Raw genomic sequence first — 144,179 nt, 5'->3', positions numbered from 1 at the left:
AAAACCCATAAAGCTTTTCTTAGAGAAATTGTCTGATTCAACAAGAGATACAAACTGAACTTTCTAGTCAAATCAAGTCAAACTAACCAGTAGCAAACCCAGTACAAACCTAGTCAAACAACCCTTATTTAGACTCATAAATTCAGTCTATTATGCCTTATATATTTTGGTCTTCTCAAATAATTTTTCCTTTAAGTCTCCCACAAATTCATACTTTCAATAGCCTCAAAAGTTATCTTCTTGTGATCCAAATTGGATGCCCAAATGGAGAGGATGAATGCCAATATATAAATGTTGAATGAGTTGAATTGGTGTGTCCCTTCACTAGGGCCGACTTGAAAACAACCTTACATCTGGAGGAAAAAATTCAAAATTTGAAATTCAATTTTATTTCTTCTTTTGGAGTTGACTTCAAATTCACATATATATTTATCATTTCTTGTATATTTGGAGGGAGAAAACTTGATTATGAAGAAATACCATAACTACAAATTTTAACACTCCCTCTTGGCTAAGGTAGTATTCATAATGAATTTTCCAAATGTTCTCTTATTGAATAAAAAAATTATCTATCCCCAGAAGAGGTTAGGGAATGATCTCATCTATGTTGATAAATACATCTACCTCATGTTCTATACAAGAACCATGTGGAAATCATCCCCTTATCAACATCAAATAGAGGACCTGAATACCCACTGGTCCTGAGGTCACTAATGTACTAAGTTGTAACTTGGAGTCTTGTCAGGAACCCCACTTGACCCATGATGAAAACTTCCTTGGGTCACCAATCTACCAATTCATCACATGGAGTCTTATCAGGAACACCACCTGACCCATGGTGAAACCCAGGGAACCATTTACCATTCCCACATGTTACCACATGTCATTGAATGGTAAAAATACTTTCCCAATTCTATAAGGCACAAGCTCAACCCACTAGCCAAACCCCATGACAATATGGTCAGAACCCCACTAACCGAGGGAGAAATCCAACCCTAGATGCTAACTAGGAAAATCTCCCCTACCATAAATCATGGTTTCTTGGTCAAGCCCCATGACCTAAAGGGGATTCTATGCCCCTTAATGATACAACATAAACACTCCCTTCAATCAAAGGGAAACATTCTCAATTATGTCATGCTTGTCCAACTTCATCTAGGGACAGTGAGAATGTCAACAAACATTTCGATCATAGAAATACATAGGAGCCTCACTACTTCTTTTGTACCACGTGAATTTATCATCACGATTGTACCTAATCAAACAATCCTGAAGCTCCCCTGCTTCTCAACTTACTAAACCACAATTGTAGCAAATTTCTTCTCAATGTCCTCTCCCTCTTACTAGGAGAATCTTCACTTTTCACTTTTCTATGATGCTAACAAATGATTGATCTTGTGAATCCATCTTTAAGTCATTCTCAACTTTCCACAAATTTTGGTACATTGATCTCCTTCAAACTTTTTGGCCTACTTTCTCCCTTTGAACTAGGAACCTATTGATGGTATTGGACCCGCCAACATATAAGGGTATCTCCCCAATAAGAAGTCCCAACTAGACCGCAGACCATTTGGAGTAGGAGTCCCAACTGTGAGTAGTACGATATCACCTTGATTGTGGTTGCACACAAAGTTAACTAATGTGTCCTTGTTGGAAGCAAACATGTGACCTTGCAGCAAGTCAGGGAAGGTGCATGAAAGGCTCTAACACATGGAAGGGGAGAGGAGTGCACCCCTTAGAATCCTATGATAGCACATAGCCTGAAAGGGAACACACAAGCTGAGAGACATCACAAGATGGAATTCATGATAGCCGATAATCCAAAGTGATGATTTACAAGAACAACACTCTTCGATCAGATTCATACAAACACATACGGAATAGTCCATACATACATGCGTAAATTACAACTACATACATCGTTAGAGTAACTAGTATTTCTGAACTACAATAACAATATATGCATGAAACGTGTTGGATCTGTTATATTAAAAGAGTGAAAGATCCAATCATACATACAACCATGACAACCAGTAGACCCAATAGTGGAACGTTACAATCACTTTCGCCTGATCCTCCAAAGATATGTACTTGTTCTGCACTATGGAGAAGCCAAGGCTCATTACAATACACTCCAAGCTTTCTCTAAGTTATACCTATCAGATGCTTGGCTCCCAAAATCCTATACTATGAGTTATGAGGTTTTATATATAGCAAATGGTGGGGTGACCCTTAACATTCCCCTTTGTGACTCTTCAACTACGCTCATGACTCTTCAACTTACCCATGAATGTTTACATTCTATTATTGACACTTGGTCTTTCACTTTACAACATGTTTATAATAAAATCTGCACATGTACCCATGTGAGACAAAAATGGCTTAAGTAAGCCATGCAATACATCACTAAGACTCGGAGAGCTGTGGGAAGACTAAATCATCGACATCCTCTTGGTGATCGATGGTGGTGAAGTAATGTCAGGCTTGATAGTCTATTATGGTGTCTTCATACTCCATGGTGACATCCTTCTGAAAGCGAACTCTTGCCTCCATTGCATCTGGGTACACTGATTTTGCACCTTTGTCCAACTCGTCGTATAGCATGTGCATCATGGTCTTGAGTGTAGTCAGACTAGTGACATACTAGTGCATAGTGTTTATGGTCATCTATAAGTATCTACTGGTGGCTATGTGCATCAACTGCTTAAATTACATGTTAGGCACCAGTCATACTTGGTTCTTTTATTTTTCCTTGGTGACTGTTCTAATGGATGGGATCGCATGCATGTGCACAATGGCATCCATGCTCCTGAACACTCGTGCATGTGAACCCTATAAGCTAGTGATGAGCTGTGGAAGTTCCTCATAATTCTGGATCTAACTCTTGATGCATGCCTTCAACTCCACTACCTTTGGCTTCATCATATTTGGAAAGTACAATGGGGATCCCTTGTACCTCATTGTACATATTTGCAAGTGATCGACAACGATGTGTATGTCTATCAAGATGTGTGCTCTCCTAGTAAAGCATTGATGCCAACCATTAAGATGGAAAACTGACTTATGCACAGTGACGAACCTAAAGTATAGCTTATGCATGACTATCTTGAGAGATGACACTTCATCAAGTATTGCTTTCCTTAACTCTGCTCTGGCAGATGTTGTAGCTTGCTCTTCTCCCTGCTTGGCTGCTTGTAACTCCTTAGCCATTGTTAGGTCCCTATACTACTAGTGTAACCCATTATTATTATTAGTACAACACCCCTATTATATTGTTGTGCCCATGTAGTCCCCATATTGTTGTTATTGTTCCCCATAGAAGCCCACTATTGTTATTATTGTGCCCTTACATTCTTATTGTTATGTCGACTCTCATTATATTATGACCCCTTAGACTCCTATATATAGAAAGGAGGTCTTGTCATTTGTATCATCCAAGAATTGTTCATTTGTGTAATGTAAAGGAGGTTTCCCCCTCGAAGAGGCTGAATTATAAGGCGTTTATCTATGTTTTCTATCTTTTGTGAGTCGGTTTCATAAAATTTTGTATCAGAGCTTTGGGATTCTAGGGTTTTGCTACTCCAAACGGGTCATCGTGGCATTTTCACTCTAACTTTTGTTCTGTGATGTTTCAGATGCTAAAGAAAAAACCCATTTGGTTTGAAATCGTTCTAAACCTCAGGTCTGAGTTTTAGATATTTTGGCGCTAAACTTACGGAGATAGGATCTGAGGAAGTTGGCCTTTTTGCAGACTCCCAAATTACATTACAAACATGTGACATGGGGAAAATAGCCATAACTTTTGTTTTAATCATCTGATTGAAATTTCGTAAGAAGTTATAGAAATAGGATGGATTTTAGTTTACTATATATATTTTTCATATCCTAAGGTCAAAACAGTGACATGTGGAACTTCATACAAGTTTTCTCTTCTGAAAAGGTATATAATTAGGTCATCCTGGGAGATTGTGCATCAATTTTACTTGGAGAATCTAAATTTGATTAGACTAGTGGCATTCGAAAGAGGACGCATAGGGCTACTGCAGTTCACAATTTCAGAACTAGAAGATCCAAAAGTACAGAGTTACAGTCATTTCAATATAGAGCTCCTGAAATCAAGAAAAGGTAATATGAGGAAGTTTGATGGAAATGATCCAGTAAATTGGATACTACAGATGGAGAAATATTTTGATCTACATGGTGTACCACTATTACAAAAGGTATGTATTGCATCTTCATATTTAAAACGGATCAATTTTTATGGTATAAAGGGCTTTGTTCTTGTAAACAACTTGTTACGTGGTCAATTTTCATAGAGGAAATGATAGCACATTATGAGGATACAAAGAGCAACAGCAACACCTTCTTTAGAGAAACACCACAACAATTGGAAGAAAAAAGAGAAAAAGGGATTTTGTACAAAGTGGAAAGCAAAATTATGGCAACAAGGAAGTATACCCCTCACAACTATAAAGATGGAAGTGTTGTTTCTCCTAGCCTTCCACAATCTACAAGGGTTACACCACAGCAATTGGAAGAAAAAAGAGAAGAAGGGCTTTGTTACAATTGTGATAACAAATACATTAGAGGTCATAAGTCTGCTGAGAAGAAATTATTTTACATTGATTATGGAGAGGAGGAAGAAAAGGATCAAGAAACATCAAATAAGAGTATATAGACTAGGAACCAACCCCAGAGAAAGAAGAAATGAATTCGACCATATCTTGTAAAGCATTGGAAAGAATTACCACTCATAAAACTCTCAAGATAGAAGGACATATCAAGAATAAAAAGGTTCAAGAAGTGAAAGATCACATTGAGAAAGAAGAAATGAATCCAACCATATCTTATAATGCATTGGATGGAATTACCACTCCTTAAACTATCAATATAGAAGGACATATCAAGAAGAAAAATGTTCAAGAATTGAAAGATCACATCGAGCCTCAAGAAATCAGTCTGATCATATCTTGTAATGCATTGGAATAAATTACCACTCCTCAAACTATCAAAGAAGAAAAAGGTAAGAATGTTGATTGATTCAGGCAGTACCCATAATTTTATTAATTGTAAGATAGCCAAAGAATTAAATTGCTTCCTATGTATAGCACTGGAGTGTCAAGTGATGGTTGCAACGGGAGGAACCATAAATTTCTCTAGAAAGTGCCATAATATCAAGTTATCCATGGGAGAATATGTATTGAATAGCCCAATGCTTTCCATTCCAATGGGTGGTGCTGATGTTTTACTAGGAGTCCAATGGCTACAATATTTGGGTACGATAACTTTTAATTTTCAAGAAATTTTCTTGAAATTTCTTCGGGAAGAAAAGCAAGTTGAATTGAGGGGTACTAAAGGAAAACCTGGAAAGATCATCAACTCAAATATCATGACAAAGCTTCTAAATAAAGAACAATGGGGTGTAATTGCACAATTATGTTCACTAGAGGATCCCACATCGAAATCATGTATTTCTCCAGATATCCAAAATGTTTTGGACAATCATTCCAAGGTATTTGAGACTCCCAAAGGCCTCCCACCTATCCGTGATCATGATCATGCTATTCATTTGATTCCACAGAGTGTTCCTCCAAACATCAGGCCTTACATATTTCCATATGCCCAACAAAGTGGGAACTCATTCAAAAGTTGCAAAAGGTCCCAGTTCAAACAGTATTGCGAGAAATTGATAAGGAAGGAAAAATCATATTGGAACCTGAAGCAGTCACAGAACCAAGAAATTGAAAGATACAAAATAGATCAATTTCAGAGTATCTCATTAAGTGGAAGAACTTACCCACTGAAGATTCCACATGGGAGGACAATAATTTATACAGAAGCATCAAGAACTACTCAAGTGTTGAGGAAAACACTTTTTGAAGGAGAGGGGCATGTTAGGTCCCTATACTACTAGTGTAACCCCTTATTGTTATTAGTACAACCCCTTATTATATTTTTGTGCCCATGTAGTCCCCATATTGCTGTTATTGTTTCCCATAGAAGCCCACTATTGTTATTATTGTGCCCTCACATTATTATTGTTATGTCGGCTCTAATTATATTATGACCCCTTAGACTCCTATATATAGAAAGGAGGTCTTGTCATTTGTATCATCCAATAATTGTTCATTTGTGTAATGTAAAAGAGGTTTCCCCCTTGAAGAGGCTGAATTCTAAGGTTTTGATCTATGTTTTCTATCTTTTGTGAGCTGGTTTCATAATAGCCATGCCCCAGTAACTATGTGCATCAACTGCTCGAAGTACATGCCAAGCTCTAGTCAGACTTGGTTCTTTGTTTTTTCCTCAGCGAATGTGCCAATGGATAGGATCACATGCATGCGCATAATGAAATCGATGCTCCTAAACACTTGTTCATGTGAAGCCTATAAGCTGGTGGTGAGTTGTGGGAGTTATTTATAGTTCTGTATCTGACTTCAGATGCATGCCTTCAACTCCACTTCCTTTGGCTTCATCATCTTTGGAAAGTACAACAAAGCTCCCTTGTACCTCATTGTCTGTATATGCATGTGATCGAAAATGGTGTGTATGTCTATTAAGATGCGTGCTCTCATAGTAAAGCTTTGATGCAAACCATTGAAATGGACAACTTAATGATTCACGGTGATGAACCTGAAGTACAACTTTTGCATGACTATCTTGAGAGATGACACTTCATCCAGTATTGCTTTCCTTAAGTCTACTCTGCGGATGTTGTAGCTTGATCTTCTCCTTGCTTGGTTGTTTGTAACCCCTTAGCCATGCGCTCATTCTCAACTATCAAGAATCTCACATTTGAGCTGGTGGCTTCAAAATATGCCTTTGTAGCATCATCCAATGCAGTTGGATATCTGCACACATTAAACATGATCACTCATTCCTTGAAAATGCGTAGGAATACATGGACATCTGGAGTGGGAACTCTGCATGACTGCACAACTCTGTATTGTGAATCGTCAAAGGATATGTTGTACACATTTGCTTCCATATTTTTCTCAAGGATTTCAGTGTCTCCTTAATCACTTGGGACTTTCTCTATTCGTGGATCTAGTGAAGCTGGTGGAGTGACCTCTTCGAAGTTGGGAATGAGATTTGTATCCTGATCCTGCCCTGGCTGAACCAAATATGTATCCATCTGCTCCAACATCTATTCAATCTCCTAAGCAAAGTCCTACTCCTGTGACTACTCATCATGTTTGTTATCTACCAAATGTGATGAGTCAATAACTTGTATTTGCATAGTTTCATCGATGTGTGCACACTGTGCTTCATGTTGTTCCTATTCCTATTGCACTTCCTTCTCTTTTCTGCACAGCTCTTGTTCTTCCATTAGTTGTTACTTCACCTCTTGCAACTTCTTCTCTAGCTCCTCCAGCTTCTACTTCTCCCTTTTTCTTTGTGCAATATTTCTATTGCATTGTCGCTTCTTTGCATCAATCTCCAAAGCTTCTCTTAAAAAAAGTGGATATGCCTTGAACTTGTGGCTTTTCTCTACCTATATGTTGTCAGAAACCTTCCTCCTGCCTTTGTCATGCCTAGGTCTGCTACCCTTTGTTGTTACTGATGTTGCCTCTCTCTGAGATGTTGTTGACTTGTGCACTGCTAACCATTCTATAGCCACTCTTACTGGCTCATTGAGCCTTGAGGAGTTATAGAAGTATCTCCATGGGTCTTCCTCAGGCCAATGACATGCCCCATGGATCCAAGGATGATACACTCTTGCACAGTGGTCCTCCACTAAGTGATGCAGGTCATATGGATTGAAACTTTTGGTACCAAAGTTGAATCTCTTGAATTCCTCCATCTCGACTTGGGCATGCTTGATATTCTAGATCTCATACAACCAAATCCACAAAGGAAGAGCGGGCCAAGGTGCCTTCTTCTTCCTGTGCAGTCTCACTAACAACCTTGTCGAGATGTGGTATGCAACTTCTTGCATTACTATCTTGTCCATGGAAAACTTCGGTCACACATGCAGAGCCTTTTCCACATTGTACACTCGGATGAAGGTGCCAAGGGGTGATGCATACCAATATGTTATGTTAACCAATTCCTCCAATACTACCTGTGACATGGAAGGCAGATCCTACTCAAAGATCATCCTGTACGCAGGGGTGACGAAGTGGTCTGATAGTTGTAGTATAACTCCATGGAAGATATATGTGGAGAACAACCTACAATAGATATGTACAAAGGTTTCTCAAGGTGTCCATGCCAAACCCAAGCAAGGGAACTACTGACGGGTAAAGATTGCATCAATTATGTAAGCAAACACGAATATATTTGCTTTCTCACCCTTGGGAAGATGTTGGGAATTTGTTACTTGCCCCTTCAGTTGGAAAGCCAACATGTTGGACCAATTGAAAGGTTTTCCTTCGTTCACCAGTTGATCGAACACAGTCATCCAACTCTATGGGAAGGTATTTATTCTCTTCTTGTCGTCTAAGAGGCATGCGAAGATGACCAAGAACTAATAAGCCTTCCGCAATGTCTTTGTCTTGTATACCTAGTTGGGTTTCGTCCTAAACTTAGACGACTCTTTCACCCATCTCTTCAAGATGTCTATCTTGAGTTCACATTACTACTGGGATTGGTGAAGCGTCCATCCATTGTGTTCAACAGTTGCAGCAAGTGATTTATCTCCTAAAAGTCCTCAGCCCTAAAGGTAGAAATTTTTGTTCGACTGACATTTCTCAGTACCATTGTCTATGGATCAGTATGTGAGACAATCTAGTAGATCTTGTTCGTGCATGGAAACGCGGGATACCTGCATGCAACCCTGTAGAAGCCAGACTTGTGTATGTTGACATAGACTCTACGGTCCTCTAGATTCTCCTCAAAGGTGCCTGAAAAGATGTCATTGATATCCTGCCATTTGATATTGATCTCCTTGTCTATGAATATCTTAGTGTCTTCTTAGATGGTCAAGTTGATAGACACTTTCTCAAGCACAACTCCAGTTATGCTCTCAATGGTGTCCTTTGACCCTGCTCTCTTGGAAGCCATTGTACTTGTACTGCTGAGAGACTAATGAACACCCATGATACCTAGAGACAAAGAAACACTCATGGAAGGGAACATTTCAGTTGAAAACCAAAATCAACTTGAGGGCTGACATGCAACACCCCTAGGTGACTGATTGGGAAATTTATGCAATTTTTTCTGGGAAGCTAGGAGACTGCTACCAGAACTGTGTAGAGCACAGTCCAACTTACCAGTGAGCTAACTAAATACTGAAACTATGCAGAGCATAGTCTATCTTGACTTGCTAAGTACTGGAACTGCGCAATGCGTAGTTTCAGTCACCATGACTGCAACCCGGGAAATTGCATTGTGCAATCCTGACGTCACCTGAGGAACTACCTCTTGGAATTGTGTAGAGCACACCCTGGGAGGACAGTGTGAGGTAAGCTCTGCACAATTTCTGGGAGCAAGGCAAGGCCTTCCATCCCAAAAATGTGTAGTGCAAGTCGGACAATGCAAGGTCTCGGCCAAGGCAGCTCAAACCCACTGATGAGTGGCTGAAATCAGTAAGGACTGAATGCATGCGCAAATCTTGGTGAAGACATAAGTGAATGAAAATGCATGCAATTAGTAAGTGTAGGATTCAGTAATATGAGAAAACAACTAATTGTGTCAAGCGAGTCGCCACAACGACAACCATCAATGCAAAAATAGTGTCATGCATGCGACAACAAGGAAATTCAATGTAAAACTCGAAATGATGCTTCCATGACCTAACATGAATTAAAATGATAGAAAGCACTCAATAAAACCAAGAAAATAGCACTCACACAAACCAAAATAAAAAAAGCGATAGAAAAGCAACAAAAGACATGAAAAGCATACTTACCCAGAAAAAAATGTGATGAGTGTGTCGAAGGTTCCTAGTTGTGTTGGGAATGCTAGAGCTCCAAGATTGAAGTGAAGAATGAGATTTGAAGCGTCGAATAAATATTTTTGACAAGATCGAGGCTTATGATGCGCATGCCACAAATCTAGGAAAAAGCGACACTCGGTGGGAGGTTTGTAAAATAAATTTTGTATGTAACCCTCAGCTACCAAAAATAGATCCCTAAAATCTAGGGATGATTTTTTCTTTTTTCTTTTTCAGGGAAAAGATGCCATGCATGCAAGGTAAGATTGCATAGTCCCAAAGGGAACCAATCAACCTGTGAGCACATGCAATGGAAAGAAAGCCTTGGGATGACTTCTGTATAGTTTTTGGGCTGAGTGTCTCTGGATACCCCTCAAGCTCTATGAAATTTCTGCACTGAAGCCAAGTTTGCTAGCTAGGAATGTGTAAATTTTGAGACCAATCCTGGTAATGGGTTGTTCTGTGCAATTTTCAAGGGGAAGGCAACCTGCATGCTCTAGGCAAGTTTGGAGAGCAGTTGGCTACCACCATGCACTACGCAATTCTAGACAGCAAGGTTGGTTTCCCTCCAGTTTTGCACAATTCTTCAAGTCAGCACAAGAAACAATTGAAATCCAAGTCACAAGAGGTCAGCTTGCATATGAAAGGAAAAAAAGTTAGAGAACACAAGTTGATAAGCCAAATAAATTCAACTGAAAGCACAAGTACCTAGGCAATGCAAGACATGTTGTTATGGATGTTTGGTAGGGAGGCTCCAAAACGAAGCTAAGGAAAAATTTTGGAGAGTGGTTGTAATTGCTACAACATTGGAGACACACTGGTAGAACTCCAGATCTCTGAATGGACTTTGTTTCGTGAAAACAAAGTCTATATCCTCTGGAAGTATTGTTTAGTTCTATGATCATCGTGGTTTCCACACTAGCTTGAGTAAAATAGGTAGAAGCTGCCATGCTCTTGATCGATCAGCACACATTCCAAGCCAAGTCAACTTAGTTGTTTCAATTGGGGATGACGGGTATATTGGTGCACAAATAATATGACTGTCAGAGTTTAAGTTTCATCTCTAGTGTTGCTATGTTGCCAATAGGCCTAGATAGTACCTCGCTGGAGTCACGCAGGAACACAAGCATCGCTCCATTGCCAGTGAGCTTGGTTAGTACCATGGCAGAGTTACTTGCATCACCTCTCTATGCAGGAAGCCTTTCTCTTTTTTCACCTTATTCATTTTTTCAATTTTTCAATTTTTCACTTTTTCATGTTTTTAAAGAACTGTGCATAGGAACTTATTTATTTCAGAGGCATAAGAGGGATCCCAACTTATTGAGAGAAGGAGAGGTTGTTCCTTTAGAAAATTATGTTATATATACCTTTGACATACTTGTTAAGGTTTTCCCCCTCACCTTACTCTACTTGATTGAGCTAACAAGGGTTAACCCAAAAACAACCGACTAGAGTAGGTGGTACAAGTTAGAGCAGAAGTGTTGTTTTTTCACCAAGACTCACTTGGAATAGAACATATTTTCCATTGGTGTATCATTGACTAAAGACAAAAAGTTCTGCATAAAGAGAGAAGACAACAGATAACCAAGTTTTGATAGCAGTAAAGGTCCTCTTGTACTTTACCGTGCTTATCTTAAAAGTCGAACACAGTTTCATGTGAAACTAGCCTACAAATGTAAAGAAGAAAACAAAATAATAAAGCAAAGAGTAGAAGAAAATGTGAAAGAAAAGAAAGTAAACAAAGGAGGAAAAAAGTAAACATGCATGCAAGAAAACAAGACATAAAGAAAACACTACTCCTACTCCTAAGCTAAGAGTGCATGGGTCTGATAACATGAAGTGACATTTCCAATGTAGCCACCAGCGCATTGGTTGACCCATGTTGGTCAAGGCATGGTTTTAGAAAAGGGAAGTCAAGTGAACCAACAAACATGAAAGATATAACAATGAATACTGACACACTATGAGTCTAAATGCATCCAAAGAAAAGAAAAGAGTGAAAGCAAAAGACAAGCATTCTGCAAACTTAACATGGTGTTGCAACACACTATGTGCAGATGATAAGCATGTGTACTCTCTTGACTATGAAAAACAATAAAACATGAGAAAGAGAGACAAATTACGCCTCACAAGTGTTCTTGTTGTGTATGACTCCTCCAATGCATGAATGATGGGATCATGTGATTCATGTGGAGGAAGTGAAATCTATGTATTGGACTGATGTTCAATGCATATAGATGAGTGATGACGAGCCTTGGGTGTTTCAAAAATCTCCTGATCAGAAGTGAAACTAACCTCAGAAAAGTGAGGGCTTGACATAACCATCATCTCGAGCTAAAGTCCCTCGAGCTAAATCATCATAAACAGGTGGCTTCTAAAGATCAACAATGATTGAATCAACATCGTGATCAAATATAGGAGTAAAGAAATCATGAAAGCTATGATTAGAAAAATCAATGAGTTCATTGACATCGTCATGGGTTGATGAATCATACAAAGATGTAGATGAGAAGAAAGAATCTTCACCCTCTACATTTCCAAAAATAGTATATGAAATCTCAAGTGGATTCTCAATGAAGGATTTGTCCTCTCCACTATCAAATGATGGATAGACATTAGATGTGTCCCACGAATGATCAGAAGTAGATGAATCCATGGATGGATTTACACAAGGAAGATCAGAGATAGCAGAATCATCAAAGATATCAGGAAAAATCGGAGGAGGCATAGATAGAAGGAGGTCATCCTTCATCGTGTGTTCATGCTCAGATTCCTAATCATACTCATGGTAAATGACAACGCAGGTTGGTTGTGAAACGTAAACTCCGTCAATGGCTTGATCCTCATTCACAACAAGTGAGGAGTCTGGGATAGAAGAACATCAAAAGAATGCGGGGATGGAGGTTGAGGTAAAAATTTCATATGACAACCCATCGGCTTCCCAACCAAATCTGCACATAATTGAGAGTAGTGTAGGTGGGAGGATGTGACAACTGAACAGACTTGCGTGCATGCTCTCCCACATCACTCTATGGGGGTGGATCTATTTGATGAGGGGAAGGTAGGAAATTAGTTGTGACAGTGACTGTGTCCACTTGAGATTGCACAGCTCCATCACCAAAGTATGTTGAGCAGGGTTTGATCTTTTTCTTCACTTTGGCGTAGAGTGATTTGATACAGACATACTCATATCTTTCCATAAGATATTGGAACTTCATCTTAATTTTAAGAGATTCAAAAGGGAGGAGATGAAAGCGCCCCAAAAATTCCATTATAGATTCATGTGGGGCCTTCCATTGTTGTAACATATTCTTATCAAGTTCTTAAAGATCAAAATAATGAAAAACATATTTAATTAGATCACTAAACTATTTGAATGAGTGCACGCAATTAGGAGGCAGTGTGCAGCACCATAGCAATGGGTATTCGTGAAGTGTGTGTACGAGCAGCATACAAACCTCTATTTCAATAAAACCTTCCACATTCTCCTTGAATGCATGGAAGCCATCTAAGTGCTCAAGCTAGGCCACTTTGCCTTCACCATCATATGTGTATTGTGACAATTCATCAAAGAAATCCCTTTCAACTTCAAAGGTATGTCTAGTGGACAAACATTGCGTAGGGTTAACTGCATACTCCATGATAGATGTATGAATATTCAAAACATATCGAGAGGACTTAGCTTGTCATCTGGCCATCCTTCTAGTGCCAGAAATGTTAATGGTGCTGGACCTACCAACATGTCACGGGATATCCTCAGTAAGAAGCCAAAACTAGACCTCTGACTATTTGGAGTAGGAGTCCCAGAAGTGGGTGGTATGGTATCACGTTCTTTTGTAAATGAGCGCAGAGGTAAGTAATATGTCCTTGTTGAATGCAAGGATGTGACCTTGGATCAATTCAGGGAAGGTGCATGAAAGTTTATAACACACGAAAGGGGAGAGGAGCGTGCCCCTTAGAAGCCTGTGATAACACGCAGCCTGAAAGGGAACACACGAGCTAAAAGACATCACAAGATGGAAAAAATGATAGCCAACAATCGAGAGTGATGAGTTATACCAACAACATGCTTCGATAAGATTCATACAAACACATATGGAATAGTCCATACATACATGTGTAAATTACAACTACATACATCGTTAGAGTAACCAGGATAGTTGAACTACGATAACAATATATGCATGAAATGCGATGGCTCTATTATATTAAAATATTGAAGGATCCACTCATACATACAACCATGATAGCCACTAGCCCCATCAGTGGAAAATTATAGTCACTATCACCTGCTCCTCCAAAGAGATGTACTCGTTCTACACTGTGGAGAAGCCAAGTCTCATTACAATACACTCCAAGCTTTCTCTAACTTATACCTATCAGAAAATAGGCTCCCAAAATATTATACTATGAGTTATGAGGTTCTATATATAACAAAGGGTGGGGTGACCCTTCACATTACCCTTTGTGACTCTTCAGCTACCCTCATGACTCTTCAACTTACACATGACTGTTTACATTCTACTATTGACATTTGGTCATTCACCTTACAACATGTTTACAATACAATCTGCACATGTACCCATGTGAGACAAAAATGTCTTGAATAAGCCATGCAAGACATCACTGAGACTTAGACAGTTGTGGGAGGACTAACTTGTTGACATCCTCTTTGTGATCGATAGTGGTGAACTAATGCCAAGCTTGGTACTTTGTTATGGTGTTTGCATACTCCAGGGTGACATCCTTCTAAAAGGGAACTCTTGCCTCCGTTGCATCCAGGTACATTGATTTTTCACCTTTGTCCAACTCATAGTAAATCATGCGCATCATGGTCATGAGTGCAACCGGACCGACGACATATCAATGCATAGTGTCTACGCTCATTTCTAAGTCTACGTTGGTGGCTATGTGCATCAACTGCTCGAAGTACATGTCCAACTCCAATCGGACTTGGTTCTTTTCTTTCGCCTAGGTCAGTGTGCTAATGGATGGGATCACATGCATGTGCACAATAACATCCATGCTCCTGAACACTCGTTCATTTGAACCCTATAAGATGGTGATGAGATGTGGGAGTTCCTCATAGTTCCAGATCTGAGTCTAGATGCATGCCTTCTGTTATGTTCCTATACCAATAGGTGTCATAATTTATGATTGACTTACTTATCTCTGAAATATGTACATACCTTTGCTCCTACAAATGTTTTCCATATTTGTAAAAAATCAAAAAATTAAAAAAAGTAAAGAGGGTATGTCCTAAAAGAAAAATCAAAGGACAAAAAGAATGAAAAAGTTCAAAATAGATGAAAAATGAACCCCAAAGAAAAAGAAAGAAGACCATGAAAGTGTGCAAGTCAAAATGCCACTGCTATTTTATTTTTGTATAATAATGATTGTGTGCAATTTGTTACTTATGCCACAATCCATGGTAGTCAAATAGTTTAAACTTGACTATTTCATGTTTTAAATTTTTATGTCTATAGATAGAGAATAAAATCTGACCAAACTATTTAATCTTGGCAGATAAGTAGATAGGTAGAGTAAATAAAGGAGCTCAACAGTTTAATCTGAGCCCTTGGATGTAATAAGGATAGACTTAGATAGATTTCCATTGTAAAAGAAAAGAAAAATGTTTCATAAGGGTTTGCTAGTTTAAGTGCACCCTAATAAAAAGTAGAAAAAATGGTAGGATGTGTAGGTGGGTAAGTAGATGAATGGTTGCAGAATGGTGTATGATGGATGATTAGTTGAAACTCATATCATTTACTTTCATCATCATATTACTTTAAAAGTATGGAGAACAGAGACATTTACAAAGTCAGGTTATAAATTTCCTCATTTACACCTAATGCCATTAATTTCCCACAAATAACAATCAAAGCACCTAAACCCTCATATTAAAAGGGGCTCAGAGCATTTCTATGACTTTTGGAGGGACCGAACCCTCGGCCCAATGATTTACAAGTTCCAAGTGTTAAAACCCACTCATCAACATTCACCCCTCCGTAATTCATCCATTTCATCTAAAAATCCCTTTTCCTAAGGTGAAATCATTATTTGCCTAGGGTAAGTAATTAACCCTACATGAAACCCCATTTTCCCACAAAAAACCCACAAAAAGCATTGAGCCTAAGTTATAGTGTGTAAATATGGATATAAAATAAATGTTAATAGACTATACTTAGCGCATTTTCTTTCCCCGCTTTCATTTCATATTAACATTAATTTTTTATTATATTAAATCCTGAAAATAAACCCTTTCCTGTATTATTTATTCAACCCATATGATAAATATCCCACCCTGATGCTTTAAAATATAAACCATAACAAAATAATTAGAGGGATTAATTAATCAGAAACATAACCATCCGTTGAGTTAAAAAGAGTAATTAATCAATCAGTGATTAATGAAATCTGCCCCACCAATCACATCGCCTTTGATGCCATTAATTTCCCTAATCTGTAGTTACTATCCCATAGGGTCCTGCCATTAAATCTCGATTAAGTCCCTTCCTCGACCACCGTATGATATGACCCCTTCAAATCTAACGGTTGACGCTCATATCGGGCGGCCTCTAATGTCGACCTTTACCCGCCCAATGTGAGCGGCTTCACTATCCACCCCACCACTACATGTCGTCCAACGAATGTCGGGTGGACCTCTCCCAATACTTCCATACCCTCATAAGCGGTGCGATGAATTCTGCTTACCACCTTTGCTAAAAGACAAAACATCCTTTCTATCAATTAGCACCAACTGTCGGTTTCCAGGGCCAACTGTCAAGTTTCCGTTATACACGCCGAAATCATTGACATTGCCAATAAACCCAAAAATACTCATTATTTTGTTTTACTAAGAAAAGAACCTTTTGTTCTCCATGCACACTCATAGTACGTTCAAGCCGTCACCCTACTTCCAACATTCAACATTCAGAAGCCGCTGAACTCCAGATTTCCATTGCAAACTCGTGCACTTCATGCAAACAGTGCACCAGAGCCATTTCTCCCTTCATGCAACCATAATCAGGTATTTACCCGTTTTACTAAGAAACCATATCTTCATATTGAACCTGGACTAAATTGCTGTGAAAATCAAGTAATTTAGTGAAAGTAATTTGTTCGACAGTCTAAATATTCCCTGAAACAACCTAGTTCTTCAACATTCCCTAAAATTCCCTACTCTTGTCCTTGAATCCACAAGAACCAAGGATGGATGTTCCAGTTGCCTTAAGTGTCATGCCAATTACCACTCCCCATAGAGATTTACACCATCTTCCCCTGGCTGACAAAGATTTCTAGATAAAGGACCTCACCTTTGATGAAACCCCTTTGAAATTGCATTGCAAATACCGGGATATCTACTTGAACCAGGCAAATAAGATAGGTCTCTAGGAATCAAACCTGCGTAAATATCAATTCCCTAGTGTTCATTTCTTTCCAAAAATTATTCATTACTGCCATTCAAACTATGGCCCCATTACGAAAGTTGTAATGTCCCCAGACCAGAAAATCCTTTTCACCATTACAGCTGAATCCATAAATGGGATGTTACAGTTGCAGCTTGGTCAAGACCTCACACCACTGTCCATTGTTCATTTGATTGAAATATTCTCCAAACTGTCTAGTTCCAGAATTACTGAAATGCTCCAAACCTTCATTTTTGAAGAGAAATACATGCCAAAAGACCCCCCTCCTTACATGTCAGCCTTCTTTTCTGACCTAGGCAAAGACATCACAACAATGCTATCATGCATTTTGGGTTCTACCACTAGTGAATTTGTAGATGAGACTATTTTAGCTGGTATGTCTATTTTTACCCCCGGTCAACCTCCTGCAATCAAGTTTGATTATGCCAAATTCATCGCAGATAAAATGCATGATCAGTTTATGAGACTTGAAAATGAGAGGGTGTTCAAGTATTCATCAGTCCTATATCATTTGTTTCTTTACTACTAGACTGATAGGTTTCCCTTCTTTGTACAAAAACTTGATACCAGAGGGAATCCTAGATCTGTCATCTTTTGGACTTCTCTTTTCCATAGGTCTTATGATTCTCCCTATTCATATACAGATTTTATTGACCAATTTGTACATCTAGTGACTACCATGTTGATAGGAAGTCCCCCTCCCAGAATTAGTGTAGACATTAAGATGATTTTCTAACTGTCCAAACAATACAAAGTTGGGGATTGGTATTTATACCAAAACCATACTGAAATCAAAATTTATGGGTGTGAGCTGCCTCCATATAAACTACCTAAATATCTCCCCGTGCGATTATTTGCTCTGGAGTACTACAGGAAACTGATTAACTCTGATGAAATTCACTTTTTCAAGACCAAGAAGAAGGCCCAACTAAGAATAAAGGATCACCTAGGCCCTTTTATTTGCTATAACAAAGAAGATGGAAAGGAGGCAGATGAAAGCCTCGAGAGATTGAAATTAAAAAAGAGTTTCATCTGGGCCTATGACCCTCATAGATTCATTTGTAGCAGAAGGAAGAAATATAAATTATCTCCTTATATTCACCATAGGATCCCAGAAATTGAACAGTATGCCAACCAATCAGAATGGGTAGAATGCACACTGATAGATCAAGATGGCACACAAGTTGAAATTGACAATGTTATGGTGGACTTAGAAAGAAGGTTTGATGATGATTTGTTTGTACAAGTTTTTTGAGAAACTTCATCAAGAAAACAGTCACAAGAACCCAGTACACAGCCCTTAGAGCAACAAGGAACCTCAGAACAAGCATAAGATTTAGAACAATAAGAAGAATCTGAGCAGCTCAAAATTTCAGAGAAGCTGGATCAACCTCAGCAAATCATGGGCAACCCTCCTGTGTTGCAGACTCCTCTTAATGAGGAAATGAATCTAAAAATAGACAGCGAATAGGCCACTCCTTCCAGTAGGCCTTTTTATCAAGCTTTTGCTAAAAGGCAAAGGTTGAATCCCTATGCAGAATAATAATACACTGGGGAGACCGTAGGCAACACGGTGGTAGAAAGGACAGATAGTATGCATACTATCCCAGCAGGTGGTACACTGTCCACCTCGCATATACAAGCATTGGAGAGACAACAAAGCACTGAGGTGTCATCTTTCAGAGCTTCCTCTAAACGGAGCCTAAACATTAAAGGAAAATACAAAGAGATTAAAGAAAGGAATGAGAAGTTAAAAGCTCAAACCTATGCTCATTACCTCAAAATGGCTCCAACTAGTCACACCAAGCTTATGTCAGCTTTTGACATAAAGGAAGGAAAAATGCGGATGAGCTTCCTAAAACCAACTGTACAGTTGGAAACAATACTGAGAAGGGGGGTGAATCAGTATTATTAAGTCAATAATATTTCATTTCACAATCTGATTCATATACACTACTTCAGCTAATGAAACTTGTGTATATATGCAACTGTATTTAAGGCAACTAGAGTATACCCTGCAAACTTATAATTTAATTAATTCATCATATGTTGATATTTAATCTGTGCATCAGAACCATATAAATAGTAACTAGGTGCAGTAAAGACAAAGTAGACAATCACACACAAGAACACAAGATATAAGGTGGAAACCCAATGTGGGTGAAAACCACCTGCTTCAATCGTCTCTATCTTCTTTTAATAAGAAACTCCTTTTTACAATTTTTCTGTACTGGTGCAGTCTTATACCAGTACGCAAGCTTCAATCTACAAAAGGATACAACCTTCTCTCATTCTCCAGCTTCTCCTGGAAGGGAGCTACAACCCCCTATCTCTTGTACTAGCTGATGTGTTTACTAGTACGTAGGTGCTGACCTACATAAGGCTACAACCTTCTCTTTTCTTCCAGGGACCACGTTTCATACATTTTCAGATTGGATCTGTCAACATCATCAATCAAACATCAAATATATCTGCATCAATCAATCTCCTTTGCACCAACCAAAACTGAATCACTTCTCAGAATGTTGTAACTAGAATACAGTAACAGTAACCAAAACCCAAGCTAGAACCCAGAACACTGCAACAGCAAATAGAAGTAGCTAAAACATATTTTATTAGGTATACGCTACTTCAATGTGTCAAACATGCGTACATACACTATTTTCTAAAGGTGAACCTGTGTATACGTTGTTTAGATATGCAGAACCAGCATGTATATGCATCTTTGCTAAAGTGAACCTGCGTATAGATCTGTAAATGATGATTTAAAATTTACAATAATTGCAGACATAAGTTATGCCCAGATCATCATATTTACATATTACAACATGCGCTAGTTATTCAGCTAAAAGAACAAAACCACACAAAGATACTTCTCTTCAAGCCTTAATATCTTGACCCATCAATAGAACTTATCCTTCATCAAGCACTTAGGTTCATCCTTGATTCAGATCCAGTTGTGCACCATAACCCAATAACCTGTATTCTAGATCTTGCTCTTCATTAGATATTCAATTCATGAGTGACTTTGCCTAATGATCTTCTCCTCCTTTTATAGCCTTAGGCCTTACTCAATACCATGGTCCAAAACCCCTTAGAAGCAATACCTTGGAAGAAATACCTGGGGTCAACGCTTCGGACAGGATACCTTGGACCAATACCATGCATCAAAATACCATGGACCAAATACCACATACCAAAACTAAGTTTTCAACATGTATGCGCCTTTCTTTGCGTGAAAGTTTGTGTGTACGTTGTACGCGCCTTTTGTTCTACAAACCCGCATGTACACACGACTTGGACAATGGGGAACATGCACATACCTCTCTTTGATCATTCTATGATCCTGAACTGTGATCTGTCATCTGTGTGAGTTGCCATCAATGACAACACCTGCGTCATAGTGCTAAATCTGTACCATAATGCCAACATGTACAGTAGCCAAGGTCAATGGCTGACTATTTGAAAACTGATTTTGAAGTTTTGGCCAAGGATATCCATCTGATTGTCCAAATAGAACTGCATAAGCAAACTGGCGAGATGTTCTACTCTACCTTGACTAATAAGGCCGTCACATCACATCAATTGCAAAATTCATTGCATAACACCACAACACGGCTGCAACTGGAAAAGGCCTCCTCTCAGGCTAAAGACATCAGAATCAAAACTTTAGAAGATCTGGTGATAGAATTGGGACATGATCCCAAAGATGTCAAAGCAACTGAACAACTGATTAAGAAGAAAAATGATGATATAGCTGCATTGAAGAAGTAGCTTAAGATCCCTCCTCTCCACCATCCTCAAACTGCAAAAGTCATAGAGAAACAAAAGGATTAAGAACATATGGACTTAGTCCTTAAGTTAAATGACCAACTAAAAGAAACTGAAAAGGAATTGGAAAAAGCAATACAGTCAAAACAGAGTGAGATGACCACCGCTCCACAGGCTATCATACCCACAGTTTCTACAGCAGTACCCTCCACTCTGGTAGCTTCTTTGGCACCAAAACTTCCACCAGTAAGAACATTGCCAGTAGCAGAGGCTATTCCAACTACAGGTACATAAACTAGTGCAGGGTCAGTAGCAGAAAGGACAGATGAAGTGATCAAAGCCATGGAACAGATGAGTATCCAGGCTACAAAATTAAAAAGGCTCAAAGAAAAAATATCAAGTATGGAAACAAACTATGAACTAGCACAAATTCAAAACAAAGAAGAAGAAAGAAAGAACCAAAGGATGGAGGAAAGAATCAAAGTCCTGGAGAAGGACTTAACATTAGAAAAACCACTCGGGGACATGAGAAATATATTGTGGGCCAATATCATTGATTCCATCAATGATATTTGGCCTTCTATCCAGATAATTTTTTAGCAGACTGAACTAGTCAAGATAGCTGTGGAGGCTATACAGAAAACAAAAGAAGAATTGGGAAATAAGCCTGAAGAGGCAAATCAGTTAATTGATTTCTTGAATAGTAGGAATAGGTACCAACTGGATGCATTAGAGATTGAAGATAGAACAACCACCATCATTGAAATAAAAAAAGTTTTTACTAAAAGGAACTTGATGCTTAACTTGGAAAAAAGGTGTCAGAGTATCCAAGTAGATATTGATGACTTCATGTTGAAATATGGCATTCTGAGAGAGAAAGGCCTTCCAAGCCCATTGGTCATAAATGACAAGCTGATGACACATGAAGATTACATTGAGAGACTAGACAAACAGGCCAGGAGCCAAGCCATCTCCTCAGCAGTAAAAGAACAACCTATAGGAAAGGTGCTTTATGATGCTTGGAAAACCTATTTTACATGGAACATCACGTAAAGCACCTATTCACCAACAGACCCAATTTTGTTAAATACACAGAGGCTGATGAAGCGTACAGGAAAATTATCAGCATTAAAATACGGAATGATGAATGGTGGACCAATATGACAGATATACTATAAATTTACTATAGTAATCTATGGAGTAAAAATGTCTACTATGGAAAAGTCTACTAAATACACGTAAAGAGTATCAGCACAGGTAAATAGTATCAGTAGGTGAAGATAAGAGTGAATTCCAACACACAATTACCAATATAACTGCAAGAGACAAATCCAAGTTCCAGCATCAAGCACATTCACAAATCGAAGGACAGCAAACAATATATTTTCCATGTGTCTCTATCTTCGTGTGGAAGATAACTTTTGTTTCCTATAATAAATCTCTTATAATTATGAGATATTTTGTAATATTTTTTTGTATAGATACTTCACAAAATGAAGTAATTAGGGTGGATTAAAAAGCATTTCTGAAGACTTTTCTTTTGAGCTAAAGGAGCTATTGTAATCAAGGCTGGACTGGTTTACTGGATTAAATAAAGATGAGGACATTTCACTCGATTCATGCACGCTGTGGAAGACAAATAAGTATAATTTTTCTTAGTTTGAATATTGTTTTTCCTCCATGTTATGAAATATCACATGTGTTTTCTTATAAATCTTAAAAGAAAACAAGGAATAATACTATCAGAATTAGCTTAAGTGCTCTCTGTTTTAACTGTTTGATTATTTAATGTTTTCTGTTAAATTTCCTCAGTGTGGGAATTCTTAATTGCTCCCCCAGTTCTATAATTTGTTCCATTCTATTAGCCCCTAGTAAAAGATTCTTAATTGCCCTTACTATTGGCTAAAGCTCCCTTCTTCATCTTAATCCCTGTTAAGGATTCTTCATTGCCCTTAGCCCTGGTTAGGATTTCCATCCATTGAGACTTCCAAATTTGTCCCTGCTATGCTATCTTGCCTTGTGAACTCTTACCTCAATGATTAATCAAACTCCGTTAGACTTTTCCTACTTGACTCCATAGCCCAATGACCTGAATACCTGTTCTACCCATCTATTTCCTTAATTCCACCAAACAAATCGAAACAAATTCCCTGAGCATTAATAACTAGCCTAATATCATATCAAAACAACACTAAGTCATAAAGAAATAGCCCTCTCTGAGTGTAGATTGGCTAGGATCTATACTTAAAAGATTGGTTTGTAGTTACCTTGGATCCTTTCCTTCTTTCAATAACTTCTAAGGAAAATCTGAGTGATAACATAGTGGCGACCATACTGGGGATAGAACAAATCCTCAGTTGAAATAAACCTTTGAGAAACCTAGAAGTTTAATTAAACCATCTTGAAGGATTGTTAGAAGTTATTGTGAAAATTCATAAAAGAAAAAGCATTTAAAAGACTCAAAATCTGGCTTCAGGGAGAACTCATTACACCAGGGCTAACCCTGATCCAAATCCTCCCCCTGTGTTTGAAAATCCCAACCTGATTCCGAGAATCATTAGAAGACAAGAGAGTTCAGTTAGACCTAGACCTTTGTTTAGATCACATTCCTACCCTGTTGAGAGGTTGTTCTTGGAAGACCTTCCTTTTGACAAACATTTTGAACTTTCTTTGTTTAGAACCACATATGATAGTGAACTATTGGACCTAGTCCAAGATCCAGAATTCCTCAGAGAACTGGAAGCCTAATGAGCCAATTTGTCAATTGATCGACATCTCAGAACTCCCCTCAGTCATCCCTTACCACTGATAGAACCCCTGAAATTTCTGAAATAGCTTCACTTTTTTCTAGTTCATCATTATTCCCTCAATTTTCTAAAGTCCACTCCACCCCTCCATTCATACCTTCACTTCCTCTTCAGCCAATTATTAACCAACATCCCACCACTACCTCTAGTTCCTCCTCCACAACCCAAACACCCCCTATTACCCCAACTCCCATTCGCACTCCTACCCAACCTAGAAACATGGCCAATAGATATGCTCCCCTTGTGATGCCTGCTCCCCAAGGTGCAATGCCACAGGACTACCAGAGTAAAATTACTACCTTTGATGGTACTAGAACATACACAACGCTACAACGCACTAGGAAAATGACAGATTACTTTGAAATTTATGAGATCGATGTGGCGGATGTCCAAATGAGAATTTTTGTTCAAAGTCTAGCTGGGGAAGTGAGAACGTGGTTTAGATCCTTGACCCCTCAAAGCATATATAGTCTAAGAGTCCTTTACCAACAATTCTTGAATAGGTGGGAGAAGAAGAAGGATCCCCTTCAAATTTTATTTGAATATGAAAACCTTAAAAGGGGGCCCCATGAAACTATTCAGGACAATTGTACCATGTATAATAATATATATAATGCCATCCCACTTGACCTTAGGCCTCCACTTGGTTTAGCCGTGATCAAATTTCTAGATGTATTTGATACAGATATGGCTTTTCAATTAAGAGAAAGAAATCCCCCCACTCTAGAAGAAATACAGAGTGTAGCAATAAGTGTTGAAGCCAACCCGCTTTCCAAAAGAGCTAGAGCTAGGAGTGGGAGAAGAATACCCTTGAAAGAGGAAACTACACCCTTTGAACAAAAAATTGATGCTTTAGCTAAAGGGATGGAAATATTGTTGGATAGAGTTTAAATTATTGAAAGGAAACCTCACTGGGATAACCAATAGGCTAATCCAGTAAGAAATACTAATTTTAGGAAAAACCAGAACCAAAATACTGGAAAGAATATTCCTGACCAGAATACCAGACCACCTTTCCAAGAAAATTATGCAAAGATCTCACACTTAGAAGACCCAGAACAAGACACTAAGATAAATTTGATGGGCGTAGATGATGATGAAGATATTTTCCTAACTCAGGATGACCAAGATTCACATGTGCTCCAACAATTCCAAACCCAAACAGGGGAATCATTTGATTTCAAACAGGGGTATGACTCTGCTATTTTTGAAGTACATAAATAGTACAACTTAAGAAGTAGGAGGAACACCTATGCCCCGAAACAAAACAAGAAAACAATTTCTAGTCAACCTAAGAAAGGAAAAGCCTCAAATCATAATCCTCAAGTTACAAAAACCTTACAAATCCTTTCTAAACCGCATCAAAATTCTTCTAACCCCACCATTGAAGATGTAACAGATAACCAGTCTCCTAATGACTATCTTTCCACTTCAGTTCCCCTCAAAGGGACAGTGGAACAACCTCCAGAAATCATATTAGAAAATCCAATTGAAAATACTCCTAACAATGAAAAAGAAAAACACACTGCTCATAACTTTGGCTCTAGAGTTCCAAATGTTCAAACAGATAAATCCCTCTGACTTTCAATTTGGGAGCAGAAGTGGCCAAGCTCAAAATTTTAGTGCCTTTGACAAAATTGGTAAAACATGAAACCTATAGAGCTCAAATTAGAAAATCTCTGAACTATGTTGAAAATGAAGATTCTGTGAATCTATTTGATGACCAACCAGAGTTACTTTTCTGGCCAGATGTTAATGGAAAACCAGTTGAAGGAGGCATACCACCTTTCTACATCAGCCTTAACATCCACGACAAAATCCTACACAATGCCATGCTAGCCTCTGGAGCCTCACATAATATTATGCCTAAGTCTGTAATGGAAAATCTTAACCTCGATATCACCAGACCTTATAAAGATCTATTCTCCTTCGATTCAAGCTAGGTTAAATTCTTAGGGCTTATCAAAGATTTATGTGTCTCCCTAGTTCAGTACCTTGCCAGAACTATACTCATGGACATTGTGGTTGCTGATATACTGTCCAAATATGGTATGTTGTTATCTAGATCCCGTGGTGCCAAACTCCAAGGATATCTGCAATTAGAAATGTCTTATGCTACCATTTCAGTCTTTGGACATCCCAAGAAATTATATAGAGAGACTTTGATGAAGTATGTAGTGAGTAGTCAGGAGAAGCCTCAGAACTTTCCTATATATCCAGTATACTCTGACATGGATTATTTTATTATTTATAATGCGAAATTAATCAAGAAGATACTCCAAGTGATATAACAACAGAACCAAAAGAAATTGTAAAAGAAAATTCAAATGTCCAAATTCATGAGATATCAGATGACAAAGAAAATCTAGATGCCCTAGTTAGGAAAGATTCCACTACCCAAGATGAAAATTATGAACATGAAATCATATGGCATCTAGAATTTGATGATTCAGTAAACAAGCTAGGTGCAGGAGCAAGTGTATGGATTTATAACTTAGAGAATGATCATGCAGAAGGTCACGCTTATAGGTTAAATCTCAAATGCACAAACAATATGGAAGAATATGAAGCGCTCCTGTTAGGTCTTAAATTGGTTAAAGGATTAGGAGCTATAAGGGTATCAATTATGGGAGATTGTGAATTGATAGTTAAACAAATAAATGGTTCTTATTTAATTAGAGACCCTAGATTAGGATTTTACAAAGGAACAGTCATAGAAATCCTTAACACTTTTTTGGAAACCAGGCTTGCTACTATCCCCAGAAAACATAACATGCAAGCTCATAGTTTGGCCATGATTGCTAGTACGTGTAAGTTTCCTTTCCAGCCCAACCATCAATATGCTGCTAAGGTTAGGCACAGACCAGCTATTCCCGACAACTTAAAGAACTGGCAAGTATTTGAAAATGATAAACATATTAACAATTTCTTAACTTTAGATAATGAATTTGTAAATACCAACATAGATACTGACATAACAGTAGATGTTAATTGCTCTAATGAAGTAGAAATTAATGAACTAGAAGAAGATCAAATAAAAGATAGAATTTATCCTACAAAATTCACAAAAATAGATATTTGAGATTTAAAACAAATGGAAATTGATGAAATAATTGATGATGAAACTGAAGTCATAAACCTTAAAGACAATTTCTTACCCAAAGGATTAACTCCTTTGGAGGACTTATTCGACTCAAATGATATTTCTAAAAAGCCTAAAATGGAACCTTTGAAATCAAATATCAAGGAATGTAACATAGGATGTGAAGAGAATCCCAAGCTAATAAAACTATCTAAATCATTGCCTCCCAATGAAAAACTGAAATATAAGGAACTTATAAAGGAATTCCAGGATGTTTTTGTCTGGAGTTATGAGGATCTAAAATCCTATGATACCAACATTATACAACACACAATCCCTTTAAAAGAATATCAAAAGCCCTTTAGATAGAAGCTAAGAAGAATTAACCCTGTTCTATTACCTTCTATTTAAGAGGAGATCAAACGAATGTATGAAGTAGGAATTATTGCACCCATTAGGTTTTCAGATTGGGTATCTAATCTTGTTCCCACAAGCAATAAAACTGGAGAAATCAGACTGTGTGTTGACCTAAGGAATTTAAACAAATTTTCACTCAAAGATAGCTATCCATTACCCAAAATGGATCACATATTGCAAAGGGTAGTAGGCTCCACAAGGATCTCCTTGTTAGATGGTTTCTCCGGTTACAACCAAATCCTAGTCCATCCTGATGATCAAGCAAAAAATGCATTCACAACCCCATGGGGTACCTTTATGTACGTCAAGATGCCTTTTGGACTGAAAAATGTAGGAGCCACCTTTCAAAAGGCAATGGATATTGCCTTTGTAAAATAAATCCATGATTTCCTAGTTATATACCTTGATGATATCACAATTTTTTCCAAGTCAGATCAACAACATTTGGATAATCTTAGGCAGGATTTTATTAAGTACGGGAAATATGGCATCTTGCTAAATCGTAAAAATTATTTATTTGGTTTAGAAGAAGTTAAAATATTAGGCCACATTATCTCCAAAGATGGAATCCAGATTGATCCAACCAGGATTGAAGTTATTTTGCAAATACCTCACCCCAAGAACATTAAGGAACTTCGGGCGTTTTTAGGAAAAATAAATTTCTTAAGAAGATTTATCTCAAATCTAGCTGAACTGATTAGACTATTAGATAACATGTTGAAGAAAGATTCAGCTATTAAATGGACAATAGAGGCTAAAAAATCATTCGAAGATATAAAATTATCCTTGACTCAAACACTGGTCCTCATAAGTCTAATATTTGACAGAGAATTTATCATTTTTTCATTTTCATCTGAACATAGTATTGCAGTAGTTTTACTACAGAATAATGATCATGGATTCGAACAACCAATAGCCTTCTTTAGTAAAGCTCTAAGAGATGCATCCCTAAATTATAACATAATGGAAAAATAGGCTTTTCCTTTGGTACAAGCCATCAAAGATTTCAGAATCTGTATCTTGTATTCTCACATTGTAACTTATGTCCCCAATGTTGTATTCAAAGACATTCTAATGCAGAATGGAGTTGATGGCAAGAGGAAAAAGTGGATAGCTACCATCTTAGAGTATGACATAGAGATTAAACCTACAAAGTTAATCAAAGGCCAAGGGCTGGCTAAACTTATGGCTGAAACCAATTATCAAGCCCTAGGTATAAATTTTATTGCAGAACTGGATGATGAAGAGGAGATGGAAACTCCACAGATCAGCCAAGCCTTTTTAGACTCACATTGGTATGCTAATATAATATACGTTCTACAAAATTTACAAGCTCCTCCAGGGTTCTCCAGAACTAAAAGTAGGTTCTTGAAAATGAAATCTTTGAAATTCTGCATAATGGATAATACTTTATTTTGGAAAAATCATGAAAGCATTCTATTAATTTTTTTATTAAAGGAAGAATCTGACAAAGTACTCCATGAATTTCATGTAGGTGATTGTGGAGGACACCTCTGTTGGAAGAAAACAACTGATAAAATCCTAAGAGCTAGATTTTACTAGCCAACCTTGTTCTCTGATGTAAAAAAGTTTGTAACATCCTGCAACAAGTGTCAGATCTTTGAAGGAAAAAGAAAGCTTCTGCCTTTACCTTTGAAACCCATTTCTACTAAAAAACCCTTTCAACAATGGGGTCTAGACTTCATTAGCGAAATTCACCCCCCCTCTTCTGCTCAACATAGATGGATACTGACTGCCACAGATTACTTTACAAAGTGTATAGAAGCCATCCCCTCCGGACAAGCCATTGATGCTGTCATCATAGGTTTTCTAGAGGCCAATATTATGTCTAGATTTGGCTGTCTAAATAAAATTATCATAGACAATGCTGCAGCGTTTAAATAAAAAAGGATGATTGATTTTTTCCATAAATATCGTATAACCCTTGGTCACTCTACAACCTACTATCCCCAAGGAAATGGACTTGCAAAATCTTCCAACAAAAGCTTAATGAATATTATTAAAAAAAAATTGGAAGACAATAATAAAACATGGAACAAGAAACTGATCAATGCTTTGTGGACAGATAGGCTTACAACTAAGAAATCCATTGGTACCAGTCCCTATCAGTTACTCTATGGGATGGAAGCAGTTTTGCCTTCATCATTAGGAGTTCCTCTAATGAAACTACTTCAATAATCCCAAGTCGAGCCAAATGATATTTAGAGGAGAATCAATCAGACCATTCATTTGTAGCAAACCAGGGAGGAAGTATACATCAAAGACCAAGTACTGCAGGAAAAACTTAAGAAAGTTTTTGATAAAAGAACCAATGCAGAAGATTTCTATCTTGGTGACAAAGTTTTGAAGTGGGATCCGAGAAGAGAAGACAAAGGGAAACATGGGAAGTTTGAATTCCTGTGGAAAGGTCCATACATAATATATGCCTTTAGAGGGAATAATTCTTATTTCCTCAAAGAGCTAAATGGTGCAGAGGTAGAAGGAGGACCAGTCAACGGTCGAATGTTGAAGCACTACATTGATCCAAGCTACTAGTTCTACCAATTTCGGTTGTACATAATATATCCTTCACAATGTTTAAGTGTTGATTGGATGGTTAAGTTTTGGAGTTAAAGCCCGAAGAGAAGGCCCTAATCTTCAAGATTATCGCTATCATAAATATCAATAAAGTAGAAGAATCAAAAGAAATTGCAGAGTAAACTCACAGTCTCTCAGAAGGCCATTGGTCTACATTTCTTGACTTGCCAATAGGGAAATCCATCCCCAAGTGGAGCCACTGTTATGTTCCTATACCAACCGGTGTCATAATTTATGATTGACTTACTTATCTCTGAAATATGTACATACCTTTGCTCCTACAAATGTTTTCCATATTTGTAAAAAATAAAAAAATTAAAAAATGTAAATAGGGTATGTCCTAAAAGAAAAATCAAAGGACAAAAAGAATGAAAAAGGTCAAAAGAAAATGAAAAATGAACCCCAAAGAAAAAGAAAGAAGACCATGAAAGTGTGCAAGTCAAAATGCCACTGTTGTTTTATTTTTTTTGTATAATAATGATTGTGTGAAATTTTTTACTTATGCCACAATCCATGGTAGTCAAATAGTGTAAACTTAACTATCTTATGTTTTCAATTTTTATGTTTATAGATAGAGAATAAAATCTGACCAAACTATTTAATCTTGACAGACAAGTAGATAGGTAGAGTAAATAAAGGAGCTCAACAGTTTAATATGAGCCCTTGGATGTAATAAGGATAGACTTAGATAGATTTCCATTGTAAAAGAAAAGAAAAATGTTTCATAAGGGTTTGCCAGTTTAAGTGCACCCTAATAAAAAGTAGAAAAAATGGTAGGATGTGTAGGTGGGTAAGTAGATGAATGGTTGCAGAATGGTGTATGATGCATGATTAGTTGAAACTCATATCATTTAATTTCATCCTCATATTACTTTAAAAGTATGGAGAAGAGAGACATTTACAAAGTCAGGTTATTAATTTCCTCATTTACACCTAATGTCATTAATTTCCCACAAATAACAATGAAAGCACCTAAAACCTCAAAGTCAAAGGGGCTCAGAGCATTTCTCTGACTTTTGGAGGGACCGGACCCTCGGCCCAATGATTTACAGGTTCCAAGTGTTAAAACCCACTCATCAACATTCGCCCCTCCGTAATTCATACATTTCATATAAAAATCCCTTTCCCTAAGGTGAAATCATTATTTGCCTAGGGTAAGTAATTAACCCTACATGAAACCCCATTTTCCCACAAAAAGCATTGAGCCTAAATTGTAGTGTTAAATATGGATATAAAAATAAATGTTAATACATTATACTTAACGCATTTTCTTTCCCCGCTTTCATTTCATATTAACATTAATTTTTAATTATATTAAATCCTGAAAATAAACCCTTTCCTGTATTATTTATTCAACCCATATGATAAATATGTCGCCCCGATGCTTTGAAATATAAACCATTACAAAATAATTAGAGGGATTAATTAATCAGAAACATAACCATCCGCTGAGTTAAAAAGAGTAATTAATCAATGAGTGATTAATTAAATCTTCCCTGCCAATCACATCGCCCCCGATGCCATTAATTTCCCTAATCTGTAGTTACTATCCCATTGGGCCTTGCCATTAAATCTTGATCAAGTCCCTTCCCCAACCACCATACGATCTGACCCCTTTAGATCTAACGGCTGACGCTCATATCGGGCGGCCTCTGATGCCAACCTTTACGCGCCCGATGTGAGCAACTTCACTATTCACCCCACCACTATGTGTCACCCGATGAATGGCATCGAGCAGACCTCTCCCAATACCGCCATACCCTCACAAGCAGTGCAATGAATTCCGCTTACCACCTCCACTTACCACCTTCGCTAAAAGACAGAACATCCTTTTTGTTAGTTAGCGCCAATTGTCACTTTCCAACACGAACTGTCCAAGTTTCCATTATACGCGCCAAAAGCATTGAATTTGCTACTAAACCCAAAAATACTCATTATTTTGTTTTACTAAGAAAAGAAACTTCTGTTCTCCATGCACACTCAGAGTACGTTCAAGTTGTCACCCTGCTTCCAACAATCAACTTTCAGAAGCCGTTGAACTCCAGATTGTCATTGCAGACTCGTGCACTTCATGCGAACAGTGCACCAGAGCCATTTCTCCCTTCATGCAACCATAACCAGGTATTTACCCGTTTTATTTAGAAACCCTATCTTCGTATTCAACCTGGATGAAATTGCTGTGAAAATAAAGTAATTTAGTGAAAGTAATATGTTTGATAGTCTAAATATTCCCTAAAACAACCCATTTCTTCATCATTCCTTGAAAGTCCCTACTCTCGTCCTTGAATCCACAAGAACCAAGGATGGATGTTCTAGTTGCCTTAAATGTCATGCTAGTTACCACTCCCCATAAAGAGTTGGACCGTCTTCCCTTGGCTGACAAAGATTTCCAGATAAAGGACCTCACCTTTGATGAAACCCATTTGAAATTGCATTGCAAATACTGGGATATCTACTTGAACCATGTAGATAAGATAGGTCTCCGGGAATCAAACCTACCCAAATATCAATTCCCAAGTGTTCATGTCTTTCTGGAAATTATTCATTACTGCCATTCAAACTATGACCCGATTATGAAAGTTGTAATGTCCCCAGACCATAAAATACTTTTCACCATTACAGTTGAATCCATAAATGAGATGTTACAGTTCCAGCCTAGTCAAGACCTCACACCCCTGTCCATTTTTTATTTGCTTGAAAGATTCTCTGAACTGTCTAGTTCCATAATTACTGAAATCCTCTAGACCTTCATTTTTGAAGAGAAATACATGCCAAAGGACCGCCCTCCTTACATGTAAGCCTTCTTTTCTGACCTAGGCAAAGACATCACAACAATGCTATCATGCATTTTGGGTTCTACCACTAGTTAATTTGTAGATGAGACTATTTTAGCTGGTATGTTTATTTTACCCCTGGTCAACCTCTTGCAGTCAAGTTTGATTATGCCAAATTCATCACATATAAAATGCATGATTAGTTTATGAGACTTGAAAATGAGAGGGTGTTCAAGTATTTATCACTCCTATATCATTTGTTTCTTTACTACTAGATTGATAGGTTTCCCTTCTCTGTACAAAAACTTGATACCAGAGGGAATCCTAGATCTGTAATATTTTGGACTTCTCTTTTCCACATGTCTTATGATTCTCCCTATTCGTATACAGATTTTATTGACCAATTTGTGCATCCAATGACTACCATGTTGATAGGAAGTCCCCCTCCCAGAATTAGTGCAAACATTAAGAGGATTCTCCAATTGTCCAAACAATACAAAGTTGGGGATTGGTATTTATACCAAAACCATACCGAAATCAAAATTAATGGGTGTGAGCTGCCTCCATATAAATTACCTAAATATCTCCCCATGTGATTATTTTCTTTGGAGTACTACAGGGAAAGGATTAACTTTGATGAAATTCACTTTGTCGAGACCAAGAAGAAGGCCCAACGAAGAATAAAGGATCGCCTAGGCCCTTTTATTTGCAATAACAAAGACGCTGGAAAGGAGGCAGATGAAATCCTCGAGAGATTGAAATTAAAAAGGAGTTTCATCTGGGCCTATGACCCTCATGGATTCATTTGTAGAAGAAGGCAAAAACATAAATTATCTCCTTATATTCACCATAGGATCCCAGAAATTGAACAGTATGCCAACCAATCAGAATGGGTAGAAGGCACACTGATAGATCAATATGGAACACAAATTGAAATTGAAAATGTTATGGTGGACTTAGAAAGAAGGTTTGATGATGATTTGTTTGTATAGGTGTTTGGAGAAACTTCATCAAGAAAACAGTACAAGAACCCAGTACACAGGCTTCAGAGAAACAAGAAACCTCAAAATAGGCAGAAGATTCAGAACAACAAGAAGAATTTGAGCAACTCGAAATCTCATAGGAGCTGGCTCAACCTCAGCAAATCATGGGAAAACCTCTTGTGTTACAGACTCCTCTCAATGAGGAAAGGAATCTAAAAAGAGACAAGGAAGAGGCCACTCCTTCCAGCAAGCCTATTGATCAAAATTTTACTAAAAGGCAAAGGTTGAACCCCTATGCAGAAGAAGAATACACTGAGGAGACTGCAAGAAATATGGTGCCAGAAAGGATAGATAGTATGCATATTATCCCAATAGGTGGTACACCATCCACCTCGCATATACAAGCATTGGAGAGACAACAAAGCACTGAGGTGTCTTCTTTCAGAGCTTCCTCTAAACAGAGCCTAGACATTAAAGGAAAATACAAAGAGATTAAAGTATGGAATGAGAAGTTAAAAGCTCAAACCTATGCTCTTTACCTCAAAATGGCTCCAACTAATCTGACCGGTCTTATGTCAGCTTTTGACATAAAGGAAGGAAAAATGCAGATGAGCTTCCTAAAACCAATTGTCCAGCAGCCAAGGTCAATGGCTGACTATTTGAAAACTAGTTTTGAAGTTTTGGCCAAGGATATCCATTCGATTGACCAAATAGAACTGCATAAGAAAACTGGTGAGATGGTCTACTCTACCTTGACTAATAAGGCCATCACAGAACATCAATTGCAAAATTCATTGCACAATTGCAACTGCAAAAGGCCTCCTCTCAGGCTAAAGACATCAGAATCAAGACTTTGCAATATTTGGTGATAGAATTGGGACATGATCCCAAAGATGTCAAAGCAGCTGAACAACTGATTAAGAAGAAAAATGATGATATAGTTGCATTGAAGAAGCAGCTTAAGATCCCTCCTCTCCACCATCCTCAAACTGCAGAAGTCATAGAGAAACAAAAGGAGGAAGAACTTATGGACTTATTCCTTAAGTTAAATTACCAACTAAAAGAAACTGAAAAGGAATTAGAAAAAGCAATACAGTCAAAACAGAGTGAGCTAGCCACCGCTCCACAGGTTGTCATACCCACAGTTTCTACAGTAGTACCCTCCATTCTGGCAACTTCTTTGGCACCAACACTTCCACCAATAACAACACTGCCAGTAACAGAGGCTATTTCAACTACAGGTACATAAAATAGTGCAGGGTCAATAGCAGAAAGGACAGATGAAGTGATCAAAGCCATGGAACAGATGAGTATCTAGGATACAGAATTAAAAAGGCTTAAAGAAAAAATATCAAGTATGGAAAAAGACTATGAACTAGCACAAATTCAGAACAAAGAAGAAGAAAGAAAGAACAAAAGGATGGAGGAAAGAATCAAAGTCTTGGAGAATGACTTAACATTAGAGAAACCATTGGGGGACATGAGAAATATATTGTGGGCCAATATCATTGATTCCATCAATGATATTTGGCTTTCTATCCAGATAATTTTTTAGCAGACTAAACTAGTCAAGATAGTTGTGGAGGCTTTATAGAAAACAAAAGAAGAGTTGGGAAATAATCCTGAAGAGGCAAATCAGTTAATTGATTTCTTGAATAGCAGGAACGAGTACCAAATAGATGCGTTAGAGATTGAAGATAGAACAACCACCATCATTGAAATCAAAAAAGTTCTTACTAAAAGGAACTTGATGCTTAACTTGGAAAAAAGTGTCAAAGTATTCACGCGGATATTGATGACTTCATGTTGAAATATGGAATTCTGAGAGAGAAAGGCCTTCCAAGCCCATTGGTCATAAATGACAAGCTAATGACACATGAAGATTACATTGAGAGACTAGACAAAAAGGCCAGGAGCCAAGCCATCTCCTCAGTAGTAAAAGAACTACCTACAAGAAAGGTGCTTTATGATGGCTTGGAAAACCTATTTTACATAGAACATGAAGTAAAACACCTATTCACCAACACACCCAATTTTGTTAAATACACAGAAGCTGATAAAGTGTATAGGAAATGATTAGAATGAAAATACGGAATGATGAATGGTGGACCAATATGACAGATATACTATAAATTTAGTATAGTAAATCTATAGAGTAAAAATGTTTACTACGGAAAAGTCTAGTAAATACAGGTAAAGAGTATCAGTAGGTGAAGATAAGAGTGAATTCCAACACACAATTACCAATACAACTGCAAGAGACAAATCCAAGTTCCAACATCCAGCACGTTCACATATAGAGGGACAGCAAACAATCTATTTTCCATGTGTCTCTATCTTCGTGTGGAAGATAACTTTTGTTTCCTATAATTAATCTCGTATAATTATGAGATATTTTGTAATTTTTTTTGTATAAATACTTCAAAAAATGAAGTAATTAGGGTGGATTAAAAAGCATTTCTGGAGACTTTTCTTGCGACCTAAAGGATTTGTTGTAATCAAGGCTAGACTGGTTTACTGGATTAAATAAAGCTGAGGACATTTCACTCGATTCATGTGCATTGTGGAAGACAAATAAGTATCATTTTTATGAGTTTGAATATTGTTTTTCCTCCATGTTATGAAATATCACATGTGTTTTCTTAGAAATCTTAAAAGAAAACAAGGAATAATACTATCAGAATTAGCTTAAGTGCTCTCTTTTCTAATTTTTTGCTTATTTAATGTTTTCTACTAAATTGCCTGAGTCCAGGAATTCTTAATTACTCCCCCACTTCTGTAATTTGTTCCCTTCTATTGGCCCCTAGTACAAGATTCTTAATTTCCCTTGTTATTGGCTAAACCTCCCTTCTTCATCTTAATCCCTATTAAGTATTATTCATTGTCCTTAGCCCTGGTTAGGATTTCCATCCATTGAGACTTCCAAATTTGTCCCTGCTATGCTATCTTGCCTTGTGAACATTTACCTTAGTGATTAATCAAATCTCGTTAGACTTTTCCTATTTGAATCCATAGCCCAATGGCTTGAATACCTGTTCTACCCCTCTGTTTCCTTAATTCCACCAAACAAATCGAAACAAATTCCTTGAGCATTAATAACTAGCCTAATATCATATCAAAACAACACTAAATCATAAAGAGAGAGCCCTATCTGAGTGTAGATTGTCTAGGATCTATACTTAAAAGATTGGTTTGTAGTTACCTTGGATCCTTTCCTTCTTTCAATAACTTCTAAGGAAAATCTAAGTGATAACACCTTCAACTCCACTTCCTTTTCCATCATCATCTTTAGCAAGTACAATGGGGCTCCCATGTACCTCATTGTCCATATCTGCATGCGATTGATAATAGTGTGTATGTCTGTCAAGGTGCATGCTCTCCTAGCACAACACTACTTCCAACCATTAAGATGGACAACTGACTTATGCACGGTGACGAACCTAAATTATAGCTTTTGCATGACTGTCTCGACAGATGACACTTCATCAAGTATCACTTTCCTTAACTCTACTCTTGGGAATGTTATAGATTTCTCTTATCCCTTCTTGGCTGCTTGCAACTCCTTAGCCATGTGTTCATTCTCATTTATCAATAATCTCACACTTGAGTTGGTGGCTTAGGCATATTCCTTTGTAGCATCTGCCAATGTAGCTGGATGTCTACTCACATCGGACACGATCACTCGTTCTTGAAAATGTGTAGGAGATGCATGGACATCCATAGTGAGCACTCTGCGTGACTACACAACTTTGTGTTGTGACTCGTCAAAGGATATGTTGTACACATCTGCTTCTAGATTCTCCTCACGGAATTCAGTGTCCTCTTAATCACTTGGAACTTCCTCTTTTCACTGATCTGGTGAAGTTGGTGGAGTGACCTCTTGGCCTTTGGGCATGAGATCTGTATCTTGATCCCACTCTACCTGAACCACATACGTATCCATCTGCTCCAATATCTATTCAATCTCCTGAGCGAAGTCCCGCTCCTGTGACTACTCATCCTATTTTCTATCTTCAAGTTGTGATGATTCAATAACATTTATTTGTGCATTTTCATCAATGTGTGCACACTGCACTTCATGTTTTTCATGTTCCTACTGCACTTCCTTCTCTTTATACACAGCTCTTACTCTTCCTTTAATTGTTGCTTCACCTTTTACAACTTCTTCTATGCCTCCTCTAGCTTCTGCTTCACCCTCTGTCTTTGCGCAAGCCTTCTTTTGCAATGTCGTTGTATGTTTTAACCTCATATGGAAATTACCTGCATATGAATTCTAAAACATAGAAAATAAACAATGTGAGAGCATAACACATAAAACACACATACACAGAGATTTTCCCCTGGATCCAAAAAATGAGACTACCAGATTGGTTTTTCATTATGTTCCTTTCAATGTTACAATACATGTTTATACATGCCAAAGCATCCAATACCATGGACCGAAAACCATCGCATCCAAAACCATGGACCGAAAACCATCACGTCCAAAACCATGGACCGAAAACCATCGCGTCAAAAACCATGTGCAAAAACCATGCAAAAAACCATAGGTAGGTCCACCCAAACTAATATAGGGTCCAAAAAAAATTTCCCTGGGGCACTGCCCCAGACCCCGTAGAGGAGGGCTACCCGCCCCCCTCAAACCCACTATGATGCCCCCGCTACGCAATCAGTTAGTCATGGAAAGAATATAACACAACCCAACATTCCCCCACATGTTGTTTTCTTTCCACAGAGGACCACAAGATAGCTTACTCATTTATCCAGACCTGCAACACCCATTGTTTCTCTACACCAAGAGAACTTCTTAGAGCTCATAGATTTTTCCAATGCATCTGCAGTATTCTTCAAAGTGTCCACCTTTACCAGCAACACCTTTTTGTCTTCTATCATATCCCTCGCAAACTAATACTAAACATCAATGTGGTTTGTCTTTGAATGGTAAGCAGGGTTCTTTGCCAAGAAAATTTCACTTTGGATGTCACACTCTATCCTTATAGCTCCCTGTACTAACCCCATACTTGAACACAATCTCTGAAACCAAACTGCTTCCTTTCTTGCATGAGTGGCTGCTATGTATTCTGCCTCTGTAGTTGATAATGCCACTACAGATTGTTTCTTACTCATCCAACTAACTACACCTCCAAATAGGTTAAACACATACCCACTTGTAGATCTTCTCTGATCCATATCTCTAGCCCAGTTTGCATCAACAAAGCCACAAATATCCAAAACTCTGTCCAATCCTAGTCTTCCTTGGTAGCACAAACCATAATCACTAGTGCCACGCAAATACCTGAAGACCCGCTTCACTACTATCCAATGCTTCTTCCCTGGTTTTGGCATAAACCTACTCAATACTCCCACTGCATGTGCAATGTCTGGTCTCGTATAGACCATCACATACATCAAGCTACTGAATGCACTTGCATATGGAACACAGGACATGTCCTCTTCCTCTTCTTATGTCTTGGGACACTGTTCAGGAGATAACTTTACACCTACAAGAATAAGAACCTTCATCGGTTTACTATCATGCATATTAAACCTCTATTGTATTGTCTCGGCATACTTGCTCTGGTTTAACCAGAGATTCCTCTTTACCAAATCTCTTTTAATTTCCATGCCCAAAATATAGTTTGTAGCACCAAGATCTTTCATGTCGAATTTGGAGGACAATTGGGTCTTCAAATCCTGGATAATTTCTTTGTCATTTCCAACCAGCAACAAATCATCCACATACAAGACCAAATAGATAACATGGTCACCAATTAATTTAAAATACATACAGTGATCTGCTTTGCTTCTAGTGAAGCCAAGTCCCCGTATAAATGTATCAAATTTCTGATACCACATCCTTGGTGACTGTTTTAACCCATACAAAGACTTCTTTAACTTGCATACCAGTTCTTTCTTACCCTTCACTGCAAAGCCTTCAAGTTGCTTCATGTAGATCTCCTCTTTCAGATCCCCATGAAGAAATGTTGTCTTCACATTCATCTATTCTACCTCAAAATCAAAAGCAACATCAACAGATAATAGTAATATCATAGAAGCTTCATTGGCAACATGAGAAAAAATATCACCAAAATCAATTCCTGGCACCTGGGAATAACCTTTTGCTACCAACCAAGCTTTGTATTTCTCCACCTTTCCTTCTGCATCTGTCTTCTTCTTGAACACCCATTTGCTACCAACGAGTTTCCTTCCAGCTAGCAACTCCACTAGATCCCAAGCCCCATTTTTGCACAAAGATGCCATTTCATCAACCATGGCCTCTTTCTAGAGTTTTCCATCCTCTGAATCTACTGCTTCCTTCATAGTTCTAGGATCATCATCAATAATAGATAAAGAGAAATTTGAAAAAAAAACTAGATGGGCTATACCTTTCTATCTGCCTTATTTCTCGAAATGATCTTCTCACTCTCGGAGTTTGTGGCTCTTCATCTTCTAATTCATCTTTTTCTATAGAGTCTAATTTTTCCTCCTTAAGCTCAAACTCTATCTTCTCAGGTTCCTTTGGTTTGACTTCATGTTTAATAACATATTTCACCTCTCTGAACACCACATCTCGGCTATACACAACCTTCCTTGTTACTGGATTCCAAATCTTATAACCCTTTAAACCATCCTTATACCCAATAAAGATGCACTTTTTAGATTTACTATCCAACTTGGTTCTTTTCTCCTTTGGAACATGTACATATGCATCACATCTAAATACCCTTAGATGTGAAAGAGAGGGTTTCTTACCAGTCCATACCTCTTGTGGAGTCTTATACTCCAACGCTGATGAAGGTGATTTGTTAACCAGGTAACATGTTGTCTCCACCGCCTCTGCCAAAATTCTTGTCCTAACTCGACACCACCGAGCATGATTCTTGCCCTTTACATCAACATCTTGTTCATTCTTTCTGCAACTCCATTTTTCTCAGGTGTGTATGGAGTAGTCTTCTTCCATGCTATACCACACTTCTTATAGAAGTCTTCAAATTCCTTGCTGCAAAACTCTCCACCGTTATCTAACCTCAACACCTTTATCTTCTTCTCTGTCTGGTTTTCTACCAAAGCCTTAAATTCTTTAAACCTGTCAAAGACTTCAGATTTCTTCTTAAGGAAATATATCCATGTATTCCTTGAGAAGTCATCTATAAATGATACATAGTACACAAGCTTACCCAGTGATGGAACCTTCACAGGTCCAAACACATCACTGTGCACAAGCTCTAATATTTGTTTTGCCCTCTTACCACTAGAAGGGAAACTCACCCAATTCTGCTTCCCATATACACAATTTTCACAGAAATCAAAATCCAGAGAGCTATTACTCATACCTTTACCATGAAGTATTCGAAGGCCCTTCTCTCCATTATGTCTAAGCCTTTGACGCCACAACATGGTATTTTCTCTAGAGACCACTAGATTTTCTACTCCACATTCAGGAACCACAAAACTATTGCACCCATCAATAACAGTGCTACCTTGTAGCTCGTACAAATTTCCAATCCAAACTCCCCGGATCAATACTAGTGCCCCCCAACCATCTTGCGGGTATCTTTCTTGAACACTATTTTTACACCTACATCATCCAGCTTTCTTATGGAAATCATATTTCTGGCTAATGTAGGAATATGCAAAACACCCAGAAGTGTTCTAACCCTTCCACCTTGCAACTTCAACTTTACTTTTCCATGACCAACGATTCTAGCCTTCCTGTCATCCCCCAAGAAGACATCACCACCATCATATTTCTCACACTTGCGGAACCACTCTCTATGGGGAGTGAAGTGAAAGGATGCACCTGAGTCAATCAACCATGCCTCATGATCTACATGTGTACTTGAATAAGCCAAGTACACATCCCCACCTTCATCTGAGTTGGTTTTTGCCTCTGCAGAAGGAGCATCATCAAATCCCTTTCCTTCGTTAGGAGCTTTAGATCTACAATCCCTTTTGTGGTGCCCTTCCTTTCTGCATTTCCATCACACCACCTTTACAAGTTTTCCTGGAAATTTAGATCTCCCTCTAGATTTAGATCTCCCACCTGATGACTTATTTTTGTTTTTGTTCTAGGACCATCCTCATACAGACAAGGCATCACCATTTTGGCTCTCCATATTTTTCTGTCTCCTCTCCTGCATCAACAAGGATGAGACTATTTCATCAAACTGCAAGGCAATTGCATTGCTACCTATTGCAATAACCAGACTATCCCACGAATCTAGTAGAGAACACAACAAACTGATGCACTTATCTTCATCTGAAATTTTAATATCAACAGATAATAACTAACTTACCACAGTATTAAATGCATTTAGATGCTTCGTCACTGAGTCTCCATCTTTCATCCTCAGGTTATACGGCATTTTTCGTAAGAACAGTTTATTCACCAGAGACTTAGATTGTTACAAAGTCCCTGTCTTGTCCCACAAGTCGTAGCTTCCCCTGATACATTCAACAATATTGAATCTGAGACACACAATTGTATTGTGCTCTTTACCTTATAATCCAACTTCTTCCATTCTTCATCAGGCACTCTCGTTGGTTTAGTACCCGGATCTACCGTGATCCACTGATCTTTATCCACCAACATATCCTCCATCTTGATTTTCCGCAACTCAAAACTCTAACCATTAAATTTCTCGATCTCTATCTTTCCACTGCTTGCCATCTTCTTTCACCACCAGAATCAATCCGGTAGATCTCCCTGTTACACAGTAATTTGTCACCGTCCCTGTTACCCCTTCTCCCGCACCTTGGAGGACTTATCCCGGGACCTGTGAGAAGTGACATAGCCTGGAAACACTTGTATTGTATTCCCCTAAGTATGTACTTCATATGCCCTGAAGACACCTTCTGCAAAATACCCATAAAAATAGCCCTTTTTCAATTGGTGTGGGTTAACTATGTATCACTCGCGCCAATAGGGGAAATCCTCCAAAGAGGGCGCGCCAACTGGCGCTCTATCTCAGAGTCTCACTCGCGCTAGCCCAGTTGGGTAACGTTTTTAATAAAAAAACTTACGAAGGTTCTTCCTTACCTATTCATGAACTGATTCCATCTTGAGTTAGTTCAGTTGGGCTTCGAATCTCCATAGAAGGGAAGTAGTTCTCCACCTCTCATGGAAACTTCTTAGTGATAAAGCCAATCCCATGAATCTTGTGAATGACCCTAACTCCTTCTCCTCTACCTATAAAAGCTTGTCCTTTTGCCTTTGACAATTTAGTCTCCAAGTTCCAAATTTTAAGTCCCAAAGTCTGAGAATTGCCAAGTTCATGCTACAAGGAGCCTTATTCATTCCCATGAGGCTAAATCTTAAGTGAGGAGATTCTTATCAAAGTGACCAAGGAGAGAGAGGCTTGTTCCCCTTTCCCAACAAGCTTTGCAAGGCATGTGTTGTTGATCACCCAGCCAAAGGAGGATTTGACGTCAGAACTATGATTGTATTATTCTTTGTTGTTTATCAATAATAGACGACTATCATTATGGTTCCACTCTTATTGTCTTTGTAATGATGATTGAGTTATACCCTTTCTGACAGATATATAGTTGCATCTGTTGGATTTTATACTTGTGTTTGTTTCATTCTTTGCATGTGCAGGGGACATTCACGAGGATCGTGGGGATTGTGACCAGCCGGAGCAAAGGAACGAGAGCAACGACTCTTCTACAAGCACTAGCGTTGGAATCCAGGTAGGCCCTTTTTGGCTGCTCGAATTGTTTATTAATTAAACAGTCGAGTACCATATTAAATTGTCAACCTAGGAAAGTCCTTTTGTTTCAAAGGTGACCTCGTACTGTATGCACTTAATTCTAAAGGCATTAAAGGCTATAGTATAAACAAATCTACTTTCTATCAAACCCTTACTCTGTGTTACAACAGTTATGATCTATTGCAGAAATGAAATGAAAACAGTTAACTAAAGGTAACAAATGTACAAAAAGAAATGATGGCTGTCTTGTAACAGAGGATCAGGACCCTATCCTCAGGGTAAGGATGTTCAGCACCTGCCCCTATAACCAAATTGCCAATGCACACTGCAAATCCTAATCACCAATGACACACTCTTTTACAGCGCCAATTGATTAAGAAAACAGAGTATCAGCAAAGGAAAAATATCAGAAGCAATGCTAGAGATACACAGAAATCACACACACACTCAACAGAAAAGAAATGGGTGAATCTTGTGAAGAAGGTGGGCCCTGTCCCTCTCACAAGATTCCCCAGGACACATATGCTAAGTTAAAATGCTCAGAACAGTGCTTTATTCATCTGCCAAAATGTCAAATTACAATAAGGATTCAGACTTGCTCTGCACTACAATACTCCTGTTACAACTTGTTCTCCCCCCCTTTCTAATGTAGATGTCTCCTCTTTATAGAGGAGACATATATTACAATAAATTGTCATTACTCATTCAGTTGACCCTTTTATACAAAAATAGGAAATCAATTCCTGTTACAACATGCTGTTACAACAGTGTGTAACTTTGTCATCCTTCGTTAATCGGATCCTTTTGCTGTTGCAAAGCTGGTAAACCTCAACCGTCTCTTTGAGATCCTCGTACTGTCCTTGGCTGTTTCACCATTGTTGCCGATTTGGTAAATCTCAACTATTCCCTTGAAGTTCTCGTGCTGTTCCCGGTGTTCCAACATCTACGACTGTGTTTTGCCAATTTTGGACAGTGGCTGATCATGCTATGTCAGCATCTGCAACGTATAGTTCTGCCAGCTTCAGACGGTTACTGCTCCTGCTAGGCAATTGCTGTTTCTGGTGTTTCAGCCATTGCAAAATGAGGTTTTACCCGCTTTAGTCAGTTGCTGTTTCTGGTATTGCAGCAACTGCACAGTTGCTGTTTCTGGTGTTTCAGCAACTGTGAATTATAATTCTGCAGACTTTGAACAGTTTCAACAATTGTCAGCGACTTAGTCAACTTCCAAAGATTAATTATAAAGATAACATGAATATGTGTTGAATAATTAAACATATAGCAATGAGGAGAGTTACTTCATACCTTTGGAATAATTAGGTCAAAATGTTATCAAGGCTTTCAACTTATGGGCTAAATAGGGTAACATAATGACAAAATACAAGGTCAAAAGTAGACAATATGGAGTCCTAACATCCCCCCCAACTGAAAGGGTTGCATGTCCCCATGCAACGTTTACTCTGAATCGGAGTCGGAATACTCGGATGAAGAGTGTAAGTTGCTGATACAGTAGCTAAAGAAGGTGTTGTCCAACCTATTTCTGAACCCATAGACACTTTGTAGTTGTTGCCATACTGCCACCTCCTCCTTTTTGGTCAGTTTATAATGAGCCTTATATTGCTGACCAGGTAACCACAAGAGCGGGAAATGAAAACAGTAACCAATCCACTTTTCAGCACACTATTCCATACATCTGACATAATAAGGTCTGTGTGAAATTGCTACCTGAAGATTGAGGGGATTGTAAGGATGATATTCCTGTCTCTCTTTCGGACAATGTTCCCAAAATAAATTGTTTGCTTTGATGGCCAAAGCTCCCTTTGTTTTCACATAATGTTGGAAGTCCTACAAGACTGTTGCTTGTAGTTGCCTCATGTGATCAACCATCCCTAGTTTACTCAAATTTTTTCGATGTTGTGCAATGAAGGTGGCTGCATTCTGTGGTTCACTTCGAATCTAGAGAAGGCAGTTCTGCTCATTGTGTGTTGCTGACATAAAAGCATTTCTCCAAGTAAGTTGATTGGCTAGGAAAGAGATGAAGGCTCTTATTTGGATATCACCAATGATAGGGAGTATATTCATCACTCTATCTTCAAGCATGGCCTCATAGTGAAGATAGAGTTCACAGAGCAAGTTTTGATCATTATTTGGTGCCTCTGTGAATGTTTCAATAAATTGATCAGGTCTAGCAACTTGGTAAGGTCTTCCATCTCTCATTGCCTTTATTTGTAAGAACGCTAAGCGTTCTCTCAAAAATACTTCATATTTAAAAGAGGGTTTTCTTGTAGCCAGTACCCTCTGGACCAAATCAAAGATATAGGACAGCCTAGCTTTTAATTTCTTATTTTCTTTGTGTTGAGCTCGAGACTGTTCAAGTGCATCCCAATTTTTGTATGCATAGCTGAACCAGATTTACTTTTGCTGTTGGAATGCCTTCCCTTGTGAAGGTCATATTCTGTTCTCCATGTGTCCTTTAGTTCTTGAAAACTAGAGGTCTCAGTGTGAGAATTGCTGACACAGGGAGGTTCAGTCTGTGTATAAGCATCAGTAAAGGATTTATGTTCTGTAATAGTTTGGGTAGGCCGGGGTGGTTCTATGTCCTCCTCTACAATTCTTGAAGAACCTGCTGGTTCTTGTGTAACAACAGGTTGTTCTGTTTCTTCCTTTTCCACTCTTGGAGAGCCTGTTGTTTCTTGTGTAACAGCAGGTTGTTCTGTTTTAATTACAACAGGAGAGGTCTGTGAGCTGGCTCCAGTCATTAGAACTTCGACTATCTTGTATCTTGCTTGAGTGTAAATCTCACCACACTCACTCCACATATACTCATTGTATTGACTCTTTTCGGCTGCAGATGCTACCCGTGCGAAGGTGCGCAGATTGAATTCATTTTGATAGGATTATTTAACCATTATTATCTCCTGTTGATAATCCTTAATTTGAGAATTTAAAAACTCAATTTCTTCCTGCAGGGAGGCTAGGGTAGCTGGGGCTTGTGTAACTGCAGATTCTGGTGGAGGAAGGGGTCGTTGTTCATCATCAATTTGATCATTGGGATCCCCAACAGGTGGTTCTTGTGTATCACATGTTTGGTCAGTGGCTGGTTCTTGTGTATCAGCCACATGTAGGTCATTATCTTTTTGTTTCCCAACAAGTGGTTCTTGTGTAACACTTGTTGGGTCAGTGGCTGATTCTTGTGTAATAGCCACTTGCCCAATATCATCTTCGGTGTCTACTTTAGATTTTTCGGCAGCTGGTTCTTGTGTAACAGCTGCCTCCTTTAAAGAAAATAATGTCACAAAATTGTCAACACTCTGCATTTCAGCACCAGAGGGTGAGGAAGGTGAATGCTCAGAGCTAGTTAGAATGCGGGATTTTAGGATGATGGGTGGGGAACTGGGGATAATGGGGATAATGGGTTCGGTTGCTACAGATGACCCTGTTCGTCACCTTGGTAGGAAAACAGGAAAATCAGTGATTTTTCTCTTACCGCCACTTTCCTTTAGAATGGGGGAACTATTGGTAATAGCAGCTTCTTTAACTGAAGCCCCGGTTCTTCTTCTTTTTGGTGGGGTTACAATTTTCTGCTGCTTTTTCCTTTTGCGAAAGATGATGGGGGTATTATCATCGGAGTCATCAGTGGAAATATGAAGTACAGGGGTGGATGGTTGAGCTTCATTGGGGGATGGGGTCCTCTGCAGGGGTGTTTCTGCTACTGATTGTTGATTTTCAGTCGCTTGTTGGGAAATTTCTTGGGATACTTGCTCTGATTGTTGGGGAATTTCCTCTGCTTGCTGAGGAATTTCTTCTATTTGCTGAAGAGGATTAATGAGGGGGGGTGGGTGGTTTAGAACAAAGCCTCTATTTATCAGAAGTTGGGCTAAGCGATGGTGTTTCAGGGAAAGGAGCTGATGCTTTGCATTTACAGTATAACCTGACATATTTTTTAGACAACCCAATAGATAATAGGGCATGTTTATTAACTGACCATGCCTCAAATGATTTAACAAAATGAAGTCGTGTTGGTAAATTACCTGATAACGACCTTCGCATGTCAAATATTTCTTAACGAACTCCGCAACCTTTGGCCATGGTGGGGGCAGTGACTGAAGTGCGACCCCTCTACCTTTGGCTTCGACATGCTCGCCTGGTAGGAGAAAGTCTTATTGCGCATTCAGAATAAGATTTCTTCTACTAAACCAGCGTGTACCATTGGTTGGTAACCCAGAAACTTAGGCTATGGCTTCTTCTGTCACTGGAATTTGCACTCCCTGGACAATGGAAAATCCTTCTCTTAAGTTGCATGCGAACTCCAATACTTGTTGTGAATTAAAATCCGGCAGTCTTCTGAAATACTCTACCCATCCTGCTTGAAGAGAGATTTGGTAGGCCTCTAGGTAGAGTTCCAGCAATGTTGTTGAGCCAGGTTCATGTGGAATTAGATTTCCCCCCATAGTTGCTGGTTCAGACAAAATACATAGTGCAGAGCCGAGTAGCCGAGGTCGAGACAGAGTAAACCATTACAAATGAGGTTATGACACGGTAAGGTACAGTCGAGGTGACTTAGATACTACCGCGAGAACTAGGGACGGCGGTGATTGACATGTTATGTCATAATTACGATGTTTTGGTAATCCCCCCAAAGCTACGGCTGAATGATCTGATTGGTAGTACAATGATTTCGGCAGTCGTATCAACGTCTCCACATTAACTATAATTTAATATCCACACTTAAACATGCGTACCTTTATATTTACCTTTAGTTGTTGCACCAAAAAGTCTTATCTTGTCTTTTGTTGGATCAATAATAATTAAAAAGGGTATAAAAATATGAAAATATGGGCAGTTTTTATTATTGGCAGGAAGTAGTAGTGGAGAAATGTAATTATCAAGGAGTATGGCTGGTTCCTTTAATGAAGAATGATATGTTCCATTAGAATAATGGTTCATTTCTCGGGAACAAAAATGAGGAAATTGGTACTCTTTAGTAAAAAATGAAAAATATTGGTGTTAAGCACTGGAATGTGGTGTTTCAGCAACGGGAAATGGTGTTGCAGCAACGGGAAATGGTGTTGCAGCAACGGGAAATGGTGTTGCAGCAACGGGGAAATGGTGTTGCAGCAACGGGAAATGGTGTTGCAGCAACAGGAAATGGTGTTGTAGCAACAAGAAATGGTGTTGCAGCAACGGGAAATGGTGAAAGGAATGATTTATGGTCTGAAAGATGTTCCCAAGCTGCAAAGTGATTCTTTTGGAATTTTTGTTCTCAGCCATCCTCCGAAACTAAGATCTGCAAAATAATTAATTGTAACATGGCAACCCTTGACAGGGATTATTGTTAAGAAATATAATCTAAAAATAAATACATAAATAGGAAATTAAGTGCATTGAGGAATAGCAGATTCCCCCAAAAAGGTATACCGTATGTCTGTCATGCAAGTAGCTTTGAAATCCTCTTTAGAAATAGGTCGTTGATACAAACGGAGTCGATACCCATTCACTAATAATGGTGTTCTGCTATCATCAATTGTTAGGAGTCTAACTTTTCCATTTGGAAAAACAACATCTACTTCATAAGGTCCTAGCCACCTTATTCTTAATTTCCCTTGAAAGTTTTCAAAACGGGAGTCATACAGTAAGGCCCAATTACCTTTTTGGAACTGCTTGTGCTTAATAGTTTTGTCATGCCACGTGGTTCTTTGTTGTTGTATCATGGTTGTTTGATGGATGGCATCCAACCTTTTTTCATCCAATTCCTCAAGTTGCTGCAACCTAGCTGTCTGTGCATCAGTCAAATCAAGGTTAACAGCTAAAGCAGTCCTTAAGGTTTTGATCTCAAATTCCACAGGAAAAACAACATTTTTACCATAGACTAATTCATAAGGTAAAGAACCCGTAGTGTTTCTCCAAGTAGTTCTGTAAGCCCATAATGCTTCAGGCAACCTTTGAAACTAGTCCCTTCTATTCTCCTTGACTGTCTTTGTTAAAATGGCTTCTATGACTTTATTTGTACTTTCCACTTGCCCATTTGCTTGGGGGTGATAAGGTGTAGTCATCTTATGCTTAATGTGATATTTTTGGAGTATATCTTTGAAGCCATGAGAATTAAAAGGAGGTCCTCCATCTGTGACTAGTTCTCTAGGCAAACCAAACCTAACAAAGATTTCCTCAAATAGAAAAGTTAACACTGATTCTTCATTAGCTTTGATGAGTGCCTTAGCTTCTACCCACTTAGTCATATAATCTGTGCAAACCAATATATAAAATATTCGATTGGATGGAGGATTGATGGGACCTATAAAATCTAGTGCCCATATTTCAAAAGGTTCAAGTATTACCTGGGGGTTAAGTGGCATTTCATCCCTGTGATTAGGCTGGCCCATTCTCTGACAGCTATCACAGGCCCTAACATATTTCTTTGCATCCTTAAAAAGTGAGGGCCAATAGTAACCCATTCTGAGAGCTTTGTGTGCTGTTCTTTTATCTACAAAATGCCCTCCACAAGGGCCAAAGTGGCAAGCCTTCAATATATCATAAGCTTCATCTTCTCGGATGCATCTTCTAATTTCCTGATCGAGCCCTGTGTGAAAGAGACACCCACTTATCCAGTTGTACCTAGCACTTTGCTGAACGATCTTTCTTTTCTCTCTGTGCGATAGGTGTGATGGTAGTTTTCCTACAACTAAGTAATTGGCAATGTCTGCATACCAAGGTGAGTGATTAGATACTGCAAATAAATATTCATCAGGAAAAGAATCATCTACTAGAATATTTTCATTAGTCTTTAACCGAGGAAGAAAATCAGCAACTACATTTTCTTTACCTGGTCGATCTACAATTGCGATATCAAATTCTTGTAATAATAATAACCATCTCGTAACTCGAGCATTTGTCACTGATTTGTTCATTAAATATTTAATGGCTGAGTGATCAGTATGCACAAAAGTAGTGTAACTAGTAATATAATGTCGAAACTTGTTAATAGCATAAATAACTGCTAAGAATTCTTTCTCGGTGACTGTATAATTAGGTTCAGCAGGGGTCATATTTTTACTAATAAAATAGATAGCATAGGGAATATTGTTTTCTTCTTGACCCAAGACAGCTCCTATTGCAATGTCCGAAGCATCATAGGATATATGAAAGGGGAGTGCCCAATCAGGTCCTCTTAAAATAGGAGTTGTAGACAATTGATGTTTAAGTTCATTAAATTCTTTTTGACAACCATCAGTCCACTTAAATTCAGCATTTTTCATAAGTAACACAAACAAAGGAGAAGCTATTTTAGAAAAATTCTTGATAAATCTTCTATAATATCCAGCATGTCCTAAAAAACTTCTTACATCAGTTTTTGTTTTCGGGATAGGCAGAGTCTGAATTACTTGTACCTTAGCTGGATCAACTTGAATTCCTAGGAATGAAATGAAGTGTCCCAAAACAATACCTTGATTCATCATCATATGACATTTTTCAGTACTTAAGGCAAGATGTGCTTCTATACACTGTTTAAGTACTTTTTCAAGATTTTGTATGGCATCTTCAAAAGTCACACCATAAGGAGTAAAGTCATCCATAAATATTTCTAAGGACTCATTAAGCATATCAGAAAAAATTCTTATCACCGCCCTTTGAAATGTTGCTGGGGCATTACATAGTCCAAATGGAAGAACTTTATAGGCAAAAGTCCTCCATGGACTAGTAAAGGTGGTCTTGTCTTGGTCTTGGGGTGCAATCTTGATCTGATTATAACCACTAAATCCATCCAAAAAGGAAAAGAATCTCTTACCTGCCAAATTATCCAACACCTGATCAATAAATGGTAAGGGAAAATGATCTTTCTAAGTAGCCTTATTCAGAGCTCTATAATCCACAAACACTCTCCATTTTCCATTTTTCTTAAGTACTATTACTAATGGTCAAACCCATTCACTATTAGATATAGGATATATGAATCCTGCATTTAACAGTTTTTGAAGTTCTTCTTTCACAATTTCCCTTAAATTGGGATTCATTCACCGTTGGGGTTGGCAGACTGGGCAAGATCTTTCTTTAATATAAATTTAGTGAGTACATAATTCAGAAGAAATTCCCTTCATATCTGTGTAATCCCATGCGAATGCTTGTTTATTCTCGTGGTGTCAGCTGATGTCTGAGATAAGTCTTTAGTTTTAAGATTCTGCTGTGATTCAGATTCCAAGATTGAAGTCAAGTGATCATGTATTTCATAGTTTTTTTTTTTTGTAAGCTGCGGTGATTCTATTATCGTACAACCAATATACAAGTACAAAACTTAGGGGCCTCAGTCTGCTCCGAAGGGAGAACAGCGCTGAGGTTCCTATACTTCCAACAAACAAAAACGTTATCAAACTGGACTTCAGGGAACTAAAAAGAGAAGACTGCCCACCACGCAGGGCGGCGAGAAACACAAGACTGAAAGGGCAGCCGGAAAGGATAAAATATCCACCTCGGCTCCCAGGAGAAGAAGAGACTAAAGCAGAGCTGAACCAACAGAACTAGAAGAAGGGAGTCCGAACCAAGCCAAAGGAACTACCCACCGAGTGTGGAAACACTTGGTCGACTTTTTTTCCCTTTCTTCTTTCCGACTTTGACCCAATCAGTTGGACTTTGATGATCGAGAACAATTTGTAGACTGTTTTGGACTGGAGGCGAAAGCTCCTTGTCTGAATCCGAAGGAGATGACTCATGAGGTCGTTTCTGAGCGATGGGTGGGACTGTTGCTTCCTCGTGTCGCACAGAGGGAGGAACCTGTTCTGTCTTTTCTTCAACGACTTCCACATCTTCATCCACGTCCTCTTCATCTGAGCTAGAAAACACGTCCATTGGGGGAGGATCATGAGGTTTCCAGCTTTTATCTTTTGGCTTGGATTTGGCTTTCTTTTTTTGGAATGGCATTGAGGGACACGAACTTTGTAGGTGCCCTGTGAGATGACAATATCGGCACCGAAATGCTGTATTCTCGTAATCCAGAGGTTGAGACCAATGGAAATCCCCTATTTTGAGAATGATCTGATCAGGAAGTCCCTTGCTTATGTCTATTTCTGCGCAGATTCTGGCATATGTATAAATTCCTTTTTGCCCTCTTGAGGGATCTGTTTCTAGGAAACGACCTAGGGTATTGCCGATGGCTTCAAATACAATAAAGTTCCATAAGTGCACCGGAAGGTTAGGGAGTCTAACCCAGATCGGGAGTTTGGTGATGACTGCTGTGGAAGGATCAAACTCTGGGAACCACGGAGTAAGGAACAGACCCGCAGAATTCCAAAACCAAGGGCCTTTAGTTAAGACTCTTTGGTAATCATCACTGTCAACAAACACTACTATAAAGAAGCCTTTAGAGTAGAAATAAACCTTGCAATTGTTGGTCCAATTTGCCTGAATCCATTGGTACAGATCTGCTGTACTAGGCCAAAGACCATTGAACCTGCAGATGATGCCATTCTCTGCATACAACTGATACTGCTTGTCCAACATGGGATGTGCTAATTCAATGGAAGGAATATCCTCCGACTTGTCCACTACGAAGGGTTTGGGAGCTGAAGCAGGGGAAGCTCTTTCCTTAGATTTCTTAGAATGGACTGCATCTTTATAGGAAAAGGCAGCAGCTGAAGAGGATTGTCCAGCAGCACCCCCTCGCAGACGCATGGACAGGGTAATGGAGGCATTTCTTTGAATATTATAAGAGGACAGGGGGCAGGTATCTTCCAATTGCTTGCCTTCGTAAAGGAGACGCTGATACATTGTTGGAATCCCCGTCTTTTTTTCCATGAGTAGCTTGAGCTCCTGCACCAGGTCCGAAGGTCTCACCCAATGCAGCATTGGCTTGCCGGAGATGTGTGCGATCAGAATCTGGAATGGTTTTGAGAGTTCTGTTTTCTGCTAGCTACCGAAATCCTGTTCAGCGCTCTTCGTTAGAGCTGAGACAGAGAACGAGCCCCTGTTTGGGATAAAATCACGCAGGGGCGTTTTGTCAAACATATCATCTGCATCCTCCATTTGAGCTAAAACAGAGTACAGGCCCCTGATTGAGATAAAATTTCGAAGGGGCGTTTTGTCAAACAGATGCCCCACATCCTCCTCGGATTTGGCGACCTTTGCAACTGCCAGTTTAAATGCTTCAGCTCTGGTCGTTTCGTTCACCCTAGACCACCAATCGACGCAGGCTTTCTTCCTCCAGAACCCATTTGACGCAATCCCTGCGAGATCTCTTCCATTTGTGTGCATTTCATGGCTAATCGCCATAGGATTCATCCTGGAGCTCCGATTCTTGCCGTGGGAATGGAGCCCCGAGGGCCTCAATGATAGCTCCGGCTTGGTGGCCGTAACAGCGGCGAGGCTGAAAGAGCTCTGGGCCTTCAGCCATGGTAGCTCTTCCCATTTGCAGGCCGACGGAGAAATCAAAGCAGTTTCCAGAACATCGAAGGCAGAGGACGCGGCTATGTCTGAGAGAGAAATATCGTTCTTGGAATTCCTGTAACCACTGTTACAAGACAGCTCTTGGCCATCTCTTGCAGCGCCGACGACAGACGGAATGATAGACGCAGCCATGGTTAACGAAACCCTTGTTTCAGAAAATCGTCGGAGCTCAAATCTACTGCCAATGCCGATAATGATTGTTCGATCATGTATTTCATAGTTAACCGAAGAAGGTTCAGAAATAAAACTACTAATTAATTCATCTTCGATTGAATCTTTAAAAGTTAGGGCTTGTTCGACAGTCAAAATGGGTTGAGTCTCATCATCCTCATAATCTAACCATACTGAATTATCATTATTAATCATAGGTGTGGCATGAGGGTACAGAGTAAGCTGCTTGGTTTCACATCCATTAGAAATTGTCATTGAACCTGACCTACAACTAATGAAGGCATCTGTTGTAGCCAGCCAAGGTCTCCCTGAAATCAATGGATGACCCCCCAACTTATTTTTGGTCTGTAACACCACAAAATCAGCTGGGTAGTTCCAAGATTCGACTGAAATTATCAGGTCTTCAATGACTCCTTTAGGTTTGATTGTGGAGCAGTCAGTGAGCTCCAGAATGGTTGGGGTTTCCCTAATAAAATTTTTTAACTGCAATAATTGTGTTGTTTCAAGTGTCGTGATGTTTATTGCAGCACTGAGATCTACCAGAACTCTAGAAACAAAGGTTTTACCAACCTGAACTGTGACTGTAGGGTGACCAGGGTCACCATATTTCACAGGGGGGTTTTTTTCTGACATTAGAGCAGCTAGATCACCCATCACATGAACTGTGAGGGGGTCCTTAGCTTTTCTTCCAGGTTTCTTAATACAAATATCTCTAACAGTTATAGCATAAATCGGTACATCTCTCAGTGCTTGTAAAAGTGGAATTTTAACATATAAATTCTGCAGTTCTCCTAACAGATTCAAAGCAGGTGGCTCAAGTGTTTTGGTAAGAGCCAAACGTTCAGGGAATGGTGGCTCTGCTGCTTCAGCAGTCTTTTTAGAGGATGTTTCAATTGTTTCAGCATTGTTATTAGAGGATGATCCAACCGTTTCAGCATTGTTATTAGAGGATGATCCAACTGTTTCAGCCTTGTTATTAGATGACTTTTCTTTTCTAGTTTCTTCTTTATCAGAATCAGAAGAAGTAATGTCATCAATAATGGGTTCAACTATTCTTCCAGAGCATAAATGAATGTCATTACATTGCATAGGAGAAACAAGTTGGTTTTGAATATCAATTACCTGCAGAGCTTTATTATTATTTGGGTTGGGGTTAGGTTGTACATGCAGCTGGGGTCTCATTGTCTGATTATTTGGTGGAGCATTTGATGGTAAGGAGAGAGATTGCTGATACTGAGGTAGTTGGCTTGGAAATGGGGGCTGTGGAGCTGTCCAATTTGGGTTCCATTGATTAAAATAGGTTTGTTGTAAAGCCCAGGGATTCCACATTGTAGGGTCAACAAAAGGAGGGTTCAGTTGTTGCATGGGTGGGAAATTCATTTGATTAAATGGTGGGTACTGCGTTTCATTGAAGGTTGGGTAATTTTCTTGAAAAGGAGGATGATTATTCCAACGATTAAATGGCGTGTTAGAATTCGTACCTTTTCCTCGTGGTTGCCATTGCCTTCTCTGTGTGAGGAGGTACACTGCTTCAACTTCTTCTTCAGTTGGCTGCAGTGCTGCTTTTATTCATGGCAGAGAAGGGCATTGTTGGGTCTCATGGTCCTTTTCACAGATAGTGCAAATTGGTACCTTGTCCAAGGGACATTCCCTTAGTGGGTGTTTCTCCCTGCATCTAGAGCAGAAAATAGTCAGGGCGGCTTCTGCTTCTGCTTGCTTCTTTTTAACCTGCAAGGTACCAATTTTTGATGCAAAAGAGCTTAACATTTCAGTTTTAAATTCTTCAAGTAAGTTACCTATTTCGGCCCGTGTTGCTCCTCCACTTGCTGATTTCTGGACTCTTGAGTATGTATTTTCTTTGCTCTTTGGTCTACTTGCTGCTCCTCTTGAACATCTTTTATAGAGATTGATAATCTCATCATAGGATTCCTTAGATATGTCTCCTTTTCCAAGCATGTTTAACATATCTAAACAATCATCTCGTACCCCTCTTAGCAGTATTGACTTGAGAATATCCTTACTCATATCAGGATGATCAGATCGTTGTAAGTTATATTGTAGCCTTTCCACGAAGTCTTCTAGACTTTCGTCCTCTTTCTGAGTCATCTTGAATAATTCCTCCTTTCTTTCTCTTGTTCGACAATAATCTTGGTATTTAGCCAAAAATTTCTCCTTCATCTGGTCCCATGTTGTAATCGCATGAGCTCCCAGGCTCATGAACCATCTTAATGCATTCCCTTTTAATGTAGCTAGAAAAAACTTTAATTTCTGAGCAGAATTAACATACTCATAGCTTCTACACAGTATATCAAATTCAAAAAGAAATTCATCAGGATCTTCTGTGGATAACCCATGGAAATTGGGTAATGCTAAAAGTGGGATATTCTTCATAGGAGTTGCTACTCTGGGGAGATCTCCAATGGGGAATTCCAGGGTGGAGAGAGAATTTTCTCCCCTTCCCTCTATTCTGCATCCTCCACCGAAAAGTCCTCCATTGGTTGTTTTCCTGATGCGCTTTCCCGGTCTTCGGAATTTTCCGTTGGGATTTCAATGTCCTGCACTGGTTCCTCCACCTTAACTTCCTCTATTGGTTCTTCTACTGGTCGTTCGTCTTCTTCCACCGATTCCTCAGTATATTCTGATGGTTCTATAACCCTCTCTAGCCCCAATACTTCCTCTGTCTGAAAATCTGTCTGGGAAGAGTGTTGGGTCTGTGGCCTCCGAGAGCTTAACCTCTGGGATGTCTCAGCTTTTGAAATAATATCGTCAATAAAAGTTTTTCTTCCTCCTCCTTTGCCTTTGCCGCCTGAATGGTTAAACTTCTTGCGTCCTCTCATGCATCCTACATTTCTAAAGAAAAATAAATGTTAATACCTTTAAAATCTTCAGTCGCCTTCCCCGACAACAGCGCCAAAATGTTGGCTGCTCGAATTGTTTATTAATTAAACAGTCGAGTACCACATTAAATTGTCAACCCGGGAAAGTCCTTTGTTTCAAAGGTGACCTCGTACTGTATGCACTTAATTCTAAAAGCATTAAAGGTTGTAGTATAAACAAATCTACTTTCTATCAAACCCTTACTCCGTGTTACAATAGTTATGATCTATTGCAGAAATGAAATGAAAACAGTTAACTAAAGGTAACAAATCTGCAAAACGAAATGATGGTTGTCTTGTAACAGAGGATCAGGACCCTATCTTTAGGGTAAGGATGTTCAGCACCTGCCCCTGTAACCAAATTGCCAATGCACACTGCAAATCCTAATCACCGGTGACACACTCTTTTATAACGCTAATTGATTAAGAAAACAGAGTATCAACAAAGGAAAAATATCAGAAGCAATGCTAGAGATACACAGAAATCACACACACACTCAATAGAAAAGAAATGGGTGAATCTAGTGAAGAAGGTGGGCCCTGTCCCTCTCACAAGATTCCCCAGGACACAGATGCTAAGTTAAAATGCTCAGAACAGTGCTTTATTCATCTACCAAAATGTCAAATTACAATAAGGATTCAGACTTGCTCTGCACTACAATACTCCTGCTACAACTTGTTCTCCCCCCCTTTCTAATGTAGATGTCTCCTCTTTATAGAGGAGGCATCTATTACAATAGATTGTCATTACTCATTCAGTTGACCCTTTTATACAAAAATAGGAAATCAATTCCTGTTACAGCATGTTGTTACAACAGTGTGTAACTTTTTCATCCTTCGTTAATCGGATCCTTTTGCTGTTGCAAAGCTGGTAAACCTCAACCGTCTCTTTGATATCCTCGTATTGTCCTTGGCTGTTTCACCATTGTTTCTGATTTGGTAAATCTCAACTATTCCCTTGAAGTCCTCGTGCTGTTCCCGGTGTTCCAACATCTGCGACTGTGTTTTGCCAATTTTGGATAGTGGCTGATCATGCTATGTCAGCATCTGCAACATATAGTTCTGCCAGCTTCAGACGGTTACTGCTCCTGCTAGGCAATTGTTGTTTCTGGTGTTTCAGCCATTGCAAAATGAGGTTTTACCCGCTTTAGTCAGTTGTTGTTTCTGGTATTGCAGCAACTGCACAGTTGCTGTTTCTGGTGTTTCAGCAACTGTGAATTATAATTCTGCAGACTTTGAACAGTTTCAACAATTGTCAATGACTTAGTCAACTTCCAAAGATTAATTATAAAGATAACATGAATATGTGTTGAATAATTAAACATATAGCAATGAGGAGAGTTACTTCATACGTTTGGAATAATTAGGTCAAAATGTTATCAAGGGTTTCAACTTATGGGCTAAAGAGGGTAACATAATGACAAAATACAAGGTCAAAAGTAGACAATATGGAGTCCTAACAGCCCTCATTATCGGTCTTTGATTTTCAATTAGGAACCTGCGTGTTAGCGTTGTTTGATTGTTGCTAGACCCCATTTGGGCTAGTAGGGATCACCTCTGTCCGCAGAGGGGCTTTACCTCCACAACAATTTGGTGACTCCACTAGGGAGTTGGCTTTTTGCCTTGTTGTTTGTTTTGTCTTGTTGTTTGATTTGTAAACGTTAGACGGAGCCTGAAGTACGGCCAGATAGCTTTCGAAACGCTATTGTTCTGCATTAGCAAAGTATATCAACACCACTTCAGTCCATCTCCGGTTTGGTTTACGAACTGAACGGCTTGGAATTTGCCTTGTTTCTTGGTTTCTCCTACTTGATTAGCTTTCTGGGTTGAGTCCCTGTGTTGCTTCTTGCCCCTTGGTGTACCTGGGCACTGTTGACTTAGCTTTGGCTCGTTTTTTTTTTTTTTTTTTCCATAGCAAATTCGGCTGGCGCTCTTTTATAGCGTTACAGTCGCACCAGTTGGCGCTAGTTGCACATTGACAACCCGCGCCAATCCCTGAAAGGCGCTAGTTTCATCCTGACAGTCGCACGAGGCCTGGGAACTTTGAAGTTTTCTTGGCTGTGAGCCCTCTGAGCTTAGTTTTTGTTCTGGGTACCTTTTCTAGACTACTTGAGTGTGTTGGAGTGTGATTTGACTGGCTTTGATCTTTACCCTTTGGGTGTTTGCTTTTTTCTATTGATTTCACATTTCTAGCCCTAGGGCATCTAGTGGCTTTGTGTGTCGAGCCTTCCTTAGGTGTTTTGATCTTCTAGTGGTCCAGTCGATTCTTTGATTACTCCCTTGCACTTGTTTGGTGGTTGCAAATCGTTTTGTTGCGTTATTTGGGTGACTTGCTTTTGCACTTGAATTCCGCTTCGTCTCACTTTGAGCCTAGATTACACGGCTCATTGGTGTCTTTGGGATATTTCTTGTTCTTTGGAGTTTTGATTTGTGATTTAGGGAACTGAATGTGCTTGTATTGAATAGAATTTGTTTGTTTTCATTTCTCAAAGTTGTTTAGTGCGTTTTGCCATCATCAAAAAGGAAAAAAATCTCTTTTGCTTTGTATTAGTTAATGAGAATTAGAACTTTTCATTTTGATTAGTGATTAGTGATCTTAAAGAAAAGTTTGTTAATTTCCATTAGCTGCATTGGGGAAGTTCTTTGTTGTTTTGTGATCATTTCGTTTGCGTGAAAGCTCTCAAACCCTCTCGTAACTAGCATTCATCGAATGAAATGACATATTTTGGCATATAGTTTGCATTTAAGGAATTTTGAGAGATTACATAGGGCCTGAAAACTGAAACATAATCCAAGATCAACTTTAAAATGAACTGAATGAATCTAACAATGCATTGGAACATAATGCACACATTTAGAGGTCTAGGCTAGAGACGTGCTCCGGCGTCGTTAAACCTAGTCACTTTTGTTTCCACTTAAGGTTGGGTGATTCCTCCTTTTGTGACTCAATAGTGGTCTAGCATGGATTTGAGCTCCCACGTACCATCGAGTATATGGGGAGACCCCACTAGGTTATCATCCTTTATCCATAGGAAGTCGTGTCTGCTACCTTACAAGCCATAATGCACCAAACACAGCATTTGGGAAGATTGACTGCCATACGAAAAGTCCTTGGTTTTCATATGGCTGCCAAGGTGTATATGCAGTTTTACGGATTTGTTTGGTAAACCCTTTTGCCTAGCTCTCCAGAGTATTCACTTTCGTTCCTTTTCGGACTCCCTAAAAGAAAAGGTCCATCTGAGCACTTGTCACTTCAGGCTCATTAAACATTCGAAGGCCACTAAAGTCATCTTTTTGTCCTTTTCTTGACTCTTTAAAGATGAAAAGGTCAAGTTATGTCCTTGTGTCTTAAAATTTACCCGGTTAGATCTTGTTTGCGTTAGTTTGAGTAGGGTTATTTCTCGTTTGTGATGGCAACTTTTCTGGAGTTTACCAACCCAGGCATCCCCTCTGATGGGAATCCTGGTCATTTCCCTCCTTTTGGAAATGTTGGTGCTCCTTACATGGCAACGTTTTCCCTTCTTGGGTTACCTGTTGGGTTGCCTATTTGGTTGTTCTCAACCTCTCTGGTCCCTACTGTCTCAACTGCTGGTCAATCAGTTCCTCCACCCGAACAACATCATGTTTATTCTAAGGTGGACCTCTCCCCTTCTTCTCCTGTTTCTACGTCCTCATCTTCTACTTCGCCTGGTGAAAGTCTGGATTCAAGTAACCAGGTGGCTAAGAAGAAGAAGAAGTCTCCTAAGCAAGAGGTTAAAAGAAAAACTCAAGTCGAGCCACCTTCTACTCCTCCGCAGAAGGTCAAATTTCCTTGTAGATTGTGCAAGGGTGACCATCTTCTTCGTGATTGTCCTGGTATTCCCAAGATCCTTGAAGTATGGTCCCGCGATCCAGCTCGTCCCTCATCATCCCCTGAAGCTCATGGCGATGCCACCCTATCAACTGACAACATTCAGAAGAAAGGGAAGATTCGAATCCCCTGTACACTATGTGAAGGCAATCATCCCCTTCACCTTTGTCCGCTCATGGATAAAGCTTCCACTGTTTTGGAAAGTCTTACAGCTTCTTCACCCCAACTCCCTGTTGGTTATCAGAGGCTCTCTTCTGACCCCCTCCTTGTGGACAAAGAGATTGACTTAGATTCTTCTCTTGTCTGTCCTCCTCCTTCCAAACCTAGCTATGCCAAGCCTGCTCCAGACCAACCATTGGTTGGAGAGAGTATTGACTTGGGTTCACAACCTGTTAATTACTCTGTTTTGGAGGAGCATCACGATTCTACTGCTCATGTTCTTCTTGTCTCGTCAGATTCTCCTGAGTCTCAGAACGACCCTCCTATCCCCACTGATCAAGAGGGTCCTTCTTCATCTCCTGTAGCGCAGGGGGGCAATCATATGATTCCCCCACCAGGTAGTTCGGTCGTTTCCTTCGACTGGAGTCATTTGACTACGTTCCGCCTTCCATCCCATGTGCCTTTCTAGATTACAGTACATTCCTATGATAAGGCTGTACCTGGCACTGTCTTGGATGAGGGTGCATCTGTCAGTCTCATGCCTTTCACTACTTGGCAAGCTTTGGGCTCCCCACAGCTTGTGCCAGTCGCACAGAATCTGTTGGCATTTGACGGAGGAACCAGTCAACCATTAGGGATCCTCCCGAAGTTTCCTGTTACTTTGGGAGGCAAAACCGTCTATATAGATGTACTGGTTACCCAAGGTGCTCTAGATTTCAGTCTTCTCCTTGGCCGTGACTATGTCTATGCCATGGGGGCCCTTTTCTCTTCACTTTTCCGTGTTGTTTGCTTTCCACACGACTGAAGAATGATGACTATTGATAAATTATCGTTCTTCAGTCCCCCGAGGCCTCCTGCGCAGTGGTCATCCCCTCCTGGTTTTTATCCACCAGTTGTATCTGCCCCACCGTAGGTCAACTACGTGGCTACTTATCCCATTCCTGTATCCAGTGATGATGCCGTCGTGCATAGTGTCCTGGGGGCATTGGGTCGTGACTTCCAAGATGTTGCCCTTCCACCGAGTGTGGCACTCTTGGAAACAACAACTTCCTGTTCATTATGATGAAGTTTGGTCGGAGCATAGTTCCTTTCCTATGTCAAGCTCCTTAAAAAATGAAACTAGGTTGGGTCTGGTCGGAGAATAGTTCGCTTTCCTATGTCAAGCTCGTTAAAAAATGAAACAAGGGTTATGAGGATAGTTCTTTTACTGTGTCAACCTCATCAAAAAATGAAACAACTCCCTTTCCAAATCGAGTATTTTGATTAAGATCTCGTAAAATACAAGTCGAGTCTTTCATAGATCTCGAGAGTGAACCTTCATTCCATCCACTTTGTTGAATGCAATGAAGCTTGGGGGCATGTACCTTGTTTTGCGTCATTAGGCTCGGGGCATGCTAACTCATAACAAGCATAGTTTTTCATTTCAAGCTTGTGTAAACATGAAACCGAATCCAAGCAGAGTTCTCCATGGTTCAAGCTGGTGTAAAAATGAACCCATACCCAATTTACATCTTGTGATTGTCGTTTATCCGCTAAATTCTACTAGATGAGCCTTGGTTGTTTCATTCCATCGCCAACATCTCTTTGGCCAATCATATGCTTTCACTTGGTTGTTTTACCTTTCCTGAGGGACCGCAGTTATGAGTGGTTTTGTTAGCCAGCCTCTTGACCATTATATGTTTTGAGGAGTTCCACCATTGCCGGAACCCGTTACTACCCTTTATACCACTCGTTCCTCTAGGACGAGTCACCTTTAAGCTCTTTTCTGACTCGTAAAATATGAAAAGATTGCCGAGTATTTTTTCCCTTTTTGACTCGTTAAAGAAAATAAAAATGGAGGTCTGCTTTCAGCTCTTTTCTGACCGTTTAAAGATGAAAAGATGCCGAGTTTTTCCTCTTGACTCGTTAAATGTAAATGAGAGGCGGTCGTCTTTAAACCCTTTTCTAACTGTGTAAAGACAAAAAGATTGTTGGACCCTTGTCGTTTCAGGTTCGTTAACGGTTACGAAGCAACATGGTCTCGATCACTTTTTTACTTTTTCAGATCGAAATCACTACTCATGAAAAGTACTTCTCGATCGTAATGATCGGGCGGTTCTTTCGAGCATTTTTTTATACTTTTTCGGGCTCGAGAGACACAACTTTACGAAAAAGGACCCCCCTGGAGTTTACTTTTCTGCTGTCTTTTCAATCTCTCTAAACATGAAAAGACGCCGAGTTTTTCCTTTGTTAGACTCATTAAAACTTGATGACATTGGATTCCATCGAAATGACACTTTACAAGCATATGCTATCCCCGTCAAGCTTGTTGATAAAAATAACTGGGGTACTCGCCAGAAATGGTGGGGAAAAATGGAACCACAATTATTGTTGTGTCGGTAGTATGTCGCTCTTGAACATGGCACTTGTCTGCATTCGTGTCTGGGTGGGGACATCTCATCTTGTTTTTACACTTGCCTCCATGGGTTTGGGTTATCCTGTTTGACCTCTCATCTGCTCATTACCTCGTCACCATGACCCTTGATCATTTGATGTCAAATACTTCCAAGTCCACTGTCGTGCCACCAATATGTTCATGAGAAGTTTACCTCTGCAGAATACTCAACCTCCCTCTAATGCCTCACATAATCCTGATTCACAAAACATTTTTATCTTTCTCTGTCTCGTGTCGATGATGTGGGAAACATTATGGCCCACCTTCGATTAAGGTCACTCCCTGTCGACTTCAGCTCATTATCCAGGAAGTTGACCTAGAGACTCCCTTCAGGTGCCTTGGAGCCTGCACGCCTCAATGGCAGGTTCTTCGTGTTCGACGCGCGGTTTTCATCATTGGACTCCGATTGAATGATTCTACAGGTGTTCAACGCCAGCTCACTGATTTGCACGCCATATATTATACCTATAGTACCTTGAGGACCACTGTCATTATTGATGGTACCTCTCGCGTCTGTTAACAGTTTTCATCATTGACTGGTAATCAGATGATGTTCTTGCATGTTCGACTTTGACTCCCATATTCGCATGCTTGAACTTGTACTTTGTTCGGGTCGAGATGGAGCGCAAGACCCTGGATTTTGTCTGTTGAGGTCCAGGTTGCAATTTTGTGGATTATTATGATCATTACATGACTCATTCACTGGATGGCTACGACCATGCCTGAGTCTACTTATCGATCCTTACTGGATGGCTACACCCATACCTTGGATCTGGATTTTTATGTACTCTGCTATGGATGGCTGCGCCCATACCACATACGTCATGTACTTGAGATATCAGTTGTACTTCTTCATGCAGGTTCTCCGGTGGCAGTGTTTTCAGTTGGCCATGTTCTTGTAAAGCATTTCACCCCTCTCTCTCTCTCAGGCCTCATGCTTTAGGGGGCATCTGTTACAAAGTAATTTGTCACCATCCCTGTTACCCCTTCTCCCACACCTTGGAGGACTTATCCCGGGACCTGTGAGAAGTGACATAGCCTGGAAACACTTGTATTGTATTCCCCTAAGTATGTACTTCATATGCCCTAAAGACACCTTCTGCAAAATACCCATAAAAATAGCCCTTTTTCCATTGGTGCGGGTTAACTTTGTATGACTCGCGCCAATAGGGGAAATCCTCCAAAGAGGGCGCGCCAGCCCAGTTGGGTAACTTTTTTAACAAACAAACGTACAGAAGTTCTTCCTAACTGTTGGATCCCTATAATACTAGTGATTACCCCATTACTATTGTAGTTATACCCCTTATTTATATTTTTGTGCCCCTATTACCCCCCATATTGTTATTTCTGTGCCCCATAGAATCCCCCTATTGTTATTTGTGTGGCTTTATATTATTATTGTTAGGTCGGCTGGATTATATTGTGACTCCTTAGACTCCTATATATAGAAAGGAGGTTTTGTCATTTGTATCATCCAAGAATTGTTCATTTATTTAATGTAAAGGAGGTTTCCCCCTCGAAGAGGCTGAATTCTAAGGCGTTGATCTATCTTTTCTATCTTTTCTTGAGCTGGCTTCATAACATTTGGTATCAGAGCTTTGGATTCTAGGGTTTCGCTGCTCCAAACAGGTCATCGTGGCATTTTCGCTATAACTTTGTTTATGTGACGTTTCAGAAGTCATAAAAAAAACCCATTTGAGAAGAATTAGCACTCAACCTTGGGTCCGAAGTTCAGAGCTTTTGGCGTGATAGTTTCGGAGATATGATCTGAGGAAGGTGGCCTTTCTGCAGACTCCTGAATTACATTCAAAACAGGTGACCTGGGAAAAATCATCATAACTCTCTCTCTGAGGATCGGATTGAAATTTTGTAAAAAGGTACAGAAATAGGATAGACTATAGTTTCTTGTGTGTGTTTTTTAGATTCAAAGGTTGAAACAGTGACTCGTGGAACGTCGTACAAGTTCGCTCTACTGAACCAGTCTAAAAGCAAGTCACTGTGGGAGATTTCACATAAATCTTACTTGGAGAATCCAATTTGGCTCAGACTTGTGGCATTGGAAATAGGACACAGAAGGCTACTACAGGTAGCAATTTCAGAATTGGATGATCCGAAATTACAGAGATACATCAGATTCAATATCAAGCTTCTATAAAGTGAAAAAAGGTGTGTAGTTCTTTTTTTAAATTTTTATGTAAGCTTGGTTTAACGAAATTCAAAGGGCATAGTAAAGCATTATTATCGGTAACTGATGCCCCGAGGAAAGAAAATGCAAAAACCTAGTAAGGAACCTGAAAGCTCTAGCATGACTCATGAAGAAGAGGAAGAAATGCTACATGATATATCAAAATTACAAGAACAAGTGCAACAAATGTCACGCTCACAAAAGCTAACAGAAGCTAAGATAAGTGGCGTGGAATCTAAGATAAATGGCGTGGAATCTAAGATAAAGGGCATGGAAGCTAAGATGGAGGATTCGATGGTAAATTTGAAGATAGATTTGAAGACATACATGGAAGAATTGAAGAACTTGCTACAAGAAAGGGTCACTAATGGTGAAAAGGTAGTAAAGGAAACTCATGATGAGAACAAAAGAAATGTTAATGATGATTCCATAGACTCTAATGTTGGATCAAAGACTCACCATGTTCCAAAAATCGATATGAGGAAGTTTGATGGAAAGGATCCCGCCACATGGATATTACAGATGGAGCAATTCTTCGATCTCAATAATGTGCAAAACACACAAAAGGTACGTATGGAAACTTTATATTTGGAACCAAATCAGTTTGTATGGTATCAATGGCTTTGTTCTCGTAAACAATTTATCACTTGGGCAATTTTTACGGAAGAATTGATAGCACATTATGAGGATACAAAAAGCAACACTTTTTTTAGCCAATTGATAAGTCTCAAACAAAAGGGTTCAATAATGGAGCACATTGAGGAGTTCCAAAAATTGAACATAAGGGTAAAAGATATTCCAGAGAAGCATAGGATTGATGTGTTCATAGGGTCTTTAAAGGATAATATCCAACATGATGTGTTCCTTTGGGAACTTGATTCATTAGAGAAGACATTCAGGTTAGCAAGAAAAATGGAAAGCAAAATTATGGCAACTAGGAAGCATACCATTCACAACTATAAAGATGGAAGTGTTGTTGCCCATAGTCTTCCACAACCTACAAGGTTGACACCACAACAATTGGAAGAAAAAAGAGCAAAAGGGCTTTGTTACAATTGTGATAGCAAATACACAAAAGGTCATAAGTGTGCTGAGAAGAAATTATTCTACATAGATTGTGAAGAGGAAGAAGAAAAGGAGCAAGAAAGGTCAAAAGAAGAGGATATATTCCAGGAACAAAGACTAGATGAAGAACAAATAAATCCGACCATATCTTGTAATGCATTGGCGGGAATTACCACTCCTCAAACCATCAAGATAGAAGGACAAATCAAGAAGAAAAAGGTAATAGTGTTGATTGATTCAGGAAGCACCCACAATTTTATTCATTGTAGGGTAGCAAAAGAATTGAATTGCTTCCTATATCCAGCACCAAAGTGTGAAGTGATGATTGCAAATGGAGGAACAATAAATTGCTCTGGAAAGTGCCATAATATCAAGCTATCCATGGGAGAATACGTATTGACTAGCCCAATGCTTTCCATTCCAATGGGAGGTGCGGATGTTGTACTTGGAGTCCAATGGCTACAATCCTTAGGTACAATAGCTTTTAATTTTCAAGAACTTTTCATCAAATTTTCTTTGGAAGGAAAGGAAGTTGAATTAAGGGGTATTGCAGGGAAACCAGGAAAGATAATCAGCTCTCATGGTATGACAAAGCTTCTAAGAAAGGAGCAAAGAGGTGTAATTGCACAATTATGCTCGCTAGATGTTTCCACATTGGAATCATCTATTTCTCCAGATCTCCAAAAAGTCTTGGACAATCATTCCAAGGTATTTGAGACTCCCAAGGGTCTCCCACCTATGCGTGATCATGATCATGCTATTCATTTGATTCCAGGAAGTGTTCCTCCAAACATCAGGCCGTACAGATATCCCTATGTCCAAAAAAGTGAAATTGAACGTATGGTTGCAGAAATGCTAGAGGCTGGTATAATTCAACCGAGTCAAAGTTCTTTCTCAGCTCCAGTAGTATTGGTGCACAAGAAGGATGGATCATGGTGCATGTGTCCAGATTATAGGGAGCTCAACAAGCTCACTATTAAAGATAAGTTCCCCATTCCTGTTATTGATGAATTACTGGATGAATTGCATGGATCAATTTACTTCACCAAGTTGGATCTTCGTTCGGGATATCATCAAATCATAATGAAGATTGAAGACATTCCAAAAATGGCATTTAGAACTCATGAGGGTCATTATGAATTTTTGGTCATGCCTTTTGGCCTTACCAATGCACCTTCAACATTTCAAGGTTTGATGAATTCAATTTTCAAACCATTCCTTAGAAAATTTGTGTTAGTATTTTTTGATGATATACTAATCTACAGCAAGTCTTGGAAGGATCATGTTGAACATGTTGACAGGGTGCTACAACTATTGGAGGAGAAACAATTATATGCAAAAAGATCCAAATGTTTCTTTGGAGTCCAGGAGGTGGAATATTTGGGTCATATTGTATCTCATGAAGGAGTTAAGGTAGACCCTAGCAAAATTAAAGCCATTAAGGAATGGAAAATCCCCACATCCATAAATCATCTGCGAGGATTTCTTGGGTTGACAGGGTATTATCGCAAGTTTGTTAAGAATTATGGGAGAATAGCAGCACCTCTAACAACATTTTTGAAGAAAGATTCATTTTCATGGACTCTGGAAGCAACAAAGGCCTTTGAACATCTTAAAGAGGCAATGTGCCAAGCACCAGTCTTAGCTACACCGGACTTCACAAAAACCTTTATTGTGGAATGTGATGCTTCAGGAAATGGAATTGGTGCTGTTCTAATGCAAGATGAAAGACCCATTGCTTTTGAAAGTCGTCCAATCAAGGGAAAGTTTTTAAGTAAAGCTATTTATGAGAAGGAAATGTTGGCAATACTCCATGCACTTAAGAAATGGCGACCCTACCTAATGGGAAGACACTTCAAGGTAAAAACGGATCATGATAGCCTTAAATACTTTTTAGAACAAAGATTATCCTCTGAAGAGCAACAAAAGTGGGTCACAAAGATGTTGGGTTACGACTTTGAAATTATCTACAAAAAAAGGGAAGAAAAATGTGGTGGCAGATGCACTCTCAAGAAAGGATGAGGATGTGGAAGCATTGTTGTGTGCCATTTCTATTATCCAACCAGATTGGATTAGTGAAGCAAGGGAGGAATGGAAGAATGACGAAGAAATGTGGGCACTTATTCGAAAGCTACAACAAGATTCCAGTACTTCTGATACATTTAGTTGGCAAAATGATTCGTTATGGTACAAAGATCGCTTATACCTCTGTAAGAATTCCCAGCTAAAACAAAATATTCTTATGGAATTGCACACTTCTCCCTTAGGAGGGTACTCAGGATTTTTAAAAACTTACCACAGGGTTAAGAAGGAATTTTTTTGGGATGGCCTTAAATCCGATATTCAAAAGTTTGTGGCGGAATGTTTGGTTTGCCAGCAAAATAAAGTTGAAACAATTAAGACACCGGGTCTATTACAACCTTTATCCATTTCAAACCAACGTTGGGAGGAGGTTTCAATGGATTTTATCACAGGTTTACCCAAGTCTGAGGGAAAGAGTGTCATCATGGTGGTAGTTGACAGACTTACCAAGTATGCACACTTTTGTGCATTATCACATCCATTTAAAGCCAGTACAGTTTCTACTGCATTTATGGAAACAGTTCAAAAGCTACATGGAAACCCAAAGATTATTATAAGTGACAGAGATCCCATTTTCACTGGAAATTTTTGTACAGAATTATTTTCTTGTCTTGGTACTCAGTTAGCTCATAGCTCATCTTATCATCCTCAATCTGATGGGCAAACTAAGATAGTAAACAAATGTTTGGAAGGATATCTTCATTGCTTTGTATCTGATAAACAGACACAATGGGTCAAATGGTTGCCTCTGGCTGAATGGTGGTATAACACTTCCTTCCATACAACAACAAAAATGACCCCATTTATGGCACTTTATGGGTATCAACCACCATCCATCACATCATATGTAAGAGAAAATTCTAAGGTTCAGGCAGTGGAACATCACATCGAACATCAAAAACAAGTCCTCCAACTCTTAAAGGATAACCTCGTGTTGGCACAAAATAGAATGAAACAACAGGCAGATCAACATCGCAGTGAAAGAAGTTTTGATGTAGGTGATTGGGTATTCCTACGGCTACAACCATATAAGCAAATGTCCCTAAAGCAAGCTAGGAAGGATAATAAATTATCACCAAAGTATTATGGTCCGTACAAGGTGTTGCAAAATATTGGTACTATGGCATACAAATTGGAGCTTCTTGTAGCTTCTCGATTGCACCCAGTCTTCCATGTTTCATGTTTAAATAAGGTTATAGGTGACAAGCTCCCAATTCAAACAATATTGCCAGAACTTGATGAGGAAGGAAAAATTATATTGGAACCGGAAGCAGTCACAGAAACAAGAACTCGACAGCTACGAAATCGATCAATTTCAGAGTATCTTATCAAGTGGAAGAACTTATCCGCTGAAGATTCCACATGGGAGGATGAGAATTTTATGCAGAAGTATCCAGAACTACTCAAGCATTGAGGACAACACTCTTTTGAAGGAGAGGGGCATTTTGGATCCCTATAATACTAGTGATTACCCCATTACTATTGTAGTTATACCCCTTATTTATATTGTTGTGCCCCTATTACCCCCCATATTGTTATTTCCGTGCCCCATAGAATCCCCCTATTGTTATTTGTGCGGCTTTATATTATTATTGTTAGGTCGGCTGGATTATATTGTGACTCCTTAGACTCCTATATATAGAAAGGAGGTTTTGTCATTTGTATCATCCAAGAATTGTTCATTTATTTAATGTAAAGGAGGTTGCCCCCTCGAAGGGGCTGAATTCTAAGGCGTTGATCTATCTTTTCTATCTTTTCTTGAGCTGGTTTCATAACACTAACCTATTCATGAACTGATTCCATCTTGAGTTAGTTCAGTTGGGCTTCGAATCTCCATAGAAGGGAAGTAGTTCTCCACCTCTCATGGAAATTTCCTAGTGATAAAGCCAATCCCATGAATCTTGTGGATGACCCTAACTCATTCTCCTCTACCTATAAAATCTTGTCCTTTTGCCTTTGACAATTTAGTCTCCAAGTTCCAAATTTTAAGTCCCAAAGTCTGAGAATTGCCAAGTTCATGCTACAAGGACCCTTATTCATTCCCATGAGGCTAAATCTTAAGTGAGGAGATTCTTATCCAAGTGACCAAGGAGAGAGAGGCTTGTTCCCCTTTCCCAACAAGCTTTGCAAGGCATGTGCTACTGATCACCCAGCCAAAGGAGGATTTGACGTTAGAACTATGGTTGTATTCTTCCTTGTTGTTTATCAATAATAGACGACTATAATTATGGTTCCACTCTTATTGTCTTTGTAATGATGATTGAGTTATATCCTTTTTGACTGATATATAGTTGCATCTATTGGATTTTATGCTTTTGTTTGTTTCATTCTTTGCATGTGTAGGTGTCTGTTCACGAGGATCGTGGGGATTGTGACCAGCCAGAGCAAAGGAACGGGAGTGATGACTATTCTGCAAGCACTAGCGTTGGAATCCAGGTAGGCCCTCATTATCGATCTTTGATTTGCAATTAAGAACCTGCGTGTTAGCGTTGTTTGATTGTTGCTAGACCCCATTTGGGCTAGTAGGGATCGCCTCTGTCCGCAGAGGGGATTTACCTCCACAACACCCCCCCCCTCTGGATCTTTAGGCTCAATCTTCTAGATCTTGGTGGTGGCTACGATGGCACTGGGATTCACATCAATGATCTGCTTCCCTTTGTCAATTCCCTTATCGAGTTTAGATTCAGAGTCGAAACATGCAACTGATTCAGAAGCCTTCAGCTTAGCCACCAGTGACTGCTTGGCTCGACACTCACTTGTATTCTAAGTGGAGCTCTCAGGGAACTCACACCATTTTCCCGTGTCCTTATCTGTACTTGTCGTATTGTTCTTTGCTTGCGGCTTCGGCAAGCTGTCCTGGGGGTGCCTTTTCCTTGCTTTGGATTTGCAAATCCATAGTATCAATTCTTCTGTTTAAACTTCTGCTCAATCTTGACAGCGTACCAATATGTCATGCCGAGCAAGGAAATATCCAGGAACTCCATCTCGTCCTGTATGTATTTGTGTAGACAATTGTGATACTTGAGGACCAAATGCCGCTCAGTATCCTTGATACCTAGCTTTGTGTGAAGGGTATGGAGATTATTTGTGAACTCCAACACATCTTGGTCCCTTCCCCGCCATAGTGTGGTCCACTTTATGTATTTATCTTCATAGCTCCTGACAGGGTAATATTGTTCCTTGATGGCGTCTCGGAAAGAATCCCAAGTGGGTGTGGCTGAAAATAGTGAGGGTTCACTCTCTTCCTTTTGTTCACAGTATGTTTCCCACCAGTCCTTGACGTGTGGGGCGGCTTTAAGAAGTGCAAAAGTAATCTTTTCCCGATTGGAAAATTCATGAACTAAAAAAGATCATTCCAATAGATTTAACCATTTATCTATAGTGTCTGCATCTATCACGCCTTCAAATATGGGAATATCGAAGTTAACTTGTACCTTAAAAGGCGTGGCACCTCCAGAGTGGCTGCTGGATGAAGATGCATCTCCTATGGGTGGTCATCGAAGGATTTGGGCAAAGTTATCCATCATCGCATCCCTCTGTCACTTGAGGGCTTCCTCGAGCAACATTTTGAAAGGATATCTTTCCCCCTCGTCTTTATTTTCTTCCACCATGGGAGGTCATCGGTTTTTGCGAGGTTGATCTTGCAACGATTCAACTAGATCGAGCCCTAACTCCTTATACCATGACCTTGTTGAGGACATGCAAAGATAAACAGAGAAAGAGAAAACCGCTCTGATACCACTGATCTGAACTTAAACAGGAACACAACAACTTACATATATAATCATAAACACAGAGATGCAAGAGAAAAACACTTCATTTCATTAATAGAAAAATATTGAACTATGCTTACAAACATAATGGAAATAAAATAGCTCGGGTGATGGTAACTTATCTCCTAGAAGAGATGTGGCTTCTACATGTCTCTGAACTATGTTACAATGAGGCTAAAAGAACTATTTATTATTGAGCAACAATGGAAAACCCTAACATCCAAAAACCAAACCCGAGGAGATGAAATGCAAAAATTTGTGGGCCCCATTTGGGTAAATTGGTACATCAACTTCCTAGAGTCATAGCTTTGGCATACGATCTCTGTTTGGCTATCATAATATCTCGTTTCGAAGATCTCGAAGAGAAGGCTAAAGATAAAATAAAATGCTACTTTGGGGCATTTTCAGTCTCTCTGTTTTCCCTAAAACATCATTTAGGGCCTCAAAATGGCTCCGAAAGTTTAGGTCCCGAAAAACTGCCAAAAATAGTAAACTGTGCTACAATTAAAGAAACCAAAAAACTGAAAGAGATAGTGTTGGGGGTCCAAGTGGAATAGGTGGGTGGCCACCAATATCCACCTCAATAATGTACAACCAAAATAAAATTTATAAGGACCAATATTATTCAAGATGATGATGCCAACCATAGGGGTTGATTCACATTTTTTGGACTAAAAAAGTAAAAAGATTATAAAATAATAAAACTACTCTTTCAACTCGTATTTTCAACTTATCTCCCTAACATCTTACTCAAATTTTGAGCAAGAGTACTCGTTGGATGCAAAAATTAATTCCTCATCCAAAGAGTACCCATGTTGCATACTTTCGATGGACCCCACTACAAGAAAAATGAGAAATACCTGAAAAAGCATGATTGCAATCACGATTTTCATGTATTTCTCATTTTTCCTGTAGCAGGGTCCATCAAAATTATGCAACATTGGTACTCCTTGGATGAGGAATCAAATTTTACATGCAACGAGTGTTTTTGCTCGAAATTTGAGTAAACCCATAGGGAGATAAGTTGAAAAAATAGTTTTTTCTTTTTTCCCTCTAAAATTTGATGATGTAATCTAATCTTCTTATTATTTCCACTATTATTTTATAATTTCCTTAGGAGGCCCATTTTAGACCTTCGAATTCCCCTATTGTGATTTGTCAATTATTTTCAGGGATGTGTCAAACTTACGACTAATTCACTTCTCTTGGTGTGCTCATTTCATATTGGAGTTTTTAACATCCATTTTTTGTGGTTTTTCAGGAAGTTCTTCATTGAGGCTCAGATAAGGGGTTTCAACATGAAGACTTGGAGATAGTACCTGTTTATATTGCATTTCTAGTATTATTGCTTGGACTTATGATTGAGGGGGAATGTTAACCTCTTTCTCATGTACAATCATTAAGTCCTAATGTACCGCCTTAATGTATTTCACATTTTGGGATATAGTTTTTATCCTAACTATGTTTCTAGCTCCTAATTTGTCTCATCCTACTTTATCTCTTTGTGAGGTGTCTAGATTTGAGGTAGTTTCATAATTGTATTATATATTTGTATCATTGGAAAATGAATGCACAGTGTGAGAGATTATCGCTTGAGTCATTTTCCGCCAATATTTTTGTCTCTTATTTTTATCTTTGTTTTATTATGAATTTTAACATTTATTTATTTATTTATTTATTTATAGAAAAGGGCTCTTGCCTTGACTTATCCAACCAAAGTTGTTTGACGAAAACGTGAGCTAAACAATTTGTAATAGAAATACATTTTGTTATTATTTCTTTTACTAACTTATTTTTATTCCAATGTAGCAAGTTCCTTTATATCCAATTTTTTTTTTATATATAATAAACAATTGTTTTGGCCATAATTACGTTGTAAGGCGTTTCCCTTTGAAATGAATTACCTTAGCTGATGACGTGTCCTATTATTGACCATGGATTTGTTGTGTTAGATGATTGAATGAAGATTGATCGTTGATCTTCACACTGACTTTTTGTCTCCCAACCCAATGGCCTCTCTGTCTTCAGAGTTATTGTTCTGGATGTTTCCTCTAGAGGTAGTTATTGTTCGGGATGTTTCCTCTGGAGGTATGCGAGCTAGGGCTGCAGCACGCAACCCTTTTTTAGTGGCAGCGAAAAATCCAAAATCTGTTCCTCATGAACCAGCTAGATATTCCTTCATCCCTTGCGAGCTGCTTAGTTTATTATTCGTTAAGTTCGTCATTTTTACGCTCCGTTTCATTCGCCTAATCTCAGGTTCTCACTCACTAATTTTCTGTTCAAAGGTTTTATCATAGCTTTCCACCGCTGTTTGTAGGGCATTTCAAGTTCTCAGGGTGGAATTCGACCTATCTGTTATCCACCAGGTTGGCATTAACTAACCCTTTACCCACATTTTTTGGATCTGCAAAAAGCCTTTTTAAATTTCTGCTCTGAATTGATCACGGTAGAACAATTCAGCGGTTAATTCTTCTGTGTTTGTTTGGACTCTTCATAGAGGGATTCTGTGAGGATCCATGCTCTGTTGATTGTGCAGTAAAAGGTTCTTCACTGCTCTCAGGATTATTTTCTTGTTTGATTTGTGCAAGGGTCTTAGGCCCAGCAAAATTTATGGCACCTGTCCTTATTTCAGTGTTCCTAAAAGTTTGACATCTAGGTACCCTGGATTCTGATGATATAGAACCATCTGCAGGCATTCTGCCCCTCTCCTTTTCACGATACTTGCTTCTGAAATGATCATTTAAGCCCCGTCTGCTTGGTGAGCTTCTGGACCAAGCCCTCTCTAACTTGCCTTCTTGATCAACGTCTGTATTGTCAGATGGCTCTCTTTAGAAGCCACTAGCCTCTACTTGAATCCTACCCTGCAATCGCCTACTACTGTGATTCATACCTTGCCTTAACTGGTCCCTGTATATATCTTGCTGTCTACGGTCATCATCTTGTTGCCTAGATCCACGGTGAAATTCACCATGTCGACTATCCACATGATGTCTCTTTTAGGGGCTATCCACTACTTTAGCCTCACCAGCCCTCCTATGTTTTGAAATCCGGTGGCGGAGATCCTCCATATTGTTCCGTTCATGATCATCTTCACTAGACAAAGACCTCCTTTCTCACACAATCAGTCTCTCCAGAACCCTGTCATCAAAAGCATTAGACTGCTTTTGGCCACCGCGCTCATATCCCCTGTTTTTATATGGTTCATAAGCTCCATGGTCATACTGAAATTCAACGTCATAGTATCCAGTTCAGACAAGGTCTCGTTTGTTGTGCATATTTCTTTCTCGACCATTGTTTGCATCTCTTCCAGATTCCATATCATGTTTATAGTAATGAGCATCCTCCCGGTGGCTTAGCTGGTCAGGTCCATCATCCACAAGTACATCAAATCCTGGCGATGATCCACCCAGCAAATCCTCCAATTCCAATCCATTTTTTAGTCTCTTCTGGAGGATGAGATGGGCGTATCTGAGACCTGTTTCTTGAAGCATCATGTATCCTTTATCTTGTAGGTTCAATCTTTCGCAAAAATTGTTCGACTTCATGTGGACTTCCCTTTATATAGGTAGGTTGAGATCTTGATTGAGAGACATGTCTAGCTTCTGGTTGCAACTGGGCTTCCTTGACATTATTTGACTACAGTGTTAAAGGATTTCCCAAATGCCCTACTTGGAAGTTATTGGACTGCAATGCAACAGGGTTACTTGACTGTGATGCCTTGAAGTTATTTGCCTTTGCTAGCACAGGGTTTCTTGACTGCACTTCCTGCAAGTTGTTTGACTTCAATGTCATGGGGTTGCTTGACTGCACTGCATTAGGATCAATTGATTGCACTGCCTTGGGAAAGCTTAAATCAGATGGATGTTTTCCATCTTTGTTGCTTTCAGTTTCATTGACTGTTTGTTTCCCACTTCAATGTCATGGGGTTGCTTGACTGCACTGCATTAGGATGAATTGATTGCACTGCCTTGGGAAAGCTTAAATCAGATGGATGTTTTCCATCTTTGTTGCTTTCAGTTTCATTGAATGTTTGTTTCCCACTTGCCTGAGGCTCTGTAACTGTTGGAGTTGGTTTTGTTGTCTTTTGAGAAGTTAGATTAGCTCCTGAAAATGAACCATGCACAAAAGGGCACTTATCACCCTTTACACAATATCCCTGCTGAAAAAATAGCAGGTAACTTTCGGTTTGTTTGCAGTGCTAGATGCCGGTAATGATGCTGAGGACGATGGTGGCACTATTGATGGTGTTGGTGCTCCTGACAAGCCATCTAGTCGCTGAAACGGAAACACAGATACACAAGTTAGTGTCATAAATAGATTAAAAAAAAAATACAAAGAAAGTATACCTGCTTGATATGTAGAATCGACCAGAGCAGAATAGCTTGAAACTGGCTATGACTAATTTATGTGAAGGCTGCGGTCTGTGTTTGTATTACACCACTGACCAGTTCAACTACAACCCTCTCCTAATGCAAAACATAACCATTACTGCTAAAAAAAATGCTACAAAAAAAATGTTACAAATAAGATCTGTATCATCATTAACAAGATTTAGTGCAGACAAAAGAAACAATTATCTTGAATAGCTGCGAGAACATCACGTCAAGCAACACATGAAATCGGCATTTTAAACTGACATTCCAAGCAAAACTACAACAAAAAACCACCATTGTGCTTTCCAATACATGCACAGATTTGCAAACAGCTTTCAACAGATCTTCTAATACAAGTCACTAATCAAGAGAAGATGCCACCAAGATTCCTAGCAAAGTCGTCGTCATCATCATCTTCTAGAAAGTCTTCAATCTTCTTGCTCATCTTCATTCCTTTCCCACTCTTCATTGTCCTCATTCTCTGCATGTTCCAAATCATACTCTTCATGGTCAACATCTTCATTTCTGTGAACAACATCATTCATTACTAGATCTTCCTAGTCATCCACTACAACAGGCTTTGCTCCATTTGAAAAGGCTGATGGTTTGTCTTCTACAAGAGTATCCACGTCATTGGATGCCTCAGTGTCATCCACCCCAGGAGTAAAAGTGGGCAGTTCAGATGTGTAACTGTCACCAGCTGGAAGTTCTCCCTCTTCAACATCTTTTTCAGGTGGTGGCAAGCCATCATTTCCCTTGCTCAAATTGAAACTCTGAATGGCCTGACCCTGCCCTTCTGTAGGTATATTTCCTTCATTGTCACCATTTTCTTGAGTCACTTTCCGTTTTTTCTTCAGAATATCACTTAGTGGCTTTAGAGCCTGAAAGTCTTGTTCCCCACTTGAATCATTAATTACCTTGCTCAATCTCATCTTCCTTCCTTCCCAAGGAAGATTTTGTCTTTGTTTGTCTGGACTCTTCATAGAGGGATTCTGTGAGGATCCATGCTCTGTTGATTGTGCGGTAGAAGGTTCTTCACTGCTCTCACGATTCTTTTCTTGTTTGATTTGTGCAAGAGTCTTAGGCCTAGCAAAATTTATGGCATCTGTCCTTGTTTCAGTGTTCCTAAAACTTTGACCTCTAGGTACCCTGGATTCTGAAGATATAGAACCATCTGCAGGCATTCTACCCTTCTCCTTTTCACGATACTTGCTGGAAAAATTTCACATTATTGAATTCTTTATTAAAGAGATCTATAAGGGCTTGAAAGTTTTAATTTCCATCATTGCAGATGATAGAAATTTCTATAATTTTTCCTTTACCTTTTTTGTTGAGGGTTGATCAAATTTTGACAGCAAGGTTTGTACTCCGGTGGTTTGAGCCCGATTCACACCGATGGGTAGGAACTCAAGAAGGGGGTACAAGGAGGCGTGGCGGTGGCTCGACAAATAGGGAAAGATGTAATACAAGAAGATGGGGCTTCATCATGGGGTAACTGCAGGGGAATGGGTAATCGTGTGAGGAACAATGGGAATCGTTCGCGTGGGCGCGAAGGAGGTTCTGGTAAGAGCTTATTTGTATATGGTGGAGCTTTAGTTGAGTGGCAGCCTTCGTGCACACCAGGTTCGGTGACATTTGTTATATTTTTAATTGTTTTTTTCTGAAATGGATTGATTGTCATGCGCTTTAGTTTTGCCAGTTCAAATCATCCACGCAAGGAATGCAAAAATTGGGGTTGAATAGAGGGTTCCATCATTTGAGGAGAAGGGGAGTAGAGTGAATGTGCCATGGTTTAGAGAGGACACAGAAGGCTCAATACTGGTTCCTCTTATGGAGATGTACTACCTGGCATTAAAAAGTGGGTCTTCTATCAATCATATACGACTCTGGTTGTCCCAATGTAGAATGGGTGGCTTTTTATATATTTGAACACTATTTGTCCTAACTTGATCTTCAAAAAAATGAATCTATATTAAATTTAGATTGTGGAAAGTAAAAGGTTTTTGATCAATTACAGACTACAGTCTTTGCCTAACAACAATTAGCCGCATTTTCATTTATAACCCTCATTTATAACCTTCAACTTTGGAAAGAAATAGTCGAAAAATAGCAGAAGCAAAACTCGAAAGGAAAATCAAACCCCAAAAATTGAATAGATGTTCAGAGATTTGACTGGTTGCCTGGAAAATGATTCGGAAAGACCACAGTGAGAAGGATCTAGCGTAATCCTCGGTCAAATCTAAAGCTCAATATGATAGCTTTCAGCAGATCGAGTCGAGTAATATCTAAGCATATCGTAAATGACAACATTCAGTCATGTAACAATTTGTTCTAAAAAGTCACTTAAAATATCCTTCCACTTGTACCAGTCAAGCCCACATTACTATATTCTTATTAGATGCACACACTAACCATACAACGATTAACATTTTACACTACACACTCGTCATTTAGAAATAAGATGTATATCCTAATACAAGTCACTAATCAAGAGAAGATGCCACCAAGATTCCTAGCAAAGTCGTCGTCATCATCATCTTCTAGAAAGTCTTCAATATTCTTGCTCATCTTCATTCCTTTCCCACTCTTCATTGTCCTCATTCTCTGCATGTTCCAAATCATACTCTTCATGGTCAACATCTTCATTTCTGTGAACATCATCATTCATTACTGGATCTTCCTAGTCATCCACTACAACAGGCTTTGCTCCATTTGAAAAGGCTGATGGTTTGTCTTCTACAAGAGTATCCACGTCATTGGATGCCTCAGTGTCATCCACCCCAGGAGTAAAAGTGGGCAGTTCAGATGTGTAACTGTCACCAGCTGGAAGTTCTCCCTCTTCAACATCTATTTCAGGTGGTGGCAAGCAATCATTTCCCTTGCTCAAATTGAAACTCTGAATGGCCTGACCCTGCCCTTCTGTAGGTATATTTCCTTCATTGTCACCATTTTCTTGAGTCACTTTCCGTTTTTTCTTCAGAATATCACTTAGTGGCTTTAGAGCCTGAAAGTCTTGTTCCCCACTTGAATCATTAATTACCTTGCCCAATCTCATCTTCCTTCCTTCCCAAGGAAGATTTTGTCTTTGTTTGTCTGGACTCTTCATAGAGGGATTTTGTGAGGATCCATGCTCTGTTGATTGTGCGGTAGAAGGTTCTTCACTGCTCTCACGATTCTTTTCTTGTTTGATTTGTGCAAGAGTCTTAGGCCCAGCAAAATTTATGGCATCTGTCCTTGTTTCAGTGTTCCTAAAACTTTGACCTCTAGGTACCCTGGATTCTGATGATATAGAACCATCTGCAGGCATTCTACCCCTCTCCTTTTCACGATACTTGCTGGAAAAATTTCACATTATTGAATTCTTTATTAAAGAGATCTGTAAGGGCTTGAAAGCTTTAATTTCCATCATTGCAGATGATAGAAATTTCTATAATTTTTCCTTTACCTTTTTTGTTGAGGGTTGATCAAATTTTGACAGCAAGGTTTGTACTCCGGTGGTTCGAGCCCGATTTACACCGATGGGTAGGAACTCAAGAAGGGGATACAAGGAGGCGTGGCGGTGGCTCGACAAATAGGGAAAGATGTAATACAACAAGATGGGGCTTCGTCGTGGGGTAACTGCAGGGGAATGGGTAATCGTGTGAGGAACAATGGGAATCGTTCGCGTGGGCGCGGAGGAGGTTCTGGTAAGAGCTTATTTGTATATGGTGGAGCTTTAGTTGAGTGGCAGCCTTCGTGCATGCCAGGTTCGGTGACATTTGTTATATTTTTAATTGTTTTTTTCTGAAATGGATTGATTGTCATGCGCTTTAGTTTTGCCAGTTCAAATCATCCACGCAAGGAATGCAAAAATTGGGGTTGAATAGAGGGTTCCATCATTTGAGGAGAAGGGGAGTAGAGTGAATGTGCCATGGTTTAGAGAGGACACAGAAGGCTCAATACTGGTTCCTCTTGTGGAGATGTACTACCTGGCATTAAAAAGAGGGTCTTCTATCAATCATATATGACTCTGGTTGTCCCAATGTAGAATGGGTGGCTTTTTATATATTTGAACGCTATTTGTCCTAACTTGATCTTCAAAAAAATGAATCTATATTAAATTTCGATTGTGGAAAGTAAAAGGTTTTTGATCAATTACAGACTACAGTCTTTGCCTAACAACAATTAGCCGCATTTTCATTTATAACCCTCATTTATAACCTTCAACTTTAGAAAGAAATAGTCGAAAAATAGCAGAAGCAAAACCCGAAAGGAAAATCAAACCCCAAAAATTGAATAGATGTTCAGAGATTTGACTGGTTGCCTGGAAAATGATTCGGAAAGGCCACAGTGAGAAGGATCTAGCGGAATCCTCGGTCAAATCTAAAGCTCAATATGATAGCTTTCAGCAGATCGAGTCGAGTAATATCTGAGCATATCGTAAATGACAACATTCAGTCATGTAACAATTTGTTCTAAAAAGTCACTTAAAATATCCTTCCACTTGTACCAGTCAAGCGCACATTACTATATTCTTATTAGATGCACACACTAACCATACAACGATTAACATTTTACACTACACACTCGTCATTTAGAAATAAGATGTATATCCTTATTTCTCATTTAACCAACTATTATATTCAAGTTCCTTTTGTTAAAAAAAATTACAAGAGTTTTACACAACAACATTGAAAGAAAACTCCTTTTCTTTGTTTTGAATCATTTGGGAAATTCAACCAAAGGAGGGACATTTCTTTCCAACCTTTGTGTAAGGGACATTTCTTTCCAACCTTGGTGTATGGAAATTACGTCAATATTCTCTCGAGCCTTTTCTATTGTCAGCGCAATTAATAGATAGTATTCAACATAATTTGTTTTTGGTTTCTGGTATCAAGACCCCACAGTCTGTTCATTGCATATGTTTCTATATCTATTTTTCATTTATTTATTTATGTTGACTTCCACCTCCCTATAATCTCACATAGTTTAAATTAGGAGCAATAAGCAACCCTTTATACACATATATTTTCCTTTATGTGGGGTAAAACATACTTAGCGTAATTAGGCAAGCATTCTAACGGATCAAGAGATATCCATCCTTGTTGCACACACACTTTGTATGTTCACCATCACATATTACACACACATCGCTCACACACTAAGTTTATTTAAAATCTGTACAAAGGGTATTCCATTCCGTCTTGCACTGTTGGGTGATCTTGCAGGGAAATATAGATTTGAACTTGGTTTTTTTTAATTTTATTTTTCACACCAAAAGTGAAAGTAAGACTCCTTAAAAGCAACCTTAACTTCAACTCATCTATTCTTTCAGCAAGGTCCACAAAAATAAATTGATAGTTTTAGTTAGGACCACAGGGGTAGGCATCCAAATAATCCATTGTGGTTGTTTCAAATTGAAACAAAGAAATTGTCTTTTTAGGGAGCTGAAAATCCTCCACAACCTGGTGCCAAAAAGTCGGCGATGAGAAGAAACTCATGAAGGAGAAAGGCATAGGTTGTGGATTATAATGGGCCTCATTGAATTGCCTAGTTCTTAGTATGGATTTCGGGTCTAATGTTGACAACCAGAAGTTGATATTCTCTCATACCCACTACACGAAGGTAGCTTTGTTGCCAAACATAGGGAATATTTCCCTATAGGTGGTATGGGCGAGAGCACTTGCGCCTGGTGTGGATTTCAAATGATTACTAGAAGCGTTTCCAATTTCTCAAATATATGGCCCCAATACCCCTTATGATAACCATTCATCCATATCTTTGTTGATTTTTCGATTGGTGGCTTGAGACCCCACTGTTGTAAAAATATCACAAGTTTTCATTGCAGTTAGCAAGCGTAAGTCCTTGTTTAAGCCCCATCTGCTTGGTGACCTTCTGGAACAAGCCCTCTCTAACTTGCCTCATTGATCAGATTCTATATTGTTAGATGGCTCTCTTTTGAAGCCACTAGCCTCTATTTGAATCCTACCCTGCAATCACCTACTATTGTGATTCATACCTTGCCTTAACTGGTCCCTGTATATATCTTGTTGTCTACGGTCATCATCTTGTTGCCTAGAGCCACGGTGAAATTCACCATGTCGACTATCCACATGCTATCTATTTTAGGGGCTATCCACTACTTTAGCCTCAACAGCCCTCCTATGTTTTGAAATCCGGTGGCAGAGATCCTCCATATTGTTCCGTTCAAGATCATCTTCACTAGACAAGGACCTCCTTTCTCGCACAATCGATCTCTCCAGAACCCAGTCATCAAAATCATTAGACTGCTTTCTGCGACCACACCCATATCCCCTGTTTTTATATGGTTCATAAGCTCCATGGTCATACTGAAATTCAGCATCATAGTAGCCAGTTCAAACAAGCTCTCGTTTGTTGTGCATATTTCTTTCTCGACCATTGATTGCATCTCTTCCAGATTCCATATCATGTTTAAAGTAATGAGCCTCCTCCCGATGGCTTAGCTGGTCAGGTCCATCATCCACAAGTACATCAAATCCTGGCGATGATCCACCCAGCAAATCCTTCGATTCTAATCCATTTTGTAGTCTCTCTTCTAGAGGATGAGACGGGCGTATCCGAGACCTGTTTCTTGAAGAATCATGTATCCTTTGTCTTGTAGGTTCAATCTTTAGCAAAAATTGTTCAACTTCATGTGGACTTCCCTTTATATAGGTAGGCTGAGATCTTGATTGAGAGACATGTCTAGCTTGTGTTTGCAACTGGGTTTCCTTGACATTATTTGACTACAGTGTTAAAGGATTGCCCAAATGCCCTGCTTGGAAGTTATTGGACTGCAATGCAACAAGGTTACTTGACTGTGATGCCTTGAAGTTATTTGCCTTTGCTAGCACAGGGTTTCTTGACTGCACTTCCTGAAAGTTGTTTGACTTCAATGTCATGGGGTTGCTTGACTACACTGCATTAGGATCAAGTGATTGTACTGCCTTGGGAAAGCTTAAATCAGATGGATGTTTTCCATCTTTGTTGCTTTCAGTTTCATTGACTGTTTGCTTCCCACTTGCTTGAGGCTCTGTAACTGCTGGACTTGGTTTTGTTGTCTTTTGAGAAGTTAGATTAGCTCCTGAAAACGGACCATGCACAAAATGGCACTTATCACCCTTTACACAATATCCCTGCTGGAAAAATTAGCAGGGAACTTTCGGTTTGTTTGCTGTGCCAGATTCCAGTAACGATGCTGAGGACGATGGTGGCACTATTGCTAGTGTTGGTACTCCTGACAAGCCATCTAGTGGCTGAAACAGAAACATAGATACACAAGTTAGTGTCATAAATAGATTAAACAAAAATTATACAAAGAAAGTATACCTGCTTGATATGTAAAATCGACCAGAGCAGAATAGCTTGAAACTGGCTATGACTATTTTATGTGAAGGCTGCGATCCGTGTTTGTATTACACCACTGACCAGTTCAACTACAACCCTCTCCTCATGCAAAACATAACCATTACTGCTAAAAGAAAATGTTACAAATACAACACAGGTATATACAATTGTTTTCTCTAAAATGCAAAATTGATCGCAACTTAAGCATTTTCTCTTTTGAAAACCATTTTCCAGGTTTACATGAACGTTGAATTATCAAAAATGTCCTCAAAGTCTCTCAACCTAACATTGTTCGATCAAACTATCCTGAAAGTCTCAAGCTAATAGATTTTGCCGAGGTTTCTGTAAATATTTTTGTGCATATTTATATTATTAATGAAATTCCCTAGTACAGTAAAAAATGTGCTAGATGCGTCTTCCAAAATCCATCCCAATATATACTTTAGCCAAGTGTACACCAATTACAACACTGTCCATAGATCTACTCTACTTTCTGTGAAAAAGGGTTGTTTCAACCTTTGAATAAGAAAATATTGCATCAATTCTACATACAGTTGCAGCAACGCCGCCACTTTCTGGAGCTCCCAAAAAATAGAATTGAACAAAGGCTTATAATTCACAGTTATTCAGTGGATGATTGTCCCATTTTTAATGGAAATGATGGCATTTACACAATAAAATAATGAATTAGGTTTTTTTAATGATAAAATAATGAATCTTTTTAGTGGGCACATTTCGGCATAGAATCTCACAAAGCTGCATAAATTTTATTTGGAGATGTCATGTTCATTCAACTGGCCAGACAACCAACGTATTATAATAATATAATTTATTTAATAGAGGAATTGTAAGGATACTTCACGAACAACTTCAAATGCAACAATTTCTTTTACAGAACATGAAAAGCCATAAATATCCCAATACTATATAGTATATACCCATTTTATATCCACCACAAATTAATAAATATATTAAAACAAAAAAAAATACCAAGGTATCTTCAGCGATGGAGACATCAAAATAATTAACCCATGGTGTTACTCGAATAGAAAAATACTTTCATGTAATTCAAATATTATTGAAATTTTGGAATGATCAGAAGCAACTATAAAAATTTCCAAGACAAACTGTTCGCATTACAATGACAATATGAAAACTAAAAAACAATCATCTGCCAGTTATTTAATACTCAATGCCTTAAAATTTTGTAGATTACAGGAGGAATCACCTATTGTTCACAGTTGCAACTGCAAGGTGTTATCGTCTTCATATAATTAAGAATATTTACCAAAGTCTACATTATTCAAATGCTAGTAGCTGCAAATGCCAATGAGGTAATTGATTCAAAGGCATCATTGATCCCTCTACTGAGAAGCATAATATGTTCTAAAATTAAGTTATGATATTTGCTTCTGCATAGGCTCCTCTATAATATTAAACAAATAGGGTATGTATCATCATTAACAAGATTCAGTAGAGAATAGCTGCGAGAAAATCATGTCAAGCAACACATGAACACTGACATTCCAAGCAAAACTACAACAGAAAACCATCATTGTGCTTGCCAATACATGCACAGATTTGCAAACAACTTTCAATAGATCTTCTAATACAAGCCATAAATCAAGAGAAGATGCCACCAAGCTTCCTAGAAAAGTCGTTGTCATCATCATCTTCTAGAAAGTCTTCTTCTTCTTGCTCATCTTCATTCCTTTCCCACTCTTCATTGTCCTCATTCTCTGCATGTTCCAAATCATACTCTTCATGGTCAACATCTTCATCTTCATTGCTATGAACAGCATCTTCCTGGTCATCCACTACAACAGGCTTTGCTCTATTTGAAAAGGCTGATGGTTTGTCTTCTACAAGAGTATCCACGTCATTGGATGCCTTGGTGTCATCCACCCCAGGAGTAAAAGTGGGCAGTTCAAATGTATCACTGTCACCAACTGGAAGTTCTCCCTCTTCAACATATTTTTCAGGTGGTGGCAAGCCATCATTTCCCTTGCTCAAATTGAAACTCTGAATGGCTTGACCCTGCCCTTCTGTAGGTATATTTCCTTCATTGTCACCATTTTCTTGAGTCACTTTCCATTTTTTCTTTAGAATATCACTTAATGGCTTTGGAGCTTGAAAGTCTTGTTCCCCACTTGAAACACCAATTACCTTGTTCAATCTCATCTTCCTTCCTTCCCAAAAGCCTATTCACATTTCAATATTCTTCCACACACTATGCCTTACGGCGTTTCCTTTGCAACATTAGGTGCAAATGCTAGTTTTATCTCAATTTAATTGAGATGGAATCTCCTTTCTTCGCATTAACATTTTTCATGTGATGAGTGGTTGACCTGTGGAGCATGATTTTAGCATAAAATGAAGTGACATCTTAAGAGCTATCAATTATGGGTAACAACTTTTTAAGTTAAAGAGACCTTAAATATAAAATGAAATCATCTTAAAACAAGAGAGTTATGGATAAGACTTCTAAGCTAGAGAGTCTAAAATTAGTGTATATCTTAATGCTATAATCTAGAGAGGGTAAAAAATGTATAACTTAATGTATGTAGTGTTTTATAAGGATTATTATTAATTTTAAATGTTTTATATGTATGATTCAAAAATAAAAATAAAAATCTTAGTTAAATATATTTTATGATGAGTTTTCAAACATTTTTTCTCTACACATTCCATAACATTTTATTACCTTGTTTTGAGTAACTTAGCTTTCCTTTTTGGTAACTTTTAACATTTTATTACCTTGTTTTGAGTAACTTAGCTTCCTTTTTGGTAACTTTTGTTTAGTTTGTGATGTTTTGATTTTACTCCATCATCATCTTTTTACCCTCTTAAACATTGTCTTTTTTTTTTTATATTTTTCAAAAGTTGTACTCATATATTTGCAATTATTCCAGGTGAGCATATTATTAGGTAGTTCAAATTTAGAGATACAGGGTCACTGAAAATATTTTGCAAAGTGTGGGATAAAGATTAATGTTGTTAAATATTCATTTTCCACCCAAAAAAAAATTCCCTCAATTTTTTTTATTTCTTTTTTCCCTTTGGAGAAAATGATTTATATTCCAAAAAGAGGAAAAACATATGACAATGCCAAGGACTTAAGTACAAAATATACTATACTTATTTTTTAGGTACTTCTATTTTCCTGCCAAATAGGCACTGCTCCCTATCTTTTCATTCCAATAAGATAGATTACATAGACATTATTAATATTTAAACCATCTATATCAAAAAATTAAAAAAACAAAACTAGATATATTTTAAACAATAACCATGTCCTATTCAGAAGAGAATCTCCATTTTTTCAGTGTCTTGACCATAAAAAAACTCATACATAGAAAAAGAACGCACATGACAATCCAAAACTTCCTTGGATAACTTGTCTGCATGTGATTTAGTTCTCGTAAGATATATTGGAAGGAGGACCATAACAAATCCTAAATAAGACTATAAATTTCGAGAAAGCAACAAATAGAGATGCATTGGTTCCACCTTTGTTTACCTATAACCTAGTCTATTACAACTTGGGAGTCCCCTATCACTTGAAGACAATTACATCCATGAGACACAACAAAATGGAGTAGAGTAAACAACATAGATACAATTTCCTTTAGATTGGATCCATACCGAGGAGTGTATCTGATGTGGTAGTAATGGTGTTGGTTTTTAAACAAATAACTTTGATCCCACACTTATCTAGATGGCCCAATAAAAAAAATCCATAGGGAGTATCAAATTCTAGGATGGGCATAATAAACACTTTTTTTTTTTTTTCTTTTTCTTTTGGGCATGCACCTAAATTCCTTTGTGAGTTTCACTATCTACTCAACGACTACCTCAATTGGAATTAATTGGAATTAGTTTATCTTGAAAAATCGCCTTGTTGCACTCCCATGAAATAAAGTAAACAAAATGGAAGGGAAAACAACCATATCTTCTTAACTCTCCATCCATAAATGAGGGTTGGCACATTGGTATATGTTGCTACCATTCCAAATAGTTATGGCTTAAATTTAAGTGCCAAGAGGCTCTAGGTTAGACTAGCATAAGAATAGAAATTAAAAACATAAATAATTGATTTGACCCCTAGTTTGCATAAAGAACACCAACTGGGACTATACCAACATCTTTTTAACCCATTATCCCAAGTCACCAACTTATAAATGAGAGCAATCCATAAGACAATTTTGGAATTTAATTGTCCATGCAACTTCCATATGTGCTCCCACCGCTACTTTTATTGACCTTGTATATTTTTCTTCGTGAGTTCCTTGTGTCCTAAGTTGGTCATGTAGTCACTTGAAATAGAGTTTTTAAGCAAGAATAGGACGTATCGATCCTCTTCAATCACTTTAATGTAGTTTTAGCATATGAGGCCCACATACTTATGCCAATATTCCAAATGAGTTCCTACCTTAAATCTTCCTTCGAATTCTATCTTTCCTTATCGAATTCGTGATCCCCTTGAGTTACAACATCCCACAATGAGAAAATAATTCAAAACCAATCCTCAATGGATGCCCCTTCCATATACTTTGACATCATGATATGACCCCAAAGAGTATAATCTTGTGTAAGACTATAGAGGATTTTACCTACAAGAGTTGTGCTAAAGTTGGTTGGGTTCTTGATTCCCCATCCTCCTAGGCATTTGGGGCGGGCCAACACTAACCACTTAATTAGGGGAATAACTTCATGTTCTTGACCTCTAGACCATCATAAGTGATTTTTTTTTCAATCCTTGTTAGGATTCCTTTTGAGACCTTGGCTATGGAAGTCGAAAAGAGAGGGATGCTTTGAAGAATAAACTTTAGGAGAACCAACCTTTCTCATCTAGAGAGCCACTGATTGGCCCATAGAGAGATTCAAGCCTTAGCATTCTTAACTAGCCGTAGCTAGTACACATACCTCTAAGAGTTTGGATTTTGGTGAAATCCAAGGTACTTGAAACCATCATCAATGTTGTGCTTGGAATCAAAGAGTAGTGTTGCATCGAGAGCTATTTGTAATTCTTAATATTATCAAATTAATAATAATAGTAATAAAAGTGAGAATAATAATTAATGAAAAATAATAAATAATAAAGTGAAGTTCATAAAAAATAAATAAAGGAAAGTATTTTATAAAGAATAGTAAAAGATTGAATTTTGACAAAAAGTTAAGTTGAGTAAAACTTTAGACAAAAAAAATAGAAATTTCGTAATGACACATGGATTATGTGTATGAAGAAATTCTTTTCATTTTTCGAACAAGTTGTATGGAGGAGAAGAAGGATGTGAGGCATTCTTTTAATAGGAGAATTAGGGGATAAAGAGGATTCATTGGTAAATGTAGTTAATTGAGGGCTTGGGGGTGTCAAGCTGTAGAAAGATATAATGCATTCGAGCCTATGGTTGGGTGGAGATTTAACCCCAACACTTTGGTTGCAGTTAGCAAGATCACAAAAACTCATTATTCAGAAGTTGTAAGTAGGTTGGTTTCATCAACTTCGAGGTACAATTCATCTAACTCATATCATGTGGATTAAGTAATATTTTTTGTGTGTTGTTAATTAATGGTCTCAAATTTATGTAAATAATTTTGTATTTAATTATGTTTTGTTGTGGGGCCATTACAGATGGTATCATAGCAAGATTCCAATACTAAGGTCCTTGGGATTCCTTTAGCTATATATTTGTATTTTATACTTGAAAATCGTAATGGTTTTTAAATTTTGAAAAACATGATAACAAATTAAATATATGCATTTCAAATCAAATATGATGGTAGTGACACCATTACATATTAGCAAAAGTAGTTTGAATTAGCAAAATTAGGGCAAAACAAAAAGCATAATATATATAATTATAATTATAATTAAATTAAACAAATATATTTAATAATAAGTTAAAATCAATAAAGTTTAGTTTTATAGTTATTAAGATAGATAATATTAAGGAAGGAAATTGTAAATGAAAATTGATGTATGATAGCTTTTAAGGTATCTAATAGAGGAATCAAGTCACCAATTGTATGTAAGTCACAAGACATGCTAATCGATTCTATATGTTGGTAGCTTCCCCATAAATTTTGAAATACTACTTACAATCTTTTAATTCTTTGGTTTCCTCATGGGACGATCAAGTGGTTGGCACAATGAAATGTTATCCCCTCCTCCCAGTTTCAAATCCTATGGGGGGGATCTTTGGTCCATTGTGATAAAGCTCAAGGAGTAGACTGCCTTATCCTCATGGAATCTCAACTCTTGCTAAGTCATAAATTCTTGAGATATCTGCCTTACTGGCTATTGGAAATACTCTTGGTGTTATAGAACCAAATGCTAAAATAAAATTCTTTGAAATATCTATAGTGCTAATATTTTCAATGTGATATTTGATTGATAATAATTTCAAATTATTAAACACAATAAGTTGAAAGAAATGGTATAAAAAGAAAATTAAATATTAAAAAATTAGTTATTTTCTTTTCATGAAAATACCTCCCAATTTTTTTATTTACTTATGGAGTCTTTTATAAATCAATGAAATAATTATATATCACATGAAAAGATATATTCTTACTATTAATAGCCATGTAGAAACTGAGTGGTTCATTGGGCATGTTGACCATGCGCTTCTGTATTATGGCTCATTTTTTGAGACAAGCCTTTGTGTTCTTTAAAATATCTTTGTGTTAAAATATTTTAAAATAAGAAAGGCTGCACGGCAGCCAGTCCGTGCCACCAAATTTTAGAGAGGCCTCATTCTATATATCAGACACAATAGATTAACAGATGCAATTAAGATGAGGATGGATTATAAATTGACACACTACCTTGATTCATTTGAAAAACAATTGCTAATAGAGTAATTGTTGTTTTAATGCCTGAAATACCTAGTCAACAGGCATCAGAAACAATGCTTAAGAATGTTTCCTTTTCTGTTGTAAATAAGGCACATGACAAACCTGGAATGTGCCCAGGTTGCTTGTTATATCACAAAGGTTCCCACAACATTGATTTTTTTGTGCCTGCCCCGACCGAACCTTATGCATGCATGGATAAAAACTAACAATCCAATGTCTGGTGGTGCTAGATATGCAAGTCTCATATGTTAAATGCAGTGTTCCATGGGGACGCGTCCCCCAGGGTCGGGTGCGCGCACCCCTCGCACCCCACGCACCCGGGACAGGGGGACGTCTGGGGAAACGTTTCCCCACGTCCCCCTTTTGGGGAGACGCGGGGAGATGCAGGGGGGGACGTTTCCCCAGTGTGGGGGATGCGACTCCCCAAAAGGGCGACGCCCCCCTCAAAATGGGCTATGCGTCCCCCCTTAAATTTGCTTGTAAACAATGATTTATGATAGGGAAAACGTAGTATTTGACCATATTTCCCTACTAATGCTATGCTATTCATGGTAATGTTAAATTCTTAAAGTAAAAGTGACATTCTCCTTTGTCTTTCATTTTCATCTTTTTACTTAAATGTTTAACATTACCATGAAATGACTCAGGATGTTTGAGAGTGGTTCTGACCTCAATGGATTTCATATGGGGAAAGTAGAATTTTAGATCTCACTCAAAATCCAGCAGACTTAACAGTTTTTAAGGAATTCAGGATTCGATGGAGTGCAATGTTTCCATTGCATTTTGTCATGTACAAGGGTATGGAATTGGTATTTAATCAATAGCACCAAGCCATCTGTGTACTTTAGAGTGACTTTTAGACTCATCACTCCATTGTTTTTGAGTTTTAATTATATCAATTTACTATTCCAGTCTTTAGATCAATATTTCAGGAATTCAGGATTTGATGGAGTGCAATGTTTCCATTGCATTTTGTCATGTACAAGGGTATGAAATTAGTATTTAATCAAGAGCACCAAGCCCTCTGTGTACTTTAGAGTGACTTTTAGAGTCATCACTCCATTGTTTTTGAGTTTTAGTTACATCAATTTACTATTCTAGTCTTTAGATTTCAGTATCTATTATAGCTTATTTTGCTTAGTACTAATTAGATTCTAGAATGATAAATGATGAATTTTGATTTTAAATCAATTTAGAATCTAGAATGATGAATGATGAATTTAATTTTTAAATCAATGTACATTCAAGAATGGTGAATAATGAATACTGAATATGGATCAAAGTATTTCATTATTGAATCTCATGGTTTATGGATGAATCATGTATGTATCAGTAGGGATGATGAGTATGGATCCACCGTCCGATCCATCTACTGACCAAACAAACCAACCAGGATCTTCCTCATCCAGATAGCCTCACATGCTGCTTGGCTTTAATCCATGTACTCTGCCTCTATCAAACTGAGTGAAACCCAACTTTGTTTCCTAATGTACCAAGAAACTATAGCTAACCCAATACTAAAGATCCCTCCTAATGTTCTCTTCCTATCAGATGGACTCCCTGCCCAATATACATCGGTGAAGCCTTGGAGCTTCACTCCTTCTGTCCATCTGTATCACAACCCAAACAGAGTAGTGCCTCTGAGTTATCTCAATACATGATTTTCTGGCTTCCAATACATCTTGGTAGGCCTAACCATTTCTTGAATAAGCTAGTTAACTGCATAACACATATCTAGTCATGTGTTCACCAAATACATGTGTGAACCCACAAGTTACCTGTAAACAGTAGCTTCCACTACTTCTCTTGAAGTAGCATCCTCCTTCCTCTGGTTACCAACTAGAGGAGTCTCAATGGTTTTACTACTCTCCATGCGGAATCTCCTGAGTATCTCATTCGCATACTTGCCTTGAGAAACAAAAAAATCCCCATCTCACTGTCATACTTCCATGTCAAGAAAGTAATGCATGAGCCCCATGTCCTTCATCTCAAACTCTCTTGCAAGGTCATCCTTGCAAGATTTGATGAGCTTCTCATCACCTGTTAGTATGAGATAATCTACATAAAGTAAAATGATCAAAATCTTACCTTCCACCACTATGTGATACAGGTTCGCATCTGCTTCACACATTGTGAAGCCCAACCCAATGAAGTAGCTATCTATCTTGGTGTACGAAGCACGGGGTGCTTGCTTCAGCCCATACAATGCTCTCTTGAGTCAGGACACATGCGACTCACAGTCCAAGGTTTCAAAAACTTCAAGCTGCTCTATGTACATCTCTTCGTTAATCATGCCATTAATGAAGGAAGTCTTCACATCCAACCCATCTATGTTGATAGTGCCAAAATAGATCTGATTGATCAGTACCTTCCAATAGGAGCAAAGGTCTCATCATAGTCAATCCCCTCTACTTGAGAAAAGCCATAGGCCACAAATATGGCCTTTTTCTTCTCCACACTACCATTTGCAACGTGCTTTACCTTGTAAATCCAATGGGAGCTCACAACTTTGTCCTTCGGTCTTGGGACCACATCACAAACACTATTTCGAACTATGGAGTCATACTCCTCCACCATTGCATCAACCCAAACCGACTTCTACACTGCCTCCTGAAAGGAAGATGGCTCTGTCACAACACATGCACCCATAAGTGCCATGTATCTAGTGTATATCTCTAGTGACCTCCTCTCTCTGTGTTGAGAAGAGGGTGCTCCCACATTCTCTCGTCCATCATCCAACAATCTATCAGCCTCTCTAGTGCACTTTCTTCCCTCTCTGGAAGACTCTCCCTGAGTGGATGCCTCCACTCCCAGGACCTTTGCATGTGGCTGCTCCACATCAATCTAAGGCTCCTCAAACTTAGGAACTAAAAGTTCCTCCTCCACATGTAGGTCAAGCTCCCTCTCAAGGGATACTCGCATGGTCTTCTCCTCATCAAACTTGACATCCTTGCGAACCATTGTCATCTGACTGTTTTTCATGTACACCTGATAGTTGTGGGGAGTATTATTGTACCCCACAAAGATCCCCAACTCTATTGATGGCTCAAGCTTCTTTCATGCATCTTTGGTCACATGGTAATAAACTGATGACCCAAAAATCTTGAAGTGACCAAGATCCATCCTCTTACTGGAATAAGCTTCCTCTAGTGTTTTACTCTCAAGTATTCGATGTGGGATACAATTCTGAACATAAACCATTGTGTTTCATGCCTTAGCCCACAAGTGTAGTGGTTGGCCCTGATCATGCAACATCGCCTTTGCTGCCCCTACTATGCTCTTGTTCTTCCTCTCGGCAACCCCATTCTATTGAGGGTTATGAGGTGACATCAACTCTCGTTTAATCCCTTCCGCTACACAAAATTTCTTAAAATCATTGGAGACATATTCTCCACCATTATCACTCCGTAGAGCTTTAACATTCTTACCTAACTCTTTCTCAAACAATGCTTTGAATTCACAAAACTTTGTGAATGTCTGATCCTTTCTCTGCATGAAAAATATCCAGCATTTACGAGAATAGTAATCTACAAATATAACATAATACCTATGTTTAGAGGTGGATACTTTCGAGAATGGTCCACACACATCTAAATGGACTCTCTACAGAATAGACTCTGCTTGACTGTCTCTAGCTCCAAAGGAAGACTTGGTGTATTTTCCCTAAGTACAACCCTTGCATGTATCAACTTGCTCAAGCGTACTTTTCGGAAGACCAATAGAGATTTGGTGCAATATCTTCAAAGCCCCATGATGTAAGTGGCCCAATTTCTTGTGCTACAACTCGCCGACGTCTCGACTCAACATCTTTTCTACTTTTGAACTCAAGGCAACACATTCCACTACCTCTATCTTATAGAGATTCTGAACTCAAATCCCTATCTTCTTTAATTGACTCATAGATATGTGTCGAAGGAACGCATTTCCTTTCGAAAAGATCACATCATAGCCTCTATCCTCAAGCATGGAAATAGATACCAAGTTCTTTATCAATCCAGGTACATGCATAACATTCTTCAAGGTGAGTGGAGCCGCATTCTCCCTCTTAAAAGTAATTATGCCCACACTAGTAACACTATAATTACCATCATCACCAATCTCGATATGCATCTTGAGATATTTTTCCTCCAATTCACTAAATAACTATTTGTTGCCAGTCATGTGGAAATAAGTTCCACTGTCTAAGTACCAAACACTTTCCGTCATTGAAGACACCATGCATGTAATAAGGGAAAAGTCCAATTTGAATTGGGAGGCAAAAGTCTCACCCACTACTCCTCCTAAGGACTTCTCTTTGAACTTCCTCAATGGACAATTTGTAGAAAAGTGACCCATCTTATGACAATGAAAGAATTTAACCTTTGTCATGTCCTTCTTCTTACCTCCATGATAAGAACCTGATTTGGAACGAGAAATTTTACCTTTCCTCTTCCTTGCCTTAATCGCTAAGGCACAATTCTCTTCATCATCAATCTATGATGAAGAGCCATCCCTAGTGTTCCTTGTGATCTCATCCTACATCAAATCTGACCATAGTTGTTCCCAATCTGGCAGCTTATCCCGACCATTGACAAAGTCCTAATAAATATGCCAACTCTTTGAGAGCCTAGGAAGAGCAAGGCTCACCACATCCTCCTCGGAAACTATGATTCCAACACTTCCAAGTTCATCGTGACATTGAGTGAACTTGGTCAAGTAGTTTGGAATCATCTCGCCTTTGTCCATCTTGATTTTACGAAGTTTATCCTTCAGTGACAAGTTCATTTGATCACTACTATTCTGATACAAGTCCGTCAGTGTTTTCCATATAGCATGTAGAGTTTCCTTTCCACGGAAACTTGAGACAATCTGGTCTGGAACTCTCTCAAGGATTATCTGCCTTGCCTTCGCCACACACTTCTTCCATTTGGCCAAGTTCTGTGAATCTATAGCTGTTGGCTTGGGGACTTCTTAATCAATGAATTCCTTCAAGCCATTATCTTCTAGCACAGCCTCCATCCTGTCCCTCCAGGCTATGAAATTTGAGCTGCCTTCCAAGGCATACTCAAGACTAAACCAATGGAATGCCATCTTTTGACCCTGAAGTATGTATGCAAATTCGACTTTCAACTGTAACCCAGAAACTCAAAACTCCGAAATCTCCTCTAGAGAGCTGATTTTAGATCAACGATATCTCCCTCATCCGAACTCCAATTCAGCCAATTTATTTTTTGAATTTGGGTATATTTTCCCAAGGAATCCAAATATGCAATTTTTTTCTAAAAATTTTGCACCAAAATTCTCATAACTTCTCTACAAACTCTCAGCCCAAAAAACAATCTTGCTCTAATACCATGTAGAAAAACCTGTAGATTCCCAAGCTAATGAAATTTGCTAAAGCAAGAGACAAGAATCTACTCCTACTCTTTACAATGAAAGCCCATAAACATTAAGCAAACAGTAATTAATAGAGGAAGAGAATCAAAGGCACCTAACACAATAAATATGTGGGGAAGCCACAACTCAAAACCCCACTATCTGTTTTGTATTAATCTAGAAAATCAAGATGAAATTACAATGCTTGTTCTCTTTAGAACAATCCCAACACTTAGAAAATCCAATCTCCAACACATAAGATAGCTCAAGGCCGAATCTTAGCCTCTTCACAAGCTCTCTAAGTCTCTATTCCAATGTGTAATTCCTATGAAGAATAGCTTGTATTTAAAGGGAACTAAAGATTCTAAAAATAGTGCAATCCCTCAAGGATCAGTTCCTGATTGCATGCACTATTAATGCAACTCAGAAAAATCGAAAACAAATAGTACATTATCCCTACACTCTAGTCTCAACTAGGTGTTTTTCAGAATCAACATGCACGAGTTTTTGATGGTGGAATAATCAGTTAACTAGAGTAGCACTAATTAGGTCACTAGTGTCCCAACTCGTTGTTTACTCACTATTAGTTCCTGAAACCGATTGGAACTTATTTAACTGGAATTAACTCAATAAAATGAGTTAACTAATTACAACTCATTCATAACTCATCCTTAACTACTATAAGTTAGGGAGAACATATACATGTCTTCTAAAAGACTTCCAATTCAAATTTCCTAAATTAATTAAGTTAATTAAACTTAATTAATTATTTTCAAATTGCTATGGGAAAATAATTCTATTTTAATTCACAGTTTAATTCAAGGATAAATTAAATTGGAATTTCTTGTTGCCATTTCTCAACACTACCTCTCAACAAGAAATGGACTATCCACTACCCCAATCCTATCCCTGTCAAACTCAAATTTACATCTTGGCAATGCCTTTGTTAAGATGTCAACATCTTTCTCTTCCATGGGAATGTAATCTAACAACATGATTTGCCTCAATACACAATCAATGAGATGATGATACTAGATATCTATATGCTTCGACCGATCATTAAAAAATGGATTTTCAGATAGTTTGATACAACTCTGATTATCACAATAAATCATTGTCAGATCCATCTGTTAACCAAACAAACGAACCAAGTTCTTCCTCATCCAAATAACCTCACATGCTGCTTGACCCTCAGCCATGTACTCTGCCTCTTTTGAACTAAGTGCAACCGATCTTTGTTTCCTGATGTACCAAGAAACTGTAGCTAGCCCAATACTAAAGATCCCTCCTAATTTTCTCTTCCTATCAAATGGACTCCCCACCTAGTTTGCATCGGTGAAGCCTTGAAGTTTCACTCCCTCTGTCTGTTTGTACTACAACCAAAACTGAGTAGTGCCTCTAAGGTATCTCAATACATGCTTTGCTGCCTTCTAATACAACTTGGTACGCCTAACCATTGCTTGACTAAGCTGGTTATCTGCATAACAAATATCTAGTTGTGTGTTCACCAAATACATGAGTGAACCCATAAGCTTTCGGTAAAGAGTAGCTTCCACTACTTCTCTTGAAGTAACATCCTCCTTCCTCGACTTTACCTGCTAGAAGAGTCTCCATGGGTTTAATTCTCTCCATGCAAAATCTCGTGAGAATCTCATTGGCATACTTCCCTTCAGAAACAAACAACTCCCCATCTCCCTGCCATACCTCCATGCCAAGAAAGTAATGCATGAGCCCCATGTCCTTCATCTCAAACTCTTTTGCAAGGTCATCCTTAAAGATTTGATGAGTTTCTCATCACTTGTGAGTAAGAGATCATCTACATAAAGTACAATGATCAAAATCTTACCTTCCACCACTATGTGATACAGGTTCGCATCTGCTTCACTCTTTGTGAAGCCCAACCCAGTGAAGTAGCTATCTATCTTGGTGTACCAAGCATGGGGTGCTTGTTTCAACCCATGCAATTCTCTCTTGATTCAGCACACATGTAACACATGATCCAAGGTTTTAAAACCTTTGTGCTACTCTATGTACACCTCTTCCTCAATCATGCCATTAAGGAAGGAAGTCTTCACATCCATCTGATGGATACTCGAACCCATATGTGCTGATAGTGCAAAAATAGATCTGATTGACAAGTACCTTGCAACAGGAGCAAAGGTCTCATCAGAGTCAATCCCCTCTACCTGAGAAAATCCATGGGCCACAAATCTGGCCTTATGCTTCTCCACACTATCATTTGCAGCTCGCTTTACCTTATAAAGCCAACAGAAGCTCACAACTGACTTGTCCTTTGGTCTCGGGACCACATCTCAAACACTGTTTCTAAATATGGAGTTATACTCCTCCACCATTGCATCAACCCAAACCGGTTGTTGCACTGCTTCCTGAAAGGAAGATGGCTCTGTCACAACACATGCACCCATAAGTGCCATGTATATAGTGTACCTCTCTGGTGACCTCCTCTGTTTGCACTGAGAAGAGGGTGCCCCCACATTCTCCCGTGCATCATCCAACAATCTGTTAGCCTCTCTAGTGCACTTTCTTCCCTCTCTAGAAGACGCTGCCTGAGTGGATGTCTCCACTCCAGAAACCTTTGCATGTGGCTTCTCCACATCAATATAAGGTTCCTCAACCTTAGGAACTAAAAGTTCCTCCTCCGCATGTAGCTCAAGCTCCCTCTCAAGGGATACTTTCATGGCCTTCTCCCCATCAAACTTGACATCCTTGAGAACCATTATCATCCGATTAGTTTGCATGTACACCCGATAGTTGTGGGGAGTATCAGTGTACCCCACAAGGATCCCCAAATCTGTTGTTGGCTCAGGCGTCTTTTGTGCATCTTTGGTAACATGGCAATAAACCGATGACCCAAAAATCTTGAAGTGACCAACATCTGGCCTCTTACCGGAATAAGCTTCCTGTGGTGTTTTACTCTCAAGTATCTGATGTGGGTTATGGTTCTAAACATAAACCATTGTGTTGCATGCCTCAGCCCACAAGTGTAGTGGTAGTCCCTGATCATGGAACATCGCCCTTGCTGCCCCTACTATGCTCATGTTCTTCCTCATGGTAACCCCATTTTGTTGAGGGTTATGAGGTGCCATCAACTCTCGTTTAATCCCTTCCATTGCATAGAAGTTCTTAAAATCATTGGAGACATATTCTCCACCGTTATCACTCCGTAGAGCTTTAACCTTCTTTCATGATTGTTTCTCGACCAATGCTTTGAATTCACAAAACTTTGTGAATGTCTGATCCTTTCTCTACATGAAAAATATCCAGCATTTATGAGAATAGTCATCTAGAAATATAACATAATACCTGTGTTTGGGAGTGGATACTGTCGAGAATGGTCCACACACATCTGAATGGACTCTCTTCAAAATAGAATTTGCTCGACTATCTCTATCTCCAAAGGAAAACTTGTTGTATTTTCCCAAAGTACAACCCTTGCATGTATCAACTTGCTCAAGCGTACTTTTGGGAAGATCGACAGAGATTTGTTGCAATATCTTCAAATCCCCATGATGCAAGTGGCCCAATTGCCTCTGCCACAAATCGTTGATGTCTCAAATCAACATCTTTTCTGCTTTTGAACTCAAGGCATCATAATCCTCTACCTCTATCTTATAGAGATTCTGAAATCGAATCCCTATCTTCTTTACTTGAGCCATGGCTATGTGTCGAAGGAACACCTTTCCTTTCAAAAAGATAACATCATAGCCTCTATCCTCAAGCATGGCAACAGATACCAAGTTCTTCATCAGTCCAGGTACATGCATAACATTCTTCAGGGTGAGTGGAGCCACATGCTCCCTCTAAAAAGTAATAGTGCCCACACTAGTAACACTATACTTACTGTCATCACCCATCTCGATATGCATCTTGAGATATTTCTCCCCCAGTTCACTGAATAACTCTTTGTCGCGAGTCATGTGGAAAGAAGCTCCACTGTCTAAGTACCAGACACTTTCCATCATTGAAGACACCATGCATGCAATGAAGGAAAAGTCCAATTTGAATTGGGAGGCCAAAGCCTCATCAGCTGCTCCTCCTGAGGACTTCTCCTTGGACTTCTTCACTGAAAAATTTGTAGCAAAGTGACCCATATTGTGACAATGAAAGAATTTAACTTTCATCATGTTATTCTTCTTACCTCCATGATAAGAATCTAATTTGTAAGAAGAAATTTTACCTTTACCCTCCCTTGCCTTAATCGCTAAGGCACAATTCTCTTCATCATTAATCTTTGATGAAGAGTCATCCCTGGTGTTCCTTCTGATCTCATCCTGCATCAAATCCGACCATAGTCGTTACCAATCTGGCAGCTTCTCCCAACCATTGACAGAGTCTTGATAACTATGCCAACTCTTTGAGAGTCCAAGAAGATAAAGGATCACCATATCCTCCTTGGAAACTATGATTCCAACACTTCCAAGTTCATCCCGACGTTGAGTGAACTTGGTCAAGTACATTGGAATCGTCTCGTGTTTCTCCATCTTGATTTTACAAATTTTATCCTTTAGTGCCAACTTCCTTTGATCATTTCTATTCTGATACATGTTCATCAATGTTTTCCATATATCACGTGGAGTTTCCTTGCCATGGAGACTTGAGACAATGTGGTCTCGAACTCCCTCAAGGATTATCTGCCTTGCCTTCACCAGACACTTCTTCCATTCAACCAAGTTTTGTGCATCCGTAGCTCCTAGCTTGGGGACTTCTTGATCAATGAATTCCTTCAAGCCATTATCTTCTAGCACAACCTCCATCTTGTCCCTCCAGGATATGAAATTTAAGTTTCCTTCCAAGGCATACTCAAGCCTCAACCCATGGAATGCCATTTGTCAATCCTGAAGTATGTATGCAAATTCGACTTTCACCTGTAACCCAGAAACTCAAAACTTCAAAATCTCCTGTAGAGAACTGATTTTAGATCAACGATATCTCCCTCAACTAAACTCCGATTCAACCGATTTGTTTTTTGAATTTGGGTATATTTTCCAAAGGAATCTAAATCTGCAATTGTTTTTTCCTTTTTTTTTCTGAAAATTTTGCACAGAAATTATTAGAACTTCTCTACAAACTCTTAGCCCAAAAAAAAATCTTGCTCTGATACCATGTAGAAAAACCTGTAGATTCACAAGCTAATGCAATTTGCTAAAGCAAGAGACAAGAATCTACTTCTAATCTTTACAGCAAAAGCCCATAAACAACGAGAAAATAATAATCAATAAAGGAAGAGAATCAAAGGCACATAACACAATAAATATCTGGGGAAAGCCACAACTCAAAACCCCACTATGTTTTTCGTATTAATCTGGAAAATCAAGGTGAAATTACAATGCCTATTCTCTCTAGAACAATCCCAGCACTTAGCAAATTTAAGGCCAATATTAGACTATTCACAAGCTCTCCAGGTATCTATTCCAATGTGTAATTCCTATGAAGAATAGATTGTATTTAAAGGGAAATAAAGCTTCTAAAAATAGTGCAACCCCTCAAGGATCAGTTCCTGATTGCATGCATTATCAGTGCAACTTAGAAAATTCTAAAACTAATAATACACTATATTTTCACTCTAGTCTCAACTGGGTCTTTCTCAGAATCAACATGCATGAGTTTCTGATGGTGGAATCTTCAGTTAACTAGAGTAGCACTAATTAGGTCACTAGTGTCCCAACTAATTGTTTACTCACTATTAGTTCCTAAAACAAATTGGAACTAATTTAACTCAACTTAACACAATAAACTAATTTAACTAATTACAACTCATTCATAACTCATCCTTAACTCCTATAAGTTAGGGAGAGCATATACATTTCTTCGAAACGACTTCCAATTCGAATTTCCTAAATTAATTAAGTTAATTAAACTTAATTAATTATTTTGAAATTGCTATGAGAAAAGAATTCTATTTTAATTCACAGTTTAATTCAAGGACAAATTAAACTGGAATTTCTTGTTTCCATTTCTCAACAAACCCAATATCTTTGTGACCCATTTTTGCTTCTCTTCTGAAGATAATCTTTGTTCTAAAAAGTATTTAAGACTATCATGATCTGTTTCTACCTTGAAGTGTCTTCACATTAGGTAGGGTCACCATTTCTTAAGCGCATGTAGTATTCCAACATTTCCTTCTCATAAATAGCTTTGTGTAAATATTTTCCCTTGATTGGATGACTTTTGAAAGCAATGAGTCTTTCCTTTTGCATTAAAACAACACTAATTCCATTACCTGAGGCATCACATTCCACAATAAAGGTTTTTTTGAAGTCTGATGTAGCTAAGACCAGTCCTTGGCACATTGCCTCTTTAAGATGTTCAAAGGCCTTCATTGCTTTTGGAGTCCATGAAAATAGATCTTTCTTCAATAATGTTGTTAGAGGTGATGCTATTCTCCCATAATTATTAACAAACTTGTGATAATACCGTGTCAACCCGGGAAATCCTTGTAGATGATTTATGGATGTGGGGATTTTCCATTCCTTAATGGCTTTAATTTTCCTAGGGTCTACCTTAACACCTTCATGAGATATAATATGACCTAGATATTCCACCTCTTGTACTCCAAAGAAACATTTGGAGCTTTTTTCACATAATTGTTTCTCCTCCAATAGTTTGAGCACCGTGTCAACATGTTGAACATGATCCTTCGAAGACTTGTTGTAGATTTGTATATCATCAAAAAATACTAACACAAATTTTCTAAGGAAGGGTTTGAAAATGCATTTCATCAAACCTTGAAATGTAGAAGGTGAATTGGTAAGGCCAAAAGGCATGACCAAAAATTCATAATGACCCTCATGAGTTCTAAATGTTGTTTTCAGAATGTCTTCAGTCTTCATTCGGATTTGATGATATCCTCAACGAAGATCCAACTTGGTGATGTAAATTGATCCATGCAATTCATCCAATAATTCATCAATGAAAGGAATGAGCTCCCTATAATTTAGACACTAGTGAGCTTGTTGAGCTCCCTATAACTCAAACACATGCGCCATGATCCATCCTTCTTATGTACCAATACTACTGGAGCAGAGAAAGAACTTTGACTAGGTTGAATTATACCAGCCTCTAGCATTTCTGCAACCATACGTTCAATTTTAGTCTTTTGGGCATAGGGATATTGGTATGGCCTGATGTTTGGAGGAACAATTCCTAGAATCAAATGAATAGCATGCATGATCATGAATAGGTGGGAGGCCTTTGGGAGTCTCAAATACCTTGGAATGATTTTCAAAGACTTTTTGAAGATCTGGAGACATAGATCATTTTGATGTGGGAACCTCTAACGAACATAATTGTGCAATTATGTCTCCTTGTTATTTCTTTAAAATATTTATCATTCCATTATAGTGGATTATCTTTCCTGGTTTCCCCATGATACCCATTAATTCAACTTCCTTCCCTTCCAATAAACAATTCCTGAAAAGTTCTTGAAAATTAAAAGCTATTGTACTCAAGGGTTGTAGCCATTGGAATCCTAGTACAACATCAACACCACCCATTAGAATGGAAAGCATTAGGCTATTCAATACATATTCTCCCATAGATATCTTGATATTATGGCACTTTCCTAAGAAATTTATGGTTCCTCCACTTGCAACCATCACTCGACACTCTGGTGGTGGATAGAAGAAATTCAATTCCTTGGCTATCTTACAATGAATAAAATTGGCTACCTTACAATGAATAAAATTATGGGTATTGCCGAAATCAATCAACACTATTACCTTTTTCTTCTTGATATGTCCTTCTATCTTAATAGTTTCAGGAGTGGTAATTCTAGCCAATGAATTACAAGATATGGCCAGATTCATTTCTTCTTTCTCTAGGGTTTGTTCCTGGTGTATATCCTCTTCTTTTGAAGTTTCTTGTTCCTTTTCTTCCTCCTCTTCACAATCTATGTAAAATATTTTCTTCTCAGCACATTTATGACCTTTAATGTATTTTCTATTACAACTGTAACAAATCCCTTTTGCTCTTTTTTTATTCCAATTGTTGTGGTGTCAACCTTGTAAGTTTTGGAAGGCTAGGGGAAACAACACTTCTATCTTTATACTTGTGAGTGGTAGGCTTCCTTGTTGCCATAATTTTTCTTTCCATTTTTCTTGCCAACCTGAATGCCTTCTCCAATGAATCAGGGCCCCAATGGCGAACCTCATGTTGGATGTTATCCTTTAGAATCCCTATGAACACATAAATCCTATGCTCCTATGGAATATATTTTACCCTTATATTCAATTTTTGGAAGTCCTCAATGTGCTCCATCATTGAACCCTTTTGTTTGAGATTTATCAATTGGCTAAAAAAAGTGTTTCTTTTTGTATTCTCATAATGTGCTATCATTTCTTCTGTAAACTTTGCCCAAGTGAAAATTTATTTATGAGAGAAAATCCATCAATACCATGCAAAATGATTTGGTTCCAAATATAAAGTTGCAATGCGTACCTTTTGTGTGTTTTTCACATTATGGAGATCGAAATATTGCTCCATCTGTAGTATCCATGTTATGGGATCCTTGCCATCAAACTTCCTCATGTCGATCTTTGGAACATGGTGGGTCTTCAATCCAAAATTAGATTCTATGAAATCATTATTAACATTTCTTTTGTTCTCATCATGAGTTTCCTTTATTACCCTTTCTCCATTAGTAAGCATTTCTTGTAGCAACTTTGTCAAATCTGTCTTCAAATATTCCATGTTGCTTTTAAGTTTTTCTTCTATACCATCCATCTTAGCTTCCACGTCATTCATCTTAGCTTCCATGCCTTTCTTTAAACCATCTATCTTAGCTTCCACTCCATCCATCTTAGCTTCCATTCCTTTCTTTAAATCATCCATCTTAGCTTCTGTTACTTTTTGCGAGAGTGAAATTTGTTTCACTTCGTCTCGTAATTTTGATATATCATGTGGCATTTATTTCTCTTCTTGATGAGTCATGTTAGACCTTTCAGGTTTCTTACTAGGTGTTTCCATTTTATTTCTTCAAGGCATAAATTAATGATAATTATGCTTCACTATGCCCTTTGAATTCCTTCAAACTAATTTTTCAAACCAAACTTATGCAAAATTTTAAAGAACCTACACAACTTTTTTCACTTTGTAGGAGCTCGATATTGAATATGTTGTATCTCTATAATTTAAGATCCCCAAGGTCTGAAATGGCTTCCTACGGTAGCGTTGAAGCCCCGAAAATCAGGTCGACAACAAGGGGGATACCTGCCCGGTCCGGACCTTGGTTGGCAGCTCCTTATCCGTTTGGTATCGCGGGTCCCACTGGGATAATGGGACCAGTTTCCCAATCTATGAGCGTGTGTGTGTAGAATTTGATGTTCCTAGTCTAACAATTCCTAATTAAGATATTCTAATTCTAACTTTAATCTAATTCTATGCTATTGTAATCTAATAAGTAGCAACATGTAAGTCTATACTAACCCGGGATGTAATTCTTTTATTATGCGATCTAAAGAGATTTCAAATAACAACTGGTAATAAAGATCATTCAGCGATTATAAGAAATGAAATCAATAAGGATGAACCACTTCGCATAAAAAGTTAGACGAAACAGTTGTGAAAAACATATCGCATAATGAGCTATTCATACATTAAGCATAAACAAATAGCTATCACCGTACAAAAGTGCCAAATGATAACTCAGGCATTCATGCAATAATACATAAAAAAACCAAAAAATGTATATCACTTTAACACATAAGCAGCAATGGTTAAGAGATAAAAGTACCCTTTATGACTAGTCCTACTCATGAGCTTCAAGTGACAATGATTTATCTCTCCTTGCTTTAACATCCACTAAGAGCATAGAAGTGCAACATCAGTAGCAGATATCAAATGCAAACATCAACAAACCTTGTTCCATTCATTCATCAAAACCTCCTCGGAGGGTGCAAAAGTGCATGTTCTGAGGACAAGTTTTTGATAAATTTCTGGACCCTTCTCTAAATGTATGAAAAGGGTTTAAATATTACTAACTAAATAACTTAATTACACAGATTCAGGATACGGTTTAAATGACCACCCTTTTTCTAAGCAAAAATAAAACAAAACTATTTCTAAAAATTAAATCTAATATCTAACTATTTCTGCATTTGCTCCTTAATGTTGCAAGCATTCAATATTTGCCTGGGTAGAGTTGGCTGACTGTCTCCCACCTTTGGTTGAGCTAAGAAAACAAAAATGGTAAGAGCTAGCACCATCTTTTCAGCAAAATTGATGATATACTCGAGAGTCATCCTTTGACTATGTGGCTTTACCGCGTATGCCCAGTAATAACCTTATTTCAACTTGGTTAACCCTTTGGATTGCTTCTGCCTTTTCTTCAGCTTTCTGTTTTTAGTTTGTTCTTTACCATTGCTTTCTTGCATTTTTCGGGCTTACAAGTGACTGGGCAGTTAGAGGCTTTCCTTCTTGAGCAATTTTCTCAGCGATGCGCGATTACGCTAATCACGCATCGAAATCTGCCTCTGTTCTTTGATCCGGGCTTCTTTGATGCGTTTTTTTCGCTTTCCGTGCCTCTTCACCTTCATCGGGTATAAAGCTTCACAATTTGTAAAAATAGTGCTTTCGTGAGCTCTTGACCTTGAGCATTAAACTGCCTGTTGATATCAGCATCGTTCAATACTCATTCAATCATGGCTGTAAATGAAAGATCTGTAATGGATGGCTCAGCAGCATTCTGTGAATCTGCGGCTCTGTTGCATGCGATATCTGTTTATGAGGGCGTCTTTTCTCTTTCTTTGAACATCGAAGTTTTACCCTTTTTCCTCATAGCTTCCTGCACATTTCTTTGTGTAACTGTTGTTTTTCATTCCTGCAGTTCACAAGTGAGGAGAGAGTAATGATAATAAATAATGACAGGAAAGCTTTAAATTCTACGGATATGCAAAAACACACCACCTGACGTGAACTGGCTCTTCGAACAATACAAAACCATATTTCATTAACAACTGGCATATAACTCATTAATATCATTAAAGCACGTATCCAGTTCTTGGTTTATGGAAAGATTTTTCTTGAATGTTGAGCTGGGAAAATCTGTGATGGAATGTTTCTGCGATTTGCATCGCAGTATCGCATTTCGCAGTATCGCATTCCGCAGTATCACATTATCGCAATTTCATCGTGCTGTGCTATCGCAAGGTTGGTTGATCGTGCTATCGCAAGATTGTGGATCGCAGTATCATTATAATCGTTATGTGTCTTTCCTGCAATTTTGCGATATGCGATATCGTATATCGGTGATTTTTTAAGGTTTTCCAATGTGATTTTTTTTTAATGCATGCGATGCGATAGATCTCACATCACAATCTCGTAGTATATCATTTTTACTCATAAGAAAATGCCCTATCATTCTTTGTGCGATGCGATGTTTCTTAAGGAGTAACATGTATGAGCACTAATTGATTTTTTGAATTTTTAGCTAAGGGTCCCCACTTACATAGTGTTATTGCTAATACTAAGTAAGGAGGGGGCTTGTTGGTGGCCACAACAGGTAGCCCTCGTAATACTCTTTCCAACCCCACAAGTTTGATCAATATTGGATTCTCCAAGGAATAGTTATACCAAATCTCCCACGATGAACTGATTATAGACAGGTTCAATAGAGAAAACTTGTATGAAGCACCATGTGTCACTGTTTTGACCTTAGGACCTCAAACAGATACACAAAGAACTATAGGCTATCCTATTTTTGTAACTTTTTATGAAATTTCAATCTCATGCTCAGATAGAAATTTATGACGATTTTCTCCAAGTCACCTATTTGAGATATAATTTGGGGGCCTGCAAAAGCCCTAACGTGCAAGGATTCTATCTCCGCAAATATAGCAAGAAAATATCTGAAATTCAAACCCGAGGTTCATCAATATTTTGGCTCAAATGGGTTCTAATTTCATCCTCTGAAATGTCGTAGAAAAAAAGTGATAGCGAAATTTCCACGATGGCCTATTTGGAGCAGTGAAACCTAGAATCCAAAGGCTCTGATACCAAATGTTATGCAACCAACTCACAAAATAGAAGAAAATATAGATAAACGATTTCAGAATCAACTTCTTCGAGAGGGAAACTTCCTTTACATTACACAAATTAACAATTCTTGGATGATACAAATGGCAAAACCTCCTTTCCATATATAGGAGTCTAAAGGGTCACAATATAATCAAAGCCGACAGAACAATGATAATATAAGGGAACAACAATAACAATAGTGGGCTTCTATGGAGCACAATAATAACAATATGGAGACAATAAGGGCACAATAATAACAATAAGGGCTACAATGACAATAGTAATGGGAGAATTATTATTATTATTATAGGGACCTAACAATGCATCTGAGTGCTTGCATGCAAGCCATGTGCATCTCTAATGGCTGCCATGTGTATATCGAATAACAATATATAGTACATACCTTCTGCAGTATAAAAAGATGTTTACATTGTTTGTCCTTTGCCTCATTTCATGTATATTTTTATCTGTGTTTTTTGCCTCAAATTATTTCTTTCTTTCTATAACAAAGAGCTGAGCTAGGGTTTTATTGCTTTCTATAATAGAAAGCTGCTCAACTAACAAAGAATTGTTGTTGCCCAGCTAACAGAGAGTAGCCCAGCTAAGGTTCCTACATGGTTATGTCTTCAATTGATGGTTCTTATCCAACTAGTTCTAGAATGGGAACTAAATCCACGCTTGCTTCCTTTCCTAGTGCTTTCTTTTCTCTTACCATCAGTGGGGAATCAATCAGGATCCTGTAACCCTAAAATGGGAACTAAATCCATGTTTTCTTCTTTTCCTCGTGCTTTCTTTTCTCTTAGCACCAATGGGGAATCAATCAGGATCCTGTAACCTTGGAATGGGAACTAAAGTGAACCATGCTTTCTTCTTTACGTGGTGCTTTCTTTTCTCTTACCAATGGTGGGGAATCAATCAGGATCTTTTAACCATGAAGGTGATTGGGACTGCGACGTACTCCTTGGTCTGGATCTTGTATCAAAATATAGATATTACCAACAATATGAGCTCTTATTCTCTTCCTTCCTCCGACGGCAGTGATGCAAGATCCCAACTAGGAGCCGAAGACCAGAGATAGGTTAAGGCCCACGCAGAGTCAAGACAAGTTGGAGACCAAGTTGTCGGCAAGTAAAAAGAAGAAGAATTCAAGAAAAACAAGACCCAACAGAAACAAATCGCAGATTAATATCGAAGAGCTAATGGCCTAGACATAGCCGAAAGATCCCTTAGTCCCTTACTCCTCGGGGATGCGACTCACATATCGAAACCAGTTTGAGTTCCACTTGCATCTCTTACAGTTCGATAGCCAAAGTAAGAAACAACTAAGAGAGCACTAGCAACATCCAACTAATATTCTCTTTTCTTGCTAGGTGAAAACTTGATTTCGGGCCAGGTAAGATACTTTCTTTTGAATAACAACTGGTTGTTGTAAAGGCACTACTTAAAGAAGGATATAGTTACCCAAACAACAATGGTGGGTGACTGGTATTCCTAATCTAAGTAGACAAAGTGATGTTATATTGATTAAGAATGGAATTCTAGGATGTTTCCTTCACAAATAGTAGGGCTAGATTATATATGTGATAGTACGGAAGGCTCAATTGGCACAGGGTTAAGAAATAATGGCCCAGATGGAGGTCTGATGATGCAAGCTCAGGGATTTTTATTCGTTGTTGGCAACTATGTCATGGTCCGGATTTGGGTAACAAGAATCCTGGTCAACGCATGCAAGATCTATATATGAAACTAGGCCATCAAGGGGGTGGGTCATCACCTGGGTAAAATTCCTGAATCATTGATCTCACAAAGCCAACAAAGTATGTTCACTGGAAGCTTGATCCCCAAACCACAAATTTTTCCTAAAGATACCACAAATTTCACCTAAATATAAGATAAGAAAGAGGGATAAGAAGTGTTTAATTTGAAAGCATGCAGTCCAAATTTTTAGTGCATCCGAGCACTGTCATTCCCTATAGTTTCCATCACATGTAGTTGCGGAAACAAATTTGAAGCATAACCATTAGGTCCCATGTAGTTGCGAAATCAAATTTGAAGCAGAGCCATTAGGTAATTCTATGAAACTTTCGAAGCAGAACCATCAGGTGACTCTAAGAAACTTCTGGATCTATGGTTTACTCTATTTTCCAATATTCGAGAGGACTAGAGGGGAAAAAGATAGTATGACAAACTTGTTTTGAGTTTTTTTTTTAATTTTTCATCGAGTTGTTTACAACACTTGTTGCTCTAGGTTCAAATGATGCTTGCTAACTCGAGAAAATATGAGCTTCAAACAGGGATGGGTTCATTTCAAACATGGGATGGGCTCATTTAGAAGGCAGGTATGAAGAGATGTGCTCATTTAGAAGTCAGGTATGAAGAGTTCTACAACATTTAGAAGGTTGTGATTGAATTCAGCAGTTGCAACATTTAGAAGGCGATGCTTGACATGTAGCAACATTTAGAAGGTAGCAACAAGGTGGTGCTTGCCAAAAAGTTCACAAGTGGAAGCATGTAACAAAGGATCAACCATGGTATCAGATGAGCAACCACTTTACACAACCACTTGCCCCACTGAACAACTTTATAATATAAGGAGTATAATTCAAACATTTAATGTTAGTGAAATGTTAATGAATTAATGTTAACATTAATTCATTAAAAAAAATTGAACCAAATGAGTTCTCTTATTGTAAGATATTTGGCCTCTTTCCTCAGGAAGAGGCCAAATAAGATGGTGAATTCAAAGCCATATTGACACTTTCCATAAAACAATGACATAAAATAACATTTTAATTTTGACTTCAGAATTTGGGTAAAGCAATGAAATCACAGTTCAAATCCGTTGGTTTTTGTGCAATTTTAATAGAATAATCATCGAATCAATTACTATAGTCCCTACAAGGCCCTTTGTCCAGGAACTAATAAGATATGAAAGCCCTTCATGAAATAATTAAAAAAGAAAAAGATGTAAACATTGGAACATTTATAAATTGAATTTGGTTTTGCAAAGCTATTAGAGGGATTTATTTTTTTAATCAGATATATCATTACATGGCTCAGCAATCTCAATTCCCATGGATACGTTTTATACGTGGTTTGCAATGAGAAGCATAGGATGATTCTAAATCTAATCCCTTGTATATGGCTTTAGATTCCTTTAACTAGACATTAAAATAAAATATATACCTAGACACAAGGGGAAGACTCTCCTGGTTGTTCCATTCTATCTCCAAAGAGTCTTTGCAAGAACCTAACATTAAGCTTGCCCTTCCTTGGGGATCTTCTAGGAGAGAGGGTCGTGAAAGGAGGGAGAAAAGAATCAGGAGTTACGAATGAGGGAATCATTATAGGGACTGTTTCAAGTATGGGGAGGATGTCTCATAGGCATGCGTGCCTTGGTTGGGATAGGGACAATACTTAAAATCAACTTCATACAAGAAAACCCAAAAATTAATCTCATTGAACGTCCCACATTTCCATCAAAATTGAACATGAGGATTATATTACTTACCATTAGGGGAAGTTTGTTGCAAATCCTTAAGCTAGTCCTTTCCTTCATTGTACTACCTCGCATCTAGGTCCTTTCGATATGATTTGTGACATATTGTTTCTTCTCCACTCCCTTTATTAGAATTCAACTCTTGGCCCTCGACATATTTAATTTTTTGGATCTTTTAGAATGGAAATTTCACTCTTCATGCAAAAATATGGTTGATTGTTTGACCGTTGAAGTAGCATAAATGATTTTTCTAGTAATAAATTCAATATGTCCATTGAAAATATCTAGAAAATAATTCCACTTCTTCTAATAGACCTTCCATTGTGTCAACATTTACATGTACACAAGATCATCTCCTATTTATAGTAGAGCTCCAATTTTCCTCTGATTGAATAAAACTACTAATTTTTCTTCCTATGGTTTCCAATATTTTTTCTTGCGAAAAAATCATTAGTAACCCTAGTAGAATTTCCCAAAAAATAATGGAGATAACAGGTTATCTCCTAGGGTCAAAGTTCATTATCATTTCCTTTAGAAGGAGGCCTATAAGTTCCCAATTCCAATCCCTTTGTAAAATAGTCTATGCATCCTTTGACATCTTAAACACAAAATAGATCCATCCTTGAACTAGGAGGTGAAATGACATTCAATAACCTAAAATTGAACTCTAGGATGAATTTAACCATTGCAATGGAATTTCCACATCGAAACTTCTGCTAAAGAAGTGTCATACTGCCACCAAGTTTGGTATGGATTCCACTTAAACATTCTTTCCAACCACCATTTTATTAGCCCCTTTCATCGCTCCGATACATGTTTCCTTTTCATGAACCGAGTTAGAATGGACATGGTTTGTGCTATGGATAATCTTAGTGGGGATGACACGCAAGTGACTCTACAAAGTATCACCTTCCTCCACTTGCTTCAAGTTAGCTTGATATGGTGGATTTGAGTCCTTTCAACCTCTTCTTGTTGGAATAGCACTTGTTGTGTTAATGTTACCTTGCTCACATGATCCACCACCCCACATGTATTGGAACCCTCGTTTAGATCTCACTACATGTCTAGCTCCTCTGCTGCCATTTAGATCTTACATTGTCCCTCCTTTATTTGCATTAAGTTCCCTCCACTCGCATTTTCCTCTGATAAACTCTCGATTAGAGTATAAAATCCCCTTCGAATTCGAGATGTCCTTGTCAAAGTTAGTAGCATAAGCCTCCATTCGATATGCCATAAAGTCCAAAGAATGGTGTACAGACTTGTAGGCCTATATCCCTATTGCTATGGTCATATATAACACCTACATGGAGGAGCTATGTTGTAGAGCCATCCCCCAACCATATTCCCCTAATATAATGTCATTGGTGCAACAACACTATTTCTAATACCTCAATCTTTCAATAACATAACCACCTCAATTTTCTTTAGCGTTCACTTTCCTCTACTTCAGAAATATGCTAGTTTTTAATTTGAGAATAATATTAAAACATTTAATGGTTTAATGATTTGCGGGAGTTAACAATGGCATGGCATAACAACTTTATTTTAAAAAGGGGAAATTATAACTAAATATAAAGCCATCTTCAATTACAATCAACTTAAAAAAATTTAAATTTAACATGAGAAAACCATAAATCTATTTGATATGTTTTCTTATTTATTAATAATTTATTTTTCATTTAAACAAGCTTAAATTCATATCAAGTGCCAAGAGGGATCAAATTTCTTATTGTGATTTTTAAAAATGATTTAATTTCACATCATGCATTTACTTCTTCGTATTACATATTAACAATTATAATCCCCTACGGATTGTGGGAAAAGTGACCCATCTCTGCACACTTGTAAACCATTAAATCATTTAATGGTTTACAACATTTGGGAGAGTTAATAATGACATAGTATAACAAATTTATTTTAAAAAAGGAACAAATTATAGGTGAATAAAAAGTCATATTTAATTACAATCAACTTTAAAAAATTCAAGTGCAACATGAGAAAATCATAAATCTATTTCATATGTTTCCTTATTAATTACTAGTTTAATTTTCATTTAAAGTAGCTTAGGTTCATATCAAGTGCCAAAAGGGATTAAAGTTTAACATAGATTCATATCAAGTACTGAGAAGCATTAAAGTTTAGCTTAGATTCATATTAAGTGGCATCATGCTTTTAGTATTAAAGTCTACGATAAAAATATACATACTCTATTCCCCTCAGAATTTGAATATGTGATCTTTTAAGAGGAAGCACATGTTATTAACCATTAGACCCACTCAAGTTATACACATGTACGTATGTAGGCATATATTTATTTTTAATTTTATTTTGTCTTATTTAAGATAAATCCCACTTGTATTTTTAAGTTTTTAATGTAATGTAAAGTTATGTTTGTTTGTACTTCTCCCTTATACTAAATTATAAATTATAAAGCACCTTGATACACTTGATGTAAAGAGAGAGGGAGAGATATTTCTATATTTGAAAGAATTCTCTCTCTCTCTCTCTCTCTCTCTCTCTCTCTCTCTCTCTCTCTACATACATATATATATATATATATATAAAAAATTTTATTAAAAGAATAGCCTAGATTCAAGGCTAGAACCCTTTACATAGCACCATTGTTTCTATTACATCATATGGCATACAAATTCACAGAGTGTCTTTTTTGCAACTATTCATTATTCTAAATATTATGCTAAATTGCTTCTTCCTATATAACTTACATAATACTCCTAGTATCAAAATATATTTTTAATACATTATCAAAAAACATGATTTAACAGGAGCCTAATGGACCACCTTCCAGCATTGCCTTACTTGATTTTGTTGCCTTTCCATACACCTTCCTCTCTAGAGCATTTGTTCCTTGCTACTCTGGATCTATCATATTCTCACCGAGTGCCAAATCTTCTTTAATTCCTGTTGCCTCTTTCATGAATTCAAGTTCTAGTATTTTTAGTATAATCCCCAGAAATGCCATTTTTGCTTCCACTATTGCCTGAATTTTCTTAATTTTCACTTGCAACAACTCATATGTTTTATCCAAGAGCATCTACTTTGAATTTCTTTCTTGGTTCTCCATCTTGCTTCAATGCTTGAGGATAATCAACACCTTTTCCACAGACTCCATTAATCGATCCAACATCGTGTTGGTTATCTTTTTCTCTGAAGAAAGAGGAGTCAGAGAAACATGGAGTTATTATTACTATTCATTTTTAGTTATGTTCTCAAATGTCTTTATTTCCTAGTGATTCTTCTTGAAAGGTGAAGTGGAATTGAAACTATTAGATTTTTATAATTTTCCCAGTAGTGTCCTTTAGCTCTCCTCTTCTAAGGTCACCATTTAATGGAAATTAACTGTTATCCTATTCTCCTCATGGCACCAACGTTTCTATCCCTCTCTGTTAATTCCTTGGGATCACTCAAGATTTGCCTTGTTAATTCATTGTAGAGGTTCTATGTGATCCTACTTGACATAATTATACCGTTTCTTTGCTTGCACCACTCTGCTCTTCGTGAGGGATTATCTTTCTTCCAAGTGTCATGTATGACGATTTGGTCTAACTCCTTGAGGAATATGATGTTAATAGAGATATACTCCAGTACCTTGTTGATTGTGTAGTGGAGTCTTCCATCCACACAATTATTAATGATACTATATGGTTTTTCCTTGATGTATGATTAGACACATATGAATGTTTGGCCTAATATCCCATGGCCATATAACTAGTGCCATATATGGTTATTCTCTATTAGTTTATTCAAATAACTAGTGTCACTTGTCATGGAAGAGGCTTGAAGATTATGGCACCTTGTTCCTGTTCTAGCTTCCCTTGTTCCATGGTAGTACCTTTTTTGGCCAGAGTGTCCGCCTCTACATTCAAATGCTACTTAACATCATAAAACTCTATTGTCTCGAAATGCTTCCATTGAATTTTTATTCTTTGAAAAATGGAAGGACTAGAGGGGTTGCTATTTTGTCTGGACTTCTTTGCTTGTTTGATAACTAGCATTGAATCCCGAAATACTATCAATCGTCTGATCCTTTTGGCTATAATGAGTTCTAGCCCCTACCACAAGGTCAAATATTCAACCTAGTTATTGTTATATATACCCAATCCCCATGCAAATTGTAATGTTTTTTGGTATTAGAGAGCAATATTACTCCTCCCACTCCTCCCAACTCCGAGTTAAAATAATTATTAAGTAAAAGAAAAATAAATAATGAAATAAAAACAAAAAACATAAAAATATAAAATAGATTTTGACTGAGTATATAAGGAAATATAATAAAGGTAATTTTTTTTAATGTTAAAAAATGAAATATATTACAATAAATTTGTATTTTAAGTAAAGTTAATTATCAAACGTAAATGGAATTTGATGTTAATTGCCACTTTATTATAATAAATTTGTATATTAAGTAAAGTTACTTATATATATAATGAGATTTGATGTTAATTGCCACTTTATTATAATAAATTTGTATATTAAGTAAATTTACTTATAAAATATAATGAGATTTGATGTTAATTACTACATTAAAAGTTGATAAGTTTTATGTATTTGTTTTCATTTACTTGGATAATGGATAGTAAGATAGGTTATATGTATTTTTTTCTTTTACTTGGAGGGTAGTAAGATAATATGTTCTTTATAGGTTACCTATATGGATATGAAATAATTTCTATTTTTAATTTTGGGTTGAGAGACACTTTATAATTGGAGAGATATTGTTATTTAAAGTTACATTTAAAAATAATAAAGTAATTGTTGAATTTAAGCTTTCGTGATCCATATCAAGTTTTTTGAGAAGATTTTTCGGTGTAAATCATGTTCGAATGCATTTGTCAAATGCATTCGAATGTGATTTACGCTGAAAAATATTCTCAAAAAACATAATAAAGTAATATTTATATTAATAAAAAAAAATTAATAACAAAAAAATTAATTTTGGCTATAAATAAAATATTTTAATTTCTATTTTAATTTTACATCAAACTTTACATAAAGATAAAATAATTAAAACTAAAAATAATTAATGCACTTTTGCTATCAGAGAGATATGTAATTCAATAACTAAATAAAGGTGTGAGTAGCATTATTTAGACATATATCTTCTAGATCCATGACATAAATGTATTAATTGCTGATGCATTACAAACCAACCAATGTGGTTCATCATCAAGATTATTAGATGAAGAGAGTTTGATCCAATATGGGTATAATAAGGGGAAAGAGTTTGAGAACTATAGGACTAGGTCAAAGGCCAAAAAATTTAACCCCTAGGAAAAATAAAAAAATTAATAAAAATGAATGTAAGCTCATAATTCAATAATAATAAATATAAATAATTATAACAAATAAATTAGTTTTATAACAATAATTCAATATTAACAAATATAAATAATTATAATAAGGGAATTAGTGTTATGAATAATAAATGTAATAAGGATAAAAAAAGGGTAAAATAAAGCCAGGACTAAATAAATGATGATTAAATTATATGTATGTATGTATGTATGTATATACATATATATATATATATATATATATCTATATCTATATATATATATATATATATATATATATATATATATATATATATATATAGCGAGAGAGAGAGAGAGAGAGAGAGAGAGAGAGAGAGAGAGGAAATATTTAGGCAAATAGTTCCACCCGAAGGTATCACACCCTGTCGGTTGATTAGTAGAGTCTAACCCTGAGGGCGTTGAGGAGAATTTTCCCCATGACCTCCCATTAGAAAGGTGGTTTAATGACAAAAACTTGACCAATTGAGCTAATATTCAAGGATAATTTATTATAAATATATAAATATTTATTTATCTATAAAATAAATAATAAATATTATAGTTATATAAATATTTATTTATTTATTGATATAATACATAATAGTTTATATAATTATATAAATATTTATTTACTTATTTATAAGTTAAATAAGAATTTATATAATAGATAAACAAATATAAATAATAAAGTTAGTAAGGGTTAAATAAAACTTGGACTAAATAGGATAATGGATGGGATCACTAAGAATGAAGAACACTAGGGGTTTTAAAGTTTTTTCTCCCCTTGTTGGCATTGCCGCTACTCCTGTCAAGTTTCAGCACGCAGTTGAGGCCTTCGTCGACCATGCAAATGGAGTAAGGCTAGATCGGCGTGAGTCAAGTCATGGCAATGGAAGTGTTGGTCTCACCTTGAAGATCTTTTGTCTGCCTTCCAAACAAAGAAAATGAAAGTTGTTTCAGTCTTTCCTTATGCATAATGGGTGATGAGTTTTGTAGCAACTACAAAGGAATGTCAGTCGAAAGTGATCGAAGTCACCTTGGTTGTAGATATGTTCCACATATTCATAGATCTGCTACCTGCTTGACATCTCGTAGATCTAATCTCTGCCAGAGACGGAGGGGTCGTAGTATTTTTTATCTTTAGCTCTAAGGAACATGATCTGGATCATTTCAAATGACAACTATATGATGTACTTTGCAAAAGTTTTACGATCCATTTTTGGTCTTGAGCTCAGTTATAGTATCTCCATTTTTCTACTTAGAGGTATCTTCTTCATAAATCAAATTTGGATCTGGAGGAGTCTTATCAAATATTTTTGAAAGCCCTAAATGGGAAATCAATCCTCTTTGGGGTTCGATGCTCTGATCTAGTGATAGATTTGAAAAAGAGTGTATAGTACAATCTGGATATACTAGAAGATATACATATTTTTATTCATAAAGTAAGATCAATACAAAATGTCAACCGATTGAAATACTATGACATAGAACATAATGCCATAACTTTTATAAATTCAAGGTTGCGTGGTGGAGATCCAAGAATGAGTAACCCATATAGATCAACTTCATTTGCCAAAAAGCCTAAGGGTCCAACCTTGTTCAAGTATGTTGTTAAAGGGAAAGTTTTACACCAGATGGACAATCCCCAAATCTTTCAATTCCAAGTCCTTATCTAATTGAACAGAAGGAAAAAGCACTAGATATGTCTGTAAAATTGTAAGAAGTAAGTGGTATTTTAACATCTCTTCAAGTCAAATCTCTTATTTTCATATTTAATGGTTTCTGGTCCAAATCCGATGATCCACATCAATGGGTTTTCACCAGTTGGACCAATAAATGTGATATTTACTTGTACTCAAAGGGGTTTTTTGTGGTATAGTTCGATAATCAAGAGGATCTAGATTTTGTTTTAAACGAGGGACCATGGTTTTGGGGAAGGGTGTGTCTCTTTTTAACTCCACGGTTTATATCTTTTGATGCTTTAACAATGGTGGTTACGTAGATTCCACTATGGGTGAGAATACACAACCTCCCTCTCCATTTCTAGCACCACCAAGTTTTAGAAGGTAATGAAAACACACTGGGGAAATTTCTAAAGATGGATTAAGACATAATGGAAAAATGTATCTTTACTTTTACTAGGATCTGTGTTAAGATAGACATTGGTAAAGGTGTACCAAATCATAAAAATCTAGTTCATAAATATTTTAATTGAACTCACTTCTTATATTTTAAAAATATGACTTTCAGATGCAGTATTTGTCATTAGATAGGGCACTTACAAAATACATTCCCTCAAGAAAAAAAAGGACAAAGAATAGATCACAAAATCCAAATGGATGTCAATTTTTAGATCTCAAAAGATGAATAAGAAGAAATGAACGAGAATAATCAACAAGTAGAAGCACAAAATCGACAAGGTTCCCAAGTGGAGGAGGGCGAAAATAAGCAGAATGATCCTAAAAGTCACACCGAGAAAGCCAATGACTTAGCAATGATCCAAACTCCACAAAAACAACATGAGGAGATATGCATCAGCCAAGGAGAAACCGAAACAAGGTGAACTCATTTATATGAGAGTTCCGACTCAGAGAAAGAAGTTCCGTTAAAATCAAAAGGAGAAGAATGTTTGGTTGTGTTATATTCTTTCCACGACTAACCTACATAGTGAGCCGGGGCGTTAGAGGGGGGGCGGAGCCCCCCCTTCGTTGCGCCGATTGCGCATCGGGGGGTCACATTGGGGGCGGGTAGCCCCCCTCTACGAGGTCCGGGGCAGCGCCTCGCGAAATTTTTTTTTGGACCCTATATTAGGTTGGGCGAACCTACCTATGGTTTTTGGTCCATGGTATTGGACGCGATGGTTTTCGGTCCATGGTATTGGATGCTTCAGCATGTATAAATATGTACTGTAACATTGTCTAGTCAATTTAACGTCTTAAATTGCTCTACATAAATTATCAATCCGGGTATCGTAAACTGATGAAGTGTGGTGCATTATATGTGCTTAGTTAACCTTTCTCTTACTTCGTTGTTTTATAGTTTATGTTGTTTTTGGGGTTTTGTTCTTGTTGCTTTTCTAAAGTGTTTAATGCAACTAGTTCAATTGAAATAAAATGCAATAATCAAATAATGAAAGAATGACTATGAGACCTAGTATCCTTGCTGCTTCAGCAAAAGGACAAGATGATTCTATCACGTCATTAGTTCATTAAAAGGCTATGTGCATCACTAATCTACAATCAACTTGAAAGCAATTTATGTACAATAATATACATGTTAAAAAAGAAAATAAAATGCAGTAATTCAAACTGTACATTAATATACATGAAAATCAGAAAAAGAAATATAAGAAATTAAAGTGACAACTACACAAGGCAGGGGCCCCCTACCACCTATGAAATCAAATGCTTAAAGGAAAAATAAAGACATCAAATAAAGAACTAATGACATCGGCCCAGTATCTATGTTGCTGATTTAAAATGAAAATGAAATGTGAAATCTAAGTGACACTACATAAAGGAGACAAATCACACTACTTTAACCTTTTCTTAACCTTTTTGCCTTTCAGCTAGTTATGAACAAGTCAGCAATGTGAGTCTTAAAGCAAACTAAACCAAGCTGTACTAAATGATATTTTGGCTCCAATAAAGTTATTTGATTATGGAAAAAGAACCATCAATAGATGAACAACTTGATATCTAAGAGCAAAAAGTGAAGTGCAAGTTAAAGAAATGATACTAATGAAAATCAAACTACAGAAAAATAAAGGTCAGCAACATAGACAAGATGATCACACATGCCACTAGTCATGAAATCAAAGCAAAATTAAACACACTTGCATGAATTAAAATTGCATGAATGAAAATCTAATCTACCTTACATTCTACAAAGCAATATCTACAAAATGAACTCTACTCTACTTACATCCTAATATGATCCATGACATCTACTTCACATCTCCTTCCATGTTGAGAACATCAAAGCTTTATTCAATTTCTTCAAAAGTGAAAAGTATAACAAAGCTCTCCAAAGCTTTCAAAAGCCATGGGACTAACAAGCTAAAAGGACTAAGAAAAGACTAAAAGAGAAGACTAGAAAGACTAACAAATGAAGGAGAGAGATCTCCTATTTATACAAAAATATGAGAGCCATCTAATTAATGAGAATCCATGAATCTCTCCCTCTACCTCTAGAGTCCTAATCAAAATAGGAACTGATAAGACACATGTCTTTTTAGAGTTACAATACAATTAGGAGATGTGACACATATCCTCATGATCCCATGATTCTTTCCAACCAAATTCGAATTTGGCCTTAGGGTTCCACATAAGGGTCTTCTAGAAGTCTCCTTTCAACCTACACATGTCAACAACCTCAACCCATTTGTTAGGTATAAGCATATGCACATTATTTTCTAATGTTTAACCATAAATTCACTTAAAAGGCTTAGAAATAATAAAGATTGGAAAAACATAAAGGTGGCCCAATAATAATGAAAGTGGGATGAATGTGGTGACATAGTAGTGAAATGGAGGTGAAATGGAGGTGATATAATGGACATAATAGTGAAAGTGTAATGCAAATGAATGACATTTTCAAGACTCAACAAACATTAAAAGGAATATAATGAAAAAATCAAGCTGGTAGTCCCGGTTTTGGGATCCAGGGGAAAATCTCTGTGTATATGTGTTTTATGTGTTATGCTCTAGCATTGTTTATTTTTCTATGATTTAGAATTCGTATGCAGGTAATTTCTGTATGGGTTAAAACCTACATTTGGTATCAGAGCTGTTTTGGCTTCAAGGGGATGCCTTTTTTGCTGAGGGGTTTCGCTCGGGCCTGTGGTAGACCTTGTTTAGTGGGAGATCTGCAAGATCGATTTTGGTGGTGAAAGAAGATGGCGAGCAGCAGAAAGATAGAGATCGAGAAGTTCAATGGTCAGAGTTTTGAGTTGTGAAAGCTCAAGATGGAGGATCTGTTAGTGGATAAAGATCAGTGGATCGTGGTAGATCTAGGTACTAAACCAACGGGAGTGACTGATGAAGAAAGGAAGAAGTTGGATCGGAAGGCAAAGAGCACAATATGATTGTGCGTCTCAGATTCAGTATTGCTGAATGTATCAGGGGAAGCTACGGCAAAGGCTTTGTGGGACAAGTTAGGGACTTTGTACCAATCTAAGTCTCTGGTGAATAAACTGTTCCTGCGGAAAAAGCTGTATAACCTGAGGATAAAAGATGGAGACTCGGTGACAGAGCATCTGAATGCATTTAATACTGTGGTAAGTCAGTTAGCATTTGTTGATATTAAAATTTCAGATGAAGATAAGTGCATCAGTTTGTTGTGTTCTCTACCAGATTCGTGGAATAGTCTACTTATTGCAATAAGTAGCAATGCAACTGCTTTGCAGTTTGATGAAATAGTCTCAGCCTTGCTGACGGAGGAGATGAGACGGAAAAATATGGAGAGCTAGAATGGCGATGCCTTGTCTGTACGAGGAAGGTCCCAGAATAGAAACAAAAATAAGTCATCGAGTGGGACATCTAAGTCTAGATGGAGATCTAAATCTCCAGGAAAACCTGTAAAGGTGGTGTGTTGGAAATGCAAAAAGGAAGGGCACTTCAAAAGGGACTGTAAATCTAAAGCTCCTGATAAAGGAAAGGGATCAGATGATGCTCCTTCTGCAGAGGCGAAAACCACCTCAGATGAAGGTGGGGATGTGTACTTGGCTTCTTCAAGTACACATGTAGATCATGAGGCATGGTTGAATTACTCAGGTGCATCATTTCACTTCTGTTGGGTCCCTATAATACTAGTGATTACCCCATTACTATTGTAGTTATACCCCCTATTTATATTGTTGTGCCCCTATTACCCCCATATTTTTATTTCTGTGCCCCATAGAATCCCTCTATTGTTATTTTTGTGGCTTTATATTATTATTGTTAGGTCGGCTGGATTATATTGTGACTCCTTAGACTCCTATATATAGAAAGGAGGTTTTGTCATTTGTATCATCCAAGAATTGTTCATTTATGTAATGTAAAGGAGGTTTCCCCCTCGAAGAGGCTGAATTCTAAGGCGTGGATCTCTCTTTTCTATCTTCTTGTGAGCTGGTTTCATAACATTTGGTATCAGAGCTTTGGATTCTAGGGTTTCGCTGCTCCAAACAGGTCATCGTGGCATTTGCGCTATAAATTTTTGTCTGTGACATTTCCGAAGTCACAAAAAAAACCCATTTGAGAAGAATTGGCTTTGAACCTTGTGTCCGAATTTCAGAGCTTTTCGCGCAATATTTTCGGAGATATGATCTGAGGAAGTTGGCCATTTTGCAGACTCCTGAATTACATTCAAAACAGGTGACCTGGGGAAAATCGTCATAACTCTCTCTCTGAGGATCGGATTGAAATTTCGTAAAAAGGTATAGAAAGAGGACGGACTGTAGTTTCTTGTATGTGTGTTTTAGATTCAAAAGTTGAAACAGTGACTCGTGGCACGTCGTACAAATTCGCTCTACTGAACCAGTCTAAAAGCAAGTCACTGTGGGAGATTTCACATAACTCTTCCTTGGAGAATCCAATTTGGCTCAGACTTGTGGCATTGGAAAGAGGACACAGAGGGCTATTGCAGGTAGCAATTTCAGAATTGGATGATCCGAAATTACAAAGATACATCAGATTAAATATCAGGCTTCTACAAAGTAAAAAAAAAAGGTGTGTAGTTTTTATTTTTTATTTTTGCATAAGCTTGGTTTGAAGGAATTCAAAGGGCAAAGTAAACCATTATTATCGGTAACTGATGCCCCGAGGAAAGAAAATGCAAACACCTAGTAAGGAACCTGAAAGCTCTAGCATGATTCATGAAGAAGAGGAAGAAATGCAACATGATATATCAAAATTACAAGACCAAGTGAAACAACTGTCCCTTGCACAAAAGGGAACAGAATCTAAGATGGATGGTCTAAAGAAAGATGTAGAAGCTAAGATGGATGGTTTAAAGAAAGGTGTGGAAGCTAAGATGGATGACTTAAAGATAGATTTGAAGACAGACATGGACGAATTGAAGATAAATATGAATAAGTTGCTACAAGAAATCATCCCTAAGGGTGAAAGGGTACTAAATGAAACTCATGATGAGAATAAAAGAAACGTTAATCATGATTCCATAGACTCTAATGTTGGATTGAAGACTCACCATGTTCCAAAAATCGATGTGAGGAAGTTTGATGGCAAGGATCCCGCCACATGGATATTACAGATGGAGCAATTCTTCGATCTCAATAATGTGCAAAACACACAAAAGGTACGTATGGCAACTTTATATTTGGAACCAAATCAGTTTGTATGGTATCAATGGCTTTGTTCTCGTAAACAATTTATCACTTGGGAAATTTTTACGGAAGAATTGGTAGCACATTATGAGGATACAAAAAGAAACACTTTTTTTAGCCAATTGATAAGTCTCAAACAAAAGGGTTCAATAATGGAGCACATTGATGAGTTCCAAAAGTTGAACATAAGGGTAAAAGATATTCCAGAGGAGCATAGGATTGATTTTTTCATAGGGTCTTTAAAGGATAATATCCAACATGATGTGCGCCTTTGGGAACCTGATTCATTAGAGAAGGCATTCAGGTTAGCAAGAAAAATGGAAAGCAAAATTATGGCAACTAGGAAGCATACCGTTCACAACTATAAAGATGGAAGTTTTGTTGCCCATAGTATTCCACAACCTACAAGGTTGACACCACAACAATTGGAAGAAAAAAGAGCAAAAGGGCTTTGTTACAATTGTGATAGCAAATACACAAAAGGTCATAAGTGTGCTGAGAAGAAATTATTCTACATAGATTGTGAAGACGAAGAAGAAAAGGAGCAAGAAAGGTCAAAAGAAGAGGATATATTCCAGGAACAAAGCCTAGATGAAGAACAAATAAATCCGACCATATCTTGTAATGCATTGGCAGGAATTACCACTCCTCAAACCATCAAGATAGTAGGACAAATCAAGAAGAAAAAGGTAATAGTGTTGATTGATTCAGGAAGCACCCACAATTTTATTCATTGTAGGGTAGCAAAAGAATTGAATTGCTTCCTATATCCAGCACCAGAGTGTCAAGTGATGATTGCAAATGGAGGAACAATAAATTTTTCTGGAAAGTGCCATAATATCAAGCTATCCATGGGAGAATATGTATTGACTAGCCCAATGCTTTCCATTCCAATGGGAGGTGCTGATGTTGTACTAGGAGTCCAATGGCTACAATCCTTGGGTACAATAGCTTTTAATTTTCAAGAACTTTTCATGAAATTTTCTATGGAAGGAAAGGAATTTGAATTAAGGGGTATTGCAGGGAAACCAGGAAAGATAATCAGCTCTAATGGCATGACAAAGCTTCTAAAAAAGGAGCAAAGAGGTGTAATTGCACAATTATGTTCGCTAGATGTTTCCACATTGGAATCATCTATTTCTCCAGATCTCCAAAAAGTCCTGGACAATCATTCCAAGGTATTTGAGACTCCCAAAGGTCTCCCACCTATGCGTGATCATGATCATGCTATTCATCTGATTCCAGGAAGTGTTCCTCTAAACATCAGGCCGTACAGATATCCATATATCCAAAAAAGTGAAATTGAACGTATGGTTGCAGAAATGCTAGAGGCTGGTATAATTCAACCGAGTCAAAGTTCTTTCTCAGCTCCAGTAGTATTGGTGCACAAGAAGGATGGATCATGGTGCATGTGTCCAGATTATAGGGAGCTCAACAAGCTCACTATTAAAGATAAGTTCCCCATTCCTGTTATTGATGAATTACTGGATGAATTGCATGGATCAATTTACTTCACCAAGTTGGATCTTCGTTCGGGATATCATCAAATTAGAATGAAGATTGAAGACATTCCGAAAATAGCATTTAGAACTCATGAGGGTCATTATGAATTTTTGGTCATGCCTTTTGGCCTTACCAATGCACCTTCAACATTTCAAGGTTTGATGAATTCAATTTTCAAACCATTCCTTAGAAAATTTGTGTTAGTATTTTTTGATGATATACTAATCTAGAGCAAGTCTTGGAAGGATCATGTTGAACATGTTGACAGGGTGTTACAACTATTGGAGGAGAAACAATTATATGCAAAAAGATCCAAATGTTTCTTTGGAGTCCAAGAGGTGGAATATTTGGGTCATATTGTATCTCATGAAGGAGTTAAGGTAGACCCTAGCAAAATTAAAGCCATTAAGGAATGGAAAATCCCCACATCCATAAAGCATCTGCGAGGATTTCTTGGGTTGACAGGGTATTATCGCAAGTTTGTTAAGAATTATGGGAGAATAGCAGCACCTCTAACAACATTATTGAAGAAAGATTCATTTTCATGGACTTCGGAAGCAACAAAGGCCTTTGAACATCTTAAAGAGGCAATGTGCCAAGCACCGGTCTTAGCTACGCCGGACTTCACAAAAACCTTTATTGTGGAATGTGATGCTTCAGGAAATGGAATTGGTGCTGTTCTAATGCAAGATGAAAGACCCATTGCTTTTGAAATTCGTCAAATCAAGGGAAAGTTTTTAAACAAAGCTATTTATGAGAAGGAAATGTTGGCAATACTCCATGCACTTAAGAAATGGCGACCCTACCTAATGGGAAGACACTTCAAGGTAAAAACGGATCATGATAGCCTTAAATACTTTTTAGAACAAAGATTATCCTCTGAAGAGCAACAAAAGTGGGTCACAAAGATGTTGGGTTATGACTTTGAAATCATCTACAAAAAAGGGAAGCAAAATGTGGTGGCAGATGCACTCTCAAGAAAGGATGAGGATGTGGAAGCATTGTTGTGTGCCATTTCTATTATCCAACCAGATTGGATAAACGAAGCAAGGGAGGAATGGAAGAATGACGAAGAAGTGTGGGCACTTATTCAAAAGCTACAACAAGATTCCAGTACTTCTGATACATTTAGCTGGCAAAATGATTCATTATGGTACAAAGATCGCTTATACCTCTGTAAGAATTCCCAGCTAAAACAAAAGATTCTTATGGAATTGCACACTTCTCCCTTAGGAGGGCACTCAGGATTTTTAAAAACTTACCACAGGGTTAAGAAGGATTTTTTTGGGATGGCCTTAAATCAGATATTCAAAAGTTTGTGGCGGAATGTTTGGTTTGCCAGCAAAATAAAGTTGAAACAATTAAGACACCAGGTCTATTACAACCTTTATCCATTCCAAGCCAACGTTGGGAGGAGGTTTCAATGGATTTTATCACAGGTTTACCCAAGTCTGAGGGAAAGAGTGTCATCATGGTGGTAGTTGACAGACTTACCAAGTATGCACACTTTTGTGCATTATCACATCCATTTAAAGCCAGTACAGTTTCTACTGAATTTATGGAAATAGTTCAAAAGCTACATGGAAACCCAAAGATTATTGTAAGTGACAGAGATCCCATTTTCACTGGAAATTTTTGGACAGAATTATTTTCTTGTCTTGGTACTCAGTTAGCTCATAGCTCATCTTATCATCCTCAATCTGATGGGCAAACTGAGATAGTAAACAAATGTTTGGAAGGATATCTTCGTTGCTTTGTATCTAATAAACAGACACAATGGGTCAAATGGTTGCCTCTAGCTGAATGGTGGTATAACACTTCCTTCCATACAGCAACAAAAATGACCCCATTTATGGCACTTTATGGGTATCAACCACCATCCATCACATCATATTTAAGAGAAAATTCTAAGGTTCAGGCAGTGGAACATCACATCGAACATCAACAACAAGTCCTCCAACTCTTAAAGGATAACCTCGTGTTGGCACAAAATAGAATGAAACAACAGGCAGATCAACATCGCAGTGAAAGAAGTTTTGATGTAGGTGATTGGGTATTCCTACGGCTACAACCATATAAGCAAATGTCCCTAAAGCAAGCTAAGAAGGATAACAAATTATCACCAAAGTATTATGGTCCGTACAAGGTGTTGGAAAAGATTGGTACTATGGCATACAAATTGGAGCTTCCTGCAGCTTCTCGATTGCACCCAGTTTTCCATGTTTCATGTTTAAAGAAGGTTATAGGTGACAAGCTCCCAATTCAAACAATGTTGCCAGAACTTGATGAGGAAGGAAAAATTATATTGGAACCGGAAGCAATCACAGAAACAAGAACTCGACAGCTATGAAATCGATCAATTTCAGAGTATCTTATCAAGTGGAAGAACTTATCCGCTGAAGATTCCACATGGGAGGATGAGAATTTTATGCAGAAGTATCCAGAACTACTCAAGCGTTGAGGACAACACTTTTTTGAAGGAGAGGGGCATGTTGGGTCCCTATAATACTAGTGATTACCCCATTACTATTGTAGTTATACCCCCTATTTATATTGTTGTGCCCCTATTACCCCCATATTTTTATTTCTGTGCCCCATAGAATCCCTCTATTGTTATTTTTGTGGCTTTATATTATTATTGTTAGGTCGGCTAGATTATATTGTGACTCCTTAGACTCCTATATATAGAAAGGAGGTTTTGTCATTTGTATCATCCAAGAATTGTTCATTTATGTAATGTAAAGGAGGTTGCCCCCTCGAAGAGGCTGAATTCTAAGGCGTGGATCTCTCTTTTCTATCTTCTTGTGAGCTGGTTTCATAACAACTTCACTCCCCATAGAGTGTGGTTCTCCGAGTATGAGAAATACGATGGTGGTGATGTCTTCTTAGGAGATGATAGGAAGGCTAGAATCATTGGTCGCGGAAAAGTAAAGTTGAAGTTGCAAGGTGGAAGGGTAAAACACTTGCGGGTGTTCTGCATATTCCTGCATTGGCCAGAAATCTGATTTTTGTAAGCAAGTTGGATGATGCAGGTGTAAAAATAGTGTTCGAGAAGGATACCTGCAAGATGGTTTGGGGAGCACTGGTATTGATGCGGGGAGTTTGGACTGGAACTCTGTACAAGCTGCAAGGTAGCACTATTGTTGATGGGTGCAACAGTTCTGTGGTTCCTGAAAGTGGAGCTGAAAATCTAGTGGTCTCTAGAGAGAAGACCATGTTGTGGCATCAAAGGCTTAGACATATTGGAGAGAATGACCTTCGAACACTTCATGGTAAAGGTATGGTAGAAGGTATGAGTAATAGCTCTCTGGATTTTGATTTTTGTGAAAATTGTGTATATGGGAAGCAGAATCAGGTGCGTTTCCCCTCTAGTGCTAAGAGGGCGAAACAGATATTAGAGCTTGTGCACAGTGATGTGTTTGGACCTGTGACGGTTCCATCACTGGGTAAGTTTGTGTACTATGTATCATTTATAGATGACTTCTCAAGGAATACATGGATATATTTTCTTAAGAAGAAATCTGAAGTCTTTGACAGGTTTAAAGAATTTAATGCTCTGGTGGAAAATCAAACAGAGAAGAAGATAAAGGTGCTGAGGACAAATAATGGTGGAGAGTTTTGCAGTAAGGAATTTGAAGAATTATGTAAGAAGTGTGGTATAGCATGGTAGATGACTACTCCATATACACCTCATCAAAATGGAGTCGCAGAAAGAATGAACAAGACGTTGATGGAAAGGGAAAGAAGCATGCTTAGTGGTACCGGGTTAGGACAGGAATTCTGGGCAGAGGCAGTGGATACTGCATGTTACTTGGTCAACAGGTCACCTTCATCAGCGTTGGAGGATAAGACTCCACAAGAAGTATGGACTGGTAAGAAACCCTCTCTTTCACATCTGAGGGTATTTGGATGTGATGCATATGTACATGTTCCAAAGGAGAAACGAACCAAGTTGGATAGTAAATCTGAAAAGTGCATCTTTATTGGGTATAAGGATGGCTTAAAGGGTTATAAGCTTTGGAACCCAGTCACACGTAAGGTTGTGTACAGCCGAGATGTGGTGTTCAGAGAGGTAAAAGATGTTATTAAACATGAAGTTCAACCAAAGGAACCTGAGAAGATAGAGTTTGAGCTAAAGGAGGAAGAATCAGACTCTGCAACAGAGGAGGAATCAGAAGATGAAGAGCCACAAACTCCGGTTGTGAGAAGATTAGTTCGAGAAAGAAGGCAGCCAGAAAGGTGTAGTCCTTATACTTTCTGTTCAAATTTTGCTTTTTTTGTTACTGATGATGATCCCAGAACTATGAAGGAAGCAATAGATTTAGAGGATGGAAAACTCTAGAAAGAGGCCATGGTTGATGAAATGGCATCTTTGCACAAAAATGAGGCTTGGGATCTGGTAGAGTTGCCAGTTGGAAGGAAATCCATTGGCAGCAAATGGGTGTTCAAAAAGAAGACAAATGCAGAAGGGAAGGTGGAGAAATACAAAGCTCGGTTGGTAGCAAAAGGTTATTCCTAGGTGCTGGGAATTGTTTTTGGTGATATTTTTTCTCCTTTTGCTAAGGTAACTTCTATTAGGTTACTTTTATCTGTTGTTGCTGCTTTTGATTTTGAGGTAGAACAGATGGATGTGAAGATAGCATTTCTTCATGGGGATTTGGAAGAGGAAATCTACATGAAGCAACCTGAAGGCTTTGCGGTGAAGGGTAAGAAAGAACTGGTATGCAAGTTAAAGAAGTCTATGTATGGGTTAAAACAGTCACCAAGGATGTGGTATCAGAAATTTGATACATTTATACGGGGACTTGGCTTCACCAGAAGCAAAGTAGATCACTGTGTGTATTTTAAATTAATTGGTGACTGTGCTATTTATTTGGTCTTGTATGTGGATGATATGTTGCTGGTTGGAAATGACAAAGAAATTTTCTAGGATTTGAAGATCCAATTGTCCTCCAAATTCGACATGAAAGATCTTGGTGCTGCAAAATATATTTTGGGCATGGAAATTAAAAGAGATCAGGCAAAGAGGAAGCTCTGGTTAAACCAGAGGAAGTATGTCGAGACAATACTGCAGAGGTTTAATATGCAGGATAGTAAACTGGTGAAGGTTCCTATTCCTGTAGGTGTGAGGTTATCTGCTAAACAGTGTCCCAAGACATAAGAAGAGTAAGAGGACATGCCCCGTGTTCCATATGCGAGTGCAGTCGGTAGCCTGATGTATGCAATGATTTGTACTAGACCAGACATTGCACATGCAGTGGGAGTATTGAGTAGGTTTATGTCAAAACCAGGGAAGGAGCACTAGACAGCAGTGAAGCGGGTTTTCAGGTATTTGTGTGGCACTAGTGATTATGGTTTGTGCTACCAAGGAAGACCAGGATTGGATAGAGTGTTGGATATTCATGGCTTTGTTGATGCAGACTGGGCTGTAGATCTGGATCAGAGAAGGTCTACAAGTGGGTATGTGTTTAACCTATTTGTAGGTGCAGTCAGTTGGACAAGTAAGAAACAATCTGTAGTGGCACTATCAACTACAGAGGCAGACTACATGGCAACCACTCATGCAAGAAAGGAAGCAGTTTGGTTGCAGAGATTGTGTTCAAGTATGGGGTTAGTACAGGGAGCTATAAGAATAGACTGTGATAGCACATTGATGTTCAGTATCACTTTGTGAGGGATATGATAGAAGACAAAAATGTGTTGCTGGTAAAGGTGGACACTTTGAAGAATACTGCAGATGCATTGATAAAATCTGTGAGCTCTGAGAAGTTCTCTTGGTGTAGAGAAACAATGGGCATTTTAGGGCTAGAAAAATGACTAAGCTCTCCTGTGGCTCCCTGTGGAAAGAAAACAACAAGTGGGAGATTGTTGGGTTGTGTTATATTCTTTCCACGACTAACCCACGTAGTGAACTGGGGGGTTAGAGGGGGGCTGGAGCCCCCCATTCGTTGCACCGATTGTGCAGTGGGGGGGTCACAGGGGGGGTGGCAGCCCCCCTTGTCCGGGGGGTTTGAGGGGGGCGAGTAGGCCCCCTCTACGAGGTCTGGGGCAGCACCCCGAGAAATTTTTTTTTGGACCCTATATTAAGTTGGGCGAACCTACCTATGGGTTTCGGTCCATGGTTTTGGACGCGATGGTTTTCGGTCCATGGTATTGGATGCTTCGGCTTGTATAAATATGTATTGTAACATTGAAAGTAATATAATGAAAAAATCAAGCTGGTAGTCCCGGTTTTGGGATCCAGGGGAAAATCTCTGTGTATACGTGTTTTATGTGTTATGCTCTCGCATTGTTTATTTTTCTATGATTTAGAATTCATATGAAGTTAATTTCTGTATGGGGTTAAAACCTACAAAGAAATGGAAATTGTAATTGCCAATCCAAATTCTCGGGGTTGGCAAAAAGTTCAAAAGAGGAAAAGTAAAAAACATAAATGCAGTTTATCTAGGTAAATGTAATTGTGTTTTTATGCAATATTTACACATTGATGAGTACAGGTAACTAGACTACTATGCATGTGTTAAACACATGCATAATGTAATTTTATTTTTTAATAAAATTACAACTTTTTTCTTCAGAAAAAAAAAAAAAAAACTAGGACTAAATATGTAATACTTTAAAATTTTATATATATATATATATATATATATATATATTAAATCCTGAATTACATTTCCAGAACCATTTACGTCAAATATTACAAAACTTGAATCTGTGATTTCTGCAGCTTCCATACTCAATAGATCCAAAGAAGTGTCTTGTCACCTCTATGGCTCTTTGAACTAAAATTATACACTGAAATATTCCATATATCTCACAAAATTGACCCAACAACGAAAAAATATTTGAAATACATAAATTAAAATAAAATTTAAGCAGACTTAGTGATGCAAGAGCATCTGACCCTCCTTAATCAAAAGAGGAATCCAAAGCAGAGAAGGAGGAGATGTGGACCATCGAAGCAAAACAGGGACAATTTTTGTTTAAACAGAGCTAATTATGTGGAATGGATAAAAGTCACAATGAGATTTATTAAATGTAATCTGCCACATATGTACGCATATAGAGAGACTTAGGGGTTGTTAGAGGATTGATCAGATCCTTCCGTGATCTACTCCAATATTTCTTAAATATCATGAACCTACATGTTCAATAGAGATAGAGATATATAGAGCGAATAATAGAAATTTGTGAGAACAGAGTAGTCAAGATGTAGTCGAGAGGGAACTCGTTCTAAGGATGAGATGCCTTAGATCTTGTAATCATGTTGTGTATAATATAAAGTGTGTTCAATGTCAAAATTCTGCATATGCATGTGTATTTTATAAAATATTTGAATAGTCTTGTGTGGCGAGATTGTTGATTGACCATCGATCACTGAATGGATTGATGGCGATCCAATATTAAGTAAATAAGTCGATATATGAGTGTTCTATGTAAAGATATAGTATGGCAGAGAAACTAGGGTTTAAGCATAAATCCATCGATAAGCAGTAGATCAACGACGTAGCAGAAACAAATGGGAACCGTCGGATCTTTCAGATCGATGGATAGTAATGGTGAAAGAGCGCGGAGTTAATTCGCGAAGAAAATGGTTTTGAAACAATGGAAGTGGATTTCGAGCGGAAGAAATACCGTAAGCGGTATTTTCTGATTGGCTCTGATTCCATTAGCCAAACTACATGTAGCAGCGAGGAGGAGAGAGGAAATCTCTTCTCAAGTGGTTAATCCTTGTGCTACTTGTCCACTCAAAATCCCTAACATTCGTCGGATCTAGTGTGAGTAGATCAATGGTTGAGGTTTGTCGTGCAAGTTGGTTGATCAGGCCAATGATAACTGTCAAATCGAGTACCAGATCAATGGTCGCGATTTAATCGCAAATTGAAATAGACAGAGGTCAAGGGACAGTGGAGATGGAATTGCGATATGCCGATGGGCAATTAAGCAATGTGCCAATAGCTGTTGGATCAGAAAATGGAATTGACAAAGGAGATCAGTTGATCAAAGATAGGAGATCGAAGAAGGCAAAGGTCGGAGAGCGTTGTATCAAGGATTGGAGGAGTGGACCCACCGATATTTATAGATGTGGGTGTAATGTTTTTTAAGTCTAGCCTTATGTGTTTCGGGTTGGGTTCTTCCGTGCATTCCTTTGTATTGCGTTAAAGTGATGTGTCCCAGGTTTTTAAAGGAAAATCCGATAAATGTGTGGTCCATAGTTTTAAGGAAAAATTAATGTTAAATGCTTCCGATAGGGTTTGTGGGCCACAACCCAAAGGCCTTAGGATCGAATTTATAAATGAAAGGGGTTTTGGCTATACCCCAAAATCTCCTTTCATCATTTGGTATCAAAGCAAGGAAAGGATTTCCTGCGAGAATGAAGAAGAGTGCAAGCAGAAGGAGAAGAGGTACAATTGTGTTGAAGACTGGAGATTTATGATCTTGTCGTCATGCAGATAACAGCAGGGGAAGGTGAGAAGACTTGCAGCAACCTAGAGCAAGGTGTGCTCAATTTGTTCCAGAGGAGAGAACCATAAGGATGCCAAAAGACTAAGCTCAGAGGAGAAATCTTAGTGAGGCATATGTAGCAAGGAGGAGACTTGTTACTGCAGAGGTTGGTTGCAGCTCACAGAAGCTCATGAAGGCAATTCCACAGGGATGTGGTACAATTGCTAAGGACAAGGAGAAGCATATGACCAGGAGGTCATACATTTTTTGTGCCTCGAGAGTCTGATGCAGGAGCATCTCACCCTCCTTAATCAAAATAGGAATCCAAAGCAGAGAAGGAGGAGATGTGGATGATCGCAGCAAAACAGGGACAATTCTGTCTAAACAGAGCAAATTAGGTGGAATGGATAAAAGTCTCAAGGAGACTTATTAAATGTAATCTGCCACATATGTACGCATATAGAGAGATTGAGGGTTTGTTAGAGGATTTATAGGATCCTTCCATGATCCGATCCAATATTTCTTATATATCATGAACCTGCGTGTTCAATAGAGATAGAGATATATAGAGCGAATAATAGAAATGTGTGAGAACAGAGTAGTCAAGATGTATTCGAGAGGGAACTCGTTCTAAGGCTGAGATGCCTTAGATCTTCTAATCATGTTGTGTATAATATAAAGTGTGTTCAATGTTGAAATTGTGCATCTGCGTGTGTATTTTATAAAATATCTTAATAGTCCTATGTGGCGAGATTGTTGATCGACCATCGATCACTGAATGGATCGATGGCGATCCAATATTAAGTAAATAAGTCGATATATGAGTGTTTTGTGTAAAGAGTATGGCAGAGAAACTGGGGTTTAAGCATAAATCCATCAATAAGTAGTAGATCAATGGTGTAGCAGAAAGGAACGGGAACTATCGAATCTTTCAAATCGACGGACAGTAATGGTAAAAAGCGCGGAGCTAATTCGTGGGGAAAATGGTTTTGAAACAGTGGAAGTGGATTTTAGGCAGAAGAAATACCGTAACCGGTATTTTCCGATTGGCTCAGATTCCATTAGCCAAACAACACGTAGCAGCGAGGAGGAGAGAGGAAACTTCTTTTCAGGCAGTTAATCCTCATGCTACTTGTCCACTCGAAATCCATAACAGTCGTCGGATCTAGCACGAGTAGATCAACGATTAAGGTTTGTCATGCAAGTTGGTTGATCAAGCCAGCGATAACTGTTAGATCAACTACCAAATCAATGGTCACGATTTAATCACAAATCACAATAGATAGAGGTCAAGGGACGGCGGAGATGGAATTGCAATATGATGATGGGCAATTAAGCGACATGCCGATAGCATTGGATTGGAAAATGGAATCGACGGTGGACATCAGTCGATCGAAGAAGGCAGAGGTCGAAGAGCGTTGTATAAAGAATTAGAGGAGCGAACCCACCGATACTTATAGATGCGGGTGTATGTTTTTGAAGTCCGGCCGTATGTGTTTTAGGTCAGATTTTTCTGTGCATTCCTTTGTGTTGTGTTAAAGTGATGTGTCCCACGTTTTTAAAGGAAAATACGATAAATGTGTGGTCCATGGTTTTAAGGCAAAAGCAATGTTTAAACACTTCTGATAAGGTTTGTGGGCCACAACCCACAGGCCTCAGGATCGAATTTATAAATGAAAGGGGTTTTGGCTATACCCCAAAATCTCCTTTCATCGCTTAGATGGCTTGACCTCATCCTTATCTTCCCATAAGATTGCTTTTGCTTTGCCTCCGCTAGCATCCACACCTTCACGAAAAGGCTCTCATGGCTCCTTGGGACCAATAACTAATTTCCCAGATAGAAGATCATGAACCTCAACAAACAAAATGTCATTGGCAAGCTCTGCATTGTGAGACATCCATTTCATCTAGAGCTTAGTTAATTTCCTTTCCACCCTCACCTCTAAGATTTCAAACTTTTCCTCTATCAGGGCTTCCGTTGCCTCTTTGTTTCTCTCTAGTATTTCGATCCTGTGAGACATAATATCAATTTGACCCATAAGCAACTTGAAGAGAAATTTTGTTTCCTTATTCAACTTCGTCGTATTGGCCTCCAAAGTCTGCACTCCTTGTGACACTATTGACCTACAATTTAACAACATATAGATGCGGGAATAACACCAAGGGAAATGGAGTAGGGGTACCCAAAGGCCTGGAGAGACTATCATATATAGAGACCCTCTTTTTGAACTCCCACCATCATGCTCCTCTGCCTCCATAAAACATGAATCTCTTCTAATTTCCATGTCATTCTCAGACTTTTCCTTCTCAAGGAACTAAACTAACATTCCCTACAGAGAATCTATGAAGGCTTGTGGAAGGAGTAACAATTGAATATTCTTCATTAATACCTCACCATGGGAATTCACATCACTAGAACCAAACACCTTCCAAATGTCCCTTGTCCTAGCCATATTAGACTTGGGAAAGAGGGATGATCTCCCAAACATGCCACGTACCCTGTTGAAATATCCAAACAAATTCTCATTAAACTTCAATGCCAACCCATTGTGCATGTAGAATTTTAATACCCTAGATTGAGGATCCAGGCTGCTGCCATCCTTGGTGATGCTTTGATCCATGGATATAAACATTTTATTATGGCATGGGTTAAGGCCCTTGTCAATTCCATTTATTTCAATTTCATTGATTTCCAACTCTGATCCATGATTGGCCAAACTGTTGGCCTCTCCATTTAAATGCCTAGACACAAAGGACATAAATTTATTCGAATTATTTTCAATTGGAGGGTTATTTTTTCACCACTGGAGGAAATGAAGAATCATTTGATGAATGAGATTTGGAGAACATTCTAATTACTATCATAGAAACTCCAATTATTGTGAGCTTCCTTATACCCTTGTTCTTGGTGAGATCCAATCCTTTCCACAATGCTAGGAATTCAACCTTATTGTTTGTAGTTGTGCCTAAATCCCTTACACATCTGATCTCTTCATGTTTGTGGGGGAAACATATCACCCATCCCGCTCTTTCCACCCTCGATTCTTTAAAATTATATTAATAAACAAATTATTATTAAATTAATATAAACTAAGAAAAATAAATCTAAATTTAAGGTCAAATAAAATTAAAATAAGTAAATAAATAAAAATAATGATAATAATAATAATAATAATAATGTAAGCCCCTAATACTATTATTATAAGTAAAAATATTATAAATAAATAAAATTAAGTCAGAAGGAAATATAAATTTAAGGCTAATAATTAATAATTAATAATTATTATATTATTACTTTAAAACATAACATATAACATTTATATTAAAACAAATATATACATGGCCAGAACCATTTACATGTTTCAGAGATATCCAAGGCTTGAAAATCTGAGATTGAGCACAAAGGCTCAATCCAAACCTTCAAGCAAGTTCCCCATCACACTAAAATTTCAGTCCCTTTCTGAGTAAATATTTTCAAAAAATCCCCAATATCTAGACACATTTATATTCCATTTTTCACAAATTTTATTTTGATCTAATGTGACTTCTTGTTTTTCTTGGTGATGTTTCTTTCCATTTCTTCCAAACTTGAGTCCAACCCACATTTTATAGAAATTCTGGCAGCTCATTCTTTGACAAGTGCATGATAACTTTCTTGAGATATTCCTCATCCACTTGATTTGCCCAAGAAGTTTCCTTTTCAACATTATTCCTTATGGTTTTCAGTGGAGATACAATTTCAACAATGAATTGCTGATTTTCAACTAACGCCGCATTGAAGGAATCTTAGGGTGACCTGAGGATCCACAATGTTGGCCTGTGATTTTTCCTACTTAGATTCTGATGATGTAGATGCAATTTATTTGGCCCTATCTACTTACTTCTCTGATTACATGCACCTATAGTGCTGCAATGGATTTTCAACCTTCTCCATTGGATTCAAAAGACCTAAAAACCCCAAAAATGACTTTCGAAGATTTGCAATTGGACTTCAGTTGATATAGGCTTGACCTCCTCTCTTGGTGGCCCTTGGCTTCCTTAAACTTCAACGTACCAAAATCACATATAGAAGTACCTTTCTACCTCTGAAACCTATTCCAATGTGTTCATAGCATCCAAATCATCTAGGAATGACTCTTTTTGAGCCAAAATTGGTCATAAATTGAAGAAGTTATGTTCTCTTCATTTTTCCCTAGGAAAGCTCCACCAAATCTGGAGAAACTATAGTTAACCCCACCAAAAATGGAGGAATGTCAGATTTATCGGATCTACCAAAACTACCGCCAAGTTAACCCATGCTTAATTAATGGGATAAACATATTTAAATTACCGTTAAACTCCACTTAGCACATTAAGCGCGTAGTTAGCAATAAGCAGTGGCCTCCGGTTACAGTGTTGGTGACATATGGAGGGGGTTGGCCCTCTCTTTCCCCAATCGCCACATTTTAACCCTTTAAATGAAAATTATGCCCCATGTATGTTAAGTAACATTGGCACGACATAATGGTAAGTCTTTGGGTTTGTGTGGACAAGGTTGTGGGTTCCACTCTGCTTTCCTTCCAAATAATTTTACCCAACCTTTGAGAGGACATGTGGTGGCCTCCGAGCTTGCCACGTCTCAACCTCTCATTGGTCCTCCCAAATTCCTTTGACCAATTACATGCTGACATTTTTCGCAACCTAATTGAGCCACCTGTGGGAATATTCTAGGAATATTCCAAAGAATATTCTTTGGAATATTCTTTTTGCTGACTGGGCTCTACAAATGCCTAGTCAACATCCCAGTCAACCCTGTACCCAAAATTTTGCTTGTTTGACAAAATGGACAGAATTCTCGATCTTTCTCATACGAGCTCCGTTTTGAGTGAAATGAGTTGCGTTGGGATCGTATGGCTGAGATGGACGTGGTTGTTCAAATTTTGAGTGATTATGAGCACTCTTACTTTTGAGAAAAGTTTTGCCCTTAATCGAGATTTTGATCACTCCTTCCCACTGATAGGATTTTGGACCCACAAAAGTTAGTTATCTTATGAGAGTTGGATACTCTTATCATTCCCAATTTTATCAATTGATTCTACTTGGAGTAATCTCCATGACAACCACTTGGGTTCACTGACATGCCTTGCCTTGCAAATGGCTTGGCACTTCAACCAATGTTCTCATTTTGTTGCTAACCCAATCCAACGCTTGCTAGTTGGTTGCTGATTAAACACCCTGTTGTACCAAATAGATCCCTCAGTGCTTAGAAAGTTGACTAATGGCCTTCCAACTGAGAATCATGTTCCTCCTTTGCAACACATGCATTCGATGCAAACTTCTCCTTGGAAACCACTTTTCCAAGTTAATTCCATCTGAGTGAACTACAACAATGAGTTGCAATATCAATAATAAAAAAAAAATTGACCATTCTTTTACCTCCATGGTTCCCAATTCCACATTCGGAAGAATGCATTCACCATGTCTTTCACTTCTTGGAATCAACACATCAAATGGTCTACAATGGATGCAAAATGTTTTTTGCATTTTTTTCCACCTTCACTTCTTTATTCGGCCATCCTCCAGTATTAACATGCTTCTCATGTCATGATTTGAGAATGAAGGCTAATCATGAGCCTCTTGCTCAAGCGTGGACCTTCCAAAATCTCGCAACATCTTGTCACAAGAAATACCATTAACCTTGAAAAACACTCATGCAAGAATATAACTTGACAACCTCTTCCTTTTGCATCTTTAAAGAAACAAATGTCACATCATGTGAACATCACCATGTACTCTTACATCTTGGTGTATAAACCATCGACTAAACACAAGTGGACAAAAAATGCTTCTTCAAACAACTAACTTTCAAGTCAAGCAAAATCATGTACAACAACTATGATGATTTACATCAAGAATTCCACATTCTCATGAAACAATTCGTCACATCTCCCTTTCATATTTGGAGACAAAATCAACTCTTACAAGTCGATATAACATACATGTAAAAATCAATCAAACACACAAGCTGACACTCATGCATGTACAAATTATCAACATTCTCCAGTTGAAAACATACATGTTAACAATGAAATCAACCAACACAAGTCGATCACTCATGCATGTTCAAGCACAATGAAACTATAAAAAATTCCACTATTCACATACACAAACTCTCATGCATGTCTAATAATTCTCAACTCTCTCACAAGTACAATCATAAGTAAAAGAATCCCATTAGTATGTACGAGTACTTAAAGAGCTGAAATGACCAAATTTGCTACAACAAAGTGAGTAAACATACTCCACTTTCTAACACCTTCCGAGTGTAAACATGCAAGTTCAAGAATGCAACATGCATGCAGATTTGTAGTTACAAATTGCCATCTTTGTTGCACCTAAGTGAGTCAACATAACTCTACTTTCAAACATCTTGCTTCATGTAATATGAAACATACTTTCAATAGAAAAGAAATGCATCCAAATAACAAGGAAATGCATCAATAAGGAAAGATTTGCATTAATTATCAAAAGAAATGCAAGGCCTTAATTGGTTAATAAATCTAAACGTCTCTTTCCAGACCATTTCAATGGCGCTTCTTTCAGCTACACTTCATCATGTGTATCATCCTGACCGACATCAATTATGGTATCCTTTTTTCCATTCTTGCCAAAATCTCTCTCCACCTTCTTCAAATGTCATGGATGACTTGTTGGATGCAAAGTCCAACACTTGTCTACAAGATGACCCTGCTTATGGAAATGAGTGCAAAATAATTACATGTTCTTTTCAATATGGTTTGCATTATCCAATGGAACTTTGGCTTTCGGTCTCTTTTGTTTTGAAATTCTCCAGTGTATGGCTATCCTCTTCCAACACCTCGAAACAATATGGTTATTCAAACCATAAAAGGAACATGTAAATTTTCTCTAAATTTTATGTGAAGATTTACCATGTTTATCATAATCAAAAGAAACTTGATTAAAGACAGATTTATACCTTGCACATTCAACTTTGTCACCTTATTGAGGAGGTAAATTTGATGAGGTAGTGGCTCTCTTCGGAATATCAAAAATTCTTTAAATGAACTTAGAGCTTTCAACATCCTCTTGTTTCCCATTTCCACTAGTTGCATGCTTATGAGCATCTTCTTGCAAAGTGGGTATAAAACTTTTGCATTCCTCATGAACAGAAACTTTACAAGCTTGAGGTAATGAACATGTCATGAAAGTCCTTCTTGGAACACCTTCATGTGCCTCCTTGTCTTTGGAGCATTCTCCATCATGTTGTCCATAACCAAGACCCAAATACCTAGGCCTTTCCTCAACAACAATTGGCTCAACTATTCCTTGTGCGTGTTTGCCTAACCCTTTACCTTCATAGCCCATCTTCATCAATAATTTGGACTCCATTCCTCTAGTGTGTCTTTCAAAATAACGAAAAAAATCTTTTTGAGAGGAAATTGAAGATAAACTTGAATTTCATACCTCATTTTCATGCACATACCTAGCTAGGGTTTCCTTGGCATCATGGAGTTGAATCTCCATGTCATGCATCTTTTCAAGAATCTCTTGCTTCTTCTCCTTCATGGCCATAAACTCCTATTTAAGTATAGTGTTCTCCTTCCTATCTTCATTCATCTCTTGCACCATATCTCTCATATGCTCTTGCAACATCTCTAAATCAAAGAGTCTTGCTAAGGAAGATGAATTAGAAACATCACTTGTTGAAACTGCCATCACACTTGTAATGCATAAAAAATATTCACAAAGCTTGAAAATTTTTCTCAACAAACAAGCATATCAGACCATATCCCTTCTTCAACATACACACATAAACTTGCACACAGTTAAATTCTCCTTGCACAAATACAAAACCAATAGCTAATTTTCTAGCTAACCTTGGCAAAACATCTTAGGGTTAAAATGAGATAACAATGCTATGATACTAACTTGATCTAAACGTTGGGAAAAATTGTTAATGCTATGCAAGCTCCCTCACCAGCATTAAAAAGTGTGTTTAGGATCATCTCAAATTAACCAAAATGTGAGGAATCATGTGTCAAGTGTTGAGTGTATTTTATGAGCAATTTATGAGATTAATTAGTTGTTTAAAACACATATACAACAAGTAAAATGTATAGAAATAAAACACAGCAAATCATAACACAAAGCTGATAAAGGAGTTCACCCCTCCTGGGCTACATCTCCTTGGACCTGCTTCAATGGCTAGGCCCTCTTTGGATTAACAGTCATTTATCTGATTACATGCACCTGTAATGCTCCAATGGCTTTGGAACCTACTCCATTGGATTCAAAGGACCCAAAAACCCCAAAAATGACTTTTCCAAGCTCTGCAATTGGACTTCAGCTAATCTAGGATTGACCTCCTCTCTTGGTGGCCCTAGGCTTCCTTAAACTTCAATGTAGAAAAATCACATACAAAAGTGTCGTTATGCCTCTACAACCTATTCCATTGTCTTTAGAGCATCCAAATCATCTAGGAATGACTCTTTTTGAGCTAAAATTGGTCGAAAATTGAGAAGTTATGGTCTATTCAGTTTTCCCTAGGAAAACTCCACCAAATCTGGCAAAACTCTAGTTAACCCCACAAAAAATGGAGCAATGCCGGATTTGTCGGACCTACCAAAACTGCCGCCAACTAAATATGCACTTAATTAAGGGATAATCATGGTTTAATTACCGTTAAACTCCACTTATCACATTAAGCGCATGGTTAGCAATAAGCATCGACCTCTAGTTACGGTGTTGGTCACATGCGGAGGGGGCTGGCCCTCTCTTTCCCCAACTACCACATTTTAACTCTTTAAATGAAAATTGCGCCCCATGTATGTTAAGTAACATTAGCATGGAATAGTGGTAAGGCTTTGGATTTGTGTGGTCAAGGTCGCGGGTTCAACTCCACCAGCGTTCCAAATAATTTTACCCGACCTTTGAGAGGGCACGTGGTGGCCTCCAGGCTTGCCATGTGTCAGCCTCTCATTGGTCCTCCCAAATTCCTTTGACCAATTACATGCTAACATTTGTAACAACCTGATTGAGTCACCTGTGGGAATATTCTTGGAATATTCTAAAGGATATTCCTTGGAATATTCTAAAGGATATTCCTTGGAATATTCTTTTTGCTAACTCGGCTATACAAATGCCTAATCAACATCCTAGTCAACCCTATACCCAAAATTTTGCTTGTTTGGAAAAACAAACATAAGTCTCTATCTTTCTCATACGAGCTCCATTTTGAGTGAAACGAGTTGCATTGGGATCATATCACAGAGATGGACGCGATCATTCATATTTTGATTGATTCTAAGCATTTTGATTTTTGAACAAATTTTTGCCCCTAATCTAGTTTCCGGTCACCAAAGCATATAAAATAATGTTTTTGATTTTAAATGGATGACCAATACTTAAAATTTTAAACAAATGTAAATCTTAATTATTTATGAGAAAACAGAAGGATTGATTTTTCACTCTTCACAAAATTAAGCTTTAAAGTGATATGAAAAGAAAAATTAAAGAAGATATATAATTCCTTAAATATTCAAACCGAATGTTTAATTTCTTATATATAGCATATGCATATAGAAATTTTTTATAGCCAAACTGTACATATGAAAGAGATGACAAAAGACAACAATTTATTGATTTAGAG

This window comes from Pinus tabuliformis, chromosome 5_2 (assembly GCF_031772625.1).
Source record: "Pinus tabuliformis cultivar Carrire ecotype Pingquan chromosome 5_2, CPIR1, whole genome shotgun sequence".
Classification (NCBI taxonomy): Eukaryota; Viridiplantae; Streptophyta; class Pinopsida; order Pinales; family Pinaceae; genus Pinus; species Pinus tabuliformis.
The sequence above is the reverse complement of the archived record's forward strand: the minus strand, read 5'-3'. Positions refer to the sequence as shown.